Source organism: Callorhinchus milii, unplaced genomic scaffold (assembly GCF_018977255.1).
Source record: "Callorhinchus milii isolate IMCB2004 unplaced genomic scaffold, IMCB_Cmil_1.0 Scaffold23, whole genome shotgun sequence".
In the NCBI taxonomy this organism is placed as follows: Eukaryota; Metazoa; Chordata; class Chondrichthyes; order Chimaeriformes; family Callorhinchidae; genus Callorhinchus; species Callorhinchus milii.
The window spans coordinates 3,406,749-3,541,436 of record NW_024704764.1 but is presented as its reverse complement, the minus strand read 5'-3'; the positions used below and the strand labels follow the sequence as shown (position 1 = coordinate 3,541,436).

Here is a 134,688-nt window from a genome sequence, read left to right as displayed (position 1 = left end):
CCCTCACTATCACCTGTCCCCTCACCATCACCTGTCCCCTCCCATCACCTGGCCCCTCACCCTCACCTGTCCCCTCACCCTCATCTGTCCCCTCACCATCACCTGTCCCCTCACCCTCACCTGTCCCCTCACCCTCACCTGTCCCCTCACCCTCACCTGTCCCTTCCCATCACCTGTCCCCTCCCATCACCTGTCCCCTCACCATCACCTGTCCCCTCACCATCACCTGTCCCCTCCCATCACCTGTCCCTCACCCTCACCTGTCCCCTCACCCTCATCTGTCCCCTCACCCTCACCTGTCCCCTCCCATCACCTGTCCCCTCCCATCACCTGTCCCCTCACCATCACCTGTCCCCTCACTTGCCCCTTACTGTCCTGTAAAGGTCCTCTCACCACACTGAAGGCAGGTGTCCATCAGATAGCTGATGAAACTCTGACACTTGGGATGACAGCTGCTGAAAGGCTTTACCTGGAATCCGAGTTCGTGAACACACATGAACACATCCAGCGCTTGGAGTCCGTCTCGGTTGGATTGCAGAGGTAAGAAGCTGCCGCTCAAGCTCTGCACCTACAATTGGTGCCAACATCGCTCAATGGCAAAGGACTTATAGCAATGTCCCACAAACAGCCATGGAGTGAGTGGCCAATTTTATTTGGGGGTTTGTGGCCCAGGACACCGGAAGAGTTAAACTCTCATCTCTTTTTGAATAGTGCTTCAGGATCTTGAACATCCACCTGAACAGAAGGATGGGACCTTGGTTTAACGCTTCATCTGAAGGACAGCACCTCCCACAATGCAAAACTGCATTGGAGGGTCATCTTAGACTATGTAATTCCAAGTCCCGAAATGGGGCTTGAACCCACAACCTTCTGACTCGGAATGAGGCTGACACTCTAATTCTCTGTCTCTCACACGCCACAAATTGTACTGGAAGCTGTTATTTCTTTGTGAAGGAAAAATCCATATCATTTTCATGACTGTGAGTTGTATTCATTGTCTATTATTGCCTCTGAGGTCGCCTACAATTACACAGAGGGCTCCAGCACCGAAACAGCCCATTTGGCCCATCATGCCAATGTTTATTCCACACAAACCTCCACAGCCCCTGTTCTCCAACCCGCACTGTCTACAGATTGTGAGTTTGCCGTCTTCGCACAGTGGCGTCCTGTAGCTCAATGGTTGGAGCGCTCGCCTTGCAAGCGAGAGACCTGGGTTTGATTCCCGGCAGGACAAAATGTTGGGCAAGTTTCCTTGCTCTACATGCCTCTGTTTAGCAGTAAGCAGGAACCCGGTTATTAGTCAATTGGCAGATCGCTTTTCTGAGGCTAATTATTTCTTTAAAAAAATTAGTCACTTCAACCCACGACTCTTTGTGGGACACTGCTGTGCGCAATTGGCTGCCGAGTTTTGCCCACAAATATACAGTCAATTCACTTTACAATATATTCTGTGAAGTGCTTTGAGATGTCTTGAAGACCTGATAAGGCATTATATCAAATGCAAGGATTATTATTATATTATTACAATAATAATCCTTGCATTTGATTTTGTGCCTTGCACAAACTGGCCGCAGCATCACTACAGTTTACAGTATATCCTGTGAAGTGTTTTGAGACGTCTCAACGACGTGATGAGGCGCTATATCAAATGCAAGGATTATTATTATTATTAGAGAGAGTAATAAAAGTAACATTTCTTCAGCAGCCTATTGAGCAGATTATTGTGGCTCAAACAAATGCTGAGGTGTGCTGTACACAGCAGGGGCTAAGAGCTGGTTCTCAGTCCATCGCATTGTAAATACATGCTGCAAAAATAAAGAGAGGAGTCGGATTTTTATTACGCTTTATCACGTCAAGCATCTTAAAGTGAGTGGAACATGTACTGACACAATTTACGTACATACATAAATCGTTCTTTAATTACAGTCTGGGAATGTGGATATTTGAGAAAGATTAACCAAACTTATACTCTTATGGTGCCTTACATGTGGAAACCTCTCCAAGCTCTTTACAATAATTAGTAGGAAGTGTAGTGACTGTTTTTTTTCCTATTGCACTTAGATACCAAATGTATCAGATACTCCAATCTCTGAATACGGCATTAAAATAATCACCCTTGTATTTCATACAACACCTTATCAGGTCAGGAGGACGTCTCAGGATTCTCAGGATTTACTGGAAAGTGTATTGACTGTATACTTTGTAGGCATACGCAGTCAATTTGTGCACAGAAATGTCCCACAGGCAGCCATGAAGTGAATGAGCAATTTTATCTGAGGGTATTTAATGTCCACCTGAACCTCGGTTTAACGTCTCATCCAAAGGACATTGCAATGCTCCTGAGCACTGTTTGGAGCATCAGCCTGGACTATGAGCTCAAAGGCCCAACATGGGGGCTTGAACCCATAAGCTTCTGAGTCAGAGGCGAGCACTCAAACAACTGAGCCAAGCTGACATCGGGTTCCACCATATCTCTCACATAATACTCTTCTCAATTTTCTTAAATTCCAAATAATTAAAAGTTTACCTTAAAACTGCTTGAAATTAAGATTTATCACACCATTGGAATCATTTTCCCAAGGTTCAAGGTTACAATGCTTATTTCTGTTGTGTTTACCGTGCATCTACATCCTTGTTTAATTCCTAAACTTCGTACCTGATGATCACTATTTTTTGATTAACTCATGGTCTCAGCCTTGCTCACTCGGCAGCACTCCCAGCTTTGAGTCAGAGGTTACGGGTTGAAGCGCGTGTTGGGAACTTTGAGCTCACACATTGAAGTGCCGAGAAGCACGGAACTGTCAGAAGCATCATCCTTCAGGTGAGACGTTAAACTGAGCTCCCATCAGTTATGTTTAGGTGGACATTAAAGATCACGAGACGCTATTGGAAAAGAGAAAGGAGTTTTTCCCTGTGTCCTGGCCAATATTTCCTCAACTAAAAATTAAATTGGTCACTGTGTTTATGTCTATTTGTGTGATGTTGCTATGCACAAATTGGCTGCCAAGTTCACTTACAAATAACAACCAAAATAAACTGCATTCATTGCCTTTTGTAGTCACTGCACTTTACAGAAAAGTTCTGTGAAACACGTTCTGAGGTGACTTAATTGCAAGAATTATTTTCTCTCCGACACAAGTGAGACTAAATTTACATACTTGCCATGTTCTGCTTGATATTGAATGTTAAGAAGATGGACTTCAGGTTAAGAATATGGGAAATTTCAGGTCTACAGTTATTACACTATTGAGGAATGACAGATTCATTATTTATATTAATTAGATCGGATTTACATATAAAATTGGGCACATTCTGAAGTTATTCTTCCCTAAACGGTAAGCTCTGAGCACTAAACATGTCACTTGTGTTAATCACACTAACCTGGGGAGTACATTAATCAATTCTGCCAATTAGATTTCGCTCACCGGGAAACTTAGCAGAGGAGAAAATTCAACGTGTGATGTGCTAAGAATGTCAGCCTGACTCAGATGGTAGCACTTTCATCCCCAGGTCAAAAGATTGTGGGTTCAAGCCCTTTGAGCTCACACTCTAAGGTGACATTTCAATACAGTGCTGGGGGGAGCACTGCATTGTCGGAAGTGCCACCCTTCGTATGAGACAGTAAACTTAAGATCACCTTGTGCTCTGTTCTGGTGGGTTTTAAAGATCCCGCGGCACTATTGGAAAAGAGAAGGGAATTTCTCTCCCTTGGTGTCCTCGCCGACAATCCCCTGGATAAAATTGGTCGTTCACTTCACGGCTATTTGTGGGGCCATTTCTGTGTGTGAATTAGCTGCCGTGTTGGCCCACAAAATACAGTACAACAACAACAAGATTACATTTGTATGGTGCCTTTTACCGGGAGGACATCCCAAGGTGCTGGACAGTGTATACCATTTCAGACCCGAGCTGGGGTCAGGGTGGGAGAAGGGAGGGGAAGGGGGGTGGGCAATGGCATGGTCGAAGAGGAGGGCCTTGAGGCGGGACTTGAAGGAGGCTAAGGAGGGGGAGAGGCGGAGTGACTGGGGGATGGAATTCCAGAGGTTGGGGGCAGAGTGGCTGAAGGCTCTCCCGCCAATGGTGGGGCAGGTCGGTCGGGGGACATTGAGCATGCCGAAGCCGACTGAGCAGAGGGAACGGGCAGGTTGGTAAGGGGTAAGGAGGTCGCAGAGGGGCGAGGCCATGGAGGACTTTGTAGGTGAGGACCAGGATCTTGAACTGGGGGAGATGGGGTCACGGAGTTTGGTGCTGGAGAGGACACGGGCTGCAGAGTTAGTTCTGGATTATCTGCAGCCTGTGGAGGGAGGAGTTGGAACATCCAACCAGCAGGGCATTTGCATAGTCGAGCCTGGAGGTGATAATAATCCTTGCATTTGATATTTGATAAACAAGAGTTTCAGTGGCCTGAGTTACTACACTTTACAGTGTTGTGATGAGAGGCGTCTTGTGACATACTTCCAACGAGACAGGCACAAAATCAAATGCGAGGATCGCTATTATTTTATCACTGATGAAAGAGATCATATGGTGCCCCACATTCCCCTCCCCTCGTGAGAATCGATTACATTTCTTGCGCCATGAGAGGGTGAGCTCCAGGGATTGGGGCAGAGAAAGTCAAACATTAACATAAAAACACAAGGTTTTAAACCCTGTTTGTTAAATTGCCCGCAAAATATACAGTCAATTCACTTTACAATATATACTGTGAAGCACTTTGAGATGCCTCAACAACATGATAAGGCGCTGTATCAAATACAAAGATTACTATTATTTATTGTGGTTTAGAGAATGAATCATGCTGATGTGATTTAATGTCTAGATGTACATTTGGCTTAAATAGAAAATAAAACGCAATATAATTTTTTTACTATTAAGATTTGATTTCTGTCTTTATGAAACTTGCTAGATGTGGTCACTTTATAATTAACATATTAATTTGATTCGTAATCCAATGTGCAGGCATAAATTCTACAAATTACAATATGGTACAAATTTACATTTATATAGCGCCTTTCATGTCGGGAGGACGTCCCAAGGTGCTGAATGATCATGGCTTGGCAATCAACTTCCACATGTATGTGGATGACGTCCAACTCTAACACTCTACCTCTACTCTCAACTTCAGGACCATTGCTGTCCTCACAGACTGCCTGTCGGACATCAAGTCCTGGATGAGAGTAACTTTCTCCAGTTGAACGTCAACAAAACCAAGACACTCCTACTTGTCTCCCATAAGTGCCTCCATACCTCGGGTGCTGGATAGCATCACCCTTCATGGATGCACTCTACACCTCACAGAGCCAATACAGCACCTTGGCGTCTTGTTCGACCCTCAACTATCTTTCATACCCCACATCTATGCCATGACTTGCTCTGGCTTTTCCCACCTCCGCAACATTGCCCGGCTCTGCCACTGTCTCTCACTACAAGCCACCAAGACCCTTATCCATCCATTCATCACATCCAGGCTCGGCTATGCAAACTCCCTGCTTGTCGGCCTCTCCAACTCCTCCCTCTATAGGTTGCAGATCATCCAGAACTCTGCAGCCCATGTCCTCTCTGCACCAGGCTCTGCGACCCTATCACCCTCATCCTCGCCCAACTTCACTGGCTCCCCATCACTCAGAGGATACAGGTCCAAGATCCTGGTCTTCACCTTCAAAGTCCTTGACTGCCTTGCTCCGCTCTACCTCTGTGATGTTCTGACTCCCTACTAACCTGTCTACTCCTTCCACTCAGCGGGCTCTGGCCTGCTTCACGTACCCCGCCATTGACGGGGTCGGCCTTCAGCCTCTCTGTCCCCAGCCTCTGGGACTTTATCCCACAATCCCACCGCCTTGCGCTATGAGAATCTTCCCTGCGTGGATAGCGCTATATAAGTGCAAGTTGTTGTTGTTGTTGCCTCTTTCAAGACCCGTTTCAATACCCTCCTCTTCAACTGTGCCTTCGGTCACCCTGCTACCCTTATCCTCCCTGCCCTACACTCCTCCTGATCCCAACCACCACCTTGGGACATCCTCGTGACATGAACGGCACTGTGTAAATGTAATTTGTTGTTGGTATTAAGTATATGGTTAATTATAGCCCAGATTGGGTTGGGAGGACCCTGTTAGAGTGTTCACACACAAGATTCAGTCATTACACTTATAGTCAAATTCTTTGTGGGCTCAGAATTGGAAGGCATTTGGTGTGGAGGTGAGTGGAGTCAGAAAGCCCCTGTTACTGGGGGCAGGGACTCTTCCATTTGGGTTAACAGATTGGTTCCAGATTTAATCTGGATTTTTATTAAGAAAACTGCGGTGGGGAGCGGGGTGGGAATGGCTCCGGTATAAAGGACCAATTCCGGAACTCTGCCCAACCTTATACGTTAAAATAAAATGGCCTGAACAGGACCCAGACGGGGTGGCATTTCACGCTGGGGGAGGGGGTGTGGGGTGGGGAGGGTTTGGAATGGAATTAAAGGGTTTCCATAACTCTCATGGTGGAGAAGGCGCGATCAGGCAAACAGGCTCCCCTGAAGCATGGGAGATAGAATCCCATCGCTCCCCGGTCGAAGTGAGGATTCTTCGCTGTAACAAATCAAATATAAATTCTGTCAAAAACACCTCGTTACCGTGACAGCTAATGTGCCCTGAGTCTTTCTCGTCAGTGGGATTGTGGTTCTCAAGTACGGGAGGCTTTGGAGAAATTCTTCACAGTTTGTGCCAATGTACGCTGAAGGAGATTTAGCACAGTTCAATGGTCGGGCAACATCCAGCAAGATCAGGAAAAGATAGGAGAGACCACTGTACACTATGTACTTCACAAGATCTGAGATTGTCGTCAAATTTTCCGAAAGAAACCAAACAGACGTCAATAGGCAGAAACCCTCCTGCAGCAACTCCTCAACACAATTTTATTGAGACTCAACAATAACCTTCCTCTTTCGGGTGAAGCTTTAAACCAAGCTCCGCATCTGTGCCCTGTTCAGGTGGACGTTATAGGTCCCGTGGCGCTGTTGGGAAAGAGAAGGGAGTTTCTCTTGATGTCCTGGGTGACAATCCCCCAAATAAAATTGGTCACTCACTCCATGGCTGTATAGGGACTCTATGGGTAAATTAGCTGCTGTATTCACCTCCAAAACACATAGTCACAACACTTTACAGTAAAATCCTGCAAAGTGCTTTGTGTCGTCTGTACGGTGTGATACGGCTCTGTATCAAAAGCGAGGATTATTATATTATAACTTGCATTTAAATTATGCCATTCACATAGGCTAATGCAGATTGCAATGTGTGGGGAATTCAGGGATACCAATCTAACAGTCAGTGCTTGACCACGAAAAGTGTTTGTGCTGGATCACTATATTGTCCAAGGCAGAATACTACAAATACTAATAATGATAATCCTTGCATTTGATCCAGTACCTTATCACCTCATGAACACATCTCAAAGTACTTCACGACTTCTCCCTGTAAAGTTTAGTGACTGTATTTTGTAAGTGAATGCGGCAGTCGATTCGCACACAGCCACACCCCACAAACAGCTATGAAGTGAACGACCGATTTTATTTGGGAAGATTGTTGGCCAAACACCGGGAGAGAGAGAGAAACTCCCTTCATGTAATGTGCTCAATACCTGAATTTCCTGAGGCCTTAAATATTACCTTCTGCCCCTAATTGGAAAGCCTCCACTTCTCATATGCCCAATTTACATTTGCACAACAACAACAACAACAATTTGCATTTAATCAACAACAACAACTTGCATTTAAGCTACAACAAGAACAACAACTTCCATTTAAACAGCAGCAGCAACAACAACTTGCACTTAAACAACAACAACTTGCATTTAAACCACCTCCACAACAACAACTTGCATTTCAACCACCACCACCACCACTACCACAACAACAACAACTTGCATTTAAACAGCAGCGGCCACGACAACTTGCATTTCAACAACAACAACATGCATTTATAAGCATCCTTCACAAGGGGTAGAGCTCTGAAGATCTTAACAATGCCATACATTGACACGAGCGTGGAGAGAGATGTGGTGACCGCAGGCACGGTCGAAGACGGAGGTGTGATCTGAAGAGGGGATGGAGGCAGAGGATTGAGGTATGGCTTTCCAGAGTATCCAGACATGATGGCTGATAGTACAGCTGCCGATGATAGAGCACAGGTGTAGAGCAACGTGCAGGAGGCGGTTTCGAAGCTGTTTTTTCTCCCCACGGTTCCTAAAAAATATTGGTCTCGTAGCTGAGCTCCAGCGTGGCCTCGCTGCCTGTGTGGGAAGGAATGCTGTTATTACGACCGTGACCACCATGTGAACTTTCCCTCAGAAATTATCGCTCAGTTTTTAATAGACAAAGGAGTAGGGCGGGGGTGGGGGGGGGTGGGCACACCTTTGACCTCTGGGATTGAGTCCAGTCCAGACTGTTGGGATTCAATGCTCAGAGGAGACAGAACAAAAAGTTACATTTATAGAGTGGCCTTCACACAGGGTGGCATCTCAAAGATGGAACGGTCAAATTATAATAAGATAATAAATAATAACCCTCGTATTATATACAGCACGTGATGTAATTTCGCCCACAAAATATGCAGTCAATTGTGTGAAGAGCTTTGAGACGTTTTGAAGACATGATAAGCTGCTATACCAAATGCAAGGATTATTATTTGTCACACCGGGAGGACATATCAAAACGATTCACAAGATTTTGCTGTACAGTGTAGCAACTGTGTGTTTTAGTAGGCGAAGTGGAAGCCCTTCAAGAGGTAATCCTGACACATGCTTTGATTACATCAAGGCTTGACTATGCAAACTCATTGCTTGTCGGCCTCCTCAACTCCTCCCTCCACAGGCTGCAGACCATCCAGAACTCTCTGCAGCCCGTGTCCTCTCCCGCACCAGGCTCCGCGACCCTATCACCCCCATCCTCGCCCGACTCCACTAACTTCCCATCACACAGAGGATACAGTTCAAGTTCCTAGTCCTCACCTTCAAAGCTCTCCATGGTCTTGCCATCCCCTACCTCTGTGACCTCCTAACCACCTACCATCCTACTCGCTCCCTCCGTTCAGGGGGCTCCGGCCTGCTTCACATCCCCCCGCCTCACTCGCCCCACTATTGGCAGGCAGGCCTTCTGCCACTCTGCCTCTACCCTCTGGAACTCCATCCCACATCCCTCCGCCTCACCCCCCCCCCCCCCCCCCTGCCACCTTCTCAAGACCCTCCTCTTCGACTGTGCTTTCGATCTCCCTGCTTCCCCCACTGCCCTCCACCCTCCCTGATACCGACCCCCAGCTCAGGTCCGAAACTTTGTCTGTCCAACGCCTTGAGACGTCCTCCTGACACGAAAGGCGCTTTACACATGAAATTTTGTTTTTGTTGTTTATTGTAAAATGGATTGACTGTGTATTTTGTGGGAGAAATGTGGCAGCCAGTTTGAACACAACAATGTCCCACAAACAGCCATAGAGTGAGTGACCAGTTTCATCTGGGTGATTGAGAGTGCCAGGCTGACCACCCCACCGCCCCTGCGATGGAATTTGTTTTATTTCCCAGCAAAATAAATCCACTTTGATGAAGAGCTTTAAACTAAATTAAACTGGAATTTGTTTTTTCCATGATTCTAATCTGAAAGGAACTGCAGACATTCCATCCATTCTCTAATCTGATTTGATGTGAAGCTTCCTGCAATTAACAAAGTGCTTTCAATAATCTACCGACTCAATCCCTGCCTGTGTTCGATCGTTTTGACTGTTACTCTGAGTAATTATGTTTAATAACTACTTTGGTTACAATAAATGTGATTTATTAGTTAGAGCCAATTGGTCAATAGAGTTAATCTGGGCAACTACAGATCAGTCAGCTAAATATTGGCTGTGGGCAATGTATTAGAATCTATAATAAAAGATAAAGTAACTATTCATTTAGAGGAGAATATAATTGTGAGCAGCATGGGTTTACGAAAGGAAAGTCATGCTTGATCAACTGCATCGAATTCTTTGAAGATCTGTACTCTAGGACGCTATATAAATGCAAGTTGTGGTTGTAAAGATGGAGCTGATAAAGTAGACAAGGGAAATGCAGTGGATGTAGTTTATCTGGATTTCCACAAGACCTATGATAAAGTGCACATGAGATACTCATGACTAAAATGATTCCTTTCTCTACAGAGATATTGATTATGTACTAGAGCCTTGGCTATCTCCTCCCTAGTTTCTCCAAAGATCCTTGGTCCAGGTGCCTTGTCCTGTTTGAGCTTGTGTAATGTATTTAATACCTCCCTTCTCCCTGTCTTACCCTGTTGTGATTTTATATCTGTTCTTACTCAATTATCTTTATCAGTTTCCTTCGTAAAAACTGAGGCAAAATATTCATTTAGTATTTCCGCTTCTTCCCATTGTGTTTGTGCTGGTGTGTGCTTTCTTTCTCCCATACGTTCTTTTTCTCTCCCTCCTTGCGGTCTCTCTCTCTCTTTCTCATGCTCACTCTCTTCCGAACTCTCTCTCCCTCTCTCTTATCTTTCTCTCTTTTCCATGCCCTCTCCGTCTCCTTGTGTTCTCTCTCTCTCTCTGTTTCTGTCTCTCACCTGTGTACATTCTCTCTCTTTTCTCTCCCATGGGCTCTCTCCCCCTCTCTCTCTGTCCTGTCTCTCCTGCGTACACTCTCTTTCTCTTTCTACGTTCTCTCTACGCTTTCTCTCTCCCTGTCCTCTCTCTCCTGTGTACACTCTCTCTCCGTCCTCTCTCTCCTATATGCGTTCCCTGTTCTCTCTCCTGTGTATGCTCTCTCTTTGTGTCCTCTCTCTCTCCTGTGTACGCTCCCTGTTCTCTCTCTCTCTCCTGTATACGCTCTCTCTCTCTCTCTCCTCTCTCTCCTGTGTACGCTCTCTCACTCTCTTTCAATCTCTGTGTTTAGGCAGTCTCCTCGCTCTGCGCTGAGTTTGAGCAGCTGCATCAGCATAAAGTATAAAAGCCCTGATGTTGCTATAAAAAGGAACGCTTGTTCATTCTGCTAAACCTGCTGTCTCCTCACTGCTGGCGGTTGGCGTGATGCCAATGTGTGTATATCAGGGCCACAGTGACGTTAAGCTGGTTCCTGCTGGAGGTTGGGCTTCTGTCAAGTGATTCAATGTTAAATCGCTCCATTAAATCAAAGCACAACAGTTACATTTATTTATATTGATGGTGGCCTTGACAGAGCAGCAGATATACATACCGCTTACAGACCAGGAGCTCGCTGGTTCGAATCCGCAGGGTAAGTGGGGTGGCAAAATTGCCCCCCCAGCTTTCCCCAGGGTTACAGAGGGGAAAAGCAGCCAGGCTTCCTGCACCCGGTTCCTCTACAGAGCTCTCTATTGGTTGTGTGTGTTTATGTGTGTGTATGTATGTGTGTGCGTGTAGTGTAGGTAGTGTGTGTAGTGACTGTGTGTTTATAGGTGAACACAGCACCTCAATTGCACACAGCAACACCCTGCAACCATCCTTGAAATAAATGATCAGTTTTTCATCTGAGGAATTATTGGCCAGGAAACCGGGAGAGAGAAACTGCCTCCTCTTTTTTGAATCGTGTTCCAGGATCTTCAACATCGACCTGAACAGGGAACAGATGAAGCCTCGGTTTAACATCTCATCCAATGTACAGCACCTCCAACAGTACAGCACATCCCCAGCACTGAGCTTAGACAATGCGAATTCAAAGTCCCGATGTGGGACTTGAACCCACAACCTTCTGTCTCAGAGACAAGAATGCAACTGACATAGTCACACTGAGTGGCCACCTTCCACTCCAGCACAGGATCCTGGGAGAGAGATCAGGTCAGAGAGGCCTGACATTCCATCCCGTATTAGCCTGTCAGCCCTTTCCTTAAAAGCTTAAGAAATGGAGGTGCAATTCAAGGATTTTGCACAATCCTCCAGCATCTTCTGATCTCTCAGGAGAGATTAATAATAACAGTAATAATCCTTGCATTCGATCCAGCACCTTATCCAGTAGGACATCTCAAAGTGCTTAAATGATGTTACTGTCAGGTGTAGTTACTGTGTGTTTTGTAAGGGAGGTGATAAGTAAGACACAAGGCAGAGAAATCCCACTGCAGTCTCGATAGATTCGGGCTTCTGAGCATTCAAGAACATGCAGAATTTGACATATTTGAGACATTAAACCATCTTGTCTGTTTGAACTTGCGAGATATAGATCCTCGTCCTCACCTTTAAGGTCATCCATGGCCTTCCCCCTCCTACCTCTCTGACTTGCTGACTCCCTACCAACCTGCCCACTCCCTCCGTTCATCAGGCTCCGGGCTGCTCCATGTCTCCCGCCCAACCCGCCCTACCATCAGTGGCCGGACTTTCAGCCTCTCTGCCCCCACACTCTGAACTCCATCCCACGGTCCCTTCGCCTCGTTTCCTCCCTCGCCTCCTTCAAGGCTGGTCCCAAGACCCTTCTCTTCAACCGTGCCTTTGGTCTCCCTCCCACCTCTCTGCCTTCCCTCACAGCTACACCACCCCTCCCCCATGCTCGGGCCCCGACAGCTGACTGTTCAGCGCTTTGGGACGTTCTCCCGACGTGAAAGGCCCTCTATAAATGTCATTTTGGCATTGTTGTTGTGTTGTTTAGATGGATTTTAAAGATCGCCTGTGGCGCTATTGGAAAAGAGAAGGACATTTCTCCTGGCAAACTGGCCAACGATTCATCAAATAAAATGGCTACTCACATCATGGCTGTTCTGGGATGTTGCTGTGTGCAAATTGTCTGCCGTGTTTGCCTGCAAAGACTTCACAATAAATCCTATGAAGCACTTTGAGATGTCCTCCAGTCGTGAAATGTATCAAGTATAGGGATTATTATTTTTATTTTTATTTTCCTGCAATCTTTCGAGACCTTTCAAGAGTTGATAGACTTCCGTGTCTCTGCGAGTGAATCATCCCTCCTTTAAGAGGAGATTGGGGATGAATTTACAAGAAATTAGTGAGAACTGAAACATTGACTGTCAGTGACAACCTGAAGCAAGTCAAGAGTCGCTGCTTATGTCAACTTCATTCTTGATGTGAGAGCTGATTCCTCCTGGAGTGATGTCAGCCAACAAAGCCACTTCAAACCCTCAGGGTGGCTGATGGCAGTCTGCCGTCACTACTGGAGATTGCTGGGGAATCATTTCATAATCTTAAAGCAGCAATTTAGAGAGCTCGTCACTCTGGGAGGATGTGAGTAAGCAGCTTGCTTGTAAGCTGCGTGGAGGGGGGGGGGGGGGGGGGCTATTTTTAGCTTGCTTGATCTTCACATTAACCAGTTGAAGACTCTTTGTATCCTGTGGAGCTACTGCAGAATCCATGGATCATTTGTGATGGGCAAATCACACTGGGATGAAGGGGAAGGAATGGGAGTTAAATTGCTATGCCCAGCGACTTATGGCGTCCTCCCAATGTGAAAGGCACTATATAACTGCAATTTGTTGTTATTGATAAATGGGACTGAAAGCAATGATTGCTCTTACAGAGCCAGTGAAACCCAGATCAGTAATTTAGGATACATTTAATGTAATAAAAGGGCAATTTCAGGACAGACTCCAGGAAGATGTATCTTTACCCAGAGGGTAATCAATGACTGGAACAGGCTACCAGCAATGTTGGTAGAGGCCGTTTACTGGGACTCATTTAAACAACTTTCATGTCAGAAGGAAGTCCCAAGTAGCCAGAGAGTTGAGGGTTTGCACCCGAGCTGGGGGATGGATTCAGGAGGGGTGGGGACCAAGGGGAATGGGGAAAAGATGACCAAAGGCGCGATCAAAAAGGAGGGTGTTGAGTTGGACTTTGAAGGAGATGAAGGAAAGGGAAAGGTGGATCGACTCCGGGATGGAGTTCCAGAGAGTGGGGTGGATAGGCTGAAAGACGAACTGCCAGTGGTGGAGTTGAACAATTCCCGCTGAGGGGAAGAAGTGGGCAGGTTGGTTGCAGAGCTTGGGCTGGGCAAGACCAATGAGGGATTTAAAGGTGAGGACGAGAATCTTGAACTCAATCCACTGGGAGATGGAGATCCAGTGGAGCCAGTCAAGGATGGGGGTGATGAGCTTGCAGAGTCTAATAATGTGGGAGGGGACACGAGCCGCAGAGTTTCGCTTGTAAGGGGAAGTGTTGGGAAGTCCAGTGAGCAGAGTTGGTGTAGTCAAACCTGGATGTGAAATTACACAGTCACTACACTTTACAGTAAAATCCTGTGAAGCTCCTTTCAATGTGATAAGACACGGGATGAAACTCCTAAGTTTATTATTATTATAATCATCAGTTTTTCCGATGGGAAACAAATGGGATCAGAGGATACCTGCAGCCAGACCAAAGGCCTGCTCTTTCCCTCTTGGCCCTGGGGCAAATTCCACACATTCCTCTGATGTGAACGACGGGTTTCTCACAGTCTGGATTTTTAAACGCTTCCCTACCACAGAACCACAGAATTATACAGCACAGAAGGAAGCCATTCAGCCCATCGCTGGTTCTTTGAAAAAAGCTATCCAAATCAAATCAGAGGCTAGAGAAGCTAGGATTATTCTCCTTGGAGCAGAGAAGGTTAAGAGGAGACATAATAGAAGTTTTCAAAATTCTGAGGGGATTGGATAGGTTGAACAAGGAGAAACTATTTCCACTGGCGGTAACCCAAGGACACCGATTTAAAATAGGTGTTAAAAGAAACAGGGGAGGTGAGGAGAAATTTTTTCACACAGCCTCCTGTAGTTCAATGGTTAGAGCACGCCACTCGTAAGCGAGACACCTAGGTTCTATTTCCGGGCAGGGTGAAATATTGGGCAGGTTTCCTTACTCCACACGCTTTGTTTACCGAGCAGAAAGTAGAAACCCAGTTGTTAAGTCGATTGGCGGATCGCTTTTCCGGGGTTAATAATCCCTCAAAAAAACAATAATAATTTGGTCACTCAATCCACGACTGTTTGTAAACTTCACGATTCAATTGGATAGTTCTTTTCAAAGAGCCGACACAGACACAATGGGTCGAATGACCTCCTTCTGTTCTTTATAATTCTATGATTCTATATGAATGGATGTTACTTCTCTTTGTATGTTTGAACTTTCTATAATAGCTACTTTCTGCAGGAGGTTCAGATTTTGTTCACCAGGTATTTTATTAGCCATTTCTCAATGGTCTTATTAACAGTCCCAGTGCCACCGATGATTATATGTTTGTTTTATACTGCCACATGTGTCCACATTCAATTTGTAGATTGATATATTTCCTGATCTTCTCTAGTTCCTCATTTCTTACAATGTAATTACTTGGGATAACCACATCAATACCACATGATCATTATTATTATAATTATTCCCTTTCCTCCTCTCCCCTCCCCCCACAAAAAAATTGATGAGAGCAGCACGGAGCTAGGTGAGAGACACAGTGCTCCTGTTTGATTTGCGCCCCAATTTGACTGAGTTTGGGAGTTAGCTATCAGGGGAGATGTTATCCTTAGCTATATGCTACCTCTGGATGATGTCATCCGCGGACTTGTAAACTTCCACATGTAATGCAGATGACACGCAAATCTACTTTGCCTCCTCCAGCACCAACTCTAGGTCCGCTAATGTTCTATCAGCTTGTCTGGCAGACATCAAGGCCTGGATGAGTGTAAACTTCCTGCAGCTGAATGTGGACAAGACAGAAGCCACACTCCTTGGCACCTGTCAACATCTTCACTCCTGCAGATCTAAACTCCTCAACCTCCCTGGCTCTCCCTCAGACTTACCGAACCAGTGCACAACCTAGGCGTCCGGTTCAACCCCCAACTGTCCTTCCTCCCCCACATCCGGTCCCTGACCAGGACCACCTTCCTCCACCTCCGCCACATTGCCCGCCTCTGACCCATACCTTACCTCAAACATAATAATAATAATAATAATCCTTGCATTTGATATAGCGCTTTTCACGTCGGGAGGACGTCCCAAAGCGCTTCACAGAACACACTGTAAAGTGAATTGACTGTATATTTGTGGGCGAACGCGGCGGCCAATTGCGCACAGCAATGTCCCACAAACAGTCGTAGATTGAAAATGACCAATTTATTATTGTTTTGGTTTTTGGAGGGATTATTATTAGGCTCTGTGTGGAGTAAGGAAACTTGCCCGAGGTTTCGCCCTCTGCCTGGAATTGAACCCAGGTCTCTCGCTTGCAAAGCAAGTGTTCTAACCACTGAGCTACAGGACTCCACCAAAACCCTTGTGCATGCATTTGTCACCTCCCACTTGGATTACTCAAACACACTCCTCACCGGTCTGCCCAGCTCCACTATTCACAAGATCAGCTCATTCAAACTCTGCCGCCCGCATACTGACCCGGACCAAACTCCGTGCCCACATCTCACCAGCTCTGGCCCAGGCTCCACTGGCCCTCCATCACCAAATCGATTGACTTCAAGATCCTCACTCTCGTGTTCAAATCCCTTCACTCTCTGGCACCTCCCCACCTCTCCGACCTCCTCACTCCCCAATCCACCACCCGGCACCTCCGCTCGACTGGCACCGGCCTCCTGCTCGGCCCTCGCACCCTCCGCCCCACCATCGGAGGTCACGCTTTCAGCCACTACACCCCAAAATTGTGGAACACACTCCCTCAATCCCTCCGTCTTGCCTCCTCTCTCCCCTCTTTCAAGTCCCGCCTGAAAATTTTCCTTTTCGACTGTGCTGACGACCACCTTCCCCCTTCCCCCGGCTCGGAGTCAGGCAGCCACTGTTAAGCGCTCGGAGACGCTACCCTGCGTGGAGCGCGCTATGTAAGTGCAAGACATTGTTGTTGTTCCATCAGCCTGTGAGGGCAGTGATGGAGGGAGAGAGGGACGGAAAGAAAGAGGGAAGGAGGAAGGTAGAGCGGGAAGGCGGATAGCGGGCGTCTGTTCCTGTTTAGAATTCCTCTCCTCGTTAAGCAGTTGGGACCAAGTTGTGCACAGCAGCGTCCCCATAAACAGCCAGGAAGTGAATGAGGATTTCACCAGGGGATTGACAGCCAGTTGTCCAGTTAATTGCCCCTGAACAAACAAAGAGCAAAGTGACATCCACACTATTTTGAGCCACACACGTGAATCGGGCTGAGCCTGGGAGACAGCAGATCCTGGGCCCCAGCACCTACCAAAGCGTTAGGAAGATCTGCCTACAGCAAAGCCTCGAGGAAAATGTCCACAACAGCGATGGGTGGGGCACGTGCCCCCTCCCCCACTCCCCCCAGCGAGTCAGCAAACCTGAGCACGATGCCAACACTGAGCAATATTAATATTCATATTTGCTCTGCGGCTTTAATGACGGACAGGTTGCGGCTACCATCGATGCCATGCCCTGGTTTGTAAAAGTGAATTTATTCCGTCGATTAAACCAGACCCCAATTATCCCAGATTCAGCGCAATCATTATTAACCCTTCCAAACCCACCCTCCAGCTCTGCCTCCCGGGAGGGAATGGGTAAAAGCTTAAGCCCGGCGTGGATCTGTACCAGCCTGTGCCGGGAGCTGATCAAGGGCAGGGTCAGAGTCACCATTGGGCCAGCGACAGCTCTCACTGACCAACACAATCAGCCCCTGGGGGAAGTGTACTCAGCTCTAAGCTCTCCTCCCCCTCCCGCCACACACATACACACCCACACAGGTACACACACAGATTATACACACACACAGATTCACACACGCAGATGCACAGATATATACACACACACACACAGATATACAAACAAACATAGATACACATACACACATAGATACACATACACACACACAGATACATACACACAGATACACATAGACAAACACACAGATACACATACAAACACACAGATACACACATAGATACACACACAAATACACATACACACACGGATACACACACATATGTATGCATGTATGTATGTTTCACCCACAAATATACAGTCAATTCATTTTACAGTATATTCTGTGAATCGCTTTGAGACGTCTCGAAGATGTAAAAAGCGCTATATCAAATGCAAGGATTATTATTATTATAACACACATAGATACACACACACAGATGCACATACACACAGATATACATACACAAACACACACAAAGATACACATACACACACAGATACACAATCACACAGATGCATATACACAACAGATACACACACAGAGATATACACACACAGAGATACACAGATATACAAACACAAACAGATATATACACACACAGATGCACAGATACACACACACATATAGAAACACACAACAAAATTACATACATAGAGCGCCTTTCACGTCGGGAGGACATCCCAAGGCGCTGGAAAGTCAGAAGTCAGAACCCGAGCATGGGGGAGGGGTGGGGTAGGGGTGAGGGAAGGCAGAGAGGTACACAGATACACACACAGATACACAGATATACACATACACATAGATACACATACACATTCACACACATAGATACACATACACACTCACACACAGATACACATACACACATATACATATACACAGTCATACACACAGATACAAATACACACAGAGAAACACACACACCACACACCAATACACATACACTCACACACACACACACACACACACACACACAGATACACATACACAAACAACAAATATACACACAGAGATGCACAGATACATATAAACACACAGATACACATACACATAAATACACATACACAGTCACACACAAACAGATACACATACAGATACACTTACACGCATATACACACAGATACACATACACGCACTCACACATAGATACACATGCATACACATAGATACACACACATGGATACACACACACACAGATACACCTACACACAGTTACACACGCACAGAGATACACATACACACACACAAATACCATACACACACACAGATACACATACACAAACACAGGTACACATACATACAGATACACATACACACACACAAACAGATACACACACACAGATACACATACACAGACACACATACGCACAGATATACACATACACACTCACACACAGATACACATACACACACTTAGATACACAGACGATACACACACACACAGATACACATACACACACATACAGAGATACACACACAAATACACATACACAAACACACCTACACACACACACGCACACTCAGATACACACACATACATATGTATGTATGTTTCACCCACAAATATACAGTCAATTCACTTTACAGCATTTTCTGTGAATCACTTTAAATCGCTTTGAGACGTCTCGAAGAAGTAAAAAGTGCTATATCAAATGCAAGGATTATTATTATAGACACACACACAGATACACATACACACACAGATGAAAATGAGGAAGTGGTCCGAGATGGTCTTGTCTGTGATAGACAGATCAGAAATATCAAGGCCACGTGTGATGATGAGGTCGAGGGAGTGGCCATGGTTGTGGGTCTGAGAGTTGATGTGCAGGGTGAGGTTTAGGGAGGAGAGGAGGGCAGTGATATCCCGGGAGGTGGTGCAAGGGGAGTTTATACACACACACAGCTAGACACACATATTGGAGTCCTGTAGCTCAGTGGTTAGAGCGCTCGCTTTGCAAGTGAGAGACCGGAGTTCAATTCCAGGCAGAGGGCGAAACCTTGGGCAAGTTTCCTTACTCCACACAGAGCCTAATAATAATCCCTCCAAAACCCAAAAGCAATAATAAATTGGTCATTTTCAATCTACGACTGTTTGTGGGACATTGCTGTGCGCAATTGGCTGCCGCGTTCGCCCACAAATATACAGTCAATTCACTTTACAGTGTGTTCTGTGAAGTGCTTTGGTACATCCTCCCGACGTGAAAAGCGCTATATCAAATGCAAGGATTATTATTATTATTATATACACACACAGGTAGACACACAGACACAGAAAGATGCACACACAGACACACACAAGCACAAACAGATATACAAACACGCGCACTGTCTCAGTTAACTTATTCTTACCGTCTTTTGTAATGTGCAATAATATGTACATGTAACTATATAATGTTATTTAAGGGAAATGGGGCAGCCTGTCCTTTAAGTGGCTTCTGTGAGATTTCAAATTGCAGAAGCTGTTTGCAGCGCAAAGTTAGCAGCAGCCTACACGAGTTTGTAGCAAAGTATAGATCCGGGGCTGCTTGCTGGACAGTCAGCTAAGCAAGCAGCTTGCAGAGTAAAATAGCACTTGGACGCCAGCGCGGGAATAAACCCTCGCATTCACATCATACGGTGGGCGGAGCCACACATCTATGTAAAGCAATGCTCAGCGCTTCACGTGTTCGCTCACTAATGATCGCCATCCGTGGCTACTGGCGTGTACAGCACTGTACAGTCAGAGTTGGTTTTATAGTTCTTTACTGATGTAGTAATGTGCCGTCAGTTGTGAAAGTTATGTGTGAGTGTTATGTTTGCTCTCATTGTTGTATATCTTCCATTGTTGTATTCCTTACATGTAAGGTAGCCCAGGGTTTATTAGGTATTAATAAAGAGCTGTTGTTTCTACCGAATGTATCCTCGAGTCTCTGTAGTATTCTGGACAAGAAAAGCAGTAAGTACTTCAGAGGGTAGTTATCAACATCAGGGGTCTACTTAGTGTGAGCAGACTCCGATTAGAATACCTGTCTGGGTGTGACTCTGAGTTGGTTGAGTCACCTTTGAAACGGACTCACACCGACAGGGTTAGGAGACAAGCAGAGGCCACTTAGTACAAAAGCATTAACAAAATAGATTCCCAAGTGATGTACACCGCCAAAGTCGTTCCAAAGTCGTTCACACCGCCTCACTCCCCAGCTCTGAGGCTCAGTGACTCCATCAGTAGATAATAATAATAATCCTTGCATTTGATATAGCCCCTCATCATGTCGTTGAGACGTCTCAAAACGCTTCACAGAATATACTGTGAAATGAAGTGACTGTGTATGCAGATGACACACAAATCTACCTTGCCTCCTCCAGTACCAACCACAAGTCTGCCGATGTTCTATCAGCTTGTCTGGCAGACATCAAGGCCTGGATGAGTGTAAACTTCCTGCAGCTGAATGTGGACAAGACGGAAGCCACACTCCTTGGCTCCCGTCAACGTCTTCACTCCATGCGGATCTAAACTCAACTCCCTGGGCTCTCCCTCAGACTCATCGAACCAGTGCACAACCTAGGCGTCCGGTTCGACCCCCAACTGTTCTTCCTCCCCCACATCTGGTCCCTGACCAGGACCACCTTCTTCCACCTCCGCCACATTGCCCGCTTCCAATCGTACCTTACCCGAAATGCAGCCGAAACCCTTGTGCATGCGTTTGTCACCTCCCGCTTGGATTACTCAAACACATTCCTCACCAGTCTCCCCAGCTCCACTATTCACAAGATCAGCTCATTCAGACTCTGCCGCCCACATACTGACCCCGACCAAACTCCGTCCCCACATCTCACCAGTTCTAACCCAGGCTCCACTGGCTCCCCATCACCAAATGGATCGACTTCAAGATCCTCGTGTTCAAATCCCTTCACCCTCTGACACCTCCCCACCTCTCCGACCTCCTCTCTCCCCAATCCACCACCTGCCGCCTCCACTCGACTGGCAACCGGCCTCCTGCTCGTCCTTCACACCCTCCGCCCAACCATTGGAGGTTGCGCTTTCAACCACTATGCCCTAAAACTCTGGAACGCTCCCCCTCAATTCCTCCACCTTGCTCCCTCTCTCCCCTTTTTCAAGTCCCGCCTGAAAAGCTTCCTCTTCGACTGTGCTTATGGCCATCGCTCCCCACTCCCGGTTCGGAGTCAGGCTTCGCCACTGTTAAGCGCTCTGAGACACTACCCTGCATGGAGGGCACTATATAAGTGCACGTTGTTGTTGTTGTGTACTGTCGGCAGCCAATTTGCACACAGCATCATCTCCACAAAGAGTCATGAAGTGAATGACCAGTTTTATTTGGGGGATTGTCAGTCAGGACAAATTTCTCTTTTCCTTTTCTTTTTCCGACAGGGCTACAGGATTGTGAACAGCCACCCAAACAGGGAGCTCAATTGAACATCTCATCCGAAGGATGACGCCTCTGATAATGCAGTGCTCCCCCAGCACTGCGCTGGAGCGTTGGTGTGTTACTCCGTATCTAATAATAATAATAATAATAATAATCCTTGCATTTGATATAGCGCTTTTCACGTCGGGAGGACGTCCCAAAGCGCTTCACAGAACACACTGTAAAGTGAATTGACTGTATATTTGTGGGCGAACGCGGCAGCCAATTGCGCACAGCAATGTCCCACAAACAGTCGTAGATTGAAAATGACCAATTTATTATTGTTTTTGGTTTTGGAGGGATTATTATTAGGCTCTGTGTGGAGTAAGGAAACTTGCCCAAGGTTTCGCCCTCTGCCTGGAATTAAACTCAGGTCTCTCACTTGCAAAGCGAGTGCTCTAACCACTGAGCCACAGGACTCCACATCTGTGCTGATCAGCTAGTTTGTCTTTTGCCGGATGTCACATCGTGTGAGGTAAGCACAGGACTCAGATACAAGCCATGAGCAGATACCAGTTTGTACTCCTAGAGCCTTATTTGGTTGCCTGAACCTTTAAAACTTGGGGCTAAAATTAACGAGAACATTTTGTAACTGACAAAAATAACAAACCAGTTTTTTTTACTAGAAAACTATAAATATCTGTCTCGACTGCAGTGAACTGAATCCCACAAATACAAGATGCACTTACAAACTAGTACCTAATTGCATATTAATCGGACTCTTTTGAATGAACCACGCAATTAAACTATAAGGGTCCGTGTGAGGCGTCATTTGCCCTACGTCGCAGGCTTTCAACCCAGACCTCCAGACTGATGCTCCAGCGCAGTGCTGGGGGAGTGTTGCCAGACTGATGCTCCAGCGCAGTGCTGGGGGAGAGTTGCCACACTGATGCTCCAGCACAGTGCTGGGGGAGAGTTGCCACACTGATGCTCCAGCGCAGTGCTGGGGGAGAGTTGCCAGACTGATCCACCAGCGCAGTGCTGGGGGAGAGTTGCCACACTGATGCTCCAGCGCAGTGCTGGGGGAGAGTTGCCAGACTGATGCTCCAGTGCAATGCTGGGGGAGAGTTGCCAGACTGATGCTCCAGCGCAGTGCTGGGGGAGAGTTGCCAGACTGATGCTCCAGCGCAGTGCTGGGGGAGAGTTGCCAGACTGATGCTCCAGCGCAGTGCTTGGGGAGCGCTGCATTGTTGGAGGCATTGTCCTTCAAATGAGACGTTAAGTCAAGGTGCTGTCTGTGTTTAGCTGAATATTAAAGATTCCGTGGCGCGATTGGGAAAGAGAAGTTAGTTTCTCTCTGCCAATGTCCTGACCAACAATCCCCCAGATATAATCACTCATTCACTTTGTGGCTGTTGCTGTGCACAAATTGGCTGCCGTGTTCACCTACAAATACACAGTCACTACACTTTAGAGTGTATCCTGTGAAGTGGTTTGAGACGTATTGCCAATGTGACGAGTCGCTGTATAAAATGCAAGGACTATTATTCTTTTTAAATCTTATTAATTATTATTATGACTGGGCGGTAAAATCAAGTCAGAGTTTTAAGGATTTCCCAAGTGTCCGGATGACCTGAAGTCCTTGTCCTCGCATTCACAGCCTTGCTCCTCCCTAGCTCTGTGACCTGATAACCCCTTACCATCCTGTCCGGTCCCTCTGCTCAGCGGGCTCTGGCCTGCTCCATGTTCCCTGTCCAGCCCACCCCAGGTATCTCTTCAGTATCTCTGCCCCCACCTTTGGAACTCCATCCCATAGTCTCTTTACCTCACTCGCTCCCTTGCCTCCTTCAAGCCCCATCTGAAGACCCTCCTTTTAGATGTCCTCACAATGTGAATCATAGAATTATACAGCACAGAAGGAGGCCATTCGACCCATCGTGTCTGTACTGGCTCTTTGAAAAGAGTTATCCAATTCAATCCCACTCCCCCGCGCTCTCCCCATAGCCATTCTGCAAACTTGTCCTCCCCAAATAATTATCTTCTTCTCTCTTAAAAGCTGTTATCGAATCAGCTTCGAACAGCCTTTCAGGCAATGCATTCCAGATCTGAACAACTCACTGTGTGAAAACATTTCTCCTCATCTCCCCTCTGTTTCTTTTAACAACTATCTTAAATCAGTGTCCTCGGGTTACCGACACAACCACAGTGGAAATAGTGTCTCCTTGTTCACTGTATCGAATCCCCTGATAACTTTGAAAACTTCTATTAAGTCTCTTCTTAACCTTCTCTGTCCCAAGGAGAATAATCCCAGCGTCTCTCGCCTCTCCTGATAACTGAAGTCCCTCATTCCTGGTACCATCCTGGTCAATCTCCTTTGCACTCTCTCCAATGCCTTGACATCCTTCCTGAAGTGCAGTGCCCAGAACTGAACACAGTCTCTCACTGAGGCCTAACCAGTGTTTTATAAAGGTTCATCATAACTTCCTGACTTTTGTATTCTATGCCCCTATTTATAAGCCTAATATCCTGTAGGCCTGTTTAAACAGCTTTAACTCCCTGAACAGCCACCTTCAAACATTTACTTATATGACCCCCAGGTCTCTCTGTTCCTTCACTCCCTTTAAGATTGTACCATCAGCGTATATTGCTCTTCTCATACTTCCTCCCAAAATGCAACACTTTGCATTTCTCCACATTAAACTTCTTCTCAGTGACGCTACTATCCTCCTCACTGTTTACTACTTTTCCAGTAGTACTTTATCATCTGCAAACTTGGAAATTGTACTCCCTATACCCAAGTCCAGGTCACTTATATAGACCAAAAACAGCAGTGGTCCGAATCCTGAGCACAGGGGGACACAACAACTACAAAATGACATTTATAGAGCGCCTTTCACATCGGGAGAACGTCCCAAAGCGCTGAACAGTCGGGTGTCAGGGGCCGAGCATGGGGGACGGGTGGGGTAGGGGTGAGGGAAGGCAGAGAGGTGGGAGGGAGACCAAAGGCACGGTCGAAGGGAAGGGTCTTGAGACCGGCCTTGAAGGAGGTGAGGGAGGAAGCGAGGAGAAGGGACCATGGGATGGAGTTCCAGAGTGTGGGGGCAGAGAGGCTGAAAGCCCGGCCACCGATGGTAGGGTGGGTTGGGCAGGAGACATGGAGCAGCCCGGAGCCCGATGAACATAGGGAGCGGACAGGTTGGTAGGAAGTCAGCAGGTCAGAGAGTAGGAGGGTGCAAGGCCATGGGTGGCCTCAAAGGTGAAGACGAGGATCTTGAACTCGATCCTCTGGGGGATGGGGAGCCGGTGGAGTCGGGCGAGGGTGGGAGTGATGGGATCGCGGAGCCTGGTGCGTGAGAGCACACGAGCTGCAGAGTTTTGGATGATCTGCATCTTGTAAAGGGAAGAGTTGGGAAGGCCGATGAGGAGGGAGTTCACGTAATCGAACCTCGAGGTGACAAATGCATGTGTGAGGGTTTGGGCAGCCTGAGGGGTGAGGCAGTGGCGAAGTCTGGCAATGTTGCGGAGGTGGTGGTAGGCAGTGCCGGTCATGGTGCGGATGTGGGGGAAAAAGGACAGTTCAGGGTCAAACAAGACCCCAGGTTCCTGACTGGCTCAGTGAGGTTGAGTGTGCAGCCGTAGAGGCTGATGCTGCCAGTGCCCGAGGTGCGGAGGCGCTGGCATGAGCCAATCAGGAGGGCCTCGGTCTTGCCGACCTTGAGTTGGAGAAAGTTGTCCCTCGTCCAGGATTTGATGTCGGACAGGCAGTCGGTCAGGACACCAGTAGTCCTGGAGTTCAGGTGGAGGCAGAGAGGTAGAGTTGGGTGTCATCCGCATACATGTGGAAATTTACCCCATGTCTGCGGATGATGTCACCGAGGGGGAGCATGGAGAGGGTGAAGAGGAGGGGACTGAGGACAGAGCCCTGAGGAACACCGCACGAGACGGTGCGGGGGCTGGAGGAGAAGCTGTTTGCCGCAACAAAGTGGAGACGGTGTGAAAGGTAGGACCTGAACCAGTCAAGGACAGAACCTTGGAGGTTGAGGTGGGAGGAGAGGCGGTGGAGGAGGATTGACTGATCCACGGTGTTAAAGGCAGCAGAGAGGTCGAGGAGGATGAGGAGGCAGAGGGAGCCCTGGTCACACGTGGTCAGGATTTCATTGTGATCTTGACCAGAGCAGTTTCCGTGCTGTGTGCAGCACAGAAACCCGATTGGAGAGGTTCATGGAGGGAGTGAGAGGAGAGGAAAGAGCGAAGCTGGGAGGCAATGGCTCTCTCAAGGACCTTGGATGGGTCAAGGGAAGGTTTCTTCAAGGTGGGGGTGATAGTGGCTGTTTTGAGGGGGGAAGGAACAGTGCCAGATGACAGGGAAAGATTAATGATGTCAGCGAGTATTGAGGCAAGGAGGTGGAGCTGGGATTTAAGGAGAGGAGTGGGGATGGGGTCGAGGGAGCAAGTGGTGGACTTCATGGAGGTTACCGTGTTGAAGACAGAGGAGGTGGTGACAGGCTCAAAGGTGTGGAAAAAGGGATGGGTAATTGTCGGATGGGTAATTGTGTGGGGTGGGGGTAGGGAGGGGGTCGAAGTTGGGAGGGCAGTGGAAAATGAGCAGATTCCCTCGATTTTGGACTCTAAGAAATCCAGCATTTTCTTGCAGTGAGCGTCAGAGGAAAGTCTCTGCGAGGTGTGTCGGGGAGGGCAGAGGAGCCGATTGGTGGTGGAGAATAGGAGCCTGGGGTTGCCTTTCGCCTCCAGGATTAACCTGGAATAGAAGGCTGATTTGGCTGAGGCGAGAGTGGAACGGTAGTTCTTGATGAGGTCCAACCAGATGTGTGAAAGGGAAATGTGTGGGATGTGTGGGATGGGAGGGTGTAGTGGATTGGTTGGCAGGGAGGGTGGGATGCAGATGAGGGAGGAGAGGTTAGCCCCGGGGTCAGGGTGGCTTGCGGCGGGAGTGGGGAATGGGGCTGTGGGTGTGGCTGCTGCTGGACAGCCAGCGCCGAGTGCCACGATGAGCCTGGCGGAGGATTCCCAGGCTGGAGCAGAGGGAGGCAGTGGGGGCGGTTAAGCAGAGATAGGAGACAGGGAGGGCAGAGAGAGAGTACAGGACAGAGCGGGAGAATTGCAGGGAAGGGGGCATTTTGAGGGAGGGCCAGCTCAGGTCGGGGGTGGCAGCCAAGATGTGCACGCTGGGACAAGAGGCGGCGGGTTTAGTAGGACATTGTCAGCCTGCAGGAGGCTGGGGGGTGGGGGGGGGACTACAACAACAACAACAACAAGATTCCATTTATAAAGCGCCTTTCACGTCAGGAGGATGTCCCAAGGGGCTGCACAGTTGGGTCATGACCCGAGCAGGGGGGGGGGGGGGGGGGGGGGGAGCAAGGAGGGGGGAAATGGTCAGGGTGAGAGAGACTAGAGGTGGCACAGAGTGGGGAGGGCGCTCATTGTGGATAGAAGGACGGGAGACAGACAGACAGGAGGGAGTCACTGGTACAGACTACTGTATGTGCTGTAGCTGCTACCAGTGATTCAAACGTGGCGGGCGGAAGGTGACTTCACGCAGAATGGCCGGAAAATCTGGAAGTCCAAAATGGCCACCGCTCGATCCCCGCGACATCCGCCCCACCTCAGACCCCTGGCCCAGCTGGCAGTGACCAGCCCCTGCCTCTGGTTAACACTACTCCCAATCCCCATGACCCCGGCCCCCGCTCTTGCCAACGCTGGTCCTGATCCCCGGGACTCTGGCCACTGCTCTTGCTAACTCTGGTCCCGATCCCCAGGAGACCAGCCCTCGACTCCCCGCTGCTGCCTGACTTACCTTCCGTGAGTCCCGCTCGGTTTACCTGGGTTTTCAAGGCCCTGCCGCTCGCTGGCCCACGACACCACTGCGCACTCCTTGCCAGTCAGAAAAACAACCATTCACCACCACTCTCCGCTTTCTGTATCGATGCTGCCATTGTCCCTTTAATACCGGGGGCTTCTATTTTTGCTTACAAGTCTCTTATGTGGCACTTTATCAAACTCTTTTTGAAAATCCATGTAAACTACATCAGCTGCACTACCTTCATCCACCCTCTCATCAAAAAACTCTATCAGGTTTGTTAGATTTGCCTTTAACAAACCCATGTTGGCTGTCCTTTATTAACCCATATTTTTCTAAGTGAAAATTAATTTTGTCCCGGATTATAGTCACTAGAAGTGTCCCCAGTACTGACGTGAGGCTGACTGGCCTGTAGTTCCCAGGTTTATCCTTCTGCCCCATTGGCTGCATCCTCTTCTTTTGTGAAGACAGATGAAAAGTACTCATTCAGTACGTCTGCCTCCACAAGAAGATTTCCCCTTTGGTCCCTAATTGGACCCACCCTATCTTTGACTAACCTTTTATTCTTTGTATGCTTATAAAATACCTTTGTGTTCCCTTCTACGTTACCCGCTAATCTTTTCTCGTACAATCTCTTTGCCCCTCTTATTTCCTTTTTCAGTTCTCCTCTGTACTTTCTATATTCTATGTGATTATCTTCTGTATTTTGGGCCTGACATTTATCATAAGCCTTCTTTTTCTGTTTTATTTTAATCTCAATTTCCTTAGTCGTCCAGGGAAGTTTGGATGCCCCACCTTTCCCCTGTGTGGGAATGTATTTGTTCTGTTCCCGAATCTCCTCTTGAAGGCTTCCCATTGCTCATTAGCTGGTTTACCTGCCAATCTTTCTTTCCAGTCCACCTTGACTCGGTCCCTTTTTAACTCACTGAAATTAGCCTCTTCCGGTTGAGTATCTTCACCTTTGATTGTTCTTTGTCCCTTTCCATAAGTACTCTAAACCTAATGATGCTGTGGTCACTGTTGTCCAGAAGCTCTCCTACTGAAACCTGCCCCACTTGTCCCACTTCATTCCCCAGAACTAGATCCATCACTGCTTCCTTCCTCGTCGGGTTGGAAACATACTGATCCAGAAAGTTATCCTGCACACATTTCAGGAATCCTTCCCCCTCCTTACCCTTTACACTGTTATTTTGCCAGTCTACGTTAGGATAACTGAAGTCCCCCATTATCACTACTCTATTGGTTTTGCATTTTTTCTGAAATCTGCTACAGATTTGCTCCTCTATCTCCTTCCCACAATTTGGTCTGTATTAACAGGATAACAGCTCCTTTTCTGCTCATTAACTCTAACCAAATAAATGCTGTTTGGACCCTCTAGCACACTGTCTCTTTCCAGGGCTATAACGGTGTCTCTAATCAATATTGCCACCTGTTCCTCCTTTTCCTTCCCTATCCCTCCTGAATACATCGTAGCCAGGAATATTCAGCTCCCATTCCCGCCCTTCTTTGAGCCAGGCCTCCATTATTGCCACTACATCATAACCTCATGTGTCAACTTGAATCTGCAGCTCACCAATCTTATTTGTCAACTCTGTGCATTTACACACATCAACTTAGTCTGCTCTGCATTTCTCTGCCATCTAATCCCTCCTTTTCCTAGATTACTCCTTGTTATACTGCCATTTGCCTCTCCCAGCCCTCTATGTAACTTGTTTGTCCTCTCTAATGCTACATCCTGATTCCTTTCCCCCCGCAAAATTAGTTTAAACCCTTCCCCACAGCACTAGTTAACCTCCCTGGAGGACATTGGTCCCAGCCCTATTCAGGTGTAACCCATCCACCTTGTACAGGTCGCACCTGCCCCAGATTGGTCCCAATGTTGCAGGTACCCGAAGCCCTCTCTGCACCATTTCTCCAGCCATGCATTCATACGTTTGATCTGCTGTTTTGATACTCATTTGCACGAGGCACTGGGAGTAATCCAGAGATCACCACCTTTGAGCTCCTACTCTTTAGCTTTTTCCCTAGCTTCTGATACCCTCCCTGTAGGATCTCAGCCCATTTTTTCCCTATGTCATGGATCCCAACATGGACCACAATGTCTGGATGTTCCTCTTCCCCCTGTAGAATGTGTTGAATCCATTCCATGATGTCTTCAGCCCTGGCACCAGAGAGGCACCAAGCGAGAGTCACGTCTTTGGTTGCAGAAACGCGTGTCTACTCCTTTCACTATTGTGTCCCCAATGACAACTGCATTGACTCTCTTCCCTGTGTTCTCCTGTGTATCCATTTGCTTTTGACTCCCCTCCCCACAGGTGTCATCACCCTGACCGGTATTCAGTACAGATAATCAGTTTGTGTGCCACACTCAGGGGATTTCTGCACTGCCTGTGCCCTCTTCCTCCCATTCCAGGTGGTTACCCACTCCCTCTCCTGAACCCACTGTGGCTGTGGGATGACCACCTCCTGAAACGTTCGAGTCATGAACTCTTCAGCCTCCCGTATGCTATGTAGTGACACCAGCCTCTCCTCGAGCTGAGAAAGCCTGAGCTCAAGCTCAAGCAGCTGGAGGCACTTCCTACACGTGTCTGTCCAGGGCATACAAAGCATCCTGGAGTTCCCACATGGCACACATTGTGCATGCAACTGGTTTCAGCTGCCCTGCCACATTCCCTGACACGTTTTATATTATTTTAATATAAATATTATATATTTTATAATTCTTCACCTCTTTCCCTTTCTGCACTGAATTCCCACTCTCACCAAATTCCTTAACACAATTCTCGCTCTGGTCCACCTCATTCAGTTCCCTCCTCATGCTGCAGGCCGTTTCTGCCCATGGCCTGCACTGCATAGAGACGGTTTGGAGATGGAGATAGTTTTCTGATTTGCCAACCAGTGAAATGTAACTGATTTCTCCTGGACCTTTGACTTTTTGTATGATTTTAATTAGCCTGAACAAGCTGTCAGTTAAACACCACATCTTTCATTTCCCCTGGTGATAGCGATGTTAGAGATTGAATCATATTTAACAGGGCTCTGCTGCTTGATTTAATTTCAATTTGGAACCATTTTAATGTGACATTTTTATCCTCTCTTTTAACCTCTTCATCATTCTCCTGTTGTGACTGAGCTTATTTCTTCATGCTATGAATTGGAAACCAGCCTCTGGGATCAGGTAGTGTGGGGCCGTTAGGTGAACCACGCTCTGGGCTGACACTCCAATTCAGTACTGGGGTGTGGTGGGGGGTGTGGGGAGTGCTGTGTTGTTGGACTAACCTATGTATCAGGCTGGCTACGGTGGCAGAACTTTCGCCTCTGAGTCAGATGATTGTGGTTTCAAGTCCCACATTGTCCCTTGGAACTGTTAAAGCCTAGGCTGACACTCCAGTGCCATGCCGGGGGTTCATCGTATTTTCGGAGGTACTGTCCTTTGGCTGAGACCTTAAACTGAGTTACTGTCTGTGGCTGCTCAGGTGTGCTGAATGTCCATGCTGTCAATGTGTCTGCTTCTGTATATTATTAGGAAAAAAGGGGAATGACTTGACATGACAAACAGCTTATAATTACCTCTTTCATCACGCACAGCTGTAATTACAAGCTGTAAGAGTTAGGATTTCACTTCTCATTTTGTCTCTTAGGTTGAGAATGTCTCCCTTTATCTCTGCCCACCCGTCACCTCCTCGATTTGCTATTTCCTTTGCACTCTTCCATTGAAATCTCTTCTGCCTCATGGGCCCTTTCTCTGACTTTTAAGAAAGAGGTTGCATTTTTATGGTGCCTTATCACATCGCAACAACTCAATATGCTTCACAAATAACTGCTGTCACATCTAGTGATGGGACACTCATTAGCGCACAGCACCATCTCTCCGGCAGTCGTTAGGTGAACTATCAATTTTTCTGAAGGATTGTCGGCCAGGACACTGGAAGAAATTCCTGTTTCTTTTCCGGTGTCTCCGACAAGGCAGCACTCTCCCTTTTCCCCCCTCCCCTCACGCCCCCAACATTGCGCTGAAACATCAGCCTGGACTGTGAGCTCAGAGGCCCCAACATGGGGCTTCACCCCACAACCTTCTGACTCAGAGATTGTAACAACATGACACTTCAGCTCCCTCTTGTGAGCATGTAGCTCAGTTTACATTTTTAAACCTTTTCCTGTGTCTATTTTCCAGCCTGGTCTCTGTCTGAGCTCAGCTATTTCCAATTTAATATACTCAGTCATTTTTTTTACTCAGTTTCGCAGAACGATCTGTTTTCAGGCTGTTTCCGTTTGAATTCAGACTCTGAGTTCTATTTATGCCTGTTTAATGTTACAGTTGCCCTTGTCTCATTGACAACTTTACAGGTCAGTAATGTCCCACTTCACCCCCTCCCTCCCCCCTCTCAGGGTTCTTCTCAAGACCTTCCTCATTGACTATGCCTTTAGTCATCTTCCCCCACTCCCAGCTCGGGTGCTCAGCCAGGACTGTCAAGTGTCCTCCTGACATGAAAAACACTGTGTAAATGTAAATTGGATTGTGTTATATTGTCTTTATAAAGAGAAAATCTCCAGTTCCCATTTTCTTCCCAATCTGATTCCAATGGCTGATATTCAAGCCCCACATCTGAACTCACCGTCCAGGCTGACACTCCAGCTCAGTGCTGTGGGAGCGCTGCATTGTCGGAGTTGGCATCCTTCACTTGTGACGTTAAACCAAGCTGCCCGTCTTTGCCTGTTCAGGTGGATGTTAAAGATTCCGCTATTGGAAAAGAGAAGGGAGTTTCTCTCTCCCAGTGCCTGGCCAGCAATGCCACATGTACAATCAAATTGTCATTCATGACTAAATTGGTTTTCCACATTCATCTACAAGCACAGTCACTACAGCAATTCTCTGTGAAGTGCTTTGAAGCTTTTCAAAATGACAGGCGCCGGCATCAAATGGATTATTGTATTTCCATAGAAGTGTCAGCAGGTGGCAGGAGAGACCAAGTCAGGAGCAAGGACTGGCAGCAACAACAACTCGTAATTACGCAGTGCCCTTAATGTGGGCAAATGTCTATGAACGCTTAACAGTGGCGGTGCCTGACACTGAGCTGGGGGCAGGTGACCATAGGTACGGTCGACGAGGAAAGTCTTCAGGCGTGATCTAAAGACAGACGAGGAGGGGGAAAGAGAGAGGGAGGAAGGAGAAAGATGGCCACTGGATGGAGCCTGAGAGCTGACTGTTGCCAGACATTTCTGCCTGACCATTCAGAGCAGGCCATGATCCGGTGACCGTTTCTGACCTGCAGAACCTGGTCCAAGTCCCAACCTGACTGAACGGCTTCAAGTTGTCTCTCTCTCTCTGGGCTGACTGGTGTGATCCCATTGTGAACACAGATAGTGTGAACAGATCTGGGTCTGTCGGGGCTTCCATTATAATAGTCTGTCAGCACAACTCCAGCTAATATAGCACCTCTCACACCGTATGGCGTCTTGAAGAACTGGGTCAGCTTCACTCTGTGTATCTGCTGATACAGCAGTGTCCCACAAACAGTCATAGATTGAATGACCACACATTTTTTTTGGAAGGATTATTACCCTCGGAAGGCGATCCGGAAACTGGTGGATAACAACCGTTTGCTACTTATTGCTAGATAAACAGAGGCGAGTGGAGTAAGGAAACTTCCTTAAGGTTTCGCCCAGTCCAGGAATCAAACTTGGGTCCTCTTGCTTGTGAAGCGAATGTTCTAACCACTACACTACGGGACTCCACAATTGCTTGTTTACCAATAAAACCACGAGTGGGGGTGGGTTCAGCAAGGAGTATAAAATTACAACCAAAAGGTTTATTCTTAATGAAATTTATCACTCTACGCGTTCATCACCTGCTCTGAGCTCACAGTCCAGGCTGAGGCTCCAGCGCAGTCTTTTGGGAAGCGTTGTGTTGTCAGAGGTACCGTGCTTCAGATGAGAAGTTAAACCGAGGTCCCATCTGTGTATCCAGGTGGACATTAAAGATCCCACTATTGGAAAAGAGAAGGGGGTTTCTCCCTCCCAGTCTCCAGGCCGACAATCCCCCAAAACAAATGCTCATACACTTTATGGCTGTTTGTTGCTGTGTGCAAATTGACTGCTGTGTTCACCTACAAAACACACAGTCACAACACTGGATAGCAATTTCGTGCCGCTCTTTGAGACATTCCCTGCTGAGAGAAAGAAACAGCCTCAGAACTTAACTGAAATACTCTGGAGTTCCTCCCCCTTCCTGGAGTCCCTTCAACTCCCTCCTAAGTCATCCCCCTCCCTCCACAGTGCCTCCAATTCCCTACGCAGTTCCTCTAACTAGCCTACTCCTCCCCAGAGTTCCTCCAACTCGCTCCCTCCTTCCCTCATTCAAGGCACGTCTCAAAACATCTCTTTGACCACACTTTTGGCTCCATCCTCCAGCTCAGGTCCCCAATGAGCAGTGTGAAGGCTTGGAGATGTGTTCCCGAGATGAAAGGAGCTGTGTAAATGTGCTGTATTGTATCATATTCACATGTCTCATTTCCAGACCTGAGGAAGAAAAGAAATACAGAACACTGGCAAGGATTCAAACCCAACCTTTATTCTTTCTGGTTTTTATAGTCAAAATACGAACACGGGTTTAAAACACAGGGATTTCCATGTGTAGGTGCCAAGCATACAACCCTCCACCTAATTTGGAGACTCTTAACCACATTGATGGGTTTCCAGGTGTCAGACACCCAGCTAGCCATAAAAAACCAAGGTAGCAATATTTAATCGAAAAATATATTGAAGGAGAGAAAGCGCGAGGACTTATCCAGCCTATTTCTCGCTCAGGCTGTGCAATCTGTCCACACATCCCATCACACAGTTTAACCTCCCAACAGGTTTTCCAATGCTCCCCGTTTCCCTCTTCACGGTGATGTTCCATAATGAAACCAATTGCTGAGAGCTTTCAGCCACTCTCCCCTCGCTCTCTAGAAATCCATCGCAGAGTTCCTCATCTCACCTCCCCCTTCCCTACCTTTAAAACCCACCTTAACACACGTCTCCTTGACACCACGTAGGGAAAAGCATGCAAACAGGCCATTTGGCTCAAATGGTTTGTGCCGCTGTTTATACTGCACCTCTCCTACTCTCCTCTCCTACACCTCTCTATTTCCCTCTCCTACACCCCTCTATTCCTCTCTGCTACACCCCTCTATTCCCCTCTCCTACACCCCTCTATTCCCCTCTGCTACAACCCCTCTCCTAGACCTCTCTATTCCCCTCTCCTACACCCCTCTATTCACCTCTTCTATTCCCTTCTCCTACACCTCTCTATTCCCCTCTCTTACATCCCTCTCCTACACCCCTCTATTCCCTTCTCCTACACCCCTCTATTCCCCTCTCCTACACCTCTCTATTCCCCTCTCCTACACCTCTCTATTCCCCTCTTCTATTCCCCTCTCCTACATCTCTCTTCCCCTCTTCTATTCCCCTCTCCTATACCCCTGTATTCCCCTCTGCTACATCTCTCTCCTACACCCCTCTATTCCCCTCTCCTACACCTCTCTATTCCCTTCTCCTACACCTCTCTATTTCCCTCTCCTACACCTCTCTATTCCCCTCTCCTACATCTCTCTATTCCCTTCTCCTACACCTCTCTATTCCCCTCTTACACCCCTTTCCTACACCTCTCTATTCTCCTCTCCTACACCCCTCTATTCCCCTCTCCTACACCTCTCTATTCCCCTCTTCTATTCCCCTCTCCTACATCTCTCTCTTCCCCTCTTCTATTCCCCTCTCCTACACCCCTCTATTCCCCTCTCCTACACCCCTCTATTCCCCTCTCTTACACCTCTCTATTCCCCTCTCCTACACCTCTCTATTCACTTCTCCTACACCCCTCTATTCCCCTCTCCTACACCCCTCTATTCCCCTCTCCTACACCCCTCTATTCCCCTCTCCTACACCCCTCTATTCCCCTCTCCTACACCTCTCTATTCCCTTCTCCTACACCTCTCTATTCCCCTCTCCTACACTTCTCTATTCCCTTCTCCTACACCTCTCTATTCCCCTCTCCTACACCTCTCTATTCCCCTCTCCTACACCTCTCTATTCCCTTCTCCTACACCTCTCTATTCCCCTCTCCTACATCTCTCTATTCCCCTCTTCTATTCCCTTCTCCTACACCTCTCTATTCCCCTCTTACACCCCTCTCCTACACCTCTCTATTCCCCTCCCACACACCCCTCTATTCCCCTCTCCTACACCTCTCTATTATCTTCTCCTACAGCTCTATTCCCTTCTCCTACACCTCTCTATTCTCTTCTCCTACACCCCTCTATTCCCCTCTCCTACACCCCTCTATTCCCCTCTCCTACACCCCTCTATTCCCCTCTCCTACAGCTCAGTATCCCCCTCTCCTTCATGTATGCATTCAGTTTTCTCTTGAATACATTGATGTTCCTGCTTCAATCACAGCGAGAGGATCAGGTTAGATGGATGGGTTGAGGCCTCCTCCTGACCTGTGCCTGGCGATGTTGATGTGATGTGGTGCTGGATGGTGAGTCCCCTCCCCAGTAGAAACGCGATTGACCACTGAGTAACGGAACATTAACCGTAAATAGTAATAGTAATATCGGCTGCCGCATTTTGCCCACAAATATACAGTCAATTCACTTTACCGTACATTCTGTGAAATGCTTTGATAAGGCGCTATACCAAATCCAAGGATTACTATTATAATTAAAGGCTTCTCATCTGACAGGTGATTCACCGGCTTGACTCTGTCACAATTGAAGTCGCTGTGAACACTCAGCAGGTCAGGCAGCATCTATGGAGAGAGGAAAGTGAGTTAATGTTTTGTTAACTCACTTTCCTCTCTCCGTAGATGCTGCCTGACCTGCTGAGTGTTCCCAGCAACTTCTGTTTTTATTTCAGATTTCCAGCACCTGCAGCATTTTAACCTTTGGTTATTATCACAATTGCGTCTATGGCCGGTTCTGATGTCGGTGAGAGGTTCTGGAACAGAGACCGGTTCACTGTGAGACCTACAATCCCTCTCCTACAGTGTAACGGTCCCCTCTCCAGGACCCCCAGGAATGTCATCACCTCACAGACGCAGCGAGCAGGGCTGGTGGGGTGGGGGGTTACAATGAAGAAAACGCCGAACATCACAGTGACAGAGAGACTTCAAATCAGCCGTGCCTTTTGACCTGAAATAAAACACAATTTACTTTGGTCGGGTTCAGGGGGAAAAGGGCAAACTATCAAATTATTCCCCAGTTTCCAATTATTCCTGTTTCCCCATTGATTGGATTTTCTGTGAATAAAGAACCAAACAATCATACTATAGTATTCAGCACTGAGGGAGGCCATTCACCCCATCACCACTCCCTCCCCACCACCCCTCTGTGTCTATGCTAGTGCTCGCTCTCCCACTATTCTAACCCCATTCCCTGCTCTCCCCCCACCGTATCCTCACTGCCCTAGTCTTTCCTTCTCCCATAATCTTCCTGTGTGGCACCTTTTACATTAGATTACGTCTCAAAGCGCTTGACACAGCTGGTCGGGTACCTGAGTAGCGGAATGGGGGGGTGTTGTGGGGTGGGTGGGGAAATGAGTCCATAGGTTTGGGGGATCAAAGATGGTACGTTCCCTTTCCCGGTGACCTGCCGCTCGGTGTTGAGCTAAAGCCCAGATTATCCGTGTCGCTGAGTGGGGAATGCCCCAAAACTCTAGAATTCTCTCCTCCAATCCCTCTGCCTTTCCTCTTCTTCTCCCATCTTCAGGTCTTCTTTTCTTCTTTATCCCCGGCTCAGTGTCATGTTCCACCACTGTCAATTGAGTTGTTTTGGGACACTGCCCAGCATGAAAGGCATTGTGTAAACTCAAGCTGTTGTTGTTGAATTGTAACCTCACGTTGTGCGATGCCACTTGTTATCCTGGGAATTCCAGCCCACTTCCCCCCCATCCCTCTCCCCCCTCAACACACACACACACACACACACTCACACCCCACAATATTGTGGAGAAACATTCATAAAATGCTGCCGCAAGTAATAAAGATGTAATGTAATTTTCAATGCTTTTGTTTTTTTTTGTTTTTTTATTATTAATAATAAACCGCATTATTGAGCTGTGAAATTGAGTTATTTTGTTCTAGAGCAAACATCTCTCCGCCCACTCTCCCCTCCCCCATGAGAGGCAGAGCAGCAAAACCGATCACTGGTGTTGGAGACATGATCCGTGAGCAACGATTAGACACGCTGGGGGGGGGTAGGGGTTCTTCTGGCTCCTCCAGGAACTTACAGAGGTGGATAAAACTTTTGACGGTTTGTGGGACATCGCTGTGTGAAAATTAGCTGCCACGTTCAAACACATAATACAGTCACATCACTTCACAATAAATCCTGTAAAGCACTTTGAGACATCTCAATGATGTGATAAGAGTGATAATTCATGCTGTCGGCAAATCTAACCTTGAGTCTTCAGAATCTTTCAAATCTCTTGATATAAATAATTCTTCCCGGACTGTAACACTGTCCAATATGCCACCTGAGCTAACTCTCTCCCTCTCAAATCCACCCCCACCCACCGCTACCCCAACCCACACCCCCACCGGGGAAGCTCAGCACCCGAGCAACAGCACAGGGTCGCAGTGATCGGAGGAATACAATCATAATCATTCTCACATTTGATACAGCATCCATGACATCGAGATATCTCGAAGCTCTTCACAGGAAATTGCTGTCAAGTGTAGTGACTGTGTTTTGTAAGGAAACATGGCAGCCAATTTGTACACAGAAACATCCTGCAAACAGCCGTGAAGGGAGTGACCGATTGTATCTGGGAGACTGTCGACCAGGCACCAGGAGAGACACAGAGAAACTCCCTTCTCTTTTCCAATAACAACGCGATCTCTAACATCCACCCGAACAGGGCACAGACAGGGATCTGGGTTTAACGTCTCATCTGAAGGACAGCACCTCTGACAATGCAGGGTTCCCCCCAGCATTGCGCTGGAGCCTCAGCTGGCAGCGCTCTCATCTCCAAGTCACAAGATAGTGGGTTCAAACCCCACATAAAGACATTAAACTGAGGCCTGTTCGGGTGGACTCTAAAGATCCGGCGTTCTCTTCAAAAAGAGAAGGGAGTTTCGCTTTCCCGGTGTCGTGGCCGACAACCTTAATAAAATTAGCTCACTCACTTCACGGCTGTTGACTGGGCATTACTGTGCACAAATTGGCTGCCGTGTTCACCCACAAAATACATAATCACTACACTTTACGGTAAATTCTGTGAAACGATGACATGATTAGTAGCTGTACCAAATGTGATTATTCTTATAATCAGACACCCCACACACTCCCTTTGTAGGAGTCCTGTAGCTCAGCGGTTAGAGCAAGCGAGAGACCTGGGTTCGATTCCGCAAGGCGAAACAGAGAGAGAGAGAGAGAGAATCCTCCATCTGAAAATTTTGGTAAATAGTAAACTTTGTCAGATTGCATGTTGACATTGACTTGTGAAGTGGCTGTGTTTCTTTAGGGCTGGGGAGGGCGGGGCAGTGTGGCGCGGGGCAGGGTGTGGGCGGGGGGGGGGGGACGGGGGGGAGGGGCGGGTGTGGTGGGGGAGGGCGGGGTGGGTGGGGGAGGGCGGGGCTGGGTGGGGAGGGCAGGGTGTGGTGGGGAGGGCGGGCTGGGTGGGGAGGGCGGGGTGTGGTGGGGGAGGGCGGGACTGGGTGGGGAGGGCAGGGTGTGGTGGGGGAGGGCGGGGCTGGGTGGGGGAGGGCGGGGCTGGGTGGGGGAGGGCGGGGCTGGGTGGGGGAGGGCGGGGCTGGGTGGGGAGGGCAGGGTGTGGTGGGGGAGGGCAGGGTGAGGTGGGGGGAAGGGGCAAGGGGGGTTGGGGGCGAAGGTGGGGTGAGGGTGGAGGGGCAAGAGTGAAGGTGTATGGTTAGGATGGGGGTGGGGGTAAGGGTGGGAGCAAGGCCGAGGGTGTATGGTTAGGATGGGGCTGGGGGTGAGGGTGGGGTTTGATGAAAAATGGGGGTGAGGGTGGGGATTGATGGAAAGTGGGGGTGAGGGTGGGGGCACGAGTGGGGTTGAGGGTGGGAATGAGGGTGTGGGCAAGTGTGAGGGTGGAGTTTGATGGAAAGTGGGGGTGAGTATGGGGGCGAGTATAGGGGTGAGCGTAGGGTGAGGATGGTGCGAGGCTGGGGGTGAGGGTGGGGTCATTGGGAACGTGGGGGTGGGGGCAAGGGTGGGGGTGTGTGTGCGGGTGGGAGTTGGGGTTTGATGGAAAATGGGAGTGGGGGTTGAGGTGGGGGTGAGGCTGGGGCTTGATGGAACGTGGGGTAAGGTAGAGCTAGTTGTCGTGTCGGCCAGTCAGGGGGTGAACGTGTGAGGGATGGGGATGGGGTCATTTACAAAGCATTTATTTCCCCATGAGGGGGATGGGTGGGTTCTCGTGTCTCCTCACACCCCCAAACCCGCAGGTTTCACAGCTCTGTGTCTGGTCCTCAAAGTGGATGCCTGCGCGGTTGCCATGGTTACCCAGGAGCCTGGCGTTTTGTACTCATGTATTATTGACTGGACGGCAGATAGGCCAAGTGATGAGAGGAGGGTAACCTCCCACAGAAAGCACGTGGCCGACTCTTAGACTTTCCGCTTGACCAGGTCGGGCTGCTCTGGGAGTCCAGCACACGCAAACATTAATAATAATTATTAATTACTTCATTCATTTTAATCTAAATAATTAAATACCTTTAATAAATAATTAATTGCGTTGTGTGGGGAGATCGTCTCAAAGCATTTACCAGGATTTCAGTGTAAAGTGTAGTGACTGTGTGTTTTGCAGGCTGAACGTAGCAGCCAATATCCCACTAACAGTCGTAAAGTGAGTGGCCAATTCTTATCTGCCGCCAGGCCACCGGGAGAGAGAAATCCCCTTCTCTTTTCCAACAGCACTGCGGGATCTTTAACGTAATAATAATAATCCTTGTATTTGATATAGTGCTTTTCACGTCGGGAGGACGTCCCAAAGCGCTTCACAGAACACACTGTAAAGTGAATTGACTGTATATTTTGTGGGCGAACGCGGCAGCCAATTGCGCACAGCAATGTCCCACAAACAGTCGTAGATTGAAAATGACCAATTTATTATTGTTTTGTTTTTGAGGGATTATTATTAGGCTCTGTGTGGAGTAAGGAAACTTGCCCAAGGTTTCGCCCTCTGCCTGGAATTGAACTCAGGTGCAAAGCGAGTGCTCTAACCACTGAGCTACAGGACTCCACCCACGTACACCTTAACAGGCACAGATGGGGAGTGAGATTTAACCCCTCATCCAACAACACGGCGCTCTCTCCCCCCAGCACTGCGCTGGAGTGCCAGTCTGGACTGTAAGCTCAAAGTTCCTGATGAGGGGCTCAGAGATGGAAGTGTAAGCGACTGAGCCAACGTAGCCCATGTCAAATACAACAAGTTACAGTTATACAGCGCCTCACAGGACAGGAGGAGTGTCAAGTGTTCATCTGCTGACGGGGCATCTGAGACGGGAGGTGGAATGGCCGAAAACATGGCCAAAAATAAATAGACAGACTTTAGAGGTGAGGAGAGAGGGGGCAAGGAGGGAGGAGGTGAGAAAAGGGGTGAGGAGGGAGGAGTGACAAAGGGGACGAGGAGGGAGGAGGTGAGAAAGGGGGAGAGGAGGGAGGAGGTGAGAAAAGGGGCGAGGAGGGAGGAGGTGAGAAAAGGGGCGAGGAGGGAGGAGGTGAGAAAAGGGGCGAGGAGGGAGGAGGTGAGAAATGGGGTGAGGAGGGAGGAGGTGAGAAAGGGGGAGAGGAGGGAGGAGGTGAAAAAGGGGGCGAGGAGGGAGGAGGTGAGAAAGGGGAGGAGGTGAGAAAGGGGACGAGGAGGGAGGAGGTGAGAAAGGGGACGAGGAGGGAGGAGGTGAGAAAGAGGAGCAAGGTGGAGGGTGTCTGGGATGGTGTCCCAGCTCAGGGTCATGGAGGCTACAGGGCAGAGGGCAGAGATCACAGGTTGAGGGGTTAGGAGGACAGTTTTAGGACAGATGGCAGATATGTCTCAAAGCGCTTCACAGAATATACAACCGCAACTTGGGGGAGAGGGAGTGGGGAGGTGACCGTAAACAAGATCAAAAAGGAAGCTCTTTAGGTGGGATTTGAATGTGAGGAGGGAGATGACAAGGCAAAGGGATTGAAGGAGAGAGTTCCAGAGTTTTGGAGTGTAGTGGCTGAAGGCACGGCCACCGATGGTGGAACGGAGGGGACAAGGGACAAACAGCAAGCTAGAGCCAGCCGAGCGGAGGCAGCAGGTGGTGGAGTAAGCTGTAAAGTGAATTGACTGTGAATTTTGTGGGTGAAACTCGGCAGCCAACCGCGCACAGCAGTGCCCCACAAACAGTCATGGATTGAGTGACCAAATTTTTTGGGGGGGAGGGATTATTACATCCGGAAAGCGATCCACCAATCAACTAACAACTGGGTTCCTACTTACTGGTGTGCATGGACTAAGGAAACCTCCTGGAGGTTTTGCCCCACCCAGGAATCTAACCCGGGTCCCCTCGCTTGTGAGGCGAGCACGTTAACCACTACTTTACAGGACTCCACCAGGAAGAGCGGTTGAGACCAGGAACCCAGGACTCATTTGAGAAACAGCTGGATGCTGTGATGGGAGGATGCTGGAAGGATGAGATCAGTTGGGCTGAAGGGTCTTCTTCATCCCGAACCTCCTGATCGCTTGACAATCACGTTGCCAGTTTCCCATTAAATGCCCACATTGGGCTCCTGCCTCCCGGAGAGACTAAGATGCCATTTTCATTTTCCTAAGATCAAACTCACTGTTAAAAGTTCTATATGAATCAAACTGGTTTCCAGAGGTTTCCTGTGAGGTTTAAGGAACATCTCTTTTTCTCTCTCTCTCTCATCCTCTCTCTGTCTATCTCTCTCTTGCTCTCACTCTCCATCTCTGTCGCTCTCTGTTTCTCTTGCTCTGTGTGTGTCTCTCTCTCTGGTTATCTTACTCGTCTCTCTCTCTCTCTCGCTCTGTCTCTCTCTGTCCCATTTTTTCACTCACAGGCACTGAATTGCTCTCGTGTTTGGTGCCACAGACACTGACCGACACCCCCATTCTTCAATGGAAACCTGGAACCGGTGAGGATGGCTGTGTGTGGAACTGATGGGAATGGGGGGGGGGTGGTCGGAGCCTGGTGAGGATGAGGGGTGGAGCCTGGTGAGGATGGGGGTGGGGAGGCTGGTGAGGATGGGGGTGGGGGAGCAGAGCCTGGCGAGGATGAGGGGAGGTGGTTGGGAAGGATAGGAGGGGAGGCTGGTGAGGATGGAGGCAGGAAGGCTGGTGAGGATGTGGGGATGAGGCTGGTGAGGATGTGGGGGTGAGGCTGGTGAGGAAGTGGGGGTGAGGCTGGTGAGGATGTGGGGGTGAGGCTGGTGAGGATGTGGGGGTGAGGCTGGTGAGGATGGGGGTAGGAAGGCTGGTGAGGATGGGGGTGAGGATGGGAGGGTGATGGGGAGGCTGATGGGGATGGGGCTGTGGAGATTGGCAGGGTGGAGGCTGGTGAGGATGGGGGTGGGGAGGCTGTTGAGGGTGGGGTTGAGGAGGCTGGTGAGGGTGGGGGGTGCGGAGGCTGGTGAGGGTGGAGGGTGCGGAGGCTGGTGAGGGTGGAGGGTGTGGAGGCTGGTGAGGGTGGGGGTACGGAGGCTGATGAGGGTGGGGGGTGCGGAGGCTGGTGAGGGTGGGGGGGGCGGAGGCTGATGAGGGTGGAGGGTGCGGAGGCTGGTGAGGGTGGGGGGTGCGGAGGCTGTTGAGGGTGGAGGGTGTGGAGGCTGGTGAGGGTGGGGGGTACTGAGGCTGGTGAGGGTGGGGGGTGCGGAGGCTGGTGGGGGTGGGGGGTGCGGAGGCTGGTGAGAGTGGAGGGTGCGGAGGCTGGTGAGGGTGGGGGTGCGGAGGCTGGTGAGGGTGGGGGGTGCGGAGGCTGGTGAGGGTGGAGGGTGCGGAGGCTGGTGAGGGTGGGGGGTGCGGAGGCTGGTGGGGGTGGGGGGTGCGGAGGCTGGTGAGAGTGGAGGGTGCGGAGGCTGGTGAGGGTGGGGGGTGCGGAGGCTGGTGAGGGTGGGGGTGCGGAGGCTGGTGAGGGTGGGGGTGCGGAGGCTGGTGAGGGTGGAAGGTGCGGAGGCTGGTGAGGGTGGAGGTGGGCTGGTGAGGGTGGGGGATGCGGAGGCTGGTGAGGGTGGGGGTGTGGAGGCTGGTGAGGGTGGGGGGTGCGGAGGCTGGTGAAGGTGGGGGGTGGGGAGGCTGGTGAGGGTGGGGGGTGCGGAGACTGGTGAGGGTGGTGGGGAGGCTGGTGAGGGTGGGGGGTGCGGAGGCTGGTGAGGGTAGGGGGTGCGGAGGCTGGTGAGGGTGGGGGGTGCGGAGGCTGGTGAGGGTGGGGGAGGCTGGTGAGGGTGGTGGGTGCGGAGGCTGGTGAGGGTGGGGGGTGCGGAGGCTGGTGAGGGTGGGGGGTGGGGAGGCTGGTGAGGGTGGGGGGTGTGGAGGCTGGTGAGGGTGGGGGGTGCGGAGGCTGGTGAGGGTGGGGGGAGGCTGGTGAGGGTGGGGGTGCGGAGGCTGGTGAGGGTGGGGGGTGCGGAGGCTGGTGGGGGTGGGGGGTGCGGAGGCTGGTGAGGGTGGGGGGTGCGGAGGCTGGTGAGGGTGGTGGGGAGGCTGGTGAGGGTGGGGGTGCGGAGGCTGGTGAGGGTGGGGGGTGCGGAGGCTGGTGGGGGTGGGGGTGCGGAGGCTGGTGAGGGTGGTGGGGAGGCTGCTGAGGGTGGAGGGTGTGGAGGCTGGTGAGGGTGGTGGGGAGGCTGGTGAGGGTGGTGGGGAGGCTGGTGAGGGTGGGGGTGGAGGCTGGTGAGGGTGGGGTGCGGAGGCTGGTGGGGGTGGGGGGTGCGGAGGCTGGTGAGGGTGGGGGGTGCGGAGGCTGGTGAGGGTGGGGGGTGCGGAGGCTGGTGAGGGTGGGGGAAGGTGTGTGCGGGTGGAGGCTGGGGCAGATGGGGTTGGGGAACCTGCTGACGATGGGCATGTGGAGCCTGTTATAAACCCTGACTTACCGCCCCCCCACATCTTCCACCCCCTGAGGCTGAGGACACAGAAGCCGGTTGTCGCAGTCTGTCACACAGTCTGTGTGTGGGGAGTTGGCGACTGCATTGCGTCTCCGGCTCTGCGCACAAGGAGCAGTTGCTATTCTGGGATCAAGTGTAAAAAAATGAGCCACTTTTATCCCCCGGTGCTGTAATTGTATATGGAGCAGTGATTCACTGTGAGGAAGGACCTGCTTTTATGTAGCACATTAGGTATAATGTCCCTCTTCACCAGTCTTCACATCACACGACGAAGACTTTCCTCTTCGATGGTTTCTTGCCTGCGGTCACCTCCCCATTTTCCCCGACTCGACATCAATCTGCCCCATTGCTCATCGCTCCGAGCCGCTGTTCCATGTAAAGGCGATATAGATATATAAGTCGTGGTAATGAATAATAATCCTCGCATTTGGTACAGTGCCTCAACTCACACCTTATCGCGTGATCGAAACATCTCAAAGACCTTCACAGTGAGGTACAGGAAGTGGAGTGACTGTGCTTTGTAAGCAAACGCAGCAGTTAATTTTGCACAAAGAAACCATGAAACCGAGTGTCCCACAAACAGCCATGAAGCGAGCGAGTGAGTGAGTTTATCGGGGGATCGACAGCCAGGACCGCGAGAGAGAGAGAGAGAGAGAGAGAGAGAGAGAGAAACTCCTTTCAGTTTTCTCACAGCGTTGTAGGATCCTCTCTCTCTCCCGGAGACGTTGCTCTGGTTTCCCGATCGGTTCCCCTCCGTCGCTCTCTCTCTCTTGTCCGGACTTCACTGTGACGCGTCACAACGAGACGACGGAATGTCGGACTCTGTCACTTGAGTTAACAAAGATCATAGAACCCGACAACTAGGAATTCACAAACCTGTAACTCCCCCCACACCGACACTCCCCCACACACCGACACTCCCCCGACACTCCCCCCCACACCGACACTCCCCCCGACACTCCCCCCACACCGACACTCCCCCGACACTCCCCCCACACCGACACTCCCCCACACGACACTCCCCACACCGACACTCCCCCCAGACACTCCCCCACACCGACACTCCCCCACACTCCCCCCCACACCGACACTCCCCCCGACACTCCCCCAACACCGACACTCCCCCCACACCGACACTCCCCCCGACACTCCCACACCGACACTCCCCCCGACACCCGACACTCCCCCCGACACTCCCCCCACACCGACACTCCCCCCGACACTCCCCCCACACCTACACTCCCCCCGACACTCCCCCCACACCGACACTCCCCCCGACACTCCCCCCACACCGACACTCCCCCCGATACTCCCCCCCACACCGACACTCCCCCGACACTCCCCCCACACCTATACTCCCCCTGACACTCCCCCCCACACCTACACTCCCCCCGACACTCCCCCCACACACCTACACTCCCCCGACACTCCCCCCACACCTGACACTCCCCCCGACAGCTCCGCCCCTCACACCTACACTCCCCCCCACACCGACACTCCCCCCCACACCGACACTCCCCCCAACACTCCCCCCCACACCGACACTCCCCCCCACACCGACACTCCCCCCACACCGACACTCCCCCCCACACCGACACTCCCCCGACACTCCCCCCACACCGACACTCCCCCGACACTCCCCCCCACACCGACACTCCCCCGACACTCCCCCCACACCGACACTCCCCCCGACACTCCCCCCACACCGACACTCCCCCCACACCGACACTCCCCCCACACCGACACTCCCCCCCACACCGACACTCCCCCGACACTCCACCCCACACCGACACTCCCCCCACACCGACACTCCCCCCACACCGACACTCCCCCCCACACCGACACTCCCCCCACACCGACACTCCCCAGACACTCCCCCCCACACCGACACTCCCCCGACACTCCCCCCACACCGACACTCCCCCGATACTCCCCCCGACACTCCCCCCACACCGACACTCCCCCACACTCCCCCCCACACCGACACTCCCCCGGACATCCCCCCCACACCGACACTCCCCCCACACCGACACTCCCCCCACACCGACACTCCCCCCGACACTCCCCCCACACCTACACTCCCCCGACACTTCCCCCCACACCGACACTCCCCCCGACACCGACACTCCCCGACACTCCCCCCACCCGACACTCCCCCCGACACTCCCCTCCCACACCTACATCCCCCCGACACTCCCCCCACACCGACACTCCCCCGACACTCCCCCCACACCTACACTCCCCCGACACTCCCCCCACACCTACACTCTCCCCGACACTCCCCCCCACACCGACACTCCCCCCGACACTCCCCCCCACACCTACACTCCCCCCGACACTCCCCCCACACCGACACTCCCCCCGACACTCCCCCCACACCGACACTCCCCCCGACACTCCCCCCCACACCGAGACTCCCCCGACACCCCCCCACACCGACACTCCCCCGACACTCCCCTCCACACCGACACTCCCCCCGACACTCCCCCCACACCTACACTCCCCCGACACTCCCCCCACACTCCCCCCACACCGACACTCCCCCGACACCCCCCCCACACCTGCACTCCCCCCGACACTCCGCCCCACACCTACACTCCCCCCGACACTCCCCCCACACCTACACTCCTCCCGGGGGGAGGGGGGAGGGGGAGGGGGGGGGGGAGGGGGGGGGGGTGGGAGGGGGTGGATGGAGGGGGGAGGGCTGTGTGGGAGGGCGGTGGGGGCAGGGAGGTGGGGGGAGGGGGGAGGGGAGTGCAGGTGTGGGGGAGTGTCGGGGGGAGTGTCGGTGTGGGGGGGAGTGTGGGGGGGAGTGTCGGGGGAGTGTAGGGTGGGGGGAGGGGGAGTGGGGAGGGGTGCGTGGGGGGGAGGGGAGGGGGGGGGGAGGGGAGGGGGACGTGGGGAGCAGATCTCAATGCTCAGAGAGTGTCAGTGGGGGGGGAGTGTCAGTGGGGGCAGTGTCAGTGTGGGGGGGCAGTGTCAGTGTGGGGGGAGTGTCAGTGTGGGGGGGAGTGTCAGTGTGGGGGGAGTGTCAGTGGGGGGAGTGTCAGTGGGGGGGAGTGTCAGTGGGGGGAGTGTCAGTGGGGGGGAGTGTCAGTGGGGGCAGTGTCAGTGGGGGGAGTGTCAGTGGGGGGAGTGTCAGTGGGGGGAGTGTCAGTGTGGGGGGGGAGTGTCAGTTTGTGGGTGTCAGTGTGGGGGGAGTGTCAGTTTGTGGGTGTCAGTGTGGGGGGGGAGTGTCAGGGGGAAGTGTGGGGGGGAGTGTGGTGGGGTTTGGGGGTTTGGGGGAAGCTGTCTGTGCTATGGCTGAGCTGGTGTGATGCTGAGTTTGTTGTAATCAGTAACAGTATGGGTGGGGGTGGGGTGGGTGGGTGTGTGTGGGTGTGGGTGGGTGTGGGTGGGCTGTGTGTGGGTGGGGGTGGGTGGTGGTGGGCTGTGTGTGCGTGTATGTGTGGGGTTGTGGATGTGTGTGTGGGTGGGGGTGGGTGGTGGTGGGCTGTGTGGGGGTTGGGTGGGTGTGGGTGGGCTGTGTGTGGGTGGGGTGGGTGGTGGTGGGCTGTGTGTGGGTGTGGGTGGGTGTGGGTGGGCTGTGTGTGGGTGGGGGTGGGTGGTGGTGGGCTGTGTGTGGGTGTGGGTGGGTGTGGGTGGGCTGTGTGTGGGTGGGCTGTGTGTGGGTGGGGGTGGGTGTGGGTGGGCTGTGTGTGGGTGGGGGTGGGTGGTGGTGAGCTGTGTGTGGGTGGGGGTGGGTGGTGGTGAGCTGTGTGTGGGTGGGGGGGTGGTGGGCTGTGTATGGGTGGGGGTGGGTGGTGGTGGGCTGTGTGTGGGTGGTGGTGGGCTGTGTGTGGGTGGGGGTGGGTGTGGGTGGGCTGTGTGTGGGTGTATGTGTGGGCTGTGTGTGGGTGTGGGTGTGTGGGTGGGCTGTGTGTGGGTGTATGTGTGTGGCGGGTGGTGTGGGGGTGGGTGGTGGTGGGCTGTGTGTGGGTGTATGTGTGGGTGGTGGTGGGCTGTGTGTGGGTGGGGGTGGGTGTGGGTGGGCTGTGTGTGGGTGTATGTGTGGGTGGTGGTGGGCTGTGTGTGGGTGGGGGTGGGTGTGGGTGGGCTGTGTGTGGGTGTATGTGTGTGGCGGGTGGTGTGGGGGTGGGTGGGGGGTTGACAGTCCGCAGAGAAAGCGCTGACGACTTGATCAGTGCAAACAATTTCTCCTCCGAGGGACTGAAGGGGGGAATGTGTGAGAGAGAGCGAGAGAGAGAGGGGCTTCAGTAACAGTGCCCACATGGTCCTGATGTAGAGAACATCAGCTCCATCAGCTCAGAGAGAGAGAGAGGAGCCCAGGTGAGTGAGTCAGTCATGCCTTTCCTCACTCCCCCCCTCGCCAGGGGGGCAACGCCTCTGGAGGTTTGCGTGTGTCAGCACTGGGTGGGAAGGGGGAGGATATGTGATGGGGAGGAGACCAGGTAAGGAGTCTCTCACACACACAGTGACAGTGTGAAAGCTCAGCTCAGTCGCTGCTCTGAGGGGATGGAGGCAGTCGCTGGCTCTGACACTGGCCTTTGCCGGTAGGATTTTTTTTTTTTGCTTTATTTATTTATAATAATAATAATAATCCTTGCATTTGATACAGCGCCTTATCACGTTTTCGCGACGTCTCAAAGCACTTCACAGGATGTATTGTAAAGTGAACTGACTGTACATTTTGTGGGCGATACTTTATGTGGGCGATGTTTTAAAGCTCACTCAGACTCTGTCCTGCGAGGTGTGGAGCGCTCTGTATGAATGCAAGTTGCTGTTGTGTGTTTATGGTGCTGCTGAAATGGTGCGGTTTTGTTCACGAGCCTCGTCTCGACCCAGCTCGCTCCACGCTTCTGCGCCCGCCCGCACCCACTCCCCCACCCACCCCCCCCCCCACCCAGAGACCACAGTCTCTGTCCGATTTGCTCAGTGAACTGTCAGCGAGGAGAGGGTGAAATTTATTTGTGTTTGCACGAGGAGAGGCAGACCCTCCTTTCCCTGAGGGTATTTCCCCTGCGCCCCTCACAGCCGGCTGTGTGAAGCACTTTGAGACGTCCTCCCGCTTTGTAAATGTAACGCTGATGTTCAGCTCGCAGAGCTGGGAGCCTTCACCCTGTTGTCATGACGGGAAGTGTAGGGGGAATGTGTAGAGGTGCTCCATCACCTCTTTCCCCCTCTCCCCCTCTCCCCCCCCACAGCAGAGCTGGCATTGAAAGCAAACGCCTGTTTAACATGCAGATTGAGGTGGATGGGCACATATTTCATTTGCACACAAGTTGCTTTATGCAACTGTACAACGATAGCTGTTTGCAGTAACTAATGTCCCTGGGGTTTGAGGACCCTCGAAGCGCTGATTGCAGCTGAGGGTTAGGGTTCTGAGGAGATTTCCATTGCAGTAAGCGGATACACTGTGGGACCTGCTTCATTATTTTTTATTGGCTGAGTTTTAAATAACTCTTGCATTTGATACAGCGCCTTTCACGTGGGGAGAACATCTCATAAAGCGCTTATTGGGATTTTACGTTAAAGTGTAATTTTGTAGACGGATGCGGCAGGTAGTGTGTGCACAGCAATGTCCCGCAAACAGCCCCAAAGTGAATGACTGATTTCATCCAAGGGGATTGTCGGACAGTACACCGAGAGAGAGAGAGAGAGAGAGAGAGAGAGAAAAACTCTCTGTGGGGAAGGGGGAGAGGTGGGGGGGGTAGAACACTCTTCACTGATAAATTGCTGTATTTTTTTCCTCTCGCTGTTCCACATCATTGTTGATGATGATGATATATCTACTTATAAGCTCTCAGCACTCGGCTCCAGAGCCAACTACCCTCTGCCCCTGACTCCAGCTAACACTCACCCTGATCACACATCTACACCGAGGGTGTGGGTTGCGGTCTCGGGCTCAGTCTCAGTCTCAGCGACTACGGAGCTGGAGATGTGAAATCAATAGGGATGTTTGAAGTAGAGAGAGAGAGAGAGAGAGAGAGACCGGAGTTACAGAGGCATTGTGCAAAAGGCAGGGCTTTGGGATTAAAAGATCTAATAAACTGGTGGAAAAGGCTGACAGGCTGAAGTGGGAAGGAAGAGGTTAAAATTTTTATATTGTTCTTTGGAAGCAGAGAGATAGGGGAGTGACAGACAGAGAGAGAGAGAAAAAACTGCGTGAGAATGAGAGAACAATACAAATGCAATTTACATTTACACAATCTTTCACGGCGGGGGGGGATGTCTCACAGCTCTGTCACTGCTGGCTGGGGCCATGGGGGTGGAGGGGTGGGGGTTGAGTGGGAGGGAAGAAGGGCAAGATGACCGAAAGTGCGGTCGATGGATGAAGAGTTATAGAGAGAAGGGAGGGAGAGAAAGAGAGTAACGGTGAGAAGGAGAGCAATAGACAGAGAGAGTAATAGAGAGAGAGAGCATGGTGGGATGTGAAGAGAGAGGGAATGAAAGCCTGGTAAGCTAAACAGCATTGTGTGGTTAACCACAGTGTTTGTAAGCTGCTCAAACACTTCACTGGGTATAACACAGCGAACCTGCCCCATAGTACTCCGGCATAGTACCAGAGTACTCTCTGGTATCATAGTCACTAGTCTATGACTCTATGGTACCAGAGTCACTGGTCATCTATATGGTAACCCGTCCTCCACACCCACTCACTCACTCACCACTATAACACTGTACAGACAATCCCCGGCTGCTTATTACACTGATGAGCAGAGCTCTCTCTCAGCCCCCGCTCTCAGCCACATTCACAGAGCGCTCCTAACCTTTGTGTGGATGAGGTTTCATGTAATCACTGTAATACCAGCACAGGCTTCAGTTACTCACCGTTAGAGAGAGTGTTAGAGAGCGAGCAAGAGAGCGAGACAGGCAGATGATGGACAGACTGGTTGCTTCTGTATAGAGATGAGTAGCTGTGGATTGGACAGATGACAAACACACACATAGACATAGACCTGCGCTCGATGCACAGAGATACAGATAAGATTGTTAAAGGCAGCACTTAACTCCCTCTGAGACAACTCGGAACCACTCTGTCTCAGATTGCAGCGACTGAGGAAAGGAAAACCGCTGATCATATCCCACCCTCTGGGCAGAACGACTGAGCTGCACCTGGCACGGGTGAAAGCAGAGGATATAGTGGGGGGGACGCACAGCCCAGTGACCACCCCCCACATCCCCATCCCCCCCGGTACTGTGAAGCCGAGGCTGGGATTGGGGTGAATAGAGACTGTCAGGTTTTACTGAGGGTGGGGGGGGTGGGGGGGGGGGGGGGGGGTGGGGGGGGGGTGGAGGTGGTGGGGTCTGATGAGAAACTATGGAGTTAGATTCTTTCTCCCAGTCTCCCGGCAGACAATCCCCCGGGACCAAAAATCGCTCAATCGCTTCACGCCTGCTTGTGGGGACGTTGCTCTGTCGCATTCACACACAAACACAGTCACTACTGTAAACCCTGTGAAGCGCTTTGAGACGTCCTCCCGATGTGAAAGGCGCCGTATCAAACACAAGGGATTATTATTTTATAACAACATTCACTTCATTTATGAACAGTTCCATATTGGTAAGTATGTTGGGGCGGTTCTGACGAGTTGGGGTGCGGTGTGGGGGGAAGGCGACCGTATAAACACAAGTTATTATTTTTTTTGGTCAGCCGGGTGTCTGACAAGCGGAAACCCATCATCGTGGTTAACAGTCTCCAAACCCGAGATGTTTATTGGAATGGAATGCGCAGTTGCTCACCTAATTCCGGAGTGTATTTGGGTTGTTGGTAGGAGCCAAGATTTAGGGACCCTGGAGTGTGCGTTGGGGTAAAACTGCTGGAGTTTAACCAGCTGTTTAATAAAGGGAGCGCTCAGAATTCACTAAAGTATTTGTGAATTGCTGAATGCTGTACTCTTTGGAACTCTCCATCCCACAGTCCCTTTGCCTCGCCCCCTCCCTTGTCTTCTTTAAAGCAGTCTCAAGATAACAATCGCTCCAAAACAAAAACAATAATAAATTGGTCATTTTCAATCCACGACTGTTTGTGGGACATTGCTGTGCGCAATTGGCTGCCGCGTTCGCCCACAAATATACAGTCAATTCACTTTACAGTGTGTTCTGTGAAGCGCTTTGGGACGTCCTCCCGACGTGAAAAGCGCTATATCAAATGCAAGGATTATTATTATTATAAGGCCCTCCTCTTCGACAGTGCATTCGGTAACCCTCCTACCCCTATCCTCCCTGTCCTCCACAGGCGTCCCCCCCCCCCCCCCCCCAGTCCCAACCCACAGCTCGGGTCCAAATCCCTGACTGTCCAGCACCTTGGGACATCCTCCCGAACGTGAAAGGCGCTGTGTAAGTGTCATTTGTTGTTGTTGTGTGAGACACTGTGTTGCCGCCCGCGAACGTCTCAACAGTTTCGCTGTGTTGGGATAAGGCCAACTGAGCTCCGAGATTCCCCCAAGTCTCAGCCTGTGTGATGGTTATTTATTTTTGCCTTAATACTAACGAGCGAGTCGGAATGCCGACCTCTCTAATTATCAAGTTCAGTCTCGATTTGGGAGCCCAACTTCCGCAGTCATTAAACAAAAATAGCACATTTTGTGGTTTAAGAATTTCGCGCAATTATTATGCCCGAACTCTTGCCCGAACCCCGGCCCCTCCCACACACGCACACCCCACGACTGCCTTGGGGCTAGGAGCCGGGGGAATTTCGAGTCTCTGCTGCTCTTTTTTCAAAACGGGTCTCTGGTAAAGCAGCTTTCCCGCAGAGCCCAGAAAGGCTTCCAGCGACTCTTTCACACTGAATCGTGAGAGCTCAAACCTGCAAAAATAGCCTCGCACTGCGGCCACACACTCCCACACACTTGGGATTTGGTCCTGACATTCCTGCCTGTTTTGGTGAAGGTGTTATTTATCTCTGGGAATAAAAAAGAATAATAAACGGGCCCCGGAGCATTTACTCCCTGTCCTCCTTCTCCCGCCCCCCCCCAACCCAGAGCCATGGCAACCGATGCCATTAATCACTGCTCCAATCTTGTCAGCCCCGTCATAAATCCTCTCCGCAACCCAAGTCCTCATTACACGGGTTTGAAATCTCATTCCTTTTCAGCTCCTTTTCAGAACCGGGTTCTCGACCTGTAACCGGCAGAAATAACAACACCAATTTAGATTTACACAGGGTCGGGAGGACATCTCAAAGCACTTCATACGGTGACTGGGAGCCCAAGCTGGGAGTCGGGGTTGGGGGGGGAAGGTGACCAAAAGTGCGGTCGAAGTGTTAAGTTTTAAGGTGACTTTTTTACCCGGTGGGAGGGAGAGGGCATGGCAGATGGGCTCGGCGGAGGGGGAAGTGGGGCGAGCAGATGGGGTTGGGGGGGTGAAGCAGGCTAGTTAGTGCTCGCTATGGGGGGCATTGGAGATCACAGGACATGGCAGAGGTATGGTGGGGGCGAGGAGGTGGATGGATTCGAAGGCGGATTATTGTCTCCTTTCCCCAGCCCGGGGGCAACAGTGACCCTAACACCGGCTGTGATCAGTGCTGAGCAATGATGGGGTCAAGCCTGGGGGGCCTCCTCAGCCCCCAGCCCCTCACCGTGCTCTCCTCTCACTTTCCTGGACTATTTTTGGATGTGCAGTCTGTGCAGTATATTAAAATATCCACAGAATGAAATACAATTAAAACTTGCTAAAACTCTGTGCATGATTCATGCTGCAGTAGATGTGACCACGTGAGAGGGAGTGGGGGAGGAGTGACGAGAGGGAGAGGGGGGAGGGGGTGGAGAGAGGGAATGGGGGGAGGGAAGAGGTGTGGGGAGTTGTAGGGTGGGGGGGGGGTGTTGAAATCTCAGAGGTTTGAGGGAAACGTTACCAAAAGGAAAAGCTTTGTTTCAGGCAGTGGTGGAGATGTACAGAATGAGCCTCATTCCCGGAGCCCCAGGGAGTGTTGAAAGTGGGACATGGATGAAGTGCTGGGGTTACAGTGACCCACTTAATGTCTGGGTCCCTGAGCTTTACCGTTGTCAGGGTTTTTGGGTCAGTCACAAAGCCACCGCCCGATGGTGTCGGCCAAAGGCCACCTGCACATCGGTGGTGGGGGAGGGTCCAAGGGTCTGGTCTGAATGTGGGCTATTAAGGATCGGATCCATTTCTGTTAAGAGGGTTAATTCAGGCAGAGCGGGCGACACCAACAACAACTTGCATTTACACAGCGTTCCTCACGCGTGTGCGGTGTCTCAGAGCGCTCGACAGTGGCGGAGCTTGAGGTCGAGTGGGAAGGGGGCTGTTGTGGTGGTGGGGGGGGGTAGGGGAAGTGACTGTAAGCACGCAGTGTAAGCAGGCAAAGCGGACTCAGCCCTGCTGCGCAGAACATTCCTGCATCTATCATTTCCCTTTAAAATAAAAGTCGGGATCCAAAGGACACAACTGTATCCTGTTCGACTGCCACCTGCAGCCTCATTATTTCGGAAGCTGAGGACTGACACTCAACAACTCGGGGACAAGACAACTTTAATGAGCTCGGTTTCAGCAGCTGAGCAGCCAGGATGGCGCTTAACATTGCTGTTCACGTAGTCACCCCAGCACTGAGGGCCACAGTCTGCCCACACAATAACAACATTATAAGGCGCTTTATCAAACACAAGGATTATTATATATTATAACCGCTAATTGTGCAAATGGCTTTGTACTGCGAAGCATCATGTTCTCAATGGGTTAAACTTCAGCCCTTACCCCACTTACCTTACACACTCTGGGGTTTCCCTTACAGTGCCTTTCACGTCCTAAGGCACTGGACAGTCGAGTGTTTGCACCCGAGCTGGTTAGATTCAGGAAGGCTGGGGGTCAAGGAGTGTAGCGTCAGGGTAGCGTAGCGTAAGATGTTGCGGAGGGGAGGGATGGGAAGTCCGGTGAGTAGATAGGTGGCATAGTTTAGCCTGTACAAGGTAAAAGCCTCGGTGGCCCGAGGGGAGAGATACTGGCGGAGGCCGGCATTGTTGTGGAGGTGGGGGAAAGCTGAATGGGTCAGAGCACAGATGTGCTACCAACCTGTTCCCTATCAACCTGCCCGCTTCCTCCGTTCAGCGGGCTCCAGCCTGCTCCATGTTTCCTACCCGACCGGCCCTACCATCAGTGGCCGGGCTTTCAGCCTCTGTGCCCCCACACTCTGGAACTCCAGCGCACAGTCCCTTTGCCTCACTTCCTCCCTTGCCTCCTTGAAGGCCAGTCTCAAGACCCTTCTATTCGATCATGCTTTTGGTCGCCATCCCACCTCTCTGCCTTCCCTTACCCCTAACCTACCCCTCCCCCATGCTGGGGTCCTGACCCCTGATTATCCAGCGCTTTGCGATGTCCTCCTAACGTGAAAGGCACACTATAAGTGTAATTTTGTTGTTGTTGTTGTTGTGGGGTTTAAAGGAAGTGCTGATGGGAGCCAAGCAGAAGGGCCTCTGTCTTGTCGACATTCAACTGGAGGAAGTTAACTCTCATCCAGGACTTGACGGCAGACAGAACAGCAGTGGTACCAGAACAGCACCTTCCTGGAATCGAAGGTGGAGGCAGAAGGACAGAGTTGGGTGTCATCCGCATAATACAGTACTCTCCGGAATTAGGGAGAGAGTGCGCATTCCATCACAAACAAATATGAAACGCTCAGTCTGGTTTGGGGACTCTCAGGCAGTGTTGGATTGCGTGTGTGTCAGACACCTCCCTGAACAAATCAAACCAAATAGCTGATGAGGAAACTCTGAGGCTTAGGGCGACAGCTGCTAGAAAGCGTTACCTGGAGTCTAAGTTTGTGAACACATGTTCGTACATCCAGTGCCTGGAACCCACCTCGATTGGCCTGCAGAGGCAAGCAGCTACTGATTAAACTCCACAGCTCCAGTTGGTGAGCTCAGTGGGAAAGGATGTGTGTCTCAGCTGTGGACATTTCATGCTGAGATGAGTTGCCCATCGGAAAACTCACAGTGAGTTCCTTGTCCCTACCATCCACCTCGTGAGGCTCAAACCTACACTTGTCGGATGGCAATTAACCAATCAGGTCTTGGAAGGGGTGCAGTTAGCATGTTAACCCTGCAAGCCAAAGCTCTAATGGGTAGTGTGGTACTAACTGGCAAGCTATGTGGGTTTAGCTGGTTAGACTCCAGCAGTTACCCCAACACACACTCTGGGGTCGCTAAGCTCTGGCTCTTGCCAACCTGCACCTAATACTCTCCTGAATTAACTAAGCAGGATGCGTCCCACAGAATTTGTTGATACAGTGCCTCAAAACATATCAAAGCGCTTCACAGATAATGCTGTCAAATGCATTGACAGTGTATTTTGGAGTCCTGTAGCTCAGTGGTTAGAGCACTCACCTCGCAAGCGAAACACCTGGGTTCAATTCCAGGCAGAGGGCAAAACCTCGGGCAGGTTTCCTTACTCCACACAGAGCCTAATAATAATCCCTCCAAAACACAACAATAATAAATTTGTCATTTTTAATCCACGACTGTTTGTGAGACGCTGCTGTGCGCAATTGGCTGTCGCGTTTCGCCCACAAATATACGGTCAATTCACTTTACACATATTCTGTGAAGCGCTTTCAGACGTCGAGAAGACGTGAAAAGCGCTATATCAAATGCGAGGGTTATTATTACTTTTATTTTGTTGACAAACACCAGTCAATTTGCACACAGCGATGTGCTACACATAGCATGAAGTGAAGGATGCGGTCACCACCGCCCTCTGCTGTCCACCTGCTGTAACCATTGTAATATTTATGCCAGGCTTGAATTCCTTACAAATTTTAAAACACAACAAAATTACATTAGTACCAATAATGCCAAATTATCGACAATTTAAAACCATTTGACATTGTAAATGCTGTATCAATCGCAGGGATTATTATAATAATAATACAACAACAACTTGCATTTATACAATAAATAATAATAATCCTTGCTTTTGATATAGCGCCTTATCACATCTTCTAGACATCTCAAAGCGCTTCACCGAATATACTGTAAAATGAATTGACTGCATATCTATGGGCAAAAGCAGCAGCCAATTGCGCACAGCAGTTGTCCCACAGTCATGGATTGAAGTGACCAATTTATTATTGGTTTTTTTCTTGAGGGATTATGATCAGGAGTGTGGAGTAAGGAAACTTGCCCAAGGTTTTGCTCTGCCAGGAATGGAACCCAGGTCCCTCGCTTGCGAGGTGAGTGCTCTAACCACTGAGCTACAGGACTCAACCTATAGCGCCCTCCACGCAGGGTAGTGTCTGAGAGTGCTTAAACAGTGGCCGAGCCTAATTCCAAGCTGGTGCGAGGTGTGGGTGAACATGGTTGAAGGTGAAGGTTTTCAGGCGGGACTTGAAAAAGGGGAGATAGGGGGGCAAGGTGGAGGGATTGAGCAGAGTGTTCTAGAGTTTCGGAGCGTAGTGGCTGAAAACGCGATCTCCAATGGTGGAGCAAGGGTATGAGGGACAAACAGCAGTCGAGCGGAGGTGCCACATAGTGGATTGGCGAGTGAGGAGGTTGGAGAGGTAGGGAGGTGCCAGGGAGTGAATGGATCTGAACACAAGTGTGAGGATCTTGAAGTTGATCCATTTGGTGATGGGAGCCAGTGGAGTTTGGGCCAGAACTGGTGAGATGTGGGTACGGAGTTTGGTCGGGGTCAGTATGCGGGCGGCAGAGTTCTGAATGAGCTGATCTTCTGAATAGTGGAGCTGGGGAGATCGGCCACGAGTACGTTTGAGTAATCAGGCAGGAGGTGACAAACGCATGCACGAGGGTTTCGGCTGCATTTGGGATAAGGTACGGTCGGAGGTGGGCAATGTGACAGAGGTTAAAGGAGGAAGAAGGGACCGGATGTGGGGGAGGAAGGACAGTTGGGGATCGAAACGGATGCCTAGATTGCGCACTGGTTCGGTGAGTGTGAGGGAGAGTCCAGGGAGGTTGAGGAGTTCAGATCCGCAGGAGTGAAGACGTTGACGGGAGCCAAGGAGTATGGCTTGCACCTTGTCCACATTCAGCTGTTGGAAGTTTGCACTCTTCCAGGCCTTGATGTCTGAGATTATAACGCAAACAGTGAAACCTTATTAGTAGAATAGTCCTTCCATTTGGTACAGAATCTTTGACGTCGGAAGGACATCCAAAGTGCAGGGTCTTACTGTGAAGTGTAGTGACTGTGTTTGTTGGTGAATGCAGCAGCTTAATTGAGCACATTAACGTACCACAAACACCTTTTTGTTTTTTGGGGTGGGGGGGATTGTTGGCCAGGACATCAGGAGAAACTCCCTCTTCTTTTCACATAGTGCCACGGGATCTTTTAATGCCACAACAATAACTTGCATTTATGTCCGGGAGCATTTGATACCCATCTGAACAGGCAACAACAACAACAACATGATTGCATTTATAGAGCGCCTTTCATGTCGGAGGACGTCCCAAGGCGCTGGACAGTTGGGTCAGGACCCGAGCAGGGGGGAAATGGTCAGGGTGAGAGGAGGGAAGGGAGGGAGCGAGGAGGGGGTAGAGAGGCGAGAGGGGAGGTGAAGGCACGGTTGAAGAGAAAGGTCTTGAGACCGGTCTTGAAGGAAGAAAGGGAGGAAGCGGCGAAGGCACTGGGGGATGGAGTTCTAGAGCCTCGGGGCTGAGAGGCTGAAAGCCCGACCACCGATGGTAGGGCGGTTGGGTCGGGGGATGTGGAGCAGACCGGAGCCGGCGGAATGGAGGGTACGGGCAGGTAAGTAGGGGGATAGTAGGTCAGAGAGGTAGGAGGGAGCGAGGCCGTGAATGGCCTTGTAGGTGAGGATGAGGATCTTGAATTTGATCCTCTGGGGGATGGGGAGCCAGTGGAGGCGAGCGAGGGTGGGAGTGATGTGGTCGCGGTGTCTGGTGCGGGACAGTACACGAGCTGCAGAGTTCTGAATGACCTGCAGTGTGGAAGGAGGGCCGAGAAGGCCGGCGAGGAGAGAGTTCCCATAGTCCAGCCTTGAGGTGATAAAGGCGTGGACCAGGGTTTCAGCAGCGTGAGGGGTGAGGTAGTGCCGTAGTCTGGAGATGTTCTGGAGGTGATGGAAGGCGGTGCCAGTTGTGGTGTGGATGTGAGGGAGAAAGGACAGCTCAGGGTCGAACAGAACCCCGAGGTTCCTGATGGCTTTGAGAGGTGGAGAGTGCAGCCTTGGATGCTGATGGTGTCGGCGCCTGAGGTGCGGAGGCGCTGACGTGAGCCAATCAGGAGGGCCTCAGTTTTGCGCACGTTGAGCTGGAGAAAGTGATCTCTCGTCCAGGACTCGATGTCGGACAGACAGCTGTCAGGACATCGGGGGTCGTGGAGTTGAGGGTAGAGGAGGAAAGGTAGAGTTGGGTGTCATCCGCATACATGTGGGAGTGAACCCCATGTCTGCAGATGATGTCACCACAGGGGGAGCATATAGAGGGTGAAGAGGAGGGGACCGAGGACAGAGCCCTGAGCGACACCACACGAGACAGTGCGGGGGGTGGACGAAAAGCTGTTTGTGGAAACAAAATGAAGAAGATGGGTAAGGTACGACCTAAACCACTCAAGGACAGGGCCTTGAAGGTTGAGGTGGGAGGACAAGCGGTGGAGGAGGATAGAGTGGTCGACCGTATCGAATGCTGCCGATAGGTCGAAGAGGACTATGGGCAGCACGGAAACCCGACTGGAGGGGTGCCAGAAGTGAGTGGGTGGAGAGGAAAGAGCGCAGCTGGGAGGCGACAACTCTTTTGAGAACTTTGGACAGGAAGGGAAGGTTGGAGATGGGCCGGTAGCTTGAAAGCTGCAACGCATCAAGGGAGGGTTTTTTCAGTATGGGAGTGATGGTGGCAGTTTTGAGGGTAATGGGAACAGAGCCAGAGGAGAGGGACAGGTTAATGGTGTCTGTGAGAAGTGGGGCAAGGAGGTGGAGCTGGGAGATAAGGAGTGGAGTGGGGATGGGGTCCAGGGAGCAGGTGGTGGTTTTCAAGGACAGGATGAGTTTGGTGACAGAGGGTGGGGAAACGGGTTCAAAGGTGTGTAGGGGAGGATAGGTAGGAGTCGGAGTGTGGGAGGGAGGGGGTGGGTGGAAGTTGAAGGGGCGGTGACCGCGGAGCAGATTCCCATGATTTTCGATTCCAGGAAATCCAGCATCTCCTCGCAGTGAAGGTTGGAGGAGATGACCTGCGCGGGGTGGCGGGGGGACGGAGGAGTCGGGATGTGGTGGAAAACAGTAGCCTGGGGTTGTTCTTCGCCTCCAGGATTATCCTGGAGTAGAAGGACGACTTGGCCGAGGCTAGAGTGGAGCGGTAGATTTAGAGGAGGTCCAGCCAGATTTGCCGGTGGACCATTAGGCCAGATTTGAGGCAGGTGCGTTCAGCGGCCCACACCTGACTCTTCAGTGAGCGGAGGTGGGTAGTGAACCAGGGGGATGAGCGAGAGTAAGAGACAGTTTGGGAGGTGATGGGGGCAAGAGTGTCGAGTGTGGAGGAGAGGGTGTTGTGGAGGAGGGTGAGAGCAGACGAGGGGTCACTGAGGGATGAAGGCCAGAGGGAGAGGAGTTCAGAGGACTCCAAGGCAGCAGTTAGGGATTGTGGGGGTACCTTCTTCCAGGGGCGGTATAAGATGGTGGTGGGTCTGGTGGAGGTGGGGAGGGGGGTGGACGTGGTGAAGGAGATGAAGTGGTAATCGGAGACGGCCTTATCGGTCATGGTGACATCCGAGACACTGAGGCCCCAGGTGATCACCAAATCGAGTGGGTGGCCGTGACTGTGAGTGGCGGAGTTGATGTGGAGGGAGAGGTTGAGCGAGGAGAGAAGAGAGGAGAAGTCCGAGGAGATGGAGCAGGAGGGGGTAAAGTGCAAGTTGAAGTCGCCCAGGATGATGAGGCGATCAGAGCAGAGGCAGAGAGATGTTAGGAGGGTAGAAATATCGGAGATGAAGGTGGGAGAGGTTTTAGGGGCCGGTAGAGGAGGAGGATTTTGAGTGAGTGGCAGACAAGAACGTTGGTTTAATGTCTCATCTGAAGGATGGAACCTCCAACAACACATGCCGATTGGAAAGTCATTTTAGGACTACATAAACTTCAAATTCCAATGCGAGGCTTGAACCCACAACTTTCTGACTCCAAGGCGAGATTGCTACCAACTCAGCAAAGCTGACACATCTTTCACCAACAGGAACTTCTGGTTTGTAAATGACACAAGGCGGCTGGTCTGATGGCACAGCCAGTCTGGTTGCTTTTTTCTACGTCAAACACTGGCAGAGTGCTCATGGGATAAGAGAGCTCCAGTGGGGGGAGTCAGCACAAGCACAGTCGACATTTCTATACTCAAAGCTTGCTCTCCAGCAAAGGTTCCACTTACTCAGCAAGTTGACGGTGTTAGAATATACACTTTTTGTATACTGCTAGAATCATAATAGATGTCGTGAATGGATTAACTTTTAAGTTACGTGTGGGAGACAACTGGACTGACAGTCATGGGATAGGACACATCTGGTTTTCTCTGTTTTTGAAAGAATAACGGACAGGGGCCGGGGGTCACCTCTTATCAGTAAATGACAACAAGCCACAGAGGTAACGGTCCAAGGTACCAGTTGACACAGGATCTCGACTGAGCAATAAGTCGCTGGATTCTGACAGGGCCAACCGACAGAAGGCAACCCTCAAGAATAGCAATTAATGAGCAAGTTGGTTAAACTAGAGGGCCTTGGCACCATCCCGGGATACTGATAAGAAATAACCAGTCACTTAAAAGGAATGTACCAATGATCCCACACCACAAAATAATGAGCACCAGATACAGCACTAAACTGATCAATCCTCTACCTTAGACAATTAGATCAGATAACGGGGGTCTTAAGGACAATGTGTACGTGTGTGAGGCACGTACACCCCATGAGGTGTTCACATGAACCCAGCATGATTTCGATCGGGTGATCTAATGTCCACACCATGATTGGACGAACATCAGTATAAGAGTTCCGTTAACTTTGTGTACGGGGCCATCTCGGGTCGCGGAGACAAGGATACGGGAGATGGGGCTTTCCCGGGTCGCAGAGACAAGGATACGGGAGATGGGGCCATCTCGGGTCGCGGAGACAAGGATACGGGAGATGGGGCCATCTCGGGTCGCGGAGACAAGGATACGGGAGATGGGGCTTTCCCGGGTCGCAGAGACAAGGATACGAAGATGGAAGACTGAGAGCTGGAAACACTAAGACTGAGGATATCAGATGGAAGATTGAAAGCTGTAAGCAAGAAGACTGAAAGCACGAAGAATCAAACTTGTGTGCTGGAAAGACACAGTGTTGAACTCTTGAACTCGAGATATCTATAGTGGTGTTTTTCTGTTATAAGATCTGTTGATTGTACGGCCTTTGGTCTGACCCATCGGGATATTGGGGAATAACGAACGAATAATAATAGAACAGTCTGATATCTGGTTAAAGGAATTAGCGTTATTTCCTTACAGCTTTGGCTGATTTTATTTTTTTACAATGGGATGTTTCTATAATAATAATCCTTGCATTTGATGCAGCGTCTTATCTCATTGTTGAGACGTTTCAAAACACTTCACAAAATATACTGTAAAGTGAATGGACTATATATTTTGTGGCTGTTTGTAGAACATTGCTGTGTGCAAATTGACTGCTGTTTGGCGACAAAATACACCGTCACTGCATTTGACAGCATTATCTGTGAAGCACTTTGATGTTTTGAGGCGCTGTATCAAAAGGTGTCCAGCAGCGTCCCACAAACTGTCAAGGATTGAATACCTAATTTATTTATTTTTGGAGGATTACCCCCAGAAAGCGATTCGCCCATAACAAGCAAGTTCCTACTTACTGCGAGGTAAAGCTTCCTTACGACAGACGGGGTAAGGAAACTAGCCTTAAGATTTCGCCCTGCCCAGGAATCGAACCCAGGTCCTCTCGCTTGGGAGGCGAGTGCTACTACCAATACACTACAGGACTCCTTTGCGACATTCTTTCTGCTCATGGGTTTACAAGCATGAAGACATCAGGGCTTCCCTGGGACACGCCTGAGTGCCCTCACCTCCCAGTGCATCCTGGTGTGATCACCTGCCCTACTGTCAAAAGCTCATGAGACTAGGCTTCTAGTGAACCTATCACCCTCATCCCCTCCCAGCTCCCCAACTCCCCTCACTTCTAAATCCCTCCACCCCCTTGCCCCACCCTACCTCTGTGATCTGCTTAAACCCTACCAACCCACCCGCTCCCCCCTTCAGACACTGGCCTTCTGCACATTCCCTACCCTGCCCACCCCACATCCGCGGTTGGGTTTTCAGCCTATCTGCTCCCATTCTTTGGAACTCTTTTACATCACCCCTTCTCTCATGTCCTTCAAGGTCAGTCTCAAGTCCATCCACTTTAACCGCACGTTCAGTCATCCCCCCGCACCCCCCCCCAAAATCCAACCACCAGCTGTGATGCAAACCCACGATTGTTCAGTGCCTTGAGACGTCTTTGTGACGTGAAGGGAGCTATATAAATCCAACTGTTGTTGTTGATGAGACAGTCACCATCTCAACTAACTAAGTTAAATTAAGTTAAACTTAACCAAGGTAAGAGGGGACTAGAGGGGAAGCAATTAGTGGGGGTGGGGCTAAGGGGAGACAATACAACATGGCAGTTCATTGAATTCAGAAAAATAAGCAAATATCAGAACCACAGAAATAAAACCAGCTTTATAATCAACTCACTGAAAGGTAAATTATTTAATTTTAGAAATTCAAAAATTCAAAGTATTTAAGAGAGATGTGTAGGAACTCCAGACTGGATACAGACCAGGGTCCTTCAGTCAGAAAAAACAACCAGACCAAGATCTTCAATCTTTTTTATTAATGTTTCTATAATAAAGGGATCAAAATTGCATGGTTCCAAACTCATTCCTCTCCTCAAACTCATTCCTCTCCTCAATTATTCATTCTCCAGCGAAACCGAAGAAAGATACAGAAATTTAAGTTACCAATTGATTTTTTTTGACACCATGCTCCAAAATAACTAATTTATGCAATTTGTTTCACCCACAAAATATAGTGAATTCACTTTACACTACTTTGAGAGCTGGGGGAGACCTGTTATATAAAGTAGTGAAATGACTTTATTATTATGATAAAGTATTAGCTCCTACCACCAATAACCTGGTTCCTTGCACTATGATCTGGCCACAGACTCTGTGACCGCAGTTTGCAGTACTGGGAACCAATATAAAACACCAGTGTTTGCTTTCCTCTGCAGTGGATAGCTTGGAAAGCTAGTGTACAATTTTGCAACAGGCACTGGGCAGCATCGCGCTTGGAAAATAATAATGATCCTTGTATTTGATATAGGACCTGATGAGATCTTGGAGACGTCTGAAAGCGCTTCACAGAATAGACTGTAAAGTGATTCGACTGCATATTTTGTGTGCAAAACGTGGCAGCCAATTGCGCTCAGCAGCGTCCCACAAACAGTCATGGATTGAGCGACTAAATTATTTTTTTTTAAGGAATTATTACCCCCGGAAAAATGGCAAACGAGAAGACCTGGACTCACAGAATACCTTGGTCAGTCTGCCACTGGTGAAAATCGTAGCAAAAACTCAACGAACCAGCGCACTTCCCTACGAGAGAGAAGTGTTGGAGCTTGCCCTGAATCTGCAACAGACAGACAACAGGACGTGACATGCGGTCAATCCCATCGTTTTGAAGATGGATGTTTGTGAGGTCGGGGTATTAAGGGATATGGGGCAAAGGCGGGTAACTGGGCTTGAGGTATAGATCAGCCATGATCTTATAAAGTGGCGGAACAGGCTCGAGGGGCTGAATAGCCTACTCCTGTTTCTATGTCTGTGTATCGTATGCAAAGGCACATCTGTGAAAAATGAACTACGAGGGTAGGGAAAACAGATTTCCTCCAAACGCCTGCCCAAAGGATAATAATAATAATCCTTGCATTTGATATAGCGCTTTTCACGTCGGGAGGACGTCCCAAAGCGCTTCACAGAACACACTGTAAAGTGAATTGACTATATTTGTGGGCGAACGCGGCAGCCAATTGCGCACAGCAATGTCCCACAAACAGTCGTAGATTGAAAATGACCAATTTATTATTGTTTTGTTTTGAAGGGATTATTATTAGGCTCTGTGTGGAGTAAGGAAACTTGCCCAAGGTTTCGCCCTCTGCCTGGAATTGATCTCAGGTCTCTCACTTGCAAAGCGAGTGCTCTAACCCCTGAGCTACAGGACTCCACACAGAGGATGTCCAGCACAGAGCAGAAACCCAATGTTCCCATTTCTTCCAAAAGAAACAGCTGATGCCAAAATGAAAGTGAACTGAACAATTGTACCAAACACAATAAACTGGGGCATCTGTTAGCGGAGTGGCAGGTCAGGCCACAGGAGAAGCCGCTCTCAACAGACACCTCCAGCAGCAGGTTTACTGTTACACTAACTCACACTAATGGTTCCTCAGAGACACCTTTAATGATTTATGGAATTTTTACAACATCGTTAAACTCTCCTCCCTCGACACCCACCCTCGGCCCCGCAAACCCGAAAGCTGGGTTCAAACAACAAAGCCACACTATAAATGATCTGTGGCTCAGTGTGGAATTGGCAGGATTTACCCACTGAGCAACACATGGTCTCCAGTACAGCAAATACTGCCCTCCTGCCCACACCAGCTCCACGTGCCTTCTTGTCTCTGCGTTTCTTTTGATTTCATTTTACAAGCGTTCCCGCTGCTTGTCCAGCCAGGACCCCCCCTTCCCTTCCCGTGAGGGCTTTGGCTGCAGGCTTAACAGGAGCTGAGTGAGATGACTCCCTGCCCCCTGTGACTCGTTTGCTTTTCTAAGTCCTGCCGATGAGCCCGGCCGGGCTGTGCTGTCAGCAGCGGTGAGTGCCCTGGAATACTGCAGACCCTCCCGGCGCAGGAACCAGACTGGAGTCGGCCACGGAGGGAGGGCTGCCTCGATACCGGCATTCCGTTGCCAAACGTGTCACCTTTGGAACTAGTTCAGCTCCAAGGAAACCTCGCTTACCTCCTCCACAAATTGGTCATCTTGACGTGGTCTTTCAATTTACATGTCCAAAGTAACTTCAAAAAGGTTTCTTTGGGACACGATTGTGTCGGACCTTTGGGCAGAATAAGCTGTAGTAAAGGCCTGAAATCACAGGCGAATGAGAGAGAGAAAGAGAAAGAGAGAGAGAGAGAGTTCCCAGCTCCTAATGCTCAATGGTTTCACACTTTTCAGACACAAAAAGAAAAAGAGACAGTGAAGGAAATACTCCACTATTTAATACATTGGCATATTATGAACACAGAGTTTGAGAATATTAGCACAGATTACAATATAATTAGATACAGTATGTACAACACAGGTCTATATATATATATATACACACACACACACACATAAGAGGGATTTAACAAAGAGTTCAACCTATTTACCAAATGCAACATTGAAATGTAACACATTCTTTGAAGCTGAAACAGAGCCTCAGCCTCGCCCCCACCTCCTGCTGTTGTTGCTCATTAGTCAGACCAGTTACTGGACACCCACACCACGGATGGTTGACCCCTCGAGCTGGCGGCAGACCTCAGCTGATTGCCCCGGAGGCTGCACACGGCTGCTGAGCCGTGTTGGGGCTGACGCTCAGGGTGGTCAGTGAGGCCGTGATGACGTGCTCGGGCCCTGACCCTGTGCGTGGAACAAGGACGGAGGCAAAGTCAAGAGTTTGGGTTTGGGGGGGGGGGGCGGCCAAACCACAGCGTAGACAGCAGCGACAACCCGGGGTGTTGACTCTGCTCCTCGCCACCTGGGCCTTTCTCGCCGCCCGCCCTCACCACCCGCCCTCACCACCCGCCCTCGCTGCCCACCCTCGCTGCCTGCCTCGCTGCCAGTCTTACTGCCCATGCCCACGCAACCTGCCCTCACCCTCGCCGCCCGCCCTCGCTGCCCATGCCCTCGCCGCCCGCCCTCGCTGCCTACCCTCACCCTCGCCGCCCATGCCCTCGCTGCCTGCCCTCACCCTCGCTGCCTGCCCTCGGACCCCTCGCCCTCGCCGCCCTCGCTATTTTTGGCTAACAAAATAATTGCTTTCTTTGCTTTGTTTTAGAAAAATAAGATTTTTTGAAAAAAAATAAACTTTGTTGCGCTCAGTGGGAACTGGGGGGTGGGGGGGGGGGGGGTGCGGGGGGGAATCCGCGAGGTAGAAAATAAAACAGGAAAGAGAGAATAAACTAACTGAAAGGGACAGGAAGCTTGAAAACTTGGGAGACAAGCGGAACATTCCAGGGGAGGAGTTTCTGATGGCAGCGACAGCCTAATTTAACAATTAGTTACCGCGGCAAAATCGAGTCGTGGTGGGGGGTGGGGGTCAGCATCACAGCTTCTCAGGGGCTCACAGAGACAGGTGGCAATGAAGGCAGTGACCAGGTCCGTTGTCGTGCCTCCCTCCCATTTGAGAGAAATTGGGTGTAATGCAGAGAGGAAAAACTAAACCGGATCTGGAATTCATCAAACCGGCCTTTCGGGGACGATCGGGGGAGCAAAGAAACTATTTAAACAGCGTCCCTCACATGGGGTAGTGTATCTACGCGAGCGCTTTGCTGAGCAAGCGAAAGGAGGGAGGGCGGGAGGGAGGGCGCAAGAGCCACAGGCGGGAAAGGTGAGATTCGAGTAAAAACAAACGAGCATAAGTTTTCCGAATCAAGACTTGGTGCAGGCGACAGCGCAGGGCAGGATGTGACTGAGGTGAACCCAGCGTTAGCTCATAAGACAGAGAGAGAGTAAAAATGAGTCGTCCACATTTACACAAACTCCAACCACTAAATGATACCGATGGGCGCGAGGCAGCTCTCTGCACGAGGTTGTGGTGAATGTGGGAATCATTCTGGATGCCTGTGTGACAAGAGTTAAACTCCTTAAGAGTTAAACGACTTAAGAGTTTCCACGTCATTTACAAAGAGAACATTATCGGCGAGGGGCAAGTTAAGGCCGCACATCACTCAATCGATTTTGCTTTTTTTTTTCTTCTGAATTTTTTTATATTACAAAATATGTACATTCTCAAAATGTTTTTCTCTTCTTCAAGTAAAACCGTAGCTTTGCATAAATAAAATGAACCGGCTGTCCTGGATCAGCCCCAAATGATTTAAAACAATGCTTCAACTCTCTAGAAGATCATGTCACGTGTTTGTTTGTGTTTGTTTTTTTTATAAAAAGGTAGTCGCGTCTTTGGAAATAAAAACAGAAGTCGCTGGAAACCCTCAGCAGGTCAGGCAGCATCTGTAACAATAATCCTTGCAGTCGATAATAGCGCGTTATCACGTCTTCGAGACGTCTCAAATCGCATCCCAGGATCAACCATAAAGTGCATTGACCGTATATTTTGTGGGCGCAACGGAGAGAGGAAAGTTAGCGTTAACGTTTCATCCTGACGAAAGGTCATTGACCTGAAACATTAACCCACTTTCCTCTCTCCATAGATGCTGCCTGACCTGCTGAGTGTTCCCAGCCACTTGTGTTTATATTTCAGATTTCCAGCATCTGCATTATTTTGCCTTTAGTCTAATCTTTGGATCTGTTTAACGCTTTCACTTACCCTCTCTCAAAGATCAAAAATTGCTGGATACTAATACAAACTCTGAGTGTGTGAGTGGGGGAGGGAAGAAGGATTGAAAAGCGATTGCAAGTTATCCTGATGTCCGTCCAAAATGAAGAGCAAAGTTTAGTGCATGTGTTTATTTACCAGTTTAACATTTTCATTATTATTCTCTTATTATTATTAGACCGGGAGGGGTGTTGGTGGGGGACGGGGCTGAAAGAGAATGTGTTAAACGGAAGTTTAAAACCACAGATATTCTGGAGAGGTGGAGCGGGCAATGTAACCGCAGTTTCCAAATGTTCACATTACGACAGAAGGTGGTGATAGCTTAACAAGGTTTCTGTACTAACTTCGTAAAAATGTCCTATTACACGTGCGTCATGTGAGTGTGCTGAAAACTGGAGACATCCCCTGCATTCTCCATACAAATACACACCCCTTGCCACATTCAGTCCACAAACACCCAGTCGCTACCCCTGACAGAAACTTTGTGAAGCACCTCGAGACATTCCCGAGGTTATAGGCACGATATAAATCCACAGATGATTATTATCATCATCATTATTATTGTTATGAAACCTAACTCCATTCATTTATTCTGTCATTTGCATCTGTAAGCAGACGCCATCATGAATAAGCTCCAGATTTTCACTCCAGCCTATAAAAACAAAACAGAGTTCTGACGAAAGGTCATCAACCTGAAACATTAACCCACTTTCCTCTCTCCATAGATGCTGTCTGACCTTCTGAGTGTTCCCGGACACTTGTGTTTTTATTTGAGATTTCCAGCATTTGTGGTATTTTGCCTTTTATCACTCCAGCCATTCGGTGACTGGAGTCTGATTTGCCTGAGGCACAAACCGGACGTGTTAGTTACTGGTTTGTGATATTGGACGCTGAGGGTCACAGTGTCTTTATCTGAATCCTGGAAGCCAACAGCAGCCCCTCGTCACTCTGTTTACTGTCAAACTGACGACACACGGTGGGCTGCGAATTGCCCACCTCCCTCACTGCCCTCTCTCTGACCCACTTTGTTAACCTCACAATATCCACAGTTTAACTTGGCTCTCTAGAGGGCAGCAGCAAACCTCAGTCATGGCTTAAATACACACCACACACACGCACAGACATACACACACACATACACACACACAGGCACACACATACGCACACACATACACACACACAGGCACAAACACACACAGGCACATACATACACACACACAGGCACACACCACACACACAGGCACACACATACACACACACAGGCACACACATACACACACACAGGCACACACATACACACACACAGGCACACACACACACACACACACATACACACACACAGGCACATACATACACACACAGGCACACACATACACACACACAGGCACACACATACACACACACATACACACACACACACACAGGCACACACATACACACACATGGGCACATACATACACACACAGGCACATACATACACACACACAGGCACACACACACACACAGGTACATACATACACACAGGCACATACATACACACACACAGGCACACACATACACACAGGTAGACACACACACACACACACACACACACACATAGGCATACACATACATACCACACAGGTACACTCACAGACACACACACGCAGGCCTGCGCACACACAGGCACACACAAACAAACCTCCTCCCACCGCACGCTCACTGCTACAGCAGACGGAAGACAGTGACAGCAACTGCAGAATCAGATAAAGAATTCAAACCAGTTAGTTAACAAGGTTACCTGGTTAATTAGTTAACAGCAGCTGTGAGATGTTTTATGTATAATTTTATCTGGACGCAAGGCCTATACTGGGAAGCAATGAAGCTGCTGGACTGTGGTTGTGTCAGGGCAGCAGTGACACTCACTTACTGATTTCCATAACCTATTGCTTACGTTTCTCTTGCAGATCAAAACAAAGCACTTGCATTGTCAAAGTGCCTTGAAGTGGTGAAAAGTTTTGAAGCGCTTCACAGGAAATTACTGTTTTTGTCGGTGAATATGGCAGCCAATTTGGGTCAGTAAAGATTCTACCAAACAGCCAGGAAGTGAATGACCAATTAACCTTGGCGGGTCGTTGGAGATCAGTATTGAATCAATAATAACGCACAGAATGTAAGGTTACATTTCTCAACTATAGTCTTGTTTGGAGTTAGAAATGCAAACGCTGCTCACAGTAACTGAACCTCTCCCCCCCCCACCCTCCGCAGCTCTGTAATGCCTCACTTCCACATGAAGTTCCCTCCAGCAACGAAGGGAAGGAATTTGCCAATCTAGCGTTGGCAGATCAGGTCAGGCAACCACGAACAATCAACTCATCGTCTCCAGTGACAGTTAAAGGAACTCCCGAGCTCACAGTGAAACTCAGAACAGCAGTGTGTCCACCCAACGTTGCTGCTGCTGGACAATCAGATGAAATAACAAAGACCAATTTCAGGAATGACCCTAGTTTCAAAAACTACTGGCCTCAACCCCCCCCGCCCCACCTCCCTTCGCCCCTCTGCGTTCCTCTCAATCCAGCAGTTGGGTGCAAAGAGTGGGAAGCTGTGAGGAGAGTACGCAGGTCACGACGTCCAGTGTAGGGAGCTGTGCCTTCACGCTGCGGGATCGACTGGGCAAAGGAGAGACTTACCCGCTCGCGAAGCTTTCTGGGGCTTTGAACTAAAATAGCAAAGTACGAAGCAGAGTGATGTCCTCTCGTCTGGCACTGGGTGAGCGGAATGATTGAGACAACGGGGCTTTACCTCTCTACTCTTTGAGCTGCTGAAGTCATCAGCCTCCTTTGGTACTTAGTCAAAGGACGAAAGCCCTGATCACTGTGAGGGGTTAAACATCACCCTGGGAAACCAGTTAGGGTATTGCACGAGATAAACACACCAGGTCATAAACAGCAGTTCGCGGAGAGAAGAAAACAAATCGATGTGACGAGCACTAAACAAAAACACAAAAACACAACAACAAAGCTGGAATCTCTCATTTGGAAAAAGCTGTGTGTAGCCTCCCTGCAGGCTGGCACAGACAAGGTATCACCGTGAGCTGCTGAGTTAAAGATTCCTTCTCGCCATCAGTCTCCCCACCCACCCTTTTAAAGAACGGATGGCCGAACATGCTGCAGACCCTTTACACCAACAATACATTGGTTCAGTAGGAAACCTCCACAGACTAGAGAAGTTAAAAATTGTATTGCACAATTGCCCTTTCTTTCCCCCCCCCCCCCTCATCTTTGCCCTATATAAAGAGACCAATAAAAGGGTTAAGCGCACACTGACAAGTGGTCAGATTATGTACTGCTGGATCCTGGGTGACCATCAACAGACGTGGGCGTGTGTGAAGCTAAGATTCTTCCAGCGAGAACCTGCGCAAATCAGAACTGTTTACCTGACCTCGAGGAGAAAAATAAATTATCAACATTGGTGGGAAATCTCCCGATTGGATCAAACGGTAACAGAAATGAACGAAGGCTAAATCCACAGTGACAAGCCACGTCTGCCCATCAGCCTGGTGATCAGTCAGTCACAGTCACAAAGGGTTAGGGCAGGGAGCCCTTCCCTCACTGTACAGTGAAGCCCCGCTGGAGTTGCTCTCTCTCTCTCTGCACCAGGTCACCGCTGGCAGTGAACGCTGGCCTCTCGCTGTCCTAATGCTATTTAAATATTTCCAAAAGGGAAGAGCTGGTGTCATAGGACAATGCAACACTTGCAGAATCTCTGGCGGCTTCCGCCCACTGATGGTGGAGGGGTCACAGGAGCAAAGTAAGCGTGAACCTTAATGTTGGGTAAATGAGTCTGAAACAAAGAAGCAGAGAGAGAGAGGAAAGAAAGGGTCGGTGAGAAACGCTGTTAATTTAAACTTTCAAATACAATCTTATTAATGATTAAAATAATACTTGCATTTGACACAGCGCTTTATCATGTCATCGAGACGTCTCAAAACACTTCACAGGATTTTACCGTAAAGTGTAGTGACTGCGTGTTTGAGGGTGAACACAGCAGTCAATTTGTACGCAGCAATGTCCCGCAAACAGCCATGAAATGAATGACTATTTTTTTCAGGGATTGTTGGCCAGGACACTGGAAGAAAGAAACTCCCTTCTCTTTCGAGCAATGCTGAAAGGTGCTCAGTTTCACACATCTTTCATCTGTGCTGCTCTGTAACATCCATCAGATGGGCTCAGATGGGTCCCTGTCACACTAAACATAGCCAGTCTTCATGCGTGCGGCTAGATCGCGAGCAACGGCAGCTTATTCCATTGCAGAGTAAGTCACAGCCGAGGCTGACACTGTCATCACTCTCTCTCGCTGTTCAAAGGGACCAATGAAGAGAGACTTACTTATCCTCTCTTTAACTTGGGCCGATGCTGAGGCCGAGCTCAGCAGAGGGTCAGAAATTAAACCTGGAGCTTTCCTGGGCACAAAACAGGCTATTTAACCATTGGGCCATCTAGACAGCAGCCCACACCAACCTCGCTGTGTGTTTGGCTGGAAAACAGGAAGGAGACTACGGCAATGTGCCAGAGTTGAGGGCATCAAACCAAATGTGGTCATTTTGCATTGTCGTGAATAAAGGTCTGCCGGCCTGAGGTGAGGCCAAACAATAAGGTGTGAATTGCTGGCTCGATGGGGATACAGCCAGCAGTCATAATATACAGCACAACATTACAGCTTTACATTTATACAGAACCTTTCACCTTGGGAGGATGTCCCAAGGCACTGTACTATCACGGGCTTGGCATAGCTCCGAGATGCTGTCAGATGCTGAGGGTGCTATATAATTGCAAGTTGTTGTTAGCACAGAGTGTGACGTTAGCAGAGCTCAGACTGGATCTCTTACCCGGAGTCTCTTGATCCCAGCCCGCGTGATCTGCTGACAGTCGTACAGTTCGATCCTCTCCAGGCTGTGACAGCTCTTTAGATGTTCGAGGGAAGCGTCTGTGATCAGCGGGCAGTTATCCAACTCAATTACCTCTAACCTGTCGTGGGCACAGGCCCCATTTCCGAGATGACGGATCCCATCGTCTGTGATTAACTCACAGTGCGACAAACTCTGGGGGACAGGGAATTAGCAACGTCACTTGGAACTCAGGCCATTTATTCAAACCGCTATTAAACAGCCCCTCTACATGTGGCTACATTCAGACATTTCAATGCCCAAACAGTGGTTTCAATTCCAACAAACGAAACTGAACCCCCCCAAAAATTTTGCGTCTTTTATTCTGAAAGCACTTCACAGGATTTTACTATAAGTGTAGTGACCTCAGTTTAATGTCTCATCTGAAAAACAGAATCTCCGGCCTGCTCCATGTCTCCCGCCCGACCATCGGTGGCTGGGCTTTTAGCCTCCCTGCTCCCACCCTAGGGAACTCCATCCCACAATCCCTTTGCCTCGTCCAAGGCACGACTCAAGAACCTCCTTTTCGACCGTGCCTTCAGCTGCCCTCCTATCCCCTCTGCCCTCCCTCATCCCAACCCTGAAACCCCACGCTCGAGTCCTGATCCCTAACTGTTCAGCACCTTAGGACGTCCTCCCGACGTGAAAGGCGCTTTACTAATGTAATTTTGTTGTTGTAGGTCGATCACCCAGTTGTATTATAAGTGAGGCACCACTATAATAAAATGTTACAACAGGTTCCCCCTGTGTACACCTCCTCCCCATATTACGGGGCCAGTGAACTGTAAACCAAGGACAGGGTTCACCTGCTGTGTTGCTGGTTTCCAGCGGTTTACTCACCAGCACTTGAAGCCGAGGGCAATAGATGGAGAGCTGGATCAGCGTATTGTCCGTGATCTACAAGAGGAAAGCAAAACTGAATTAAATGACGGCAGAAGCATGGGAGAAAAGCATGGCTTGACCAATCTGACAGAGGCAAGATATAATAATAATAATCCTCGCATTTGATACAGCCTGTTTCACATCAGGACACCTCAATATGCTTCACAGGATACACTGCAAAATGTGTAATTCTCCATGCATTCTTCGCTAAGGCCATCTGCAGGTCAAATCAATCCTGAGCTCGTTTTCCACCACACATCATCTCCTCCACGCAGCCCCCTCAAGCACCCTCGATCCTCACTTGAGACTCCAACTGCAAAGAGGTCTTGGACTTCTTTGTATCCAAAATTGACAACATCTGCTTGGCTCTTCTTGGTGCTATATAAGTTCAAGTTGTTGTGTATTTTTGGACAAACACGGCAGCTAATTGTGCACAGCAAAGTCCCACAAACAGCCATCTGGAGTTGTGTAGCTCAGTGGTTAGAGCATTCGCCTTGCAAGCAAGAAATCTGGGTTTGATTCCCGGGCATGACAAAACACTGGGCAAGTTTCCTTACTCCACATACCGCTGTTTACCTAAGCAGTAAGCAGGAACCCGGTTGTTAGTCGATTGGCGGTTCGCTTTTCTGGAGGTAATAATTCCTTCAAAAAAAATAATAAATTGGTCACTCAATTCACAACTGTTTGTGGGACACTGCTGTGTGTAATTGGCTGCTGTGTTTCACCCACAAAATATACAGTCAATTCACTTTACAGTATAAACCAAACACAAAATACTGCAGATGCTGGAAATCTGATGAATTTGTCTGTTCTGACGAAGGATCGTGGACCCGAAACATTGACTAACTTTCTCCATAGATGCTGCTTGACCAGCTGTGTGTTCCCAGCGACTTCTGTTTGTGGTTCGCTTTACAGTATATTCTGAAGCGCTTTGAGACGTCTCAAAGACGTGATAAGGCACTATATCAAATGCAAGAATTATTTTTATTATTATTTATTAAGTGATTGACTGATTTTATCTAGGGGATTGTCAGCCAGGACATGTGGAGAAACTCCCTTCCCTTTTCCAATAGTCCAGCAAGATCTTAGCGTCTTTAACAAACACAGACAGGATCCTGGTTTAAAGCCTTTTCCGATGGATAGCGTCCCCCAGCTCTGCACCAGGGGGAGCTTCCGTCAGCCTAGACTGTGAGCTCATGGGACTCGAGCCCACAACCTTCTAACTCAGAAGAAAAAATGTGCACATGAGCCCGACTGAGACATAAGCTTTTAAAACAAGATAGAATTTCAATATACATTTGCCACCATTTTGAACGTGATGTTGTTTAGGGGTGGGGCTATCCTGGAGTCATTTTACAGCAAACAATTACAAAGGTTAATTTAAATGTATTTCCCTAAAAAGAGCAGTGAAAGGCAAAACGTGTTTTTTTTTTAAACCCGCTTCTGCACTTGGCAAGGTTCACATACTCTGAAAAGGAAGTCCATGTCTGGGTTGTTTAGCTTTATACATTTTAAACACCTTCATAAAAAGACGGTTCTCAGCAATGCTGCCAAACTAGAAGAAAAATGTCTGACTTTGAGATCGTTCGGTCACCACCGATGCCACTTCTTGTTTGCCGAGCAAAGCAGGAAGTCATGTCGACCTAACAATCTGGAAATCGGCCATTTTAGAGCAAAAACACGGGAAGCGAGCAGGGCAGAGGCACAGAGAATGGAATCCACACTGAGGGAAGGGTGGCTGAGGCCAGGAGACTGGACTCACTTAACAACTTGATGCTCTCACGGAAAGGAAGCAGAGTGACTATTCTAGAAAGATGAGATGAAATGGAGCAAAGGGACTTCTTCATCAGAACCTCTGGAATCTTATGAAAAGTGACCTTCAGGTGGGATATCAGTTAAGGTTTTTGCTGAAAATAAAACTGCTGCGAACTCAGGGAATCTTAGTCATTTTACACTTTGGGGAAAACACTGCATATAAACATTCGCAATCATTCAGTCACCTGAACACACTCTTCCAGGTCCATCTTCTCAAGCTCATGACAATTCTGCAAATTAAAACAAGAGAACTTTTAAATTAAAAATGAAATATACTTGTCCCCTCACATTTTCCTCTTGCCCACACTCACGCGCACACAGACACACACACACACACACACACACACAAGTGCTGCCCATACGCACACACAGACACACAGAGAGGCACAGACCAAAACCTGGTTGTCGCTGAATACATTCAAGTTGCTAACATTAGACACGTGCACAGATTTATAGCTTTTTTAACAAAAACAATATGGTAGTTGTGATCTTGGATGGAGTAACTCACATTGCTTGAGAACAGCTCTCAATCATTCCCCACCTGTGTGTAACCCAACAGCAATTTAATGTGCAAGGCTTTACCCACCCCCAGTGCACTTACCCGAGCTAACGTGGTAAACCCCACATCTGTTAACTGTGAACATCTTGCAATCTCTAATATTCTGAAGGGAAAAAAAAGATCAAAACTAGAACCTGATAAAGAAATACCAGCGGCAAGCTCAGTATTTTAGCCTTTCTGGCCAATCACGTGCGAATCCCGTGACACAGACTTTAACTTTGGGTCAAACTCCAGTAAACCAGAACTCTGCGCGCTGTCAATCAGCTTTCGAACATCTAAAGATGCAGATCAAACCAACCCATACACCAAAGGCTTTGCCTCTCTGCCAAAGCTGCCCTACACAGCGCAGTTCCCCAAATCCACGGTCATTCCGTGATGTGCAAATGGTTAATAAGGGAAGGGACTGCCTCGATCACTCAAAAGGCAAAGCAAAATGTCACTAGTGTACGAAGGGCACAGGAAGGTCTCCGCTGATTATACATGCACTGGTAGCAGCTGTCAACCCATACCTACCTAAGTCGCACGCAGTTCTGTCCTAACGCATTCAGAATAGCATCGGTGATGTTACTGCAGCCAGACACGCAGAGAGACTGGAATTTGTGACATCCCCTACAAATGGTAATCAGCCCCTCGTCTGTGATTTGCTGCAAAAAGAACAGAGGAAGAATTAAGAGTTTTGCCTTTCAGAGAGAGTTACTGATGATTACACCATGGTCTGCGCTTACCACCCAGCCCCTCGATCTCCCACTCCCCCAAGCCATCAACCCTCACCGCCCAGCTCAAGACACGCATCAGCAAAGGTCTCATAAAAAGAATGATGAGAATCAAAAGCAGTTGGGGAAAAGTAACACAAGTTGAAAGGTTGAATGTTTCCAGCTAGTTGTGATTTGAACACTAGGGGGAGACCTGCAACGTCAGGGTTTTTGTCTTCTGGACGTGATGTTCAGTTTTGCCCATTTTCAGGAAGGTGGATGTTGAAGACCCCACAATGCTATTTGAAGAGTTTTACTCGGTGTCCTGCCTGATTATCCTCTAGATTAATGGGTCATTTACCTCATAGCTGTTTGTGGGGCCTGACTGGCAAACGGCAGCACAATACAAATTGGGAAACACTTCGGGAAGTCCTCCCGACATGAAAGGGTCTCAATGTCTCCTCGCCCCCTCCCCCCCATGAATATGATAAATACGATCAGTTGCACTCACAGAGCAGGTCTGTAGATTCAAGGTAACCAGTTCAGGACAATGAGCACCAATGTATTTCAGAGCTTCATCCTCCAGCTGTAATTAACAGGTTAAAAACAAACAATCATTTGAAGTCCTGCCACCAGATAGTACTATCTTCAGTGTAGTGCAGCTGTGTCCATTCGACCCAAGCTTCCGTGCCTTGACTGAGACTGCCTCTGGTAGTGCAATGAGACACCAAACACAGTAAAGACGGTAACAGATGGTGTGGTCCCAACTGTCCCCCCCACCCCCAACCCAGAGTTTTGGATAATCTGCAGCCTATGGAGGGAGGAGTTGGGGAGGCCGACAAGCAGGGAGTTTCCATAGTCCATGGATGTTATGAGGGTTTCGGTAGCCTGCGGTGTGAGAAAGTGGCGGAGCCGGGCAATGTTGCCAAGTGAGGGGAAGGCAGAGAGGGTCATGGCACGGATGATGTGGGTAGAAAGGATAGCTGAGAGTCAAACAAGTTGCCAAGATTCCAGACTGGCTCAGTGAGGTGGAGTGAGCAACCATGGATGGTGATGATGTCAGCGCCTGAGGTGTGGAGGCACTGATGAGAGCCAATCAGGAGAGCTTCAGTCTTGTTGACGTTCAACTGAAAAAAGTTAGCTCTCATCCAGGACTTGATGTCTGACAGTGGTCCAGGAGTCAAGGGTGAGACAGAGAGATAGAGTTGGGTGTCATCAGCATACATGTAGAAGTTGACCCAATGTCTGCAGATGATGTCACCAAGAGGGCGCATATAGATATTGAAGACGAGGGGACCAAGGACAGAGCCCTGAGGAACACCGCACGAGACAGTACGGGGGCTAGAGAAGAAGCTGTTTGTGGAGATGAAGTGGAGACGGTGTGAAACGTACAATCTGAACCAGTCAAGGACAGAACCGTGAAGGTTAAGGTGAGAGGAGAGGGGGTGGATGAGGATAGAGTGGTCAACGGTATCGAAGGCACCAGAGAGATCAAGGAGAATGAGGAGGCAGAGGAAGCTCCTCGCAGATGGACAAAATGTCATTTGTCACTTTGACCAAAGCTATTTCTGTGCTGTGGGCGGGACGGAAACCCGATTGGAGCGTTTCTTGAATTCAGAGGCGGGAGAGGAAGGAGTGAAGTTGGGAAGCAATAACTCATTCCAGGACCCTGGAAAGGAAAGTTGGAGATGGGGCGGTGGTTTGAGAGCAGGAATGGGGCCGGGGAAGGTTTGTTAGGGAAAGGAGTGATGACGGCTATTTTTAAAAGGGTGTGACAGGGAGAGATTTATGATGTCTGTGATTAGTGGGGGGCAAGGAATTGGAGCTGGGAGGTAAGGATAGGGATGTGGTCGAGGAAGCAGGTAGTCGGTTTCATGTGGGTTATGGTGACGGTGGGAGAGGACGGGAGAAAGATTCGAAGGAGGGATGGGTAGAGGCCGGGATGTGAGGGGGGGATGGGGAGGGGCTAGTAGTCAGAAGGGCAGAGGCAGCTGAGTGAATCCCTTCGACTTTGGTTTCGAGGAAGTCCTTGCAGTTTTGGCGTTGGAGGAGATGAAGTGCGAGGCATGAGAGGGTGGGCGGTGGAGTCAGTTGGTGATGGAGAAGAGGAGCCTGGGGTTGTCCTTGGCCTCCAAGATTGTCTTGGAATAGAACGACGATTTATAGGAGGTAAAGCTCAGGCTGGATTCCGCAAAGATAGGGAAAGATTTATAATAAAAACTTACATTGATGGTTACGTGACTAACACTGACGCTACAGAGAAAGCCTTAGCCATTAATCTTTAACACACCTATGCTCCCCACCAAATTCTACCATTATGAATAATAATAATCCTTGTATTTGATATATCAAATCAAAGTTACTAAGTTTGATCGCCATTTTTTAATCCTTTCATTGTAAAAGTTATTTGGATGTTAAAATTCTGACTGGGAATCACATCACCTCACGAGTAGCAGAAGAATTGCTGTACAGACCTGTGTGCATCCTTTAAGAAACAGAGTTTTTAATCCACCACAGCCTTTCACCAGCGCCTGAATCCCATCCTTTGTCACCTGATCGCACCAGGATATGTTCAGCTGTTCTAGCAGTGGACACCCCTCGCTGGGAGATAAATATACAAAAGACAGACAGGGGTAAGACATGGGACCTTCACACGCTGCGGTTTAATTGTTCCTCATAGCTCATTCCTCTAACACTGAGAGATCCTCCTTATTGCTTTCCTCTGCATTGCCAGCTCTTATATTGTTTCTGTATTATTATATTACTACTCTTATATTATTACTTATATTATTACTGAATTCAGTTCTGTCGTGGTGACCAGAACTGTATGCAGTAATAATAATCCTTGCATTTGATACAGCGCCTTATCATGTCATTGACACGTCTCAAACCCTTCACAGAATATATTGGAATCCTGCAATGTATTGGTTAGAGCATTCACTTTTTACAAGTGAAAGGACCCGAGTTCAATTCCCTGGCAGCGAAACCTGAACCAAGTTTCCTTACTCCACACGCCTCTGCACGCCTAGCAGCAAGTAGGAACCTGGTTGTTAGTCGATTGGTGGATCGCTTTCTGGGGTTAATAAACCCTCNAAAAAAAATGGTGTCACTCAATCCACAATTGTTTGTGGGACGCTGCTGTGCACAATTGGCTGCCACGTTTCACCCATAAAATATACAGTCAATTCTCTTTACAATATATTCTGTGAAGCTTTTGAGATATCTCAACATCGTGATAAGGTGCTATATCAAGTGCAATGATTATTGTTATTGTTGTAAACAATGTGGATTTTGTGGAGGAATATAGCAGCCAATTTGCACACAGCAATGTCCCAGAAACAGCCGTGGCATGAGTGACCAATTTTATTTGGGGGATGGTTGACAGCACACAAGGGGAAATTCCCTTCTCTTTTTAATTAATGCCATGGGATCTTTAACGTCCACCTGAACATGCAGACAGGTCCTCGATTTTATATCTCATCTGAAGGATGGATAAATTCGAGTACACAGTACTGTAGGTTCAACCTTCATCAGAGCACTATGTAGGCTGAATAAAACTGGCTGCACCAATCGTAGTAAAACCACAAATCAGTGAATTGAAGTTAATTTTGACAATATCCGTCACTCAAGACTGCCTAAAGTTACACGACGATATTTAATTTGAGTGAATGCTGTTCATATTTTTAAGATATTCTGACCATTTTCACTTAAAAATAAATCAGTGAGGGGATAGCTGTCTTGCTTATTTTGAAAAGGTCAGCTCACCAATTCGCTGACAGAGCTATACTAAAGGGTACAGCGATCAATGCAGCCCCAGAAGTGTGTGTGTGCGTCTGTAGGGGTGGGTGGGGGGGAGGCGAAGAAAGAGATCATTGAGGAGAAATTGAAGCATATTAGTTTGATAAAAGAACATTAGAAATAAAGAGTTACGTATGCCTGGCTTTCAGTGTGGTCCTAATGTTAGATTAATATTGCACTCAGAATCTGCTCCCTGATAAGGTCACTTGTGTTTTAATGCATCATGCTACTCATTAAATGGCAATTAATGAGGGGGAAAGAAGTGGGGGGGCGGAGAATCACAGATGAACCCAAACCAGCTCCCCCAATGTCTAAACACAGGCTTATTGGCTCAATGTTCAAGCAACAGTAACCTGGTTAGATTGTTCTCTTCTCCAGCCTAGGGACAGCTCCAGCCTGGGCTGGAATAGGCTGGCGCTAGAGATCAGAATCTCATTGAAGAGTATCAGGGAGCGAGAGGCTTTACTCTGTTTAATTGCTAACTATTTGGTCACCAACAACAATACAGTCATTACACTGTACAGTATATCCTGCGAAGCCCGTTCTATTGATGTGAAAGGCGCTGTATCAAATTTAAGAGGAAGATTAAGGGAGAGGCGAATAGAGGGTATGGAGGTGGGGATGGAAACTCATGTGAGTATAAACACCGGCATGGACTGGTTGGGCCGAGTGGCTTGTTCCCCTGTTGTACATTCTTTGTAAAATCACAGTCCGAGGCTCTGCATTGCTGGAGCTTACCTGAGAGCTTTCAAAGAAAGGTTTGTGATTGACGTACACGATGCCAAATCTAGACTTCTTAGCTTGGAGCAGAATTTACTTAGACTAGTACAGGTTCTGTAAAACAAGCACAAATAGAGAGATTAGTCTAATATCCTTATTCCTCCAATTAAGAGTCGAATCTGTTAGTAAAAGCGATTTCCCCAATAATATCCTGAGAACAAGCAGCACCAGATGAAACGTTCATTTCTCATTGGAGTCCTGTAGCTCAGTGGTTAGGGCACTCGTCTCGTAAGCGAGACCTGGGTTCGATTCCCAGCAGGACAAAACGTTGGGCAAGTTTTCTTGCTCCACACACCTGTTTACCTAGCAGTAAGTAGGAACCCAGTTGTTAATCGATTGGCAGATCGCTTTTCCAGGGGTAATAATTCCTTCAATAAAAAAAATAATAATAAATTGGTCACTCAATCCACACTGCAGTGCGCAATTGGCTGCAGGCTGGAAACCAAAGTTCTCTTCTGAAGCAAGTGTTTGCAGATTATAATTCACTTTAAACTAACCTTGCAACTCTTTCCACAACCTGGGGTACTTTCCTCAGTTGTACTCCATGACATCATTTCTAAACAGTTTCAAATAATAGAATTTGCAAACTCTTAGAGCATAAAGATATTTTTACTCTGTTTCCTTGACTTATAGTTAACATTAATATATGTTTTACACAAGCACACACATGCAAACACATATGTGGGCACAGTGAAAAACAGGTACTCATTAAAGTCAGAAAAAACACCCCACTATCTGACTGCATTGTGGTCCCGTGTTTTCAAGCATTTCTCAACCAGAACTTAGCGCAGTTGTTAAAACTGGTCAGAAATTCACATTTCTCGCTTTGACTAACCTTCAAAGCCCTCAATAGCCTGCTCCCCCCTACCTCTGTAACCTGCTAACCCCCTACCAACTTGCCCACTCCCTCCGCTCAGCAGGCTCTGGCTTGCTTCTCGTCCTCCGCCTCTCCCGCTCCACCATTAGCAGGCGGGCCTTCAGCCACTCTGCCCCCACCCTCTGGAACTCCATCCCACAGTCCCTCTGCCTCACCTCCTCCCTTGCCTCCTTCAAGACCCGTCTCAAGACCCTCCTCTTAGACCATGCATTTGATCACCCTCCTTCTCCCCCTGCCCTCCACTTTCCCCGATCCCGATCCCTAGCACAGGTCTGAAACACTGATTGTCCAGCGCCTTGGGACATCCTCCCGATGTGAAAGGCCCTACGCAAATGTGATTTTGTTGTTGTGCTGTTTGCTTCCCTTCACCATCAGCCGGCCAGTGGCCCCTCACACACAGGGAATGGGTACACTGCCACTCTGGTTTTAACGTGGTTACATTGACCACAGGTCATTTCTACAGAAAGCAGGACTCTCTAGCCGGAAGGCAGCACTTCGTAATATGTGGCTGTGCATTTACTTACGCGTCTGTGATTTTCGTGCACCCGTTCAGGTTTAACTGTTCAATATTCCTGCAGTTCTGAGCAAAGGTCCTAGGACATCGAAACAAGGGAGAGAAAGAGAGAACCGTTACATGCCAAATGGACTTGAGACAAGGTTACACTGGTACAAGGCGAGTACATTGGGACATTTACCTAGAACTTCACTTTCCCACCACGTGAGAGACTGCTAAAATTTCTCCCCCTCCTGTGTCCCATAAACAATAGTAGTCGCTTTCTGTGAAAATAGCACACACTCTTGGGATTCCAGACCCCACCCCCACCCCATCCCAGCCTGGTCTCTCACCAACCCGTGCCTAGTACTCTTCAGAATTAGCTAAGGAGGGTCTGTCTCTCCGAGGGCGAGAGTGGGTATTCCATTCCAGGTACAGGTAGATTTCCATGTGGCACATTCAGTCTGGTGTGGATACCCCTAAGCACGGTCCTGGGTTTCTGCATGTCAGACACACGCTGACCAGAGCAATCCCTGAGGGGGATTTCCTCTACTTACCCTCTTCAGCTTCCATCCCTGCTCCACCCCCCCACCCTGGCTCAAGTACCCAGCTAGCAGTATGACACAATCGATACATCCTAATGATGTGAAGGGGCCTGTATAAATGTAAATCATATGTCATTGTATCATGTGCACCCTAGCATGGCTGGATTCCGATAGCCTTTGACATCATTGAAGGCAGGCATCATATGCACGTTAGACTTACTCTAATGGTTAATGTTTAAGCTGCCTGGGACACGCCGTGTGCAGAGTAAGTGACAAGTAACTGCAATTGGCTGTTATTTTTATTTTCCACCATTACATTCCTGGGCTGTGGATTTTAGCACCAATGACCATCAATAAATTAGTGTCAATCACACTGTGAAGATATGACACACCTTCTCACTTGCTGCCATTTTGCACCAATCCATCTTCGCATTTGCTGTTTACTCACCCAAATACGCAGTATCTGTGAAGCGCTTTGGGATGTCCCCCCGATATGAAAGGCGCTACACCCAATGCAAGGATTATTATTATTAATCTACTGAACCCCAGATCTGCTGAACCTCTTCAGAGCTGACCTTCCACTCTGAAACCAATGGCCCAGTTACACTGAAGTTTTGATGAAATAATAAAAAGAGGAATCTCCTCATTTGATACTGTGTTTTTCACATCAGGATGACATCTCAAAGAGCTTCACAGGATACACTACAAAGTGCAGTGACGCACAGCTACGTCCCACAACAGCCATGAAGTGAGTGACCGATTCGCTCAATATCAATGCCAATTGTTGCCATGCCACTCCCCGTTCACTTCCACTAAATGCCAGAGTAACTGACTCTTACCTTAATGAGTTGTCTCCTACACCCAGGCAGCCTCGCAGGCTTAGCTTCCGTAAAAACCCACCGCAGCGTTTGGAAATATTCTCCACCACTCTGCCCTGCATCAACCCAAGAAAGAAAGAAACAAAGGTTTCAGAATAAGCAGTTTGGGGAATCTTTCCAACACCTTTTGGATAACGCCCAGGTACAGATCAGGATAGACTATCTTACACCGTTCAAACAAAATCACTTCATTACTTCAACTGCATTTAGATCAACCTGTTCACGTCGGGAAGATCCTTTGATCATGGCAAAAAAATGTAATTTTCTTAATAATAATAATCCTGGCCTTTGATATAGCGTCTTATTACATAATTGAAACATCTTAAAGTGCTTCACAGAATATATTGTGAAGTGGATTACGACTCGGGTCCAAATCCCTGACTGTCCAGTACCTTGGGCCGTCCTGCCGATGTGAAAGGCACTATACAAGGGTAATTTGTTATTGTTGGATTGACTGTGTATTTCGTAGGCGAAATATGACCAAAGGATCCTCCGATATGAAAGGCACAATCTAAATGCACGCCAGCGCCTTGGGACATCCCTCCGATGTGAAAGGTGCTATACAAATATAACTATTGTTGTTGTTGTATCAAATGAATAACTCAATGGAGGAAACCAATGACCATTTTTATTTATTTGGGGATTTGTGAGACAGGAAACGAGATCTATAACATTCACCTGAACAGGGCAGAGGGTCGTTCAGTTTAACGCCTCATCCGAAGTTTGGTGCCTCCAACAATGCAGCGCTCCCCACTGCACTGAATGTCAGCTTAGCTACGAGCTCAAAGTCACGATGTGCGGCTTGAACTCAGAACTTTCTGATTCAGGGGCAAGAGTGCAATCAACTGGAGCCAGTCTGAATACCCTCCATGTAAAGAAATACATGGCATCCAATCTAAAATTGTCCTTCAGAATCTTGAACCTGAAACCTCTCAAAAAGCTCTAACAAGTTTCCTTCAATAATCTCCCCTCTCACACTCCTCTCTCATTCGGTTGGGCACAGTTCCATGAGCAGAGTTCCTTTGGTATCTTGCCCTTGTCAAAGTAACCATTACTCACGTGTGAACCTTGAGTGTGAATGTTGGCATGGCTACTCAACCAAACATAGCATGGTCTCCATGTCCACACCCACTCACCTTCCAGCAGAGGATCGCTGGATTGTGATGAGGAATGAACAGTCCAGCTTGCACCCTCACTTCCTAACTCAAGGTCAATAACACCCCAAACACCACCCAGGCTGACCTCAGCGAACTATCTCAGTCCATTGTAGCCATTCTCACCAGCAACTTCTGGCATACAAGTCATCCCTTTCACTCGAGAAGCCACCGGGAAAACATATGTTAAAGGGAGAAAAATAAAATTGTGCATCATGAAATTCCAGTACTTAAACGGTTAAATACTTTGCAAACTGGAATGTTAGATATGCCAATCCTCTGCCAGTCCAGTCCTAGGATTAGTTAAACAGTCAGCAACATGGATCAATTGTAAATGTCTGGCAGAAATGTCTGGCAGCGCGGACTTCAGCCCTGGTTAAATGGTCTCCACAATAACAATCTGCTGTAATTAAGCCGTGGCACCAGCCTAACTTTATAACTAGTGAAAGAATGAGCTTTAAAATAAAACTGACAGATCTATTCTGTCAGCTCAAACCCTCCAGTTACTGCAGATCAGGCAGAGAGAATGTAGCCAACTAGGGTAAACCAACAATCTTGGCTTACGTGTGACCATAATTTTCCACAAGAACGCAATCGTTTTTTTCAAAACAATCAGCAATCCTCCAAATATTTGGGATTCCCAACTTTCTTTTTAAGCCACGTTACAACTACATTATCCAGGTCACACAAGGTTACTCAACAGGCAGACAACTGTCACACTCTGTCAGCGGCAACATGGAGGCCTAGTTTACTCTCTCTGTGGGAAAGCACCTGGAACCTGCTCACTGCTTACTCACTCTAGAGGAGGTTCGCCCTCAAAACACAGTCAACCCACTTTACCATATATTCTGTGAAGCGCTTTGCGACAACTCAATGACGTGATAAAGCACGCCACCAAAGGCAAGGATTATTATTATTATTATCATCCAAGGACGTAGAGATGTGTGGTACAGCATATTATTCTTATCAAAACTGTGAGGTCCTATAGCTCAGTGGTTAGAGGACTCGCCTCGCAAGCGAGAAACCTGGGTTCAATTCCCGGCAAGACGAAACGCTGGGCAAGTTTCCTTACTCCACACGCCGCTGTTTACCGAGCAGAAGTAGGAACCCAGTTTTTAGTTGATTGGTGGATCATTTTTCCGGGGTTAATAATTCCTTAAAAAAAAATTGGTCACTTAATCCACGAATGTTTGTGGGACACTGCTGTGCATAACTGACTACCTTGTTTTGCATATAAAATATACAGTCAATTCACTTTACAGTATATTCTCTGAAGTGCTTTGAAACGTCTCGAAGATGTGATAAGGCGCTATATCAAAATGCAAGGATTATTAGGGTTGATTTCAAGTTCCAACCCTCACACGCAAATCTTACAATAGCTTGTTCGGGATCAGAGGTTGATCTCTGAAAGAACGGTACGTGGCAGAGAAAAAGAGGAAGAAACTCCAGAGAAATGGACAACTTGTCAACTCTGGCATCAGGGTTTACAGGCCAGTCAGGTTGGCCAAAGTGTTCCCTACATTGCTTGTCTGTTGCCGTATAACACATCAATAAACCAGGAGCAGAATGCTTATAGAATAATATTATGGGGCCACAAAAGGAAGCAATATAATACGACAACATTTTACTTTTTGAAGTGATCAGCGCTAATGATATTCCCTGTGGGACCACTACACTGAGCTGAACATTTCCCATGATACTGATAAAATGTTTACACAATGAATGTCTGTCCAGCAAGACCATCTCATCCAAAAGAGTTCTGGAGTAGAAAACAGCTAGCCTATACTGGTGTTAAAATATCTTATGGCCCTATTTGTGAATATAAGGGCTAAAACAATAATAATAATTCTAGCATTTGATATAGCACCTTATCACATCGTTGAGACGTCTCAATGTGCTTCATAAGATATCATAGCATCACAGAATTTTACAGCACAGAAGGAGGTCATTCGGTTCATTGTGCCTGTGCCGGTTCTTTGAATGACCTACCAACTAGTTCAACTCCCCTGCTCTTACCCATAGCCCTGAAAATTCTTCCTTTTTAAGTACCTATCTAATTCCCTTTTGAAAGCCATTATCAAATCTGCTTTTTCACTACCCTTTCAGGCAGTGCATTTTAGACCTTCATAACGCTGGGTNAAAAATATTCTCCTAGCCTCCCCTCTGGTTCTTTGGCCAATTAACTTAAATCTGCGTCCTGTAGTTACCAACCCACCAGCCAGAGGAAACAATTTTTTCCCTATCTACGCTATCAAAATCCCTCATAACTTTGAACAGCTTTATTAAATCTCCCCTCAACCTTCTCTGCTCTAAGGAGAATACTTCCAGCCTTTCTAGTCTCCCCACATAATTGTAGTCCCTCATTCCTGTTATCATTCTGGTAAATCTCCTCTGCACCCTCTCCAAGGCCCTGACATCCTTCGTCAAGTGTGGTGCCCAGAATTGGACACGATAGGCTAGCTAAAACCTAACCAGTGATTTGTAAATGTTCAACATAGCTTGCTTCTTTATGCCTCTATTTATAAAACCAAGGATCCTACATTCTCTTTATAACTGCTTTGTCAACTTGCCCTGCCACCTTCAATGATTTGTGTATGTGAGCCCCCAGGTCTCTCTGTTCCTGCACCTCCTTTAAAACTGTACCATTTACTGTATATTGCCTCTCCTCATCGCTCCTCCCAAAATGCATCACCTCACACTTTTCTGCATTAAATTCCATCTTCCATATGTCTGCCCATTTCACCAACCTGTCTATGTCCTCCGGCAGTCTGCTACTATCCACCTCACTGTTTACTACATTTCCAAATTTTGTGTCACCTGGGAGCTTTAAAATTCTGCTCTCTCAAGTCCAGGTCATTAATATATATTAAAAAGAGCAGTGGTCCTGTTACCGAGCCTTGGGGAACACCACTGCATACCTCCCTCAAGTCTGAAACCAACAACAAAATTACATTTGTATAGCGCCTTTCACGTCGGGTGCTCCTAAGGCGCTGGACAGTCAAGAGTTTCAGACACGAGCTGGGGGTCGGGATTGGGGAGGGTGGAGGGCAGTGGGGGAAGCAGGGTGATCGAAAGCACAGTCGAAGAGGAGGGTCTTGAGATGCGTCTTGAAGGAGGCGAGGGAGGGGGCAAGGCGGAGGGACTGCGGGATGGAGTTCCAGAGGATGGGGTCAGAGTCGCGGAAGGCCCGCGGCTGGAGCCCGCTGAGCGGAGGGAGCGGGCAGGAAAATAGGCGGTTAGGAAGTTGCAGAGGTAGGGGAGAGAAAGACCATGGAGGATCTTGAACTGTATCCTCTGTGTGATGGGAAGCCAGTGGGGTCGGCCGAGGATGGGGGTGATAGAGTCACGGAGCTTGGTGCGGGAGAGGAACAGTACCAGTGGACTGGGAGAGGTTTATGATGTCTGGGAGGTAAGGAGAGGGGTAGGGATGGGGTCGAGGGAGCAGGTGGTCGGTTTCATGCGGATCTATAGTGGTGGTGAGAGAGGAGGGGGATACAGGTTTGAAGGTGTGGAGGGAGGGATGGGTAGGGGCCAGGGTTGGAGGAGGATATGTCATTGTAGCAGGAAGCCGAGAAGGGAAGAAGTTCCGATGACTCCAAGGCAGCCGGGTGGGATGGGGGGGGTGGGGGAAGATTTTTTCCAGGGGTGGTAGGAGATGAAGGTGGGTTGCATGGCAGTGAGGAGAGGGACTGAGGAGTTAAGGGAGATGAAGTGAAGGTCCAAGATCACTTTGTCAATGATGATGAGGTCCAAGACGGTGAGGCCCTGAGTGATCACCAGGTCGAGGGGATGACCGCGGACGTGGGTGGCGGAGTGAACGTGGACGGAGAAGTTGAGGGAGGAGATAAGGAAGGAGAAATCAGCAGAGGCAGAGCAGGAGGGGGTGAAGTGAAGGTTGAAGTCGCCAAGGATGAGGAAGTGTTCGGAGCAGAGGGAGAGGGAACATAGGAGGGTGGAGATGTCGGGGATGAAGGTAGGGGAGGGCTTGGGGGAGGTGATAGATAAGGAGAACTTTGAGGGAAAGGTTGGAGGGGTGATAAAGGATAAGGTGCTCAAAGGAGGAAAAGGTTCCAGAGGAGTAAGAGGATAGGCCGAGCGGGGACTGGGAGATGATAGCCACCACGGTGGTTGGGTCGAGGGGTATGATGGAAGGTGTAGCCAGGTGGTGTGGTTTCTATCAGGGGGAAGATGTCATTGAGGGCGAGAAAGTCGATGTTTTGTCAACAATGAGGTCTTGGATGGTGAGTGTTTTACTGGAGAGGGAGCGGACTTTTGTAGGCCGATACAGAGGTGATAGTTGGTGATGGAATGTGGGAGGCGAAGGGGAGGACTGACAGGGAAGGTGGGTATGTGGATGAGGAAGGAGACGTCGGCCCCCGAGGTCAGGAACAATGGGCCTTGCGGTCTCTGGATGAAAAAACAACCATTCACCACTACCCTCTGCTTTCGGTCTTCCAGTCAATATCGGATCCATGCTGCCACTGTTTCCTTAATTCCATGGACTTTTGCTTACAAGTCTATTATGTGGCACTTTATCAAGCGCCTTTTTAAAATCCATATATACTACATCAACTGCACTAGCTTCATCAACCCTCTCCGTTACTTCATCCAAGAACTCAATCAAGTTAATTTTGCCTTTAACAAATCGGTGTTGGCTGTCCTTTATTAACCCATGTATTTCCAAGTGATAATTAATGTTGTCCTGGACAATGGTCTCTAGAAGTTTCCCTATCACCGACGTTAGGCTGACTGGTCTGTAGTTATTAGGCTTATCTCTCTTCCCATATTTCTACAGGGGAGTAACATTTGCAACCCTCCAGTCTTCTGGCACCAAGGAGGATTGAAAGATTGTGGCCAGAGCCTCCGCTATTTCCATCCTTACTTCCCTCAGCAATCTCAGATGCATCCCATCTGGACGGGGTGACTTTTCTACTTTGAGCGCTGCTAATCTTTTCAGTACCTTCTCACTATCTATTTTATCTTATCCAATTTCTCTACCCTTCCTCCTTTACTCTTATTTTGTTAAGACAAGATGCAAGATACTCATTCAAAGTACCTCAGCCTTGACCTCTGCCTGCACAGAAGCTTTCCATTTTGGTCCTGAATCGGCCCCACCCTATCTTTAACCATCCTTTTATTCCTAATGTGGTTATAAAAGACTTTAGAGTTTTCCCTTTTTTGTTACCCGCTAACCTTTTCTAATATGCTCTCTTTGCTTCTCTTATTCTCTTTTTCAGTTCTCCTCTGCACTTTCTGTATTCTACTTGATTCTCTACTGTGTTACGAATCTGACATTTATCATAAACCTGCTTTTTGTGTTTCATTTTAATCCCAGTTTCTTTAGTCATCCAAGGAACACTAGCATTGGATGCCCTACCTTTTCCCTCATGGGAATGTGTTTCATCTGTACCCGAACTTGTGGGCGAAATGTCGCAGCCAGCTCGCACAGCAATGTCCCACAAACAGCCATGGAGTGAGTGACCAATTTTATTTTGGGGATTTTGGGGCCAGACACCGGGAGAAACTCCCTTCTTTTTTCAAATAGTACCATGGCAGACAGGACCTTAGTTTAATGTCTGATCTGAAGGACAGCACCTCCGACAATGCATCACCCCACCCCCAGCATTGCATTGGAGTGTCAGCTTAGAATATGTGATTCCAAGTCCCTCCCTAAGTGGGGCTTGAATCTCCAATCTTCTGACTCACAGAGTGACCACAGCGCCAGGCTTAATAATAAAAAATAATAATTTTTATGGTGCCATCAATTTCAAACACTGTTCCACTGTCTCCTGTGTTGTTGAGGAGCTCACTGAGCCCTTTGCTCACACTAGGAAGGAGCTCTTTGCCACTATCTAACGAGTGGCTTACAAAGCGTTTTAACAATCGCATCACTTTATTGTAGCCCCCTCACCACCTCCTCTGAACGCTGGATGTGTAGCTGACAATGTTAAAACAGAAAGCTGCCACACATTCCTGCTGAGCTGCCAGCAATTGGCTGCCATACACCTCCCAGACACCAAAAAACTCAGAATGCACCAAATGCCTTTTACACTCGCCCAGAATATGTAAACCATTCTGCAAAAAAAACATGAGCTGTACTGAAAGCTGTATCCTTTGTAACATTGCCTGGACACACGACAGAAAGGAAGGAGTAAACCACTGGACTTTTTTGTGTGAAGGATACAGTTCCTATTAACTTTGTCAAACGCAGTCATTTCCTTCCTTGATTCAATTCTGTGTGCTTATATTTATTATTCTAACTTATTTTAGGAAGGGGGAAGAGCTGGGAAAAAGGCAGTCTGAAACGCTTTTTAAATCGAGCTTAAGATATCCAGAATTGTAACCTTATTTTTAATATTAAGCACTGTTGGTAAAGCATGTGATATTCTAAAAACATCTATGTTTAAAAAATAAATAGCCTCTAATAGCAACCCTTTTTCTTCTGCTAAAGGAAATGTAAATCAGAATTATCAATAAGTTTGCTGTTTCAGGCTCCAAGACAGTGTGAATGCTGACATCAAAATAGTAATCCTTGCATTGCTATTGTGCCTTTCACTTCGGGAACACATCTCAAAATACAGACAACAAAATACAGACATGGTTTCCATTGTTTTTGCAACAGATACAGCTGTTCAATCAGCAACTCTGGATCAAGTCCTCCGCACAATACCTCTATGTCTCTTTGAAAGTCGAACAGGTCGATTCTCTGCCAGTTACTGCCATCCAATGCCAGGACATTCCAATACTGAAAGCACACAAAGAAGCAGTCAGAGTTAATGAGGGGAGATGAGATTAGCAGGGACATAAGTGACCCATTGCAAAATAATGATTTCAGAAATAATAATACTTCCATTTGATAATCCTTGCATTTGATACAGTGCCTTATCCTGGCATCGAGATGTCTCAAAAGCACTTCATGGAATTTTACTATGACGTGTTGTATCTGTATTTGTAGGCAAATGCAGCAGCCAATTTGCACACAGCAATGTCCCACAAACAGCCATTAAGTGAGCAACCAATTTTTATTTAGGGTATTGTCAGCCAAGACACCAGGAGAGAAAAGCCCTTCGCTTTTCAAATAGCACTGCGAGATCTTTATCGGGCCTGGAACAGGTCTATGGGACCTTGTTATAACGTCTTATCCGAAGGACGGCATCTTCGACAAAGCTGCATAGCCCCAGCACTGCAATGAAGTGTCAGTCTAGACTTGTGTGTTCCCACCTAGTGCATTGTGGTTGCAAACCTACAGCATAAAACTATACTGTTTGGACCTGAATCATCAGTCACACTGAAACACGTGATCAGGCTGGGGTAGGAGATGGAAGAATTGACAACGGTGCAGGAGGAAACAATTATCAAAGGCACATTGTTCGGCAAGGCAAACTGAAATTGACACTGCTTCTGGCTATGCTATGAGCACCTGGGAGCACTTGACACGGATAATAGGTGGCAAAATTGACAGCGGTTCCCTGTGTCACACTGACAACCAACGACAGTAAAAAAAAACATAATTGGCTTCGTAATGAACATTAAGTGTTAGTAAAAGATCATTAAATGTGAAGTCTCGAACTCTGAGATGCATAAGATCTGAGTTAAAACCAACCACAGATTTTAAAGGAATATCAACTAGGTAAACAATTGGATGTTACACTGGATTAGTGAAATAAAATGAGACAATAATTATCTTCTTATCTGAGGCGTATCTATAAACAACAAAACCTTTCAAAGCGCTTCACACGGAATTGCTATAAAGTCATTGTGACCGTATGTTTTGTAGGCAAAATGCCTTTGTTGTAGGGCAGTGCCGGCCAAACTGTGGCCCACGAGGCCTTCAAGACACATTCCCCCCACACACCCTTGAACGTTTCCAGGTTTTTCTTGACTGAATATTTCTTGATCTATAGCATAAATGGAGTAGGGTGTTGAGCTGGTTATAGTTATCCGGCAGGTTTTGCATCTTGGTTTGCATCTGAAATCCCTGGAAGCCCATTTGTGGGCAGGCGAGTGGGGTGTTGGGCGTAGCCTTTGATGACACTTTTACTGTTGATTTGTGCTTAATCCATAAAAAGTGTAAATAATCAGTTCCCTCCTCGCCAAATCCCACCCTTCGTGAAGCAAATATTTCTTTTTTTTCCTCCAACAAGTGCAGTTCAACTAGCATCGCACTGACCCATCACCTATCATAGAATCATAGAATCATACAGCACAGAAGCAGGCCATTCGGCCCATCGTGTTGTGCTGTCTCTTTGAAGAGAGCTATCCAATTCAAACCCACTGCCCCGCTCTCTCCCCATAGCCCTGCAAACTTGCCCTCCCAAAATAATTATCTACTTCTCTCTTAAAAGTTGTTATTGAATGGGCCACCCTTTCAGGCAATGCATTCCAGATCCCAACAACTCGCTGCGTGAAAAAAATTCTCCTCACCTCCCTTCTGTTTCTTTTAATAACTATTTTAAATGTCCTCGGGTTACCGACCCACCCGCCAGTGGAAATAGTGTCTCATTGTTCACCCTATTGAATCGCCTCATAATTTTGAAATCTTCTATTAAGTCTCCTCTTAACCTTCTCTGCGCCAATGAGAATAATCCCAGCGTCTCTCGCCTCTCCTGATAACTGAAGTCCCTCATTCCTGGTACCATCCTGGTCAATCTCTTTTGCACCTTCTCCAATGCTTTGACATCCTTCTTAAAGTGCAGTGCCCAGAACTGAACACAGTCTCTCACTGAGGCCCAACCAGTGTTTTATAGAGGTTCATCACAACTTCCTGATTTGACTTTTGTATTCTATGCTCATATTTATAAAGACCCAGTATCCCGTATGCTTTTTTAACAGCTTTGTCTACCTTTCCTTCCACCTTCAAAGATTTACTTATATGACCCCCAGGTCTCTCTGTTCCTTCACCCCCTTTAAGATTGTCCCATCAGCTTATATTGCTCTTCTCATACTTCCTCCCAAAATGCATCATTTTGCATTTCTCCACATTAAACTTCATCTGCCCCGTGTCTGCCCATTTTAGTCTGTCTATGTTCATTTGAGGTCTGCTACTATCCTCCTCACTGTTTACTACTTTTCCAGCTTAGTATCATCTGCAAAGTTGGAAATTGTACTCCCTATACCCAAGTCCAAGTCATTTATATAGATCAAAACAGCAGTGGCCCCAATACCGACCCCTCGGGGACACCACTGGACACTTCCCTCCAGTCAGAAAAAGAGCCGTTCCCCACCACTCTCCGCTCTCTGTCTCCCAGCCAGTTCTGTATCCGCTGCCACTGTCCCTTTAATACTGTGGGCATCTATTTTGCTGACAAGTCTCTTATGTGGCACTTTATCAAAATCACCTGGCCACACACCCAATGGAAGTGTAAAAACATTTGGAAAAAGGAACCATATAAACACCTAAAAAGGAGTGAACTACGGGGTGTGGGGAAAAGGCAGGTACATGGGACTGAAAGGATTGCTGTCAAAGAGGCAGCACAGACACGATGGGTTGAATGGCCTTCTTCTGTGCTGTAAATATCTCCTGTTCCGTGGCTGTTCATTGTGAAGGTATGATCGCCCACGGCAAAGCCGTACGCTTTAAAAATAAAACCACACCCAACGTATGGCCACAGCCCATTTGTAACCCGGGGTATCCGCAGAGTGGGGTTAAAATAGAGAAGAACCCTCATGGGACTTTGAACCCAGTCACACACCCCGAATACAGAAAACACAACACTAAAAGGCGCTGTGCCTTCATGAGCTGAGAGTTTGAGTTTCTTGTTTCATGCCCATCCAGCGACACAAAAACTGCACTCTCACTCTCCACACCTCCCCTCTCCACCTCAGCCAGAAAAACATGCTCCCCCTCAGCCTCCAGAGGGAATGCTGTCTCCAATATTGCTGCCCTACATGGCTGTCCCCTCCGGGAGCCTGGAGAATTGGTCTCCAGATTGCTGGCGACAGCACTCACTACCAAATCAATGCTTGAAGATCCGAGGTAACTCCTAGATTCAGTCTGTCTCTCTTTGCTGCATTCTCATGAGACAGACAATTATGCAAACATTACAGAAAGCCTGGCAGTGCAAATAAAGGCACAGGGATTCGGATCTTAGCTCCACAAAAACACAAGGTTTCAGTGGAACATTTGGTAACGTTTTTATTAAGGCTGCATTACAAAGTCTGATTTATTTCGTCCTGGACTGGGGGTAGAGAGAGTTTGGGGAGGGGTACACCGAAGGGCTTACTGAAAGGATTTATTATAAGCTGTTTCACACAATCTTCTTTTTTTAAATTGCTGCCATGAAGAAAGCCCATGAGCCTGGCGCTCAGGAAGATTTAAACGGCACCATATACATCAACAGCCTGCGGTTACACTCAATCATTTACGGCACGTTGGGCCTTTGCTGCAGCTCAGCTCTGCTCTGCTCAGAACTGGTAGTAACTGTGAAGGGACAATTGTAAATTGCATCCCTCAGTAATGAACGAGTTTCTCTCATTTCTCTCAGGCGCAATCTCTCGCCTCGAGGGACCAAGTTCCAAAGTTAGTCCTTAATGTGACTCCCCCTCCCATCAAGTCCTGGCCTGACAATTAAACAAGATTCACTATGAGACACCAGACTAACGACTTCAAACAGAATGGACAGCCTTTAGGCTTATAGAAGTTCGAAGCAATGAGAGCTGAACATTGTGGGTATCCGGTATTCAATTATAATCGATCTATATTCTTAGATTAAGTGTGCAAATGATTTAGGATTTCTAAATTCTGTACAATAAACCAAATTATGCAATTATATAATATTGAATGAACCGAATCTGGCTGTATCTAACAATTTGAAACACAGTAAAGCAAAAAATAACTCTTAGGCTCGTCAAATTCAAAAATAATAAACATTTAGTGCGTCGTCTTTCATATCAGGAACATGTCCCGAACACGATGTCCCAAACAAGCTCAACATCCCACAAACAGACATGAAGTGAATGACTTTTTTTAAAAAAATTAAATCCAAATTCAAACTACACCGAAAGCTGGTTAAGCCGAACACATCGAAAACGGACGTTTTGTCCGGCTTAAGAGACGTCCCAGGTTAACCCAAACGCCATTCCCCCCGCCCCCCGCCCCCCGCCAATGCCGTATAATGATACGTAATAATGTTGTTTCACTTGAAGCAACGTTAACCCATCAAACAGGACACCGAGTATGTTAACCTACGAGTTAAAGATGAAAATCCTGTTCTCTCAAAGAATTCAGTCAAATATATTTACTTTTGTTTGGCTGTAAAATACTTTCCCACCAGCAGAGGCGCTGCCTCCCTCCCTCCCATTGCCGTTCCCATTGGACGGGAAAGGGACCAATTAGCTGTGGGGGCCTGAGGTGACTGACAGCCGCTTGTGACTGGACGGGCTCCAGCCAATCACAGCTGTCAATCAATCGTGAGTGCCCTCCCCCTCTCCTTCCCTGTTGCTCCGCCCCATCACTGATTGACAGCCCAAATCCAGCCGCTGATGAATGGCTGGAGTCAATCTTAGATTCCTCCCAACGCCATTCCGGAGTCCCTCGTGGCTGAACGGAGCCGCTGGAGACACAGAAGGCCCCAGTGAGTGGGTGCAGCAGCGCCCATTTTGTTCGATTTACCCGGTGTCCTGGATTAACCGGCGTCCGCCTAAAGCGGATTCCACTGTATATGTGCATTTTGCCTTTCACAAATGGAGGGGTTGGATTAGAGGGGTCCATAGAGCGAGTGGTAGGAGAGAAAGGAGCGAAGCTGTGAAGCAATGACTTGTTCCAGGACCTTGGAAGGGAAAGGGAGGTTGGAGATGGGGCGGAAGTTGGAGAGCAGGATGGGCCCAGGGAAGGTTAATCAATTCGCCCCACCAAAACAAACAACATTTTTTAAATCCCTGTAACAAATCAAGCAGGACAGACCGAAGCAGGTCATGAATGCCAGCATCCAGTTGCTTTAATTCTGAAAATAATAATCCGTACAGTTGCTGAAACGTCTCAAAGCGCTTCGCAGGATTGTACTGTAGAACGTAGTGACTGTAGACAAACTTGGCAGCCAATTTGCACACAGCAGCATCCCACAATAGCCATGAAGTTAGTGGCTGATTTTATATGGGAGATTGTGACCAGGAGAAAGTTCCTTCTCTTTTCGAACCGCGCCACCAGATCAATAACATCCACCTGAACATGAGTTCAGTTTTAATGTCCCACCCCAAGAGTGGCACCACCGGCAATGCCCACCCACAGTACTGCACTGGGGTACCAGCCTGCACTCTTACACTTTATACGACTTTGAAGACGGAGGCAGCATTCTGTACCAACATTGATACTGGAACGAAAGAGCTTTAAAAATGATTCCAAAGTTTCAGCAGAAGTTCCCATCTATGACAAAGGGGTACAATATCTTATGGCAACCCTGCCTCACACCCTCCTCACACCCGTCACATGCAAATTTTCCTCCACGACCTCATTCCTTTTTGCTAATTTATATTGAGCAACTTGTTTTGGCCAGCTCTGTCCTATTGCGTGCAGTGCCGTTCATAATAACTTCCAAATGGCATGTTTTGATGCTAAATTATTGCAGACATTTACTTGGAAGGAGTGCCATAGTCACTGTGGAAAGCTGCAGTCTTTCTCCACCATTCAACTCAGCACGGCATGGAATGAAATCATCTCTTTCGATGTTTTTAAGTTTATGGTAGGATGAACCAAGTAACTCTTTCTGCTAATATTCCAGTGAGAACGATTGAGGAGTGACTGTAATATGTTTCACAAGTATCTTTTTGAAATTGATACCTATTCAGTGAAAATGATATACAAAATTCAGCATAAAACCTTCAGTGACATTTCAGAATCGCGGAGATCTGAAGGTTGAGCAACTGAAAAGGCCAACAAGCTAACATTCCTAAAATGTTCCTTGTGAAAGACATCACAACTAGTCAGGCAATTTAGTCCCACTCGATCAGGGTGAATTAGTTTGAGGTGATATTTGTTCTACATTTACACTAAACACAGCTGACTTTGAAGAGAGATGAGAACGAGTAGTGGGTTTCACCCCTTCTCAGAGTGGTCATGCAGGACAGCATCCAAGCAAAGGTTGGTGTACACACCGACCCCCAGATACCAATATGAATTTGCAATTGGGAAGGGATGTGTGCCCGAGCTGTGGGCAAGAAGATTGTGGCAATGCTCTCACACATATCATGCTGAGCTGTGCTGCTGCCCAGGAAACTCACAGGGAGTCCTTGGAATCTGCCATCCACCGAGTGAGGGATCAGACCTGCCTAGTAAGTTGTCAAATGACCAACTGGTGACTATTCTCCTGGGTGGGTGGGGGGGAGAAAGAGGTAAGCAGGCTCTTTTTGGAGCTGAACTGGGTTGGCAACAGAATACTAGAATCAAGTCAAACCTCTGTGGCAGTCTCAGTCATTCAACAACCACAACTTGCATTTATATAGCGCCCTCCATGCCGGGCCGCGTCTCAGAGTGCTTAACAAGAGCAGAGCCCGAGGCCGAGCCAGGGAGAAGGTGACCGTAGGTGCGGTTGAGGAGGAAGGTCTTCAGGTGCAACTTAAAGATGGGGAGGAGGGGACGAGGCAAAGGGGTTGAGGGAGTTCCAAAGTTTCAGGCCGTAGCGGCTGAAGGCACAGCCGCCGATGGTGGAACCGAGGATTCGGGAAACGCGGAGGAGGCCAGACCAAGTAGAGCGGAGGCAGCAGTTACTGCTGTGGGGGGAGAAGAGGTTAGAGAGATAGGGGGGGTGCCAAGGAATGGAGGGATTTAAACACTAGAGTGAGGATCTTGAAGTGGATCCACTCTGTGACAGGAGCCAGTGAGGTTTGGCAAAGACTGGAGTAATTGGGGTACGAAGTTTGGTGCGGGTGAGAATGCGGGCGGCGGAGCTTGAATGAACTGGATTTTGTGGATAGTGGAGGAGGGGAGACCAGCGAGGAGTCCAGCTGAGAGGTGACGAAGGCATGGACAAGGGTTTTGGCAGTTTTTTTGGTGAGGTATTGTCGGAGACGGGCAATATGGCGGAGGTGGAAGAAAGCGGTGCTGGTCAGGGACCGGATGTGGGGGAGGATGGATAACTGGGGATCGAACCTGATGCCTAAGTGGCGCACGGGTTCAGAGAATTTTAAGGACAGGTCGGGTAGGTTGAGGAGGTGGAACCGTGGGACAGAAGATGTCGGCAGGAGCCAAAGAGAATGGCTTCCATCTTGTTGACATTTAACTACAGGAAATTTGCGTTCATCCAGCTCATGATGTCTGACAGACAAGCTGACAGAACTTCAGGGGACTGGGGGTCGCAGCTGGAGATGGAAAAATAGAGTTGAGTGTCATCCACAAACACCTGGAAGTTAACCCCGTGTCTGAAGATGACATCACCGAGAGGGAGCATATAGATGAGGAGGAGAAGGCCAAGGATTCAGTCAGGTCTGCAGTACTGCTGATGACAGAGTAGCCGGCCTGGCTCATCGGCAGGACTTGGAGGGGTGTGCTGGTCACTGAGGGCAGGAATTCTTCCCAATCAGCTCCTGTTAACCCTGAAAATCGAAGAACTCTCAATGGCAACCTATGTGGTTTTAGCTGGTTAAACTCCAGCAGTTACCCTCAACGCACAGTCTGGAGTATCCGAGCTTTGGCTTTTGTGAACCTGTGCCGAATACTCTTCGTAATTAGGTTGGTAGGGTGTATCCGTCTGGGGAGAGTGTGCATTCCATTCCAATGCATGGAAATTTCCATGTGCAGTTGGCATACATGGAACTCAGTCTGGTTTGGATATCCTTAAGTACGGTGATGGATATTTTCTGACCCCTCCCCCCCACCACCACCGAAAAAAAGGCATAAAGATAAAAGGCGACAACTTCAGTAAATGAAAGGGCATACTGTGTGGGGTTCTAGGGTGTGTGGAATCACAGTGCAGGCGAGTCAAAAAAAAAAAGGAATGCAGTTGAACACCTGAGCTATTTTTTTGAAAGGAATACCAAACATTTGCAACAGGATGTTCTGCTGATAATGGCAGGTCAAACATATCATCGAGGCGTTACATTTATGAATTATTCTGAATACTCTAGATGACTGTGTAATGCCAGCCGAGCCCAACAGGCAACAGCCAGAATGCAAAGCAGCAATCCCATGCAGCAGGTTTATTTTTAAAATAAATGCCATGAGTAGTTGAGTAAGCCACCATTCTCCCTATAGACTGAAGCTGTAAAACAAATCACAGAACATTCACTCGGCAAACACCTGCTTTCATGTCCCCCAATCTATCCAACCCTCCCTCAGTGGGTGGTCTTCGGCCATTCTCCCTCGTTTTCTGGAACTTCCTCCCGGCTCCCTCTCTCTTTCAAGCGCCACGTCTCAAAATACATCTGTTTGACTGTGTCATCTTTCACCTCCCCACCTCCCTCATCTCCCACTCCCAACTCAGATGCTCATCCAACACTGAATGCGCTTTGGGACATCTGCCCGACGTGAAAAGAGCTGCATAAATGTAAACTGTATTGCAATATTAAGGTTTAATAGAGGGCGTGTTTTTGTTAAACATTGGTAAGAAAGAATTTATTGCTACTTAAATTTGCAGTGCAAGTTATAAAACAAATTGTCATTTTGTCTCTATCAAGCACGTTATCTGAGAGCAGAATCAATGGGCCGAATGGTCTCCTTCTGCATTGGAAATATCTGATTCTTTTAATGCTCTTAAGGAATCATAGAATATTACAGCACAGAAGGAGGCCATCTGGCCCATCGTGCCTGTGCCGGCACTTCAGAAGAACTACACAATCAGTCCCAATCCCCCGTTCTTTCCCCATATCTTATTATAGAAGCATAGAATTATACAGCCCAGAAGGAGGCCATTCAGCTCATCGTGTCAGTGCCGGCTCTTTGAAAAGGGCTATCCAATTCAATCCCCCGCTCTCTCCCCATACCCCACAAAGGTTTCCTCCCAAAATAATTATCTACTCTCTTAAAAGTTGTTGTCGAATCGGCTTCCACCACCCTTTCAGGCAATGCATTCCAGCTCCCAACAACTCGCTGTGTGAAAACATTTCTCCTCACCTCTGTTTCTTTTAACAACTATTTTAAAATCAGTGTCCTCGGGTTACCGACCCACCCTCCAGTAGAAATAGTTTCTCCTTGTTCACTGTCTCGAATCCCCTCATCATTTTGAAAACTTCTATCAAGTCTCCTCTTAACCTTCTCTGTCCCAAGGAGAATAATCCCAGCGTCTCTAGTCACTCCTGATAACTGAAGTCCCTCATTCCTGGTACCATCCTGGTCAATCTCCTTTGCACTCTCTCCAATGCCTTGACATCCTTCCTAAAGTGCAATGCCCAGAACTGAACACAGTCTCTCGCTGAGGCCTAACCAGTGTTTTATAAAGGTTCATCATAACTTCCTGACTTTTGTATTCAATGCCCCTATTTATAAAGCCCAGTATCCCGTATGCTTTTTTAACAGCTTTGTCTACCTTTCCTTCCACCTTCAAAGATTTACTTATATGACCCTCAGGTCTCTCTGTTCCTTCACTCCCTTTAAGATTGTACCATCAGCTTATATTGCTCTTCTCATACTTCCTCCCAAAATGCATCATTTCACATTTCTCCACATCAAACTTCATCTGCCCCGTGTCGGCCCATTTTACCAGTCTGTCTATTTCCATTTGCAGTCTGTTACTATCCTCCTCACTGTTTACTACTTTTCCAGCTTAGTATCATCTGCAAACTTGGAAATTGTACTCCCTATACCCAAGTCCAGTAATTTATATAGATCATAAACAGCAGTGGTCCCGATACTGAACCCTGGAGGGACACCACTACACACTTCCCTCCAGACATAAAACAACCGTTCACCACCACCCTCTGATTTCTGTCTCCCAGCCGGTTCTGTATCCGTTGCCACTGTCCCTTTAATCGTGGGCTTCTATTTTGCTTACAAGTTTCTTATGTGACACTTTATCAAAAGCCTTTTGAAAATCTATATAAACTGCATCAATTGCAGTACCTTCATCCACTACTTCATCAAAAAACTCTATCAGGTTTGTTAGACACGATTTGCCTTTATTAACCCATATTTTTCTAAGTGAAACTTTATTGTGTCTGGATTATAGTCTCTGTACGTATTCCCACTTCCGACGTGAGGCTGATTGGCCTGTAGTTCCCAGGTTTATCCTTCTGCCCCTTTTTGTACAGGGGAGTAACATTTGCAACCCTCCAGTCGTCTGGCATCACCCCGGTGTCCAAGGTGGATTGAAAGATCGTGGCCAGAGCCTCCGTTTTTTCCACCCTTATTTCCCCGAGTAACCTAGGATGCATCCTGTCCAGAAGGGTTGACTTATCTATCTTGAGCACCGATAACCTTTTTTAGTACCTCCTCTCTGTTTATTCTTATCTTATCCAATTTCTCTCCCCTCTCCTCCGATACTGTGGCATTGGCTGCATCCTCTTCTTTTGTGAAGACGGATGCAAAGTACTCATTCAGTACATCTGCCTCCACAAGAAGATTTCCTCTTTGATTCCTAATTGGACCCACCCTACCTTTGACTAACCTTTTATATGCTTATAAAATACCTTAGTGTTCCCTTTTATGTTACTTGCTTATCTTTTCTCATACAATCTCTTTGCCCCTCATATTTCCTTTTAGAGTTCTCCTCTGTACTTTCTATATTCTATTTGATTATCTTCTGTATTTTGGACCTGACATTTATCATAAGCCTCCTTTTTCAAAGGGTTCTGACGAAGGGTCATGGACCCAAAACAATGACTCACTTTCCTTTCTCCATAGATGTTGCCTGACCTGCTGAGTGTTCCCAGCGACTTCCGTTTTTTGAGTATCTTCACCTTTGATTGTTCCTTGTCCCTTTCCAATAAGTACTCTAAACCTATTGATATTGTGATCACTGTTGTCCAGAAGCTACTGAAACCTGCTCCACTTACCCCACTTCATTCCCCAGAACTAGATCCATCACTGCTTCCTTCCTCGTCGGGTTGGAAACATACTGATCCAGAAAGTTATCCTGCACACATTTCACGAATCCTTCCCCCTCCTTACCCTTTACACTGTTATTTTGCCAGTCTATGTTAAGATAATTGAAGTCCCCCATTATCACTACTCTATTAGTTTTGCATTTTTCTGAAATCTGCTACAGATTTGCTCGTCTATCTCCTTCCCACAATTTGGTCTGTATTAACAGAGTAACAGCTCCTTTTCTGCTCATTAACTCTAACCAAATAAATGCTGTTTGGACCCTCTAGCACACTGTCTCTTTCCAGGGCTATAACCGTGTCTCTAATCAATATTGCCACCTGCTCTTCCTTTTCTTTCCTTATCCCTCCTGAATACATCGTAGCCAGGAATATTCAGCTCCCATTCCCGCCCTTCTTTGAGCCAGGCCTCCATTATTGCCACTACATCATAACCTCATGTGTCAACTTGAATCTGCAGCTCACCAATCTTATTTGTCAACTCTGTGCATTTACGCACATCAACTTAGTCTGCTCTACATTTCTCTGCCATCTAATCCCTCCTTTTCCTAGATTACTCCTTGTTATACTGCCATTTGCCTCTCCCAGCCCTCTATGTAACTTGTTTGTCCTCTCTAATGCTACATCCTGATTCCTTTCCCCCCGCAAAATTAGTTTAAACCCTTCCCCACAGCACTAGTTAACCTCCCTGGAGGACATTGGTCCCAGCCCTATTCAGGTGTAACCCATCCAACTTGTACAGGTCGCACCTGCCCCAGATTGGTCCCAATGTTGCAGGTACCCGAAGCCCTCTCTGCACCATTTCTCCAGCCATGCATTCATACGTTTGATCTGCTGTTTTGATACTCACTTGCATGAGGCACTGGGAGTAATCCAGAGATCATCACCTTTGAGGTCCTACTCTTTAGCTTTTTCCCTAGCTTCTGATACCCTCCCTGTAGGATCTCAGCTCATTTTTTCCCTACATCATAGATCCCAACATGGATCATGACTTCTAAATGTTCCCCTTTCCATGATGTTTTCAACCCTGGCACCAGGGAGGCAACATACCAAGCGAGAGTCACATCTTTGGTTATAGAAACGCGTGTCTACTCCTTTCACCATTGTGTCCCCAGTGGCAATTGCATTGACACTCTTCCCTGTGTCCTCCTGTGTATCCATTTGCTTTTGACTCCCCTCCCCACAGATGTCATCACCCTGACCGGCATTCAGTACAGAGAACCAGTTTGTGTGCCACACTCAGGGGATTTCTGCACTGCCCGTCCCCTCTTCCTCCCATCGTCACCCATTGCTCTCCTCATGAACCCTCTGTGGCTGTGGGGTGACCACCTCCTAAAACGTTCGATCCATGAACTCTTCAGCCTCCCACATGCTACGTAATCCTGAGCTCAAGCTCGAGCAGCTGGAGGTACGTCCTACACACGTGTCTGTCCAGGGCCCACAAAGCATCCTGGAGTTCCCACATGGCACACATTGTGCATGCAACCGGTCTCAGCTGCCCTGCCATATTCCCAGACATGTTTTATATTATTTTAATATAACTTATATTTTATAATTCTGCACCTCTTTCCCACTCTGCACCGAATTCCCACTCTCACCAAATTCCTTAACAGAATTCTCACTCTGTTCCCCCTCATTCAGTTCCCTCTTCACGCTGCTGGGCTCTCTGCATAGTTTGATTGTTTCAAATAAAACACAAAATATCAGGTCAAAAAAATACTTTTTTCTTTAGTAATGCCTCTACTGGAAGACGGAATAAAACGAACAGTTTTTATATATACAAATATTAAGTCAATTCCTGTATGCACACCGATGGCAGTAGGATTAAATTTTCTTCCTGAAAGGTTTGGACCTTCCCTATATGGAGGATTCCCCCATGTTTCTCTCTGCACAGGGACGCGGAGTGGCACAATCAGCTGTTTGTCCATCAACCTTCCCGATGAGGTTTCCATAAGCTTCGGAAAAGATGACTCAACAGTTTAAAGATGTCAGGCCAAGAACATGAATTCACTGTTGAGCAAACTGGATGACTGCGCAATGCTCACTCTGCTGTGACTAATATCTCCTGTTTTTTTTTTAAAAAATGAAAATTTATGCTGATCCCTCTGCGGCCTCACCTCTGCCACCTCCTGCAGGCCCAGCAATCTGGCCGCTCCCTCCCTGCCTCAGCAAACACTGGCTTCTTCATGTCCCTGGACCTATCCTCTCCACCTTTCAGCTTTCAGCCATTTTGCCCTCGCTCCTTCAAACCCGCCTCAAGAGTCTGTGGGACATTGCTATGAGCAATCAGCTGCCGCAATTTGCCCACAAAATACACAGTCACTCCACTTTACGATATATTCTGTGAAACGCTTTGAGATGTATCAACGATGTGTTTAGGCGCTATAACAAATGCAAGGATTATTTTTATTATCTTCAACCCACCCATCCTCTTCAGCTGTCCACACCCCCCACCCCGGCTCAGGAGCATGGCAGACAGCTGTGTGAACCGCGTTGAGATCCCCTCTGGACAGGAGAGGAGCTGTATAAATGTAAACTATTGACAGCTGGCTTTATAAAATCTACTACAAATTTAAGCAGCAATAACTTCTCTTTCTTCCCACTGTAAAAAGAAACCTCGATCAAGCTTAAAAGTCTGCGGGGATGAAGCAATAGCGACGTCAGTCTCCAAGGAGGACAGTGGCTTACTCTGTAGCTGATCTCACTTGAGAAAGATTTACATTACAGGCTGGCCTCCACATAAACAGTTTTCTCGGCAGATCCACAGACTCGAAAACAGCATAATTTCTCCTCCCACCGCCTGTAGGCCAGGCACTCAACTCTCTGGTTTTCTGAGCAGCGCCCAGAACAAACTCCGTCTTCACACAACTGGCAAGATCTGACAATTCTCAGATCACCGTTCCATGTAGTGACACAGATGACGTGTGATTATAACGTGTGGCAGGGGGAAGGGGAGCACGGCATTGTCAGAGGTGCTCTCCTTCAATTGGAAAGAGAAGGGCATTACTCTGCTGCCCCAGACAAAATTAGCCATTAGCTGCTTGTGGGACATTGCCGTATACAAATTGACTACGTTGTTTGCCTGCCTGTAAAACATACATTATTACACTTCACAGAAAATCTTGTTAAGTCCTTTGAGTCATCCTGCCAACATGAAAGGTACTGTATCAAAAGCAAGGTTATTATTATTTATAAAGTGTAGTGACTGTGTATTTAGGCAAACAAGTGCCAAATGTGAAATCTGAAGCAAACTGTGTTGTAGGCAGTGGTCCTGCAGTGTAGGCAGAGGGAGTTCCACAGCATAGGATATTAAATAAACAGCTTAAATTACTTATAACACTACAGAACTTGTAACAAATCTACATCAGTCTATTAAAAAAGGAAGATTATTTTGAAGAAAGCTCACCCTGGACACCTGGGCACAGCGACACAAGGTGATCACATCCAGAAATGAGAATATTCTGTTGGGGAAAAGGAAAAGGTATTAAATCAGGGCTGACCTGGGACAATCTCTCAGCTGTCTCCCACTGGAGCTGGGGAGCACTTCACGCAGGAGGAAAAGTAAGTTACTGAATGTAATTCATCCCCTGCTCCCCAGCGAAAATACTGTATCATTCACTCCCCTGCACAAGTCACCACAAACAATGTTTAGTCTGTTATTTTACAAAAGTGTATTTAATGCTGAGTTCAGTTTACTTGCTTGAATTTGAGTGATGTCAATGAGCATTATACGTGTTGACAGTGTGACATACCACCCCGTTTGTCACGTGGTCGTGTCAGTCGGTCTATTACATGATCATGTTAGCCCGTCACTGCTTGTGTGGCCCATGCTGGAATCCAACCACACTGAGATCTCTCTGTGCAATCGGTGTGGCAGCCACTTCCTCAACCACTGGGGCATTCAGAGTCAGAATCCTGAGAGACGTAGGCTGCAAACGGTCTAATTAGTTTTGCAGAAGTGGATTTATGGATCATAAATGGCCTGGCTGTGACCTTTTCAGAGTCGCTCACACAACTGTTGTGTATTTCCCTTTTACAATAATCCCTCCAAAAAAAAAATTATTTGGTCACTCAATCCACGACTGGGTGTGGGGACGTTGCTGTGCGCAATTGGCTACGGTGTTTTGCCCATAAAATATACAGTCAATTCACTTTATAGTATATTTTGTGAAGCGCTTTGAGACGTTTCAACGACATGATAAGACACTATATCAAATACTGGGATTATTATTATTATTATTCATCATAACAGGAAATCGTCATCACTCAGCTGTAGTCCACAAGACAAACCCCAAATAATCCTTGTGGGAGTGCTCCAGTGTATCACACTATAGCCATTAACTCAAAATCACTACGATTTCTCCCTTTAATTCTCCCCCAGAAACAGGATTCCTAACAGCCAGTTTAGTAATCCTGCAGTGTACATGTAAACAGCTGTATCTATATTAAATCTGCACCAAACTCCACAGTCTAAATCCCACTCAATCCCATCTGAAGGTGAGTACAAATCATTGTAACCAAGTTATTCCAGTATATTACAGTCGAACGTTATTGTGAGTGATAGCAGAAAATATCCTGTGATGAGAGGCTGGGTGGACTGCAGCTATATTCTGTAGAGAAGAACAGATTAAGAGATGATTTGATTGAGGTATTTAAAATAATGAAGGGAATTCACATATTAGATAATGGATGATTCTTACCTTTGGAGCAGAGCCTAAAAATTAAAAGCCGACTATAAAACACAAGACACTTGTTGTCAAAGAAGGTTGTGAGGTTGAGGAACGTTGCCCCAGAAAGTTATAGAGGTAGAATCAACAGGGATGTTTTAAGGAGAGACACAGACTGGGGTGACAGTGGGCAGAGCATTGGCATTAAATGATCCGCCAAGATATAACAAACTGATGGAACAGGATGGATGAGCTAATGGCCTCCTCCTGTTCTTATTTTTCCACATATACACCCACAGTAGTTTAAGTAACTTCCCTCTCACTAAGTCTCCAGAAGTATCCAGACAACAAGAACTTGCATTTATATAGCACCCTTCATCGGAGTATTTTGGAGTGTTGACACCATTTACCTTCTTCCAAATAAAACTGCATGTAAACCGAACCGAAACTGTTGCTTTTAACATGATATTTTGCACATCAGTTTCATTAAGTGACTTGAATCCCGACAGTAAAAGCTCTGGCAGATCCATGGGTTTAATACCTGTCTGGGGCAGGTATCAGGTGGGATTAGCCGTCTGTGGCCATAACCCAGCGACAATTGTGTAGAGGATCAGCAACTCTGCGTTCCTTTTATAGACTTTTACATTTCAATCAGAAGGTCCCAAGGTCTCTGATGCAACAAACCAGACGTGAAGTTTCAAGAGCGCATACACCAGGTAGTGGGTGAGACAGATTATTTTCCTAAGTATTCGTCCATGGCCTTTTTTTTTCACAGCAATGATTAAAGGACACTAAAACAATGGTCCCAAATATAACTTGAATTACCAGCCAGGAAATGAGTTTGAAGGGAGGGGAGGGGGAGGGTATCCTCTAGGCCATCACCTGATGTCCGTTCAGCACTTCCCCCTTAAAAGCATAGTCCAAAAACCCTGCAGGGAAGGACAGATATGGACATAACCCTTGCACAGCAAAATGTGTCCAGTCTTCCGCAGTCGTCAAAGGGTTTAACCCTGAAACCTCTGCCCGTATTCATTATTACACAGACACCTACTCTTTGCAATTTTTTTTAATGTGGCACGGCCCATTGTTTGTGGCTAATATTACAATCAGAGTGTAATTTCAAGATGTTATTTACTTATCTACATTCAGAAATTGAGGTCAAACTACAGTCGAGGCGACCTGAGAGGAAGACTTTTTCTAGCAGTAACTGCGAGGACAAGAGAAGCATTGCCTCGGAGCAGCGAGGGAGGGAGAGGGGGAGGAGTGCAGGAATTGGGAAAATTATGGAAAATAAAGCTCATGAAAATAACCTAATAAATACAAAACAGCATGGCTTTACTTTAGAAGGGTAAAATCTAGTCTGACCAACCTTAGATATTCTGGTGGCTTCACAAACTTCCCAATCTAGCACTGAAAGTGTGCCAAAGCTCTCCAACAAACACACCACACAGGACATGCCTTTCCAAGCCACTGCACATCAAAGGTAAGTCTTGTATGTGGGCAATTAACTAGTGGAAGAGAAGGGAAGGATTTTTTTCCACTACCCCCAAAAAATCCTAAACCTGCTCAAAATTCAAAACATCTATTAAGACNTTTTTTTATATAAATGAGGAAGAATCCACAATTACAGATAAAAGCACACGTGGCACTTATACAGCACTGAAGTGATAGCATTCTATCAGAGCAGATTATTATAATCAATACTGCTCTCTATTCTTGCTATTAATTACAGGCATGTTGCCAAATAAGGGCCACTCTTCATTAATAAAGTGCTGTAGCGTGTTTTGTTCTTTGTACTGTGGTGACCACAAATGTGCATTTTGTAAAATGTTACTTAATCAATAGCTGGCAGTTTAGAGAACCTGGATCATCAGATTTAATGAGGGGTCAATCAGAAGGCACTGATTTAATGTCAGCGATCAAGAGAAAATCTCTGTGTTGCAATAAGGCAACTTCATATAATGGACTGCACTGCATCTTGGACTTACCAAAGTACCTTTTTAAAAACATTTCATTAAGAGTAGTTCAAGTTGTATCTAAAGGCTGCCCCATCTTCAGAAAGCTACGAGCAGTGGCTGCAGGAACACAGGATCAGTGTTGAGTAGCATACAGCACTGCCTACCAAGCTTTTATAATAAAACATGTGACGTATAGAAGCCTAGAATCTCAGTCGTTTAATTATAATGTTTTTGGTCAGCTTAGCGTCTAACACATGCGGAAACCCATCATCATGCTTAGGAGTCTCCAAATCAAACTGAGTTCCCTGCATCCCATGTAGTCCATTCCGAAATTCCCATGTTTTGGAATTGAATGCACTCTCTCTCCTTTAAGGGTTCATCCTGCTTACCTAACTCTGGAGAGTATTAGATGCAGGTGAACAAAATCCAAGTCTTGGGGAGCCTGAAATATGTGTTGGGATATTGTTGGAATCTAACCAGCTGAAACCGCATTGCTTGCAGTTGAGAGCACTGTCTGGCAAGCTTTCCCGCTGCTTGTCCAGCTAGGACCACCCTATCCATTGGGGCTTTGGCTTGCAGGAATAACAGGAGCTGAATGGGAAGAATCCCTGTCCCCAGTTTTATTAGCATTATATCTGAACAATACATTACAGCAGAGAAATGAAATACTCGGCACAACTGGTCCATGACAGTGTTTATACTCCACATGAGCCTCCACCCCTCTTGATCCGCTCTTCCATACCTCTGGGACGCCCTCTCCTCCCTCAGCATGCCACAGAGTGCTCAGTGAGGGATCAAGAAGCCCCCCTAATAAGATCTCTCAGCGGTTTAGTTCTAAAAATTCTCTGAAGTAATCAGATTACATTACCTGAAATATCTTCTATGGTAAGGACAGACAGATTTAAAACCGACATAATCCCTTTGTCTAAATTGCTCAAAGGATTCAGGACATTTTAAATACAGTGAAAGTTGGTTAAGGCGGACACATCAGGGCCGGCCATTCTGTCCAGTTTAAGAGGCATCTGAGGTTAACCAAAATACCATTGCCTGTTCCCGTCCAGCAGAAGAGCAGAGGTGCCAGCACCTCCTTCCCATTGCTGTTCCCATTGGACTTGAAGGAGACCAATTAGTGGCAGCTCCAAGATTGACTGACAGTTTGGGGCACTCCACCCATTCACAAGTGGCTCCAGCAGTCTGACTCCTCATGGACGGAGTCCCAACAGTTATCAAGTGGAAACCTGCCGGGTCTGGAACTAGGAGCTTCCGAGAGATCAACTGAGAGAAGGTTCTCCACAATTTATGGTATCAGCAATTAATTTGTCAGGAGAAAGAAAGAGTGCGTCATGCTCGTATTTTATTAATATGCAGTTCGGCTCGATGGGGATTGGATGCTATCTTTGGGAAATGGTTTCAAAAGCAGTTTTCGTTGATGGGTTGAAAATCGCCTCTCTACTGGCAGCAAGGATCCCAAAGGAAGGGAGGGAAAGAATCCCAAAGGGAGAGAAGGGATCCCACTGGGAGTGTAAAGCTGCACAAGATCTGCAAATCTCACTGCAAAGGTTTCAAGGCTATTAGGCAAAGTGGATAAGCTCCTATCTGTGGCACAGGGCACACATCTTAGTCGGGGAACAATGGGAAGAGTGTCCAATGATCAATACTCCGTGTTGATGTGATTCCATTATAGTTGTGTTATCTGTCGGAAAATGCACTGACTTGTCGATTAAACTGCAAATGTTCCAGTGCCGTCCAGTTTGTTTGATGTACGTTTCAGTGTCCTTGGATCCAATTGTTCTAGTGAAGGGCACTGGTCACTAACCTCTTGTGATGCCTGGGTGGGAGGTGGGGTTGGGGGGTAGCGGTCAGTGAGGATCCCGTGGGTCACACGGGGTAGTATCCCAGAGCAATGCGATATAACCCAGAACCAGCAACACAGCACTACCATCTAGCAGGTCAAAAACAACTGCATTGAGACACAATGCACAAATAGTTTTCAGCTAAGATCACAGGCATAAATACCAACACAGAATTAGTCTCAAGCCAGAATGATATCCCGGTATATGGAAATCTGTCCTCAATGGTTCAAGACTTGATCCAAATGCAATTTCCCATCATCATACCTGGTATACCTTAACGGCTGCCTCTAAATGTTCTTTACCTGGTGCCCAAATGACCCTTTCTGCTGAGAGTGTTTTGTAGCAGCTTAAACTCATTCCTGCACCTTCCTACACATTTCTTTTACATTCCCATCACCTTATGTTCCTTAACAACAGTGCATCTGCCACCCCACTGTGTTTGACTACCCTCCTCAATCACACTGTAGACTTGCACTTGCACACACATAATACACAACACCTGAGCACCTACAGCACTGGAGCACATCTTTAAGCCTTTGTCACGAACATTTCAGTTCATCTGAAATTCCATCTTTCTTGATTAAGGTGACTGACAGAATAAAGTTTACTTTGATATAAAATTATACTAAAAGTACCAATTACTGGTACAGTTGTAGAAATGCGTCCCATGAATAGTAGAAATCAGATCCTCACAGAAACTGCAGTAAAAGTATTTGTTGACCAAACAAGTTAGTTTCATTATTTGAAAGTTTATACAATAAGTATGAACATTTTGAAGTCAGTTTTAACTTTTTAGTAGGTTCTGTTTTACTTCTAAACTCCTTTTGATCTTAAAACTTCTATAAAATCAATCTATGCTAAAGGAAGTCGATATGAAGGTACGAAAGCAGAGAAAAGGGTTCCTTGTTTTTGATATTATTTTCTCTCAGTGTTGATCTTACCGAAGCAGCAATTCCTTTGGGAGTTTCTTGTTTATCACAGCTTCGTCATTGTTCGAGAACATCTACAAAAACAAAGTATCAGCGTTAGGATGTAACAGCGATCAGACAGGAGAAAATGAAACCTAAACATGAATGTATTGAAGACTGCGATTGCATTCCCCATGGGATGGCAAACACCTTGTAAGACTTTGTACCAGAGGCATGGGAATGGGTAATGGTCATTTCACACAAGTTGAAACCCAGAATCAAGTGCAAAGCACGACCATCAAGAAGGTCAGAAACAACTCTTGCTCAGAGCAAAATTCATCTGCTCTATTATGAGCATTTCAAAAGCCTCTCAAGCTGCTCCACTGGATAGAGACTTCAAAGTCTACAATTCCTCTTCTTTTTGCATCTGCCAAAATCACAGCCATAACGTCATTGCAAGCCGACTATGTTCAGAGATGCAGGCACACATCATACAGTAAACTTAACACTACTCAATCTAGATATGTTCTATTCAAACTCAGAGTTAGAGCGAGTTAGAGTTATAGTTAGAGTTAGAGAGAGTTAGAGTTAGAGCAAGTTAGAGCACTCGCTTTGCAAGCGAGAGACCTGAGTTCAATTCCAGGCAGAGGGCGAAACCTTGGGCAAGTTTCCTTACTCCACACACCTAATAATAATCCCTCCAAAACCAAAAAAAAACAATAATAAATTGGTCATTTTCAATCTACGACTGTTTGTGGGACATTGCTGTGCGCAATTGGCTGCCGCGTTCGCCCACAAAATATACAGTCAATTCACTTTACAGTGTGTTCTGTGAAGCGCTTTGGGACGTCCTCCCGACGTGAAAAGCACTATATCAAATGCAAGGATTATTATTATTATTATATACCTAACAGAAGAAAATGCCTGATTATATTCTCCAGATAAAATCTCTCCCCACCCACCCTCCCAACCCGTTTGAAAACCGCAGTGAAAGTAATTAAGAATTCTAAGTTATAGCACTTTAGTAATTCCTAAGTATCAAGTCTTCTCACACAAGTCTATCTAGGTTTCCAAAAAGAGTTGAGCTTGTAAGCAGAGCTGCTGAGTACAGCATAGGTCTTCCCCCGAAGCAGGGAAAGTGAAAGCCCCGAGGCACAGACACTGTCCTCCAACAACTCTTAAAACATGTCACAGAATCATAGAAATCTACAGCACAGAAGGAGGCCATTTGAGTCACCAATTCTGCAGTGGCTCTCAGAGCAAGGTGTTCATTCAAACCTACTGCCCCATCCTATCCCCAGCCTTCAAGCCTCAAGCCTTTGTCTCTCCTACACCCGACTGCCTCCCTCTTGGAACCCACAATGAACTCCAGCACCTTACTTGGCAGGGCATTCCGTATCTCAACACTTCTGGGTGAAAAAATATTCTCCAAAGTCACTCTTCTCATGACGATATTATATCTACATCATTGATTAAAATACTGTAGTTGCTAATGACTCAGACAACCAGTACCAGTTGGAAAATAGGCAGCAGTTTGTTTACTGTAGAAGACTGGTTTGTGTGATGTTGCAAAGTACAACACAGTAGCTCAGTTCAGCACTCCATCAGTGTTGCGGGATTAGTGCCAGTGGCAGGCTGACAAGATCTGACCTAGAAAACAAAAAGCCTATCGTACACAGAAAACGAGAACCAGAAACAATATTGTATTTTTCGTGCCGTCCCATCCATTAAGTGCAAAGTGTAGAAACATGCTGCGCAAAACACATTCATATACAGCATCCTTGAGTATTCCACACAGGTGCTGGTTGCCATGACATAAGAGGCTCCCAGGTCCCAGAGGCAGTGCAGAGGAGAGGAACGAGGATGATCCTCAAAGTTGGAAGAAGTTGCTATAAGCAACGATTAGACAAGCTAGGGGCTTCTTCAGTCTTTAGAGAGGATGTCTCAGAGGGGATCCATAAAGGTGTGTAGCATTTTCTATGCGAGTGAAAAAGTAAACCCAGATTAATACTTCAGGATTCCGTAAGAACAAGAGAACATTGGTTCAAGAGATTCAAAAGACAATTTCTGGGCAGACACCAAGAAGCATTTCTTTACACAGAAGACAATCAATGATTGGAACAGGAGGGCAGGAAGGGTGGTTGAGGCCAGGGCCCTGGGACTCATTTAAAAAACACAGTTCCATGCAGTGATGGGAGGATGGTAGTGTGGGTGTTCTGGAAGGGTGAGATCAAGGGTCTTCTTCATCTGAACCAAACTTGTGAACTGCTTCTACTCTAGGGACATTGAGTGGTATTATAAATCATGAATAATTGAAGAGCTTGCGATGATTTGTACAATTTCTGCACAGTGATTTCTTTCAGCTGCAGCCCCAACAGCTTGTCAACAGCAGAGTCCAACAAATGCTGGATCTGACCCGAAATCCGACCTCAAGTTTGTCACTACGACTAAATATTGCCCATTCTAAGTTGGTGTCAACAGAACCCAACCCCACCTCGGGGAGTAGGCTTGTGGCACTGGATCAATTGGATCAACTGGAAGCATGACAGCACAAGTTCCCAAATCCTAATCAATATAATAATAATCCTTGCATTTGATACAGCGCCAGATCACGTCGTCAAGAAGTCTCAAATGGCTTCAAAGGATATACTGTGAAGTGAATTGACTGTATTTGTGGGTGAAATCTGGCAACCAATTGCGCACAGCAATGTCCCACAAACAGTTGTGTATTGAGTAACCAAATGTATACATTTTTAAAAAGATTATTGCCCCCGGAATGCGATTCGACAACCGACTAACAACTGGGTTCCTATTTACTGCAAGATAAACAGAGGCATGTGGAGTAAGACTTTTGGCCCGCCCAGGAATCATACCCGGGTTCTCTCACTCACGAGATGAACGCACGAACCACTACGCTCTGGGACTCCACAATATCACTATAGTAGTCTCTGAATTTCTCACTCTTGCAACTTGGAGGTGCCTTTTGGATGAGATGTTAAACTGAGGTCCTGTCTATCCAGGTGGACTTTAAAGATCCTATGACACTATTTGAAAAGAGAAGGGAGTTTCTCCCAGTGTCCTGGCCAACAATCCCCCAGATAAAATTGGCCATGGTTGTTTGTAGGCATTCTGTCCTGTGCAAATGCAAGTTGTTGTTGCTGTGTACAAATTGGCTGCCGCATATGCCTTATCAGTACACATTCACTAGATTTTACACAGAATCCTGTGAAGCACACTTTAGCACTTGACAACTTGGTAAGGTGCTGTATCAAATGTAAGGATTATTTTCAATGCTTTGTAGACGCAGTATCAGTTAGGTACACAAAAAAATATAGTATATGCATTGTATGTGTACACCACAGATTACACACAGACACACACACAGACTCACAAATCATGTGGCTGTCTGGTTTCATAACTTGTCCAGTTCCTTCAATCTGACCACATAGATTAGATTCCTGAATCCAGCTTAATGTGTTCAGTCTGAAAGGCAGGGCATTAGTTTCAAACCTTGAATTAAAACGGAATGTAAGAGCAGAGTTTTGTGTTGAAGACCCACATCGCTAAATATCTGGTGCAGCAACAGTGCAAACCAACCCTCAATTTTATCTCAATAATCAACCTCACTTTCCACTGGAGGCAAGTTTAAAGTATAAAGGTATCCAGCAGTGGCTCTTCGAGCTATCACAACAAAAATGGTCCTCCACAGTCACTACAGTGTTAATTAGTTTGCCTTCTATTGTTGGGCTTTGTGAATACAGTAGTCCTGCAGGAGTAACCTAATCAGCTGCAAACCACTCAACACTCCTGCAAAGTAGTGAACACAAAAACAAACACTTGCTCGAGATCAGAGCCACGTATGTGTTTGGTTATATCTTTACTTTTGTGATATTATCAGTCTGATTCTCTACGAGTTGACGTGGGGGTAGATCTGAGGGATTTGAGATGTCCTTCCGATGTGAAAAGCGCTGTATAAATATAAAGTGTATTTCATTCACTTAATAATAATAATAATCCTTGTATTTGATATAGTGCTTTTCAAGACTTCTAGACGTTTCAAAGCGCTTCACAGGATATACTGTAAAGTGAATTAACTATACATTTGTGGGTGAAACTTACCGGGCCCAGGGACTACCTCGTTGCTGCAACCCACCAGGCAGATTTGCCTTAAGAGAATAAAAGTTAATGCCTCTTGTTCGGTCTCAATGTTCTACAGCAACAGAGAACGTCTCGGGGATTAGTATGCACTGATTTAGTTATAAATCTCAAAGATTCCTCATGCAAAAACAGCCTCTGCCATCAGCCCCCAGAATCAATTAACTGAAGGTCAGCTCCATAAATTTAAACCCCTCAAACAGCGACCGTCTGTACTCAAACTGGTTTCCAACATCAGCAAATACATCGCTGATCTTTCAAAAAGTTGCCTGAATAAAATCACATCATATCAGGAGGTTAAAGTTAGGGCCTTTCTCTTAATGAGGGAATCTTATCTACCAATGCCCATTGCAGAGCACGGTTCCATGTTATTCCACTCTCATTCGTAAATTGTTGGCTTAGCTCACCTCTGGGGATACAACCCCTAACATCGGGAAATTGGTCATTTACTTTATTACAAATTCCTTGCTGTCTGCAAATTGGGCGCAGAGTTTACATATAAATACAGTCACTGCACTTAATAGCATTTGAATCTGCAAAGTGCTTTGAGATGTTTCAGAGTTATAGGCCACTCACCTATAGAACACACTCACCACACTTGATAATAAAATTCTGACATTATAAGGCACTGGATCAAACGCAAGGATTATTATTTATGTTACAGTTCAAAATTACATTTGTAAAGCGCCTTTCACATCGAGAGGACGTACCAAGACGCTCGACAGTCAGGGATTAGGGATTAGAACCCGAACGGGGGGTGGTTGGAATCATGGACAGTGGAGGGCAGAGAGGGTAGGCGGGTGGCTGAAGGCACAGTTGAAGAGGAGGCGTGCCTTGAAGGAGGCAAGAGAGGGAGCGAGGCGAAGGGAATGTGGGATGGAGTTTCAGAGGGTGGAGACAGAGAGGTTGAAGGCCCGACCGCTGATGGTGGAGCGGGCCGGGCGGCGACATGGAGTAGGCCAGAGTAGGCTTGCGAGATAGGAGGGGGCAAGGCCGTGGAGGACCTTGAAGGTGAGGTCGAGAAGTTTGATCCTCTGAGGGATGGGGAGCCAGTGGAACCGGGCGAGGGTGGGTGCGATGGGGTCATGGAGTCTGGTGTGGGAGAGGACATGAGCTGCAGAGTTCTGGATGATTTGCAGCTTGTGGAGGGAAGAGTTTGGAAGGCCGACAAGCGAGAACTTGGAATAGTCGAGCCTAGATGTAATGAAGGCATGTATGAGGGCTTCAGCAGCCTGAGGACTGAGGCTGTTCTACATGTCTGGTAGTCTCGCAATATTGCGGAGGTGCGGATCATGGCATGGACGTGGGGGATAAGGACAGTTGGAGGTAGAACAAGATGCCTAGGTTCCTGACTGGCTCGGTGAGGTGGGAGTGTACATCCATGGATGGTGATGCTGTTAGCGCCTGAGGTGAGGAGGTGCTGACGGGAGCCAAACAGGAGGGCCTCGGTCTGTAGAAAGTTCGCTCTCATCCAGGACTTCATGTCTGACAGACATTCTGTCAGGACAGCAGTGGCCCTGGAGTCCAGGGTGGAGGCAGAGAGATAAGAGTTGGGTGTCATCCGGATACATGTGGAAGTTGACTCCATCTCTGCTGATAATGTCACGAAGAGGGAGCATGTACAGGTTGAAGAGGAGAGCACCGAGGAGTAACACCGCACGAGACAGTGCGGGGGTTGGAGGAAAAGCAGTTTGAGGATACAAAGTGGAGCCGGTGTAAGAGATAGGATCTGAACCATTCAAGGACAGAACCTTGAAGGTTGAGGTGAAAGGAGAGGTGGTGGAGGAGGATAGTATGGTCCACAGGGTCAAAGACACTGTATCGAATATAAAGATTATTTATTTACCTCCGTGCACTCGTGCTAACACTGAAACGTAAGGCAATTGGCGTCACAAAAAGAACTGAATGCATGAGGGGAAATTCCTCAAACAACAAATGGATACAACAGCACCAAATGTTAAAAAAAATCAATAAAATCAGAGACTGACTTTGTTGGAAAATATTGGTCACCCGCCTGTCTGTCTGTCACCTTAATCGGGAAATAATCAAGGCTCCAGCAAACCTTCAAAAAAGTAGAAAGTGCGAAACTGGGGATTAAAAAGATATGATTTTAAAGGGATACGAGTTAAAAGTTCGGACGCTGGAGAGAGAACCCAAGGAGGCTTTAACTTACCAGCTCCATAGTCAGAGAGGCAACGCTGAACAAAATGAACCTGGTGCACTTGTAAACCCTCAAGACACTCTTGAGAATTATAGGTTTTAATATGAAAATCCACTAATTGTCAAAGCAGAAGAAAATGTCTTTGTGAATTCTTCATCCTGTGGTTGAGCTTACCTGGACTGGCTTTCTGGATTTCATTATCTACTGTACTGCAGCCTGAGGAAGCAGATTTTATCTTATTCACCGGCCAGTCGAAGACAAAAGAAACAAAAAGAAGTCGAAAAGAAACTCTCAGAACAGCACAGTTATATTTTCAGCAGGCGCGATGCCACATGGTTTGGCACTAAGCCACGCTGGCCAGGGCAATCTCAGGATCAGTCGTGGCTTTTAACGTGCTGGCCCATCTCAACCACAGCAGCAACTTACACAACTGGGCTCAGCATCTCAGCCCAGCAAGAGAGAAAACTACACGAACACACACAAAGCGAAACACAAAAGCCAAGTCAACCTCCCTTGGAACTACTGCGCTGCTTTATGTAAAGCTGGCAATCCCCATAGTAACTTGTACATAGTTTGGTACCAATGTCATTACTAGCTGCACGCCTGACATGAGACTGAAGAGATAACTGCACTTGATGTGGGCGAGTCTGTTGCAAAACAACAGTGCAAAGACAAAAGTACACTTTGGGTAAAATTCTGCCTACTTCTATTCAGAAGAAAAATTGTGAGTGGAGGGGTTGGGGGGGGGAGATAGAGAAGTTGTTTTTAAATACACAGAGGGTTGTTTGGTTGTGGAATGCCTTAGCACAACTAGCTATTAAAACCGAGACCATACTAGCATTCAAATATAATTGGAAAAATGCTTGAGGAAAAATGTGAGAGGGTACGAGGAGAGTGCGAGGGAATGGGATTAGAGCATATAACTGCAATGGGAGAGCCAGCAGCAGTATAGACACAACAGACCTCAAAGCTCTGCTCGGTTGCCAACCTGGATGGGAATAGCTAAAAAAACAGTGATCACGTCTGGAAAGTGTACAGTGTAGAAAACTCAAGCCAATGTGTAATTGAATTTAATGTCAATTCCAACCCCACCCAATGCAGTCAGTATTAAAGGCAGAGCTTGTGCAGAGTTCAGTTCATTATTTGTTGGCCCCCTGTGTGAAGGGTTTTGTCATAATAATCCTTGCATTTGATACAGGGCCTTATCACTCCATTGAGATGTCTCAAAGCGCTTCACAGGATACACTGTTAAGTGAATTGACTATGTATTTTGTGGGCGAAACGCGGCAGCCAATTGCGCACAGCAGTGTCCGGGAAGCAGTCGTGGATTGAAGTGACCAAATCGTTTTTATTTTTCTTGAAGGAGTTATTAGCCTCTCCCGGAAAAGCGGTCTGCCAATCACCTAACAAGCGGTCATGTCTTGGGGTGGGGGGGAACATCAAGCAAGCTGGGCAAAGTCATCAGCCGCATCGGGAGGTTGCAGCGGTGGGTGGGCGTGGGGGAACGAAGGACGTAGAGAAATTTCTCACTGGGGAAAGAAAGAGCTTTCTGTCAGGAAACTACGGCATGAAGCTTGGTGTGTGTCGTTGGTTCCCCCCACCCCTCCCGCAGCAGCCAAAAGAGGCTTTGATCGCCTGTCCTGACAGTGAACCATGAAACTCTGCCCTAATTTCTCCTCTCTCGCTCTCTCTCTCTCATGATCTTTGTCTCCCTCTCCCTCCTGCGCCTTTACTCTCTCTCGCTCTCTCAATCACTCTCTCTCACGCACATACCCTCTCTCCCTCTCTCACACTCTCTCACACTCTCTTCCCCCTCACTCTCCACACACACTCTCACACAGACTCTATCCGCACTCTTTCTTTCTCTCTCTCTCAATTACTCTCTCTTATTCCCCTTTTCTCTCACAGACTCTCTCCCCTTCACTCTCTGTTTCTTTCTCTCCCCCTCTCCCTCACACTTTCTCTCTCTCTCTTCCCCTCTCTGTCAATCAATGTCTCTCAATCCTCTCTCACTGCAGCGCATCCACTCAGTAGCGCTGCTGGGTGTGAGAATAATAATAATAATAATCTTGTAGCCACGAATCATTGTGGGTCAGTGGCAGGGTTCCACAACACTTAACTACATTTTCAGTGAATGCAAACTACTGTACCACAACGCAACACAGAAAGCTCTCTGCTTAAACATCAGCAAAACAAAAGCAAAACTGGGCACAGTGATTGGCATGGGAAACGTAAAGGAGTACCAATTTAATGGATATGTTCCTAGAAAAGGAAATCACAACTCTCAATGTCTTCCAGTCAAAGTGCCATTGTTCCAACCTGTGATGCACACTGTATAAAGCAGACTAGCAATATCATCTGTAAAGAGGTCCAGGAACTAATCCTGGGATCTCTCCCAAACAACCTGCTGGGCAAAGCACCATTCCTGTAATATTACAGATACAGCCCCCGCCACTTCAGCTCAACGTATCCAAGTTTATTATTTATGCGAGCCTCCACAACCCTCCTGTAGTCCCTCCCCTACTCCACTCTCCCTTAGGGATGCATTGAGTTTTCTCTTAAATACAATGACGCTTTTTTTTTCTTTAACGACAGCTTCCAGCAACGAGTTCCACATTCTCACCATCCTCATCCTCTCGGTGTAATGTGTGATGTTCCTCCTAAACTCTCGATCAGATCTGTTACTGGCTATCGTATCGTATATGTATGCCCTTTCCACGTTTGGACTCACCAACAAGTGGAATCAATGTCCACCTTATCGAATCCTTTTATGATCTAAACACCGCGATCAGGTCCCCTCTCAATCATCTCATCTCCAGAAAGAAAACCTCCAACTTGCCCAATCCTTCTTGCCACCTGTCTCCACACTTTCCTGGTAAAGGTCCTGTAAATCTACACTGCAATCTCTCCAACACTACAACAGTCTGACAAGAGTGGAACACAATATGCTGAACACAAAGGTGGTTTAAACCAAGGTTTAATATTAATTTAACATTGCTTAACATGAGTCAGAGATGCTCAGCACAGCAACTGAGCAGAGCTAAGGAGAGGAGACCAAAAGAGCATCCGAGTTCACAATGATGTGGGTTGGTGCTTTGTTACTCCAAGAGTCATTAAAATATAATCAGTATATAGCAATAATTCACTGAGTGGGGCAGATGGCTCTCTCTCCCCTCAGGAACCGCAGACCGCCCCTCCCCCAATTCGCCGTATTGTACGCAACAGAACCTGTGTTCAAGAACAATTTAAAACCACTTTCAATAAAATTTGTGGTTTTGAAAACAAAACCATATCATTAAACATTGAAGGGCCCTCAGTGGTCTGTGTGTTGTACATAATTGTCCTGGAGCCTCGCCAATAGTTATTTCTGTATCACTCACTGCTGTGCTCCCTCCCGACCACTGATACACGGAAGGCACGTTCTCTGGTAATAGCTTTTACAATCGTGTAAAGAACAGTTGGAAACTCCAGGGGAACACTCCAGGTTTACTTTATCCCATCAGCAAGGCGATCAAATAACTCACGGTGACCTGCAATGCTTCACTCCAGTGCCTTCAATTCCACTTACACTTGATAGCTAACCACTGCATGGTGTTTATTAATAAGAATACTTGTATTTGGTGCAACACCTGATCACGTCTCAAAGTGTCCTCTGGTACACGACATTACACTCGCATTATCCCACATTATCAGAGCAGCACGTGGGACTGGAATGCCAGGTTTAGTACCACTTATAATAATAATAATCCTTGCATTTGAGACATCTCGACGTCTCAAAGCGCTTCACAGAATAGACTGTAAAGTGAATTGACCATATAGTTGTGGGAGAAATGTGGCAGCCAGTTGCGCACAGCAGTGTCCCACAAACAGTCGTGGATTGAAAATAACCAATTTATTATTGTTTTGTTTTGAAGGGATTATTAACAAGCGTGTGGAGTAAGGAAACTTGCCCAAGGTTTCGCCCTCTGCCTGGAATTGAACCCAGGTGTCTCGCTTGCAAGGCGAGTGGTCTAACCACTGAGCTACAGGACTCCACAACTTCTTGTTGATGCTCATCTCCCGTTCACAAAATTATTGTCTGCTGGTGGGAAAATAATTTAAGTCTTTTGCTGAAATACACACGTGATAGAAATACGTTCTCTGCAGATTATGCTCTGTAAAAGAGCGGTTCTGAGTGGGGTGAATACAATGACCTTTAAGGCCCCATGCGTTGAGAGGGGGGAAAACCAGGTTCTAAGTCCTGATTGTTATCCATTATATTATAATAATAATCCTTGCATTGGATACAGTGCCTTCTCACGGCTTCGAGACATCTCAAAGCACTTCACAGGATGTTACTGTGAAGTGTAATGACTGTGTTTGTATGAAGTGATTGTTATCCAGTGACCTCTGCCGAAAACATGTGATTGCTGTACCTACCGGAGGCTGCAATGGTTTAGTTGCCAGCTCACAGATGACACATGAAGGGCTGCCAGTTACCAGATCCCAGCAAGAGTCAGCCCTTCAGGACAGGACATAACAAACAGGGACCAAAAACGGTTATACAAATAAGCTGTCCACAGAGGCACTATTTATCTATTAGTACAGCAGTTTTATTATCTATAAGGCCAGCCGCATTAGTGACAATCTCTCTTACTGGCAAGCATTTTTGCATTAAATTTATGGAAGGAATAGCCATACATTAGACCCTCAACTCGCAGGCCATGTGAGGGGGCCCTGATCCCATCACATGGCTGACCCCTGCCACTGTCTGCGAGGAGCCAGTTATGTGCTCTTCACCAACAGCACATACGCTACCAGAGAGCTCTTCTGTCCACCAAAGTGTATGGTCCTGAGCAAATACTAAAGGGCGTGGTAGAAATTCTGGAAGCCTTGCATGGTTAGTACATCTACTGTATTTAATGTCATGATCTCCACATCAGCTTTTTGTCCCAGTTCACCAAACTACATAATATCTATAACGTAATACACGTTATAATAGATAATCAAAATGCCTGGCACTTTCAAGATTTTGCACACGCTTACAATCCACATCAAACCAACACGGCAAAATACTTGCTAAACACTTTCAGCCAAAGTTAGAAAAATACAAAAAACACTTTTAATCACAGCACCGACTGAACAACAAGTATTAAATGCTTCATCAGTCCACAAAATCCATTTCAAAAATCTGCACCAATTAAATATAAATAGACTGTGAATAGTTCCCTAGGTATCAAAACACTGAACAGAGTTTCAGAAAAGCTGGAAGACTTGACTGCTGCCTTAAGAGACAATGACCCTCTGAAAAAGGTTTATTGACACAGCCAGGTCTCAAATAGGGGGTTAGTGTCAAAAGGAAACCAGAGCAAGACTTACTGACTACTTCCATGGAGAATAACATACCTGTCCGGTTGTCCACTACAAAAATACTATCAGTTATCCCTGGGGAGGAAACGTGAAGCCACAGAAGTGTAAGAACACAGAACATTAGGTGTCATCCAGTGGCATATCGCAAGTGAAAGTTCAAGCTGTTAATTTACAGAAACGTTCAAATAATCCATGCATCAGCACCGACTTTCTCGTGGTCAATCTTCCCCAGTCACATCGAGACTCGATTCAACAACAACTTATATGTGGATATATATATATATATATATAGAGCTTCACATATAATAATGTCTTGAAGTGCTTCGTAGATTCAAACACCCCAGTAGAAATAGCAGTGTGGGCATTAATCCTGTTGATTTACATGTACAGTGTTCATGTATTATTCCAGCAAATATTTTTGATATTATAATTAATACGCAGTGATTTAAAGCAAGGCCAGGATAAACAACACAAATAGGTTACTTATAATAACAATAATCCTTGAATTTGATATAGCGCTTTTCACGTCTTCTCGACCTCTCAAAGCGCTTCACAGAATAGACTGTAAAGTGAATTGACTGTATATTTGTGGGCGAACGCGGCAGCCAATTGAGCACAGCAATGTCCCACAAATAGTCGTGGATTGAAAATGACCAATTTATTATTGTTTTTGTTTTCTAGGGATTATTATTAGGCTCTGTGTGGAATAAAGAAACTTGCCCAAGGTTTTGCCCTGCCGGGAATTGAACCCAGGTAACTCGCTTGGAAGGCAAGTGCTCTTCCACAATCCTGGCGCTTAGTACTGTGTCTTTCAAGTCAAAAAGACGTCTCAAAGCACTTTACAGCACTCACTCAAATTGTGCATTTTGTAGGTAAACGTGACAGCAACGTCCCACACACAGCCATTGACTGAATGACCAATTTTTAAAAAATCTGAGTGATTGTTGGCCAAGACACTGGGGGAGAGAAACTCGCTTCTCTTTTCAAATTGCGTCGCAAGATCCTTAACGTCCACCAGAACAGGCACAGAGAGAAATTCGGTTTAACGTCTCATCTGAAGAACGGCTCCTGCAGTTTAGCGTGTCCGCAGCGACTTTGGGTTTGGCTTGTCTGGCAGAGGTTCCAAAAGGAAGGTGTTCTGGTTGGACACTGTACGCTGGTGGATGGGCTGCTAACCACAGAACAAATTCCTCACCAACAAGATAAAAACGCCTCGGACCGTGCTCTGCTGACCGAATAGCCAACCACATGGTTTCAATCAGCATGCACAAATTATTAATCCCTCATTGTCGATGTGACCGCATTTGTGACAGGATTCAAATTAATTATACACTATTTCCAATTTGTTCAAGCAGTGCATGTCATGTGAACCCCTCAACCAATTATTACTGCCTTGCGATCGTTCCCAAATGCTACTTACACAACTTTGATCAGTCACATGTGTTCACACGCACATAGACACAGACACACCGAGACCTCATTACCATACAATCTGTCTCGAACACTTACTCTGCACTACACCTTGAAAACAAATATTACTACAAGGATCAAAATCCAGCAATAAGCAATTGTGCAGTCCATTTGCCAAATCCCTCAACATTGGCATTGGGACAGCAGTCACAAACAATTCACTGATCAGCCCTCTCATATGAGTCGATCAAGCTACAGCCTTGTTTTGGTCAGCCAGGTGTCGGACACAAGTGGAAACCCATTACCCTGCTTAAGATTATCCAAACCGGAGTTCCACATATGTACGTCTTCTATACGTGGAAATTTCTCTGCACCTAGAATTGAATGCGCACTCTCTCTCTCTCTCTCTTCTACCGGAGCGATGCACCCCACGTATCTAGCTCTGGAGAATATTAGGTGCTGGTTGGTGAGAGCGAAAGCTGAAGGAACCCCTGAGTGTGCACTGGGGTAACTGCTGGAGCTTAAACCAGCTAAAATCACACCACTTGCCCACTAGTAAGGCTGACTGGAAAGCTTCCCGATGCTTGTCCAGCCAGGACAAGAAAATGACAGCACACACAATAAGGCAAGATACCATATTAATGGGGGAAAAAAAGTTCATTTTTCCAACATCCCAAGTAAAAGTGCCTACAGTTGTCAGCCAATGCTCCCCCAGGGTAAACAGTAAATATTAGTGCAGGATTCATGGGTCATCCCTAATCCATGTATCAGCATCACCCAGGCAAGTAAGGGTTAATAAGAATGCGGTATAACAATAATAATCCTTGCATTTGATATAGCGCCTTATCACAGTTTCAAGACGTCTCAAAGCGCTTCACAGGATATACTGTAAAGTGAATTGACTGTATATTTTGTGGGTGAAATGTAGCAGCTAATTGTGCACAGTAGCGTCCCACAAATAGTCGTGGATTTAGTGACCAAATTATTTTTTTATATAAAGGAATTATTACACTCGGAAAAGTGATCCGCCAATCGACTAACAACCGGATTCCTACTGACTGCGAGGTAAACAGAGGCCTGTGGAGTAAGGAAACTTGCCCAACATTTTGCCCTCCCAGGAATCGAATCCAGGTCTCTTGCTTGCGAGGCGAGTGCCCTAACCAGTGAGTTACAGGACTCCACAATTATGGCGCTTTATCATGCTGTCGAGCTGTCTCAAAGCATTTAACGAGAATTACTGTGAATTGTAATGAATGAACACGGCAGCCAATTTATGCACCACAATGTCCCACAAATAGCCATGAAGTAAGTGACCACTTTTGTCTGGGGGTAATTGCTGGCCAGGACACAGAGAGAAACTCTCTTCCCTGTCTGAAAAAAAACCTTTCTAAGCCAAATGAGGATCTTTAACGTCCACCTGAACAGGTACAGAGGGAACTAATCAGGTCGTTATTTTATTAGAGGTTAGTTTTAGAAATAAAAAGTTCTCCCCGCACCGAACAAATAAAACTGTGCTACAATCTCTAGTCGATCGCAAGCTGTCTCGTACACTCCTCATTAAAGCACATCTCTAAGCCAAATGAGGCACATAGCCATAAACTGACCCATCATTTAGTCACCTCACCTCTCTCAGTTACGTGTTGCTAGTAAACTCTCCACAGAGGACACAGCATGACCACCTGCTTTTTTTCGGTACAAAAGGCACTCGAGAATGGTCTAAGACTCAGGACAAAATGAAACTTTCACCCATTCTCAGCCGTCTTTACACAGACAGATAGATTAATGTCACCATCCGGATTAGTTGTACAATTATAACTGATCCAGATTTTCAAGAAGTAACTGCACAAGCAGAGTGTCCAAGAAATGCCACCGTTTCACACCAAGACCATATAAGATGTACTCTCTCCGGTAGAAAAGACCCTGCTTTTGACCGTGCTATCGATCTACCTGCTTCCCCCCCTGCCCTCCCCGACCCTCAGCTCGGGTCCCTAACTGTCTGTCCAGCGCCTTGGGATGTCCTCCCGACGTGAAAGGCGCTATACAAATGTAATTTTGTTGTTGTTGTTGTAGAAGACTAACAACAACAACAACAACACGATTCCATTTATTGAGCGCCTTTCATGTCGGGAGGATGTCCCAAGGCGCTGTACAGTTAGGTCAGGACCCGAGCAGTGGGGGGAGAATGGTCAAGGTGAGGGAAGGGAAGGGAGGGAGCGAGGAGGGGGTAGAGAGTCGAGAGGGGAGCTGAAGGCACAGTCAAAGAGAAAGGTCTTGAGACCGGCCTTGAAGGAGGAAAGGGAGGAAGCGGCGAAGGCACTGGGGGATGGAGTTCCAGAGCCTCGGGGCTGAGAGGCTGAAGGCCCGGCCACCGATGGTAGGGCGGTTGGGGCGGGGGATGTGGAGCAGACCGGAGCCAGAGGAACGGAGGGTACGGGCAGGTAGGTAGGGGGATAGTAGGTCGGAGAGGTATGAGGGAGCGAGGCCATGAATGGCCTTGTAGGTGAGGGTGAGGATCTTGAATTCGAAACAATGTCATAGTGGCAAGTGTGGAAGAGCAACAACAAAAATCATTCTTTTACTTTAAAAACCTTTCGTGTTAATCGTGCCCTTCTCCAACTTCATAAAACTGCATCTTTCAACACAAGATATTTTCTGTACTCTCTAACTCCATGGGAAAGGGGACAAGGTGAGTGGGAACCTGGAGACAGAGATCCAATCAGCCAAGGGAATGTCACACTCAACCAACATAAAACAGACAAAGAGCGGAAGCCATTGTGTCAGCTATTGCTCAGTTACTGAGAGCATTGTGTAAACGCAAAACAGGCAGCGGAGGCATCAGTTAACCTTCTTCCACCTGAAGTTCCACTGCTGTCTTGAATCCCCTTTGTCAGACCCTCTACTCAATATATTTATGTAAAGGCCATCCACACGCAGCTATCTTCTGACTTCACCACATTGGCACAGTGTGTTCAACTGTTCTCCTGCCTCCCTACCTTTCCCTTCCCCTGAGAACATAGGGACACAAATGGCAGTCTTTTCCCATTGAGCTCCTAATTCATTTGTAACGATTAGGTCACATCCCCCAGGAGTGACATATTACATGGTGCACTGTGTAATTTAGGACCAGCAGGGAGCTATGAATCAGCATAAATGTTTTAAAAGTCCCAATGGTAACTGCATGCACTGACATGTACATTAGGATCGGGGTAGATAGACAGGCAAGTGCTCGGTCTCAGAGAAAATATAAAACACAGCTTCTAACCTGCTTTTAAATGCAATTTCTCTCCTTTCTCCAACAAATATATTTTGGAAGAAATAGACTATTTGTTCCCCTCAATTTCAGGACACGAGTATCAGACAGATTCACCAGTTTATGCCAAATAATCCAAGGGATACCAGGGAGTATAACTCACAAATGCCACAGCGAGTGAGGACTTGTCTGGCATTGAGGAATCAAGAGGGAAATGAGAGAAACAGTCAGACCCAGAGTAATACATTGGCAAAAAAGGAGGTTAATTTGGAAAAATAAAGGTGGGGGAAAAGAGAAGAAAAGGAAGAATGCTTTTCAATTACAATAAAGAATTGCTATCTAGATGAATTACAACCAATTTATTGGACCCAGCGAGATGACCAATGTTTTTTCCAATGACTAGTGCAAAATCTCTCACCATTGACAAGTTTGTCTTTGTGCGACAATGACCTATTCCCCATTGACGAAGGGTTTCCCAGATTCAAATGCTGGTCCTTGTTGAGTCAACCAACCGTGGTGGGAGGTACAAATATTGCCCCTGGGCTACAGAGGAGGTATAATATATATTTATATATATGTGTATAGATAGAACAAAACCATTGTTTTTATATATCTATCTATCTATATATATAGATATATATAAAAACAATGGTTTTGCTCTATCAATTCCCACTTAGCAGCATCAATCCCAATACCCTGCTCCCTCAACATGGTTTGTGAACACTGGATGAGAACAGTGGAGCTGTGATGAGCATGCGTCCCCCCTCACACACACACACAGTTGAGTCACCCACTGATACTTACTGTCCACTTGGGCGAGGTACGAGAGGGTTTCCAGTGCCCATGGAACTGTACTCCAGCACTGGTCACCGCCACCTTCAGCAGAGGAGCAATAAGGGAAAGAAACACCAGTGAGAAAAATTGGCGGAGAGAGAAGGAGGGGGAAAGACAGAAGAGCATCTCTGGATCGCAATTTTTTTCCAAAGTCATCCCATGTAATACCTAATGACTCAGAATTGAGCCATCATTGCAAGCAACAGAAAGTGATGTTTGCTGAAAACAGAGTGTTAATGATTTCTTCTGTAATAACAAAAACAAGTGTCAATTTCGGTCACAATATGAAATCTTTATTGCAGACACTCTAATATTTAATTTTTCTGGGGGTGGGGGAGTGAGGGGGTGAATGAGGGGGAAGACGCCAATGGTGACTCTCAATGCTACTCGAAACTCCAAATTCCCTGAGCCACGGTCAAGCAGGAAGGGCTAAGGTTGGAGCCTAGTCTGGGTCGGGTTGGCTGATCTCAGGGAGGGCAGGAACAGGCTGGAGCAGCACATTTGGTTTCAGCACCCTGGGCTACGAGAGAAAAAAGAGTCAGGATTCTGTTCCTCATTCCTCCCAATAAAACGTTGTGTGGCAACACTGGGCTTAGCTGTGACACCAAGCCCTTTACCATACTGTCTAGGCTCATGTATAAACAGGTGTTCAGGAAAGCCACAGACAAGTGCTTCTCAGGAGAGGAGAGACGTTGAACCGGGTGATTAAATAAACTTTCCAAATTGTTTGCTTTCTCTTCCTCCGATTTATTTTATTGGGGGGAAGAAATCATAGGCCAAAGCAAAAGGTCAAACGATCTATAAGTGTAGCGTGCTGCAATAAAAGGCTGGATGTTTGAAATAAAAAGCAGATCAAGCAGGATTATAGCAAGTTAGCAACAGGACTCTCCAGCAACCATACGCACATTGCACCACATTCCCAGTGCCTGAAAAGTACAGTCACACACGCTTCCTATCTGCCTGATGTGGTTTATCTTTCTAAGACATCACAAACTGTGTGCACAGCGACAATTATTTTGTTAGATAACAAGAAAACCCCATTGTTATCAGAGCCCCAATCCCACAACCACTAATTTGTACACTGGGGGGAGGAGGGGGAAAATAACTAAAACAAGGCGTTTAAAGAAGATGTGTACAACATTGTCACTGGGGCTTTCCTGAATCTGCATCTGTTCTGAGTATAATAATCTTCAATGATCTGTAGTGTACCGGGTAACCAGAGAGACGCTGCCTGGAAACCCATCATGATTGAAATGGGGGGAGAGAAGGGTTGGAGGAGGTTGAAAGGGGAGAGAGGCAGAAGACAGTAGGATTGCCAGCAAAATCTCACCAATAAATACATGTTAAGCTCAGAACGGTATTTGATTTAAATTTCTATGGTAACAGTTCCAAAAGTTGGTTGTGCACCCACTTGTGTCTGGCAATTTTCATTTTCCTCGGCCGGTCTGCTAACTGGAGTGTCGCATGCACTGTTCTCTCCAGCAGTGTTTTATTTCCTTTCAGTCTGGCCTGGTTTTAACAGCCCTCGCTCACTCTGCCGGCCGAACCAGACAGTTTACAGAATGCAAGTTCCCAGTATCACACTAACAAGTCAATTTCCTGTTCCATCAGCCACATAACACGTGACAATATCCACTGTGACTGGTGTACTATCCCCGTCCCCCCTTCATGTGATAACCACCAACACAAAGGTAAAATCAACTTACATTTATACAGGGCCCTTTGCGCAGGATAAGGTCTCAGGGTGCTTCACAGTGGCAGGGTCAGAGCCAAGCAAAGTGAGGCCATGAAGATGGCCATGAGCACAGTTGAAGAGGCAGGTTCTTACAATACAATTTATATTTATACAGCGCTCTTCACATCAGGAGGATGTCTCAAACAGTTTAACAATGCTGGACACCCGCTTAGGTAGCATTTAAAGACACTGTGTGAGACAGAAGTAGTTCCAGAGAATGGGGCAAATTTGCTGAAGGGGATGCGCAGGAGGTCAGGGTTTGCCAAGCAAAGGGGGAGAGGTGGGGAGCTGGGGGAGGGGGTCGGGACATATGACTACCGATGAAGAACTCGACATATTCCACTAGCTTCACTGCGTCCCACACCACGGAACACTCCGAGCCATATTGATTGCATACGTTTCCAAACTCAATAGAATTAAACGATTACCTGAGCTCTCATGATACCGCATCTGGAATACCACAATAACAAACAGCGCGCAAGACAAAGTTGCTTAAGTAAATTCAACCAACAATGAAATGCTGTACGTTGAAAGGGGAAAAGCAGGATGGATGGGAAGAAATGTGCAACAGCCATGAGCTGTACTTTAATCTAATTATTATTCTCATTATTGGGAGGAAGGAAATGATTTTATCTGTTAAATCCCAGCTACTCTGTAGAAATTACAGGCCAGCAAAACAACCAACCCTTTCTTTTACAATCACACATAAGTAACAGTAAAAGACAGTTTTTTTCCCCCAGTAAAATACCCCTTGTCATACAATCGTGTTCAAGACAAAAGCAACTCGTGTGAAATGCTGTTTTTTCTCCCATTACATGACTAAAACTGCCGACCTGCCACATGACGGCATAACACATTTACACTGGTAACAGGAGACTTCTCAAATAACCATCTGCGTTGCCGTTGTGTTATTTTGCCATGGATATGGCAGTGTGACAATTGGTAACCTTAATTATTCACTTCCTCAGCACCCATTGCAGGCCAACATCCTAATTTGCTAAACTCCTAGTCAGACGCACGCAAGTCTCATTGATTTATTACTCACTGTTAATTACAGTTCACGGGTTATAGACTAAAAAAACTTAACCACAACAATTCTAAATTTTAAAATTCCTCGAAATTCTGCCATTTAACGAAAAGGCCGGAACCTGGCTCATCCTTAACCTGAATTGCTTAATAGGAAGATATTTATGTATGCAGTATAAAACTTCTATTCAAGTACAGTATTTGACGATCAATAAGTTACACAACTCTGTGGAGAAAGTGGGTTAAACATTGTCATTCACATGAACCCGAGATCTTCACATAGAGCGCCTTTTACATCTGGAGGATGTCCCAAAGCGCTGAACAGTCAGGGGTCGGGACCCGATCATTGGGGAGGGATGGTGTAGGGGTGAGAAAAGGCAGAGAGGTGGGAGGGCGACCAAAGCCACGGTAGAAGAGAAGGGTCTTGAGACTGGCCTTGAAGGAGGCGAGGGAGGAAGCGAGGCAAAGGGATCGTGGGAATGAGTTCCAGAGTGAAACAATCACAGATACACACAATCAACAACAACACAAAAATTACATTTATAGCGCCTTTCATGTCAGGAGAACGTCCCAAGGCGCTGGACAAACAGAGTTTCGGAC

General features: G+C 47.6%; 1 protein-coding gene and 1 non-coding gene across 2 annotated transcripts; one reads left to right on the top strand and one right to left on the bottom strand.

The window, feature by feature from the left end:
- Positions 1-71,468: 71,468 nt before the first annotated feature.
- Positions 71,469-131,369, bottom strand: LOC103189457 (F-box/LRR-repeat protein 20; the record flags this gene model as incomplete). Its single annotated transcript, XM_007909867.2, is given in 15 exon segments — positions 71,469-73,240; positions 74,286-74,498; positions 75,183-75,239; positions 77,225-77,269; positions 77,641-77,701; positions 78,112-78,242; positions 78,802-78,876; positions 80,765-80,891; positions 82,827-82,922; positions 84,270-84,338; positions 85,623-85,717; positions 93,486-93,560; positions 108,189-108,243; positions 114,202-114,263; positions 131,298-131,369. Coding segments are annotated over 15 exon segments (1,341 nt in total), but the record flags the coding sequence as incomplete, so codon positions are not given.
- trnat-cgu lies at positions 83,063-83,132 on the top strand. The gene has a single exon. It is a non-coding gene; the product is annotated as a tRNA-Thr (tRNA).
- Positions 131,370-134,688: the final 3,319 nt, after the last annotated feature.